The sequence below is a fragment of the Nyctereutes procyonoides genome, unplaced genomic scaffold (genome assembly GCF_905146905.1).
Source record: "Nyctereutes procyonoides isolate TBG_1078 unplaced genomic scaffold, NYPRO_anot_genome, whole genome shotgun sequence".
Classification (NCBI taxonomy): domain Eukaryota; kingdom Metazoa; phylum Chordata; class Mammalia; order Carnivora; family Canidae; genus Nyctereutes; species Nyctereutes procyonoides.
In genome coordinates this window covers 79,416,713-79,547,650 of record NW_026575140.1, presented here as the reverse complement: position 1 = coordinate 79,547,650, position 130,938 = coordinate 79,416,713, and the positions used below count along the sequence as shown (strand labels likewise).

The 130,938-nt window shown below is 37.2% G+C and overlaps 7 protein-coding genes and 1 pseudogene across 7 annotated transcripts; 7 read left to right on the top strand and 1 right to left on the bottom strand.

Moving 5' to 3' along the window:
- The first annotated feature begins 15,408 nt into the window (after positions 1-15,408).
- Positions 15,409-16,342, top strand: LOC129497461 (olfactory receptor 8B3-like). Its single transcript, XM_055306360.1, is given in 2 exon segments — positions 15,409-15,888; positions 15,890-16,342. Coding segments are annotated over 2 exon segments (933 nt in total).
- Positions 16,343-29,168: 12,826 nt separating this feature from the next.
- On the top strand, positions 29,169-30,096 carry LOC129497478 (olfactory receptor 8B3-like; annotated as a pseudogene).
- Positions 30,097-50,419: 20,323 nt separating this feature from the next.
- Positions 50,420-51,352, top strand: LOC129497469 (olfactory receptor 145-like). Its single transcript, XM_055306374.1, has one exon. The coding sequence runs from the start codon at positions 50,420-50,422 to the stop codon at positions 51,350-51,352; it is 933 nt and encodes a 310-aa protein (XP_055162349.1).
- Positions 51,353-62,214: 10,862 nt separating this feature from the next.
- On the top strand, positions 62,215-66,504 carry LOC129497294 (olfactory receptor 145-like). The gene is made up of 2 exons (XM_055306093.1): positions 62,215-62,225; positions 65,568-66,504. Exons 1-2 carry the CDS (start codon positions 62,215-62,217, stop codon positions 66,502-66,504), a joined length of 948 nt encoding a protein of 315 aa, XP_055162068.1.
- Positions 66,505-74,178: 7,674 nt separating this feature from the next.
- On the top strand, positions 74,179-75,114 carry LOC129497295 (olfactory receptor 145-like). Its single transcript, XM_055306095.1, has one exon. It carries the CDS (start codon positions 74,179-74,181, stop codon positions 75,112-75,114), a length of 936 nt encoding a protein of 311 aa, XP_055162070.1.
- Positions 75,115-98,434: 23,320 nt separating this feature from the next.
- Positions 98,435-99,361, top strand: LOC129497462 (olfactory receptor 8D2). Its single transcript, XM_055306361.1, has one exon. It carries the CDS (start codon positions 98,435-98,437, stop codon positions 99,359-99,361), a length of 927 nt encoding a protein of 308 aa, XP_055162336.1.
- A 9,733-nt stretch (positions 99,362-109,094) lies between these two features.
- LOC129497388 (olfactory receptor 8D1) lies at positions 109,095-110,027 on the top strand. The gene has a single exon (XM_055306239.1). The coding sequence runs from the start codon at positions 109,101-109,103 to the stop codon at positions 110,025-110,027; it is 927 nt and encodes a 308-aa protein (XP_055162214.1). The 5' UTR covers positions 109,095-109,100.
- A 10,826-nt stretch (positions 110,028-120,853) lies between these two features.
- Positions 120,854-121,804, bottom strand: LOC129496954 (olfactory receptor 8D2-like). Its single transcript, XM_055305300.1, has one exon. It carries the CDS (start codon positions 121,793-121,795, stop codon positions 120,854-120,856), a length of 942 nt encoding a protein of 313 aa, XP_055161275.1. The 5' UTR covers positions 121,796-121,804.
- Between the last annotated feature and the right edge of the window lie 9,134 nt (positions 121,805-130,938).

The window sequence follows — 130,938 nt, the reverse complement described above, 5'->3', positions numbered from 1 at the left end:
TTCTCTGACTTATTTTGCTTAGCATAATATTGTCTAGATCCATCCACATATTTGCAAATAGCAAGATTTCATTCCTTTTTATGGCGGAGTAATATTCCATTGTTCGTATATATTACATCTTCTATATCTACATATATATTACATCTTCTTTAGTTCGTGGACTTTTGGCCCTTCCATAATTTGTCTCTTGTTGATAATGCTGCTATAAACATTGGTTGTATGTCTTCCTCTGAATCAGTATTTTTGTATTCTTTGGGTAAATACCTAATAGTACTATTGCTGGATTATAGGTTAGTTCTATTTTTGTCCTTTTGAGGAAATCCCATATTGTTTTCCAGAGTGGCTGCACCCATTTGCATTCCTACCAACAGTGTAAGACAATTCCCCTTTCTCCATATACTCTCCAACATCTGCTGTTTCCTGTATTTTTGATTTGATCCATTCTGACAGGTGTGTGGTGATATCTCACTGTAGATATGATTTGTATTACCCTGATGATGAGGGATGTTGAGCATCTTTTCATGTGTCTATTGTCCATCTGTTGTCTTCTTTGAAAAAAAAATGTCTATTCATGTCTTCTGCTCCTTTAAAAAAAAAGACTTTATATATTTATTCATGAGAGACACACAGAGAGAGGCAGAGACATAGGCAGAGGGAGAAGCAGACTCCTCATAGGGAGCCCAATGTAGGACTCAATCCCAGGACCCCGGGATCACGCCCTGAGCTGAAGGCAGACGCACAACCACTGAGCCACCCAGGTGTCCCATCCTTTGTCCATTTTTAAACTGGGTTATTTGTTTTTATGCGTTTTGAGTTTGGCAAGTTCTTTATATATTTTGGATACTAACCCTATCATATGTTAATTGCAAATATCTTCTCCCATTCTGAAGGTTGCCTTTTACTTGTGTTGATTGTTTCCTTTGCTGTGCAGAAGCCGCTTATCTTAATGAAGTCCCAACAGTTCATTTTTGCTTTTGTCTCCCTTGCCTCAAGAGACATATCTTGTAGGAAGTTGCTATAGCTGTTGTCAAAGACATTACTACCTGTTCTCTAGGATTTTGATGGTTGCCTGTCTCTCATTTAGATATTTCATCCATTTTGACTTTTTTTGTTTGTTTGTTTATGGTGTAAAAAAATGGTAATGGTCCAGTTTCATTCTTTTGAATGTAGCTCTTTAGTTTTCCCAATATCATATTTTGAAAAGACTATTTTCTGTTTTTTTTTACCATTGAATATTCTTTCCTTCTTTGTCAAAGATTAGTTGACTATATAGCTGTGGGTCTATTTCTGTGTTCTCTATTGTGTTCCATTGATCTATGTGTCTGTTCTTGTTGCCATACCATACTGTCTTGATCACTGCAGCTTTGCAATATATTTTGAAGTATGGAATTGTGATGCCTCCAGCTTTGGTTTTCTTTTTAAAGGTTGTTTTGGCTATTCAGAGTCTTTTTTGGTTCCATACAGATTTTAGGATTATTTGTTCTAGCTCTGTGTGAAATGCTGTTGTTAATTTGAGTGAGATTGCATTAAGTTTGAATTGCTTTCGGTAGCAAAAATACAGACATTTTAACAGATGTTTTCTTCCAATCAATGAAAATTAAAATGTTTCTCCATTTCTTTGTGTCATCTTTAATTTCTTTCACCAGTGTTTTATAGTTTTCAGAATGCAGATGTTTTGCCTCCTTGGTTAGGTTTTTCCTATGATATCTTATGGTTTATGGTGCAATCCTAAAGGGGATTGATTCCTTGATTTCTCTTCATGCTGCTTTCATTAATGGTATATAGAAAGGCAACAAATTTCTCTACATTGATTTTGTATCCTGCAACTTTAACCAGATTTATGCATCAGTTCTAGTAATTTTTTTTGTCGTCTGTGTGTATTCTTTATAGAGTACTATGTCATCTGCAAATAGTGAAATCTTGACTTCTTCCTTGCAAGTTTGGATGTATTTTATTTTTGTTGTCTTATTGCTGTGGCTAGGAGTTCCAGTAAGTACTATGTTAAATAACAGTGGTGAGAGTGGACAGCCTGTCTTGTTCCTGACCCTAGAATTTTCTTTACTATTATCATGAATCTAGTGACATGAATATTTCCTCATTAGATTTATAAGCCGCATTCAAAACTTCACCCACAGCGAGAAAGCCAGTGCTTCCATCTGCTAACAAGACTGCTGTAAAACCCAAAGGTTAAGTGAGAAGATTGAAATTAAGCTAGAAATCAATCACAGAATAAAAACAGGACAATGCACAAATTTGTGGATATTAAGCAACACTCTTTTAAAGAAACCAATGGATCAAAGAAGACAGCACAATGGAATTTGGGGAATATTTACATATGAGTGAGAACAAAGCCACAACATAGCAAAACACATGAGATGCAGAAAAAGCTGTGGCATGGGGGAAATTTATAGCTATGCACGCTTACATTAAAAAGCAAGAAACATCTCAAATTGATGATCTTATTTATTTCACAACTTAATAAAGTAAGAAGATGAAAATAAGCACATATGTAACAGGAAAAAGGAAATAAAGACTAGAGCTGAAATAAATAAAATAAAGAATAGAAAAACTATAGAGAAAATTAATAAGGTCAAAAGTTGGTTTATTGGAAAAATCAACAAAAATGACAAGACTTTAGCTAAATGGACTAAGGAAAAAAAGATTCAAATTAATCACTTCAGAACAAGATATTGTTGACGAGACAACATGATCATGAGCATTTCCTGACTCAATAAATGAAACGAATAAAAATAAATAAAAAAGAATAAAATGCCTACCTTATTTCTGTGGGAAAAGGTTTTTCACCCCTCCTCAGCTTTCAGTTCTATACGACATTTCCCTCTATTCCATAATTGATAGCTACAATTTGTTGGAGGGACTGAGAGAAGTTGAACATTATTTTTTTTCTCATTTCCTTGACTTTTTGTATCTCTAAAGCAAGTTAAAAAATGCAGAGTGGAACTAGCAGAGTTGCTTGGTTATAGAGTCTCCAAGGGAGCTATGGTTTATATTTGAGCCAGTTTCAATTTAAATAATTTTTTATTGGAGTTTAATTTGCCAACATATAGCATGTTACCCGTACTCATCCCGTCAAGTGCCCCCCTCAGTGCCTGTCACCCAGTCACCTCCTCCTCCCTCCCACCTCCCTTTCCACTATCCCTATTTCATTTCTCAGAGTTAGGAGCCTCTCATGTGCTGTCACCCTCACTGATATTTCCCACTCATTTTCTCTCCTTTCCCCTTTAATCTCTTTCACTATTTTTTATATTCCCCAAATGAATGAGACCATATAATGTTTGTCCTTCTCCGATTGACTTATTTCACTCAGCATAATACCCTCCAGTTCTACCCATGTTGAAGCAAATGGTGGGTATTTGTTGTTTCTAATGGCTGAGTAATATTCCATTGTATACATAGACCACGGCTTCTTTATCCATTCATCTTTCGATGGGCACCGAGGCTCCTTCAATTTAAATAATTTATTATAAAAGGACATTGCAGAAGAAGTTTTTCAGAATGGACCAAGTATATCCACTAACATCACACAGCTGTACCTCACACTTATACTGTGGATTTGTGCTAAAATCCTAGCCCAACAATCAAGTATATTGAAGTACTTAATGGACATTTGATAGCATTAAGGCATTTTCATATTAATTTAGGTGTAAAGTAATGTTGTTATTAGAATTTTAATAAATATTTATCTTTTGGAAATACATTCTAAAATATGATATCTCCATTCTTCCCCAGAGGAACTCCACTGAAGAGAGGGTTAAGTAATGGTGGTAGAGATAAACAGGGTTGGCTATGAGTTGATAATTTTTGAAACTTGGTGATGGGTTATGCATAGTAAATTGTAATATGCTCTCAACTTTTGTAGATATATGACAGTTTTCATGGAATGTTAAAAAGCTTAAAAATGTCAAAGAAAAAAATTCAGAAATAAAAGTAGGGATGTTACTACCACTTGTACTGAAATGAAAAGGATTGTAATAAATGAGTATATGCCAACAAATTGGATAACCTAGACAAAATTGATAAACTCCTGGAAATTCAAAGCCTACCATAACTAAATCATGAAGAAATAGAAAATCTGAGTAGATCTATGACTAGTAAGGATATTGAATCAGTAATTAAAAATCTCCCAGGAAAATAAAGTCCTGGACCTCATGGCTTCACTGGTCAATTCTTCAAAATATTTGAGGAAGAACTAACACCAATCCATCTTAAGCTTTTTCAAAAATTGAAGAATATGAGACACTTCCTAACTCAGTCTTTGAGTCTACCATTACCCTGATACCCAAGCCAAATAGACACTGCAAGAAATCTATAGACCAATATACTTCATGAACATCAATGCAAATATCCTCAACAAAACACTAGCAAATCCATTTCAGCAGCATGTTTAAAGAATTACACACCGCGATTTTTCCTACAATATAAGGGTGGTTCAACATATAAAAATCAATCAAAGTAACACACCACATTAATAAAATGAAGAAAACACACAATTTGTGTCAATTGATTTTTAAAAAGCATGGGGCCAAAATCAACATTCTTTCATGGTAAAAAAATTTTCAACATTTTCAACAACTAAGAGTAGAAGGAAACTACCTCAAGAGAATAAGGAAAAGCTGTACTTGAAAAACCCAAAGAGAGACAGAACATGAGAGACTCCTAACTCTGGGAAATGAACAAGAGGTGGTGGAAAGAGAGGTGGGCGGGGGTGGGAGTGACTGGGTGACAGGCACTGAGGAGGGCACTTGACGGGATGAGCACTGGTTGTTATACTATATGTTGGCAAATTGAACATCAATAAAAACAATAAAAAATAAATATAAGATAAATAGAGAGGCCAATGGTATATATTAGAAAATCCAGATATAACCTTTTGCATAAAATTGGAGATTTTCTTGAATATGACACCAAAAACAAAGGCAAAAGAAACAAAGATAGGTAAGTGAGATAACATCAGATAAAAAGTTTCTTTAGGGGCACCCAGGTGGATGAGTTGGTTAAGCATTTGCCTGCAGCTGAGGTCATGATATCAGGGTTCAAGGATTGATCCCCATGTTGAGCTCTCTGCTCAGGGAGTCTGCTTCTCCCTATCTTTGCCCCTCTACTCTCTCTCTCTCTCTCTCTGAAATAAGTAAATAAAATTTCTTTTTAAAAAAGCTTCTTTAGAGCAAAGGAAATAATCAGCAAAATGAAAAAGCAACCTATGGATTGGATGGAAGTGTCTGTAGCCATATATCTGATAAAAGGTTATATCCAAAATATGTAAGGAACACTTGAAACTCAATAGTAACAACAATAGAAAGCAAATAACTTTATTTAAAAATGGGCAAAGGACCTGAATACATATTTCTCCAAAGAAAACTTGTAAGTGCCCAACAAGTATATGAAAAGATGCTCAATATCACTGATCACCAGGGAAGTGCAAATGCAAACCCTAATGAGATATCACCTCATGTCTGTTACAATGTCCATTATCAAAAAGACAATAGATAAGCATTGTTGAGTTTGTGGAGAACAGGGAATCCTTGTATGTGTTGGTCAAGGTGCATAAGTTTTCCTTTATGCAAGATGAATATGTTCTGGAGATCTAATGTACACCGATGTCACTATAGTTAACAGCACTTTGTTGCATACTTTAAGATTTTTGTATTTGCTAAGAGTTGTCTTAAATATTCTCCCAAACACAAAAGAAGAATTTTCCCACAAAGAAGAAGAAGAAAGAAAAAAGAAAGAAAGAAAGAAAGAAAGAAAGAAAGAAAAAAGAAAGAAAGAAAAATGACTACATAAAGTGATAGATATTTTGATTTATTTGATTGTGGCAATTATTTGGGTCTTTACACTTATAAAACCAAGTCATATATCTTAAATATATGTAATTGTTATTTTTCAATTATATCCTGTAGAGAAGAGGACAAAAGAAAAAAATAACTTTGACTCAGTTTCTTCTTTAGTTTTACTAAGGCTGAATCATAGTTTTAAGGCAGATTTTTGACAAACTTTCAGTTGTCCAAGTTAATTGGAGAACAATTGAAAGTTCTTGAGTTAGAGAATGACAGATAGGTGCTTTCAGAGTTCATTCTAGCAGCAGTCTGGCTGGTTAAATGAAAGGATGTATGTGAAGATTTTAGAAAATAGTTAGGAGCCACTACAGGTTAGTATCAGAGTTAAGTTAAAACCTAAAAACTGCCTGAATTTGTATGGTGGCTGAGCAAAAGGAATGGAAGCCATTGCCCCTACTGGTTGTAGACTCTATTGCTTAGCATGTGGGATTTGTGGAAAATATTCTGAAGGTTTGCAAACAGAGTATAGTATTATTTTCAGAAATATTTGAGTTCTTACTATGTATGCTGTATTATATACATACATACGTGTATATTTTACATCATATGCTTAACAAATAAGACAAAAATGGTGTTTATTCTTACAGAAGTTGTAATTTTTGGAGAACAGATGAATTAAAGGAGAAGATGTCTGATGAGTGTGATGATGGAGGATCTCTTGGAATTTATATAAATGACAACTGGAATTAGTCAACTATCATGGGACAGGTATTGTTCAAGCCATTTTGGTTACATTTTATCATTTAATCATCATAACAACTTAATGAAAAGTCGGGTTTTGTTTTTGTTTTGATTTTAACATTCTATTTTACAAAGATACCAGAGGACAAGAAAAGTAATTTGGCCCTGGTATTATTAGTAAGACTGAAGGCAGGATTCATACACACATTCTCTAACTGCACAGCTCCATTTATTTTGTGTGTGTGTGATGAGAAGAAATAGATGACCTCAGTTATTGAAATGTTACACAAGTCCCAGCAGAATGGTCAGGTACAAATATCCAGTAGATGTTTAGAAGTAAAAACTTCAGGGATGCCTGGGTGACTCAGTTAAGTGTCTGACTTTGGCTCAGCTCATGATCTCAAGGTCCTGGGATTGAGCCCTGCATTGGGCTACTTGCTCAGCAGGGAGTCTGCTTCTTCCTCTTCCTCTGCTGCTCCCCTGCTCATGTTCATTCTCTCTCTCTCTCTCTCTCTCTCTCTCTCTCTCAGGTAAATAAATAAAATCTTAAAAAAATGAAAACTTTAGAAGAATACATGGCATTAAAATTATTTTAGAGATATCTCAGGAAAGAGACAATAGACATTAGATTCTCCCTCTTGAAAACTTCCAGATAAAGAAATAGAGAGGGGAGAGGCAAGATGGCAAAAGAGTGGGGGGGGGGTCCTTGTTTTATCTGGTGCTTTTCATTTAGCTAGATAAGTATCAAATCATCCTGAACACCTGTGAATTCAACCTGAGATGGAAGAAAAGAATGGCTGGATTTATAGAAATAGAAAAGTGACCACTTTTTGCAAGGTAGGAGTGAAGTGAAGAGAAATAGAGGGTATATATTGGAAGATAAATGGCACGGGGGGGGGAGCCTTTGTAAGCCAGCTTCCAGAAAGTGATACGAGGAAGAGTCCCAGGTGGGATAGTGGGGTCTCAGGATCCCCAGATTCACAGAAAGAACAGAGGTGCCTAAGTTGGCAGAGTTCCCAAGCCTCGGAGCAGGGAATCTGGTTTAAGTCAGTGAGCCCTGAGAGGGGGCTTTCAGCTGGGTTCACCCATAAACTGCAAACTGAGGCGGGATAGGGTGACTGCTTTCCATGTAGCGTCCCTACAAAAGATTAGAACACAGTATCCGTCCGTCTTCCTCTGGGAGAGGCGGAGTGGGTGCACTCTTGACTGGGCAAATACTCTCCATGCCAGGGCCCTGCAATGGACAGAAATGGAGCAACCCTTGCTTTCTCCAGAAGGGGTGGAGTGGGTGTGCAAAGGAGGAGGCAAATGCTCTCCCTGCTGGGGCCCTGCAAATTGCACAAATCAGCGTCATTCTGTCTTCCCATGGGAGGATCAGAGTGGGAAGGCACCATAGGAGTCTGTAGAGTTTGGAACACATTGCGATCTTTCAACTCTGGAGCTGGAGATCGGGGCGTGGCCATTTTAATTTTCACACTCTAAAGAGGCCTAGAAGGCTCCAAGGAAACAAAGTCTCAGGTGCAAATGGTTTACACTGAGCCTGGTCCCCTGGGAAGGGATGGTGCAACTCCACTCTCTACTCAGGAGCAGACACCCAAGAATCAGCACAGCAGGCCCTTCCCCAGAAGACCAGCTAGAAGAACAGGTGAACAGCAAGTTTACTGACCAAACAGGACTACAGAACTCCAGTGCTAGGGGAGGATGGTATTCAGAACTTGAGTTTTTTTTTTCTTATGATTTGTTTATCTTTCAGTTTAAAATTTTCCATTTTTTTCTTTTTTGTATTTCAACTAGTTACTTATTTTATTAGCTCTTTGATTTTAAGTCTTTTTATAACTTTCATTTTTTTTACAATTACATTTTATAGATATATTCTTAATTTTTGGCTTCCTTTCCCTGTATTCAATTTTATTTTTGTATATATATTTGTTCTTCTTTTTTTTAAATAATTTTGGAATTTAGTGTCTTCTAAAACAGAGACCAAAATACACTCAGGACCAAGTGGATCACCCTCTTTTGTCCACTCTATGAGATTATATTCTCCCTCCCCTCTCCCCTCCCCCTTTATTTCCTTTTTGTTTTTGTTTTGTTTTGTTTGTCTTTGTCTTTTTCTCCACTTTTCTGTTTTCTGACCTCTTAAAATTTGTCTAGTGTGTATTTTGCTTGGGTCATTTGATATTATTGATTCTGTTCACTTGTTCAACAATACTTCTCTGGACAAAATGACTAGAAGGAGGAATTCACAACAGAAGAAAGAACCAGAGGTAGTACTTTCTGCCACAGATCTAATCAATATGCATTTAAGTAAGATATCAGAGATGGAATTAAAGATAATAATTATAATTACTAGTTGAGCTTGAAAAAAAGCATAAAAGACTAGAGAATTTTGTGGTGCAGAAATGAGAACTAATTAGGCTGAAATTAAAAATACTCTGAGATGCCATCTAAATTGGATTCTCTAACACTAGGGTAAATGAGGGAGAAGATAGAATAAGTAATATAGAAGACAAGTTGATGGAAAGGAAGGAAGCTCAGAAAAAGAGAGATAAACAACTAATAGCCCCTGAGGAGAGGCTCTGAGAGATCAGTGATGCCATGAAAAGAGCCCACATCAGAATTGGAGTGCCTGAGTGTGTGTGTGTGGTGGGGAGGGGCAGAGGTATTTTTAAGCAAATCATAGCTGAAAACTTCCGTAAACTGGGGGGGGGGGGTAGCATTCATATCCAAGAGGTAGAGAGAACCCCTCTCAAAACCAATTAACAATAGATCAACAACCTGACATATAATAGTGAAGCTTGCAAATTTCAGAGATAAAGAAAATTTCATGAGAGCGGCTCAAGACAAGAGTTTCTTAACATACAAAGAGAGAAATATTGGATTGACAGCAGACCTCTCAGAGAGACCCAGCAGGCCAGTAAAGGGCTGGCATGATATATTCAGGGTACTAAATGAGAAAAAGATGCAGCCAAGAATACTTTATCCAGGAAGGCTGTCATTCAGAATGGAAGGAGAGGTAAAGAGCTTCCAGGACAGACAGAAACTGAAAGAATATGTGACCACCAAGCCAGTCCTGCAAAATGTATTAAAGAGGATCCTGTAAGTAAAGAGGAAGCCCAAGAGTAATATAGTCCAGAAAGAAACAGAGACCATCTACAAAAACAAGGACTGTACAGGTAATACAATGGCACTAAATTAATATCTTTCAATAGTTACTCTGAGTGCAAATGCTCCAATTAAAAGACACAGGGTATTAGATTATATAAAAGAACAAGACCCATCCATATCCTGTCTACCAGACACTCATTTTAGGCCTAAAAACACCTTAGACTGAAAATGCATGGTGGGGAGTGGTAGAGAGTCATTTGCCATGCAAATGGACCTCAAAAGAAAGCTGGGGGTAGCAATTCTCATGACAGATTAATTAGATTTTAAACCAAAGACTGTAGTAAGCACGGAGAGACACTATATAATATCTAAAGGGTCTATCCAACAATAAGATCTAACAATTGTAAAAATTTATGCTCCTAATTTGGGAGCAGCCAATTACATCAACCAATTAATCACCAAAGTAAAGAAACACATAGATAATCATACATTAATAGTAGGGGACTTCAATACCCCATACATGGCAATGGACAGATCATTGAAGCAGAAGATCAACAAAGAAACAACAGCTTTGAATGATACACTGGACCAGATGGACTTCACAGATATATACAGAGCATTCTGACCTAATGCAACAGAGTATGTACTCTTCTTGACTGTACATGAAACTTTCTTCAGAATAGATAATATCCTGGGTCAGAAATCAGGTCTCAACGAATACCAAAAGATTGGGATTATTCTCTACAAATTTTCAGACCACAATGCTTTGAGATTTGAACTTAATCACATGAGACAATTAGAAGGAACTCAAAAGTGTGGAAGTTAAAGAGCATTCTACTAAAGAATGAATTGGTCAACCAGGAGATTAAAGAAGAATTAAGAAGATTTGTGCAAACTAATGAAAATGAAAGCATTAACTGCTCAAAACTTTGAGATACAGCAAAGTCAGTCCTAAGAGGGAAGTACATTTCAATATAGGCCTTTCTAAAAAAATTAGAAAAATCTTAAATACACAAGCTAAACTTACACCTAAAGGAGCTGGAGAAAGAACAGCAAATAAATCCTAAACCAAGCAGAAGAGAAAAATAAAGATTTGAGCAGAAATTAATGAAATGGAAACAAGAAGAACAGTAGAACAGATCAGTGCAGGGATGCCTAGGTGGCTCAGTGGCTAAGCGTCTGCCTTCAGCTCAGGGCATGATCCCGGAGTTCCAGGATTGAGTCCCACATCAGGCTCCCTTCCAGGAGCCTGTTTCTCCCTCTGCCTATGTCTCTGGCTCTCTCATGAATAAATAAATAAAATCTTTACCAAAACAAACAAACAAACAAAAAAACACAACAACAACAAAAACAAAAAACAGTCCAGTGCAACTGGGAGCTTGTTTTTCGAAAGAACTAAGATAGATAAACCCCTAGCCAGACTTATCAAAAAGAAAAGAGGAAGGACCCAAATTAATAAAATAATGACTGAAAGAGGAGAGATTAAGATGAACACCAAGGAAATACAAATGATTTTAAGAACATATAATGAGCAGCTGTCTGCCAACAATTCAGGCAATCTGGAATAAATGGATGCATTCCTAGAGACTTATAAACTACCAAAACTGAAACAGGAAGAAATGGAAAATCTGAGCAGACCCATAACCAGCAAGGAAATTGAAGCAGTAATCAGAAAACTCCCAAACAAACAGGAACCCAGGGACAGATGGCTTCCCAGGGGACTTCTAAATTTTTAAAGGAGAAATAACACCAATTCTATTGAAGCAGTTTAAAAAGGTAGAAATGGAAGAAAAACTTCAAATCTTATTCTATGAGGCCAACACTACCTTGATCCCAAAACCAGATAAAGATCCCATCAAAAAGGAAAATTACAGACTAATACCCCTGATGAACACACATGTCAAAATACCAAGATACTAGCCAACAGCATCCAATTACATTAAATCCAAATACATTAAAAGGATTATTCACTATGACCAGTGGGATTTATTCCTGGGATGCAAAGGTGGTTCAACATTCACAAGTCAATCACAAGTCATTCACAGTCAATGTGATAGATCACATTGATGAAAGAAAGGACAAGAACCATATGATCCTCTCAGTAGACACAGAAAGGTTATTTGACAAATACATCATCCTTTCTTGATTGAAACTCTTCAAAGAATAGGGATAGAGGAAACATACCTCAATATCATAAAGGCCATCTATGAAAAGCCCATGGCGAATATCATTCTCAATGGGGAAAAACTGAGAGCTTTTCCCTTTAAGATCAGAAACATGACAGGGATACCAACTCTTATAACTGTTGTTCATCATAGTACTAAAAATCCTAGCCTCAGCAATCAGACAACAAAAAGAAATAAAATGTATTCAAATTGGCAAAGAAGTCAGATTCTCACTCTTTGTAGATGACATTATATTGTATGTGGAGAACTTAAAAGACTCCACCCCAAAATTGCTAGGACTCATAAAACAATTCGGCAATGTGGCAGGATCCAAAATCAATGCATAGAAATCAGTTGCATTTCTATACACTAACAATGAGACTGAAGTAAGAGAAACTAAGTAGTCAGTCCCACTTAACAATTTCACCAAAACCCGTAAGATACCTAGGAATAAACCTAACCAAATAGGTAAAGGATCTGTACTCTAAAAACTACAGAACACTTTGAAAGAAATTGAGGAAGACACAAAGAAATGGAAAAACATTCCATGGTCACAAATTAAAAAAAAACAAATATTGTGAAAATGCCCATACTACCAAGAGCAATCTATAGATTCAATGCAATCTCTATCAAAATACCATAAACATTTTTAACAGAGTTGGAACAAATACACCTATGATTTGTATAGAACCAGAAAGACCCCAAATAGCCAAGGAATGCTGAAAAAGAAAACTAGAGCCGGTGGCCTCACAATGCCTGACTGCAAGCTATTCTAAAAAACTGCGATCATCAAGACAACATGGTATGGTACAAAATCAGACACATAGATCACTGGAATAGAATAGAAAACCCAGAAATGGACCCTTAATTCTATGGTCAACTACTCTTCAACAAAGAAGGAAAGAATATCTAATGGAAAAAAGACAGTCTCTTCAATACATGGTGCTGAGAAAATTGGGCAGATATATGCAGAATGAAACTAGACCATTCTCTTACACTATACACAAAGAGAAACTCAAAATTGATGAAAGACCTAAATGTGAGACAAGAATCCATCAACATCCTAGAGGAGAATACAGGCAGCAATCTCTTTGAGCTCAGCCTCAGCAACTTCTTGCTGGACACATCTCAAGAGCCAAGGGAAACCAAAGCAAAAATGAACTACCGGGACTTCAAGATAAAAGCCTTCTGCATAACAAAGCAAACAGTCAACAAAACTGAAAGGCAACCTATGGAATGGGAGAAGATATTTGCAAATGTCATATCAGATAAAGGGCTAGTATCCAAGATCTATAAAGAACTTTACAAATTCAACATCTAAAAAACAAAGAATCCAGTCAATAAATGGGCAGAAGACATGAACCAACATTTCTCCAAAGAAGACATATAAATGGCCAACTGACACATGAAAAAAAATGCTCCACATTGCTTGTCATCAGGGAAATACAAATCAAAAGTATGATGAGCTATAACCTCACACATGCCAGAATGGATAAAATCAACAATACAGGAAACAGCAGATGTTGGTGAGTATGTGGAGAAAGGGGAAATGTCTTACACTGTTGGTGGGAATGCAAACTGGTACAGCCACTCTGGAAAACAGTAAGGTGGTTCCTCAAGATGTTAAAAAAAGAGCTACCCTAGATCCCAAAGATATAGTGGAATGAAGGGGCACTTGCACCCCGATGTTCATGGTAGCAATGTCCACAATAGCCAAACTGTGGAATGAGCTGAGATGTCCTTCAATAGATGAATGGATAAAGAAGATGTGGCATTATACAGTGGAATATTATTCAGCCATCAGAAAGGATGAACACCCACCATTTATATTGATGTGGTTGGAACTGGAGGGTACTATTATAAATGAAATAAGTCAATCAGAGAAAGACAATTATGTGGATTCACTCATATGCAGAATATAAGAAATAGTACAGTGGACCATAAGGGAAGGGGGGGAAACTGAATGGGAAACAATAAGAGAGGGAAACAGACAAACCATGAGAGTCTCTGAACTCTGGGCAACAAACTGAGGGTTGCTGAAGGGGAGGTCAGTGGGGGAATAGAGTAACTGGGTGATGGGAATTAAGGAGAGCAGGCAATATGATGAGCCCTGGGTGTTATATGCAACTGATGAATTATTGAAAACTAGATCTGAAATAATGATGTACTATATGTTGGCTAATTGAATTTAAATAGAAGAAAAAATTAAAAAAAGAAAGAAAAGATATAAAGAATCCTGAATACAGAATCTTTGCAGAATATTTTCCATTTAAGACATGGGAATAAAGAGGGAAATAAACAGTATAATAGATTTCCCTTCAGAGATGAAGAAGACAAGGAAAATGGAGTTCATTTTTGGCTCTGTCTTGGGAGATGGACAATCCATACAGTGATGAGAAAACTTGAGTAAATTTTGAGTCTCCAAGGAACTAAAGACAAAGGCACAGTCTAGAGTGTATATACAGTCCTATTATTTCCCTTTTACACACAGGAATAATCCCAAGGGAAAGAGACTGAGCAAGCTTCTACTGTGTTTATAAGCACGTGCATTGTATCATTAAACTCACCTTCACTCATCTGTATCTTAGAAGTGGCAAATAAGATAAAAATAAAGACTGTTTTCCTCTGTTGCATGAGAGAACCAATGTCATAATCACAAATTATGACCTGTAGTTTGGAAAGATTTATAGGGCATATCTGAAATTAAGTGTATGCTAAATCCTTTTGGAGTCAAAGGGACTAAAGGCCTCAGAAACTGAAATAACCATTCCAGGACTGCAGGGGTAAAGAGCAATGATAAGGGAGCACTGAGATATTCTGGACAAAGGAGGGTGAGTTCTTGAATTCCACTTATATGAATGTCCCTCTTGTGAGTTGGAAATCCAGAGATCAAAGATATGTAACTTTCTTTTTCATTTTGTGCAGTTCGAAGATTCAGGTGAGCAAGAATCTGTTCAAGGGGAGATCAGGGGATATTCAGAGACTTAAGGGGCACAGGGATACAGTATCTCTGTCAGGAAGTTCCCTTTCCATGGATGGAGCTCTCACTCTTTTTGATTTATGGCTTTTATTCTGTGACGTGAGTCAGTAACTTAACCTGTCCTAGACTCTGGTCGCTTAGTTTTCTAATATATACACTGTTCTTGTCCCCATCATATCAAGTCTAATGTGCATTAGAGACCAGCACCAGATTGGAGTGACTCTGCTTCCAATTTTACTTGATGGAAGGTTTAAGTGAAGGAGGAAATGGTGAGTCCAGGGAAGGACAGTTGTGCTTTGGTCCATCCTTCTCCCTTCTTCCTTGGTTTCTCAAACAGTCCTGTTTGCATGTGGCAGGACTGGACTTCCCTCTTTAGGCTAAATTGTGATGCCCTTTTCTCTATTTAGATTATAAACCTCTAATAAAGGGGAAGATAGTGTTTCTCAGTATCATGATAGGGATAAATGACGATATTCTGTGTCCAGATTTCGTTAGTCTCAGACCTCAGGTATTCTCCGTATATATCCCCTCTTGTAGGATGAAATATTGTGGGAAGAGCTGGCTTTTTCTCTAATGCAATCCTTTTTTTTCCTGTGCTCGCAGATCCCCTTGGAGAAGAATGGCTCCTACAAACTCTTCTTTTGTGACTGAATTCATTGTGGTGGGGCTCACAGACTTACCAGATCTCCAGCTCCCCCTGTTCTGCCTGTTTCTACTCATGTATGTGGTCACCCTGTTGGGAAATTTGGGCTTGATCATTCTAATCAGGCTGAATTCACACCTCCACACCCCCATGTACTTTTTCCTCTTCAATTTGTCCTTCATAGACTTCTGTTATTCTTCTGTGTTTACACCCAAAATGCTGATTCACTTCACATCTAAGAAGAATATTATCTCCTACAGGGGGTGCATGACCCAGCTTTACTTTTTCTGTTTTTTTGTTATTTCTGAATGCTATGTGCTGACATCCATGGCCTATGATCGCTATGTGGCCATCTATAACCCACTTTTGTATAATGTTGCCATGTCCCCTAACGTGTGTTCCTTCCTTATGCTTGGTTCATATTTGATGGCATTCTCAGGTGCCATGGCCCACACAGGGATGCATGCTGAGACTGACCTTCTGTGATGCAAACACCATCAACCATTATTTTTGTGACATCCTCCCTCTGCTCCAGCTCTCCTGCACCAGCACGTATGTGAATGAGCTGGTGGTTTTCATTGTGGTGGGCGTCAACATCATTGTGCCCACTGTCACCATCTTTGTGTCTTATGGTTTCATCCTTTCCAGCATCCTGCGCATCAGCTCCACTGAAGGCAGATCCAAAGCTTTCAGCACCTGCAGTTCCCACATAATTGTAGTTTCTCTCTTCTTTGGATCAGGTGCATTTATGTATCTTAAACCATCTTCTGCTGGGTCTATGGATGAGGGGAAAATCTCCTCTGTCTTTTATACCAATGTGGTTCCCTTGATGAACCCTTTCATTTACAGCTTGAGAAACAAAGACATTAAACTTGCTCTGAGAAAAATCCAGAGTAGGAGAGTGTTTTGATCAGAATCTATGTCTTTGTATGTAGTTTTAGGACTAATATATTCTGTTTCTTTCATCAGAATAGTTTAGGTGGGAGTGTTCATATCCTATGTCTTTATTACCATGGTGAAGGAAATTTGAATCTTCTGTCAATTTATTTCCTTTTTTTTGGAGCTGAGTAATATATACGTTATTGATGGTACATGACAAGGTAGGGCACCCTAATTTCTTCCCCTACTTCAGACATTCTGAGTTAGAAGCTACATAGAGGTTGGGAGATTCTTATTGTGTTGGGGGATGAGTTGTGGCAAGACTCCTCAGAAGCTGAGAGTCTCTCTTCTCCTTTTGCTCTTTCTGGGGTTGGTGGTCTAGAGGGCTCTTACTCTTGAGGACCATGTGGATCATATGGTCCACCATTCGGTTCTGTAGCCAAATTCATTACCATACCAGGAAATGAGTTTCTCACAGTTGTCACTAGTGCCAGCCTCTGCATGGAAGGTGGAAGAGTGTGTGTCACTGTTAAAGTTGCAGGAGACAACCTGGTCCTTAGTGGAGTCCAGATTACCCTTGAGGGGGCCCCCTGATACCTGCTTCACCAGCTTCATGATGTCTTCATATTAGGCAGCTTTCTCCAGGCAACAGGTCAGTTCCATGACTGACACATTGGAGGTAGAAGTATGGAAGGTCATACAGTTAGCTTTCCATTCAGCCCAGGGATGATCTTGTCTACAGCCTTGGCACACCAGCAGAGGCAGGAATGACATTTTGGGCAGCCCCTTAGGCATCATGCCACAGATCACAGAGGAACTGTCTTCTGGGTGTCAGTGATGGCATGGACTATAGTACAGATGTCATGGATGACCCTGGCCAGAGAGGCCAAACAGTTGGTGGTACAGGAGGCATTGCTGACAATCTTGAGGGAGTTGTCATACTTCTCATGGTTCATACCCATCATAAACATGGGACATTACCAGAAGAAGGGCCAGGGATATCACAGGAGATACTCTTGTCTTCACTTCCAAATAAGCCCCAGTATTCTCCATGGTGGCGAAGACCCCAGTGGAGTCTACAACATACTCAACACCAGCATCACCCCAGTTGATGTTGGTGGGATCTTACTCCTGGAAGATGGAGGTGGGTTCTCCATTGATGACAAGCTCCTCTTCTCAGCTATGACTTTATGGGTTATTTGCCAGAGGTGGAACGATACTGGAACATGTGGACCATGTAGTTGAGGTCAATGAGGTCAATCATTGCAGCAGCATCCACTTTACCAGAAGTTATAGTAGCCCTGGTGACCAGGCGGCGACCATATGGCCAAATCCATGTACTCTGACTTTCACTATCTGTCTTGGGGATGCGGCAGGCACTGCACCAGAAGATGTGACTATTTCAGATGGGGAGGAGCAGAGAGCCCAATTTTTCCTAATTTTTTAATAATATATTTTCTTTCCTCATCATTCTTACAATGTCTTCTCCTCTTTATCACTTTAACACTTTAAGAATAACATTAACAAAGAAATTTACCTGTTTTGTACATTGTCATTATAGAGTTGGTTTTATTTCTTCTGGAAAAAAATAAATGCTTTTGCAAATGATCACATAAAATAACGGAAGGGTGATACTGCATCACTGTGGGGAGCCACACTTGCTGATTGTACTGTGCCTTTGGAATCAGGATTCGCATCATCTGTACTTCTATCTACACCTTCCACTTGCCTGTAATGTGCCTCCTTAAAATGCCAGTATTTCACAGTATTGCGGGTTCCATAATGTCTTTAAAATACAATCCACTTTCTAGTTGTAAGCACTAAGCATTAAGCTCTTTCTGGCAGATATTTCATATTTCCCATAGGACATATAATAGATCATCAATATACATTTGTTTTGTAGATATGATACAGAAGCTGAGAAAGGGTAATGAGTTAAGTCATATAGCTTATGAAGGAAAAACCTAGATAAACTGTTAGCCTCCTTATTTCAGGAGGCAACTTATTCTACTGCTCATTCAAATGTACTTTTTATCTCCTTCACTTCATTTCTTTTATTTTGGTAATCATGAAATGTGAGAAAACTTTTTTTTTTTTTACTTTGAAAGTGACTGTGCTTTGTTGGCTTACACATGAATATCCCTCAGGGTAATGGTTGTTTTAGGAAAGTAGTTTGATAATTCTTTTGCTTGTAAAAAAAAAGAAGCCCTGTTCGGCTAGGATGCTTGAGAGAGGATTGGCACAACAGGGATTTTTTTTCCTGCAAATTAATAATAATAAAAAAGATTTTGGAATGTTTGCAGGTGCTTCTAATTCAGAGGCTAGGGTATGGGAGAGAAAGGAACCCAGCAACAAACATTAGGTCAGGACCCAAAAACTGCATGGACAATAAACAGGAAACTGCTCTGTAGAAAGGGATTATAAGGTTTAAAACCATATTAAATCTAATAAATTTGTATCCTGGTCTCTAGAGTACTGTAATCTCCGTATCCCCCCTCCCCACACTGTTCATATAGCTTTGATAAAACTTAAAAGGCACATTGTCATTACATTAATAGTGTTTTGGGGAATGAAGACCAAAACTGAGGCCACATTTATGAGGAATAAGGAACACAGAGGACAGTAATTTCAGGAGATTAAATTGTGTGTGGTCTTCAAAACTCAAATTAAGGTTCAGGAATTTAGAAGGCAAATGATGGGAAAAAGACAACTCTTTCTGTGACTCTTCCATTCTGGAAGACTAGAAATATTAGGGAGATCACAGGATTTCTCTGGGTAGGATAACATTGCAGTCATTTGATATTTAAACAGGTAAACTAGCAAGGCTGGAAGACCTGGGAACAGCTAAATGACTGCTGTTTTTTATTTATTTATTTATTTATTTATTTATTTATTTATTTATTTATTTATTTATTTATTTATTTTTGTTGTTGTTGGCTTCAATGTGCTACTCCCATATGGATGTTAAGTTACAAAAACCCTGAAATTACAGCTGGGAGAGGATGACAACTTGAAAGAAACATTGGCAATTAACCAAAGTGTGACAATTCCTTTTCTGGAATAAGATGTTAGATTATTTTTATTTTGAGGAAACGCAAAAAGATGACTACTTTAAAAACTCTTAATCCTGGGCAGCCTGGGTGGCTCAGCGGTTTAGCACTGCCTTCAGCCCAGGGTGTGGTCCTGGAGACCTGGATCGAGTCCCACGTCAGGCTCCCTACATGGAATGGAGCCTGCTTCTCCTTCTACCTGTGTCTGTGCCTCTCTCTCTCTATGTCTTTCATGAATAAATAAATAAAATCTTAAAAATAAAAAAACCCTTAATCCTTAATCGGGTGATGATCCTCATATACTTGAAGAATATTTACTATTGGGATCCCTGGGTGGCGCAGCAGTTTGGCGCCTGCCTTTGGCCCAGGGCGCGATCCTGGAGACCGGGATCGAATCCCACGTCAGGCTCCCGGTGCATGGAGCCTGCTTCTCCCTCTGCCTATGTCTCTGCCTCTCTCTCTCTCTCTCTCTCTCTCTCTCTCTGTATGACTATCATAAATAAATAAAAAAAGATTAAAAAAATATTTAAAAAAAAGAATATTTACTATTTTACCAGTTCTCTAATTTCCACTCAAGATTTGTGTATTGTGAATTTAGCATAACTGGTTTGTTGGCTTGTTTGTGTTTTAGATGTTTGACATCACTGAAAGCTTGCCTATGGTTTATTTATTTATTTTTTAAGTTAATTTATTTTTAATTGAAGTATAGTTGATGTACAACATTCTATTAGTTTCACGTGTACAACATAGTGATCTGACATTTATATACACTACCAAATGCACACCATGGTAAGTGTAGTTACTGTCACCATACAGTTACTGACTTTTTTCTTTTAAGATTTTATTTATTTGAGAGAGAGAGAGAGAGAGAGATAAAGAGCATAAGCAGGGAGACTGACACTGGGTTCGATCCCAGGACCTGGGATCATGGCCTGAGACAAAGGCAGACACTTAACCGACTGAGCCACCCAGGTGCCTCCCTGACATATGATTTTTTTAAATTATTTATTTATTTATGATAGGCACACAGTGAGAGAGAGAGAGAGAGAGAGACAGAGAGAGAGAGAGAGAGAGGCAGAGACACAGGCAGAGGGAGAAGCAGGCTCCATGCACCGGGAGCCCGACGTGGGATTCGATCCGGGGTCTTCAGGATCGCGCCCTGGGCCAAAGGCAGGCGCCAAACCGCTGCGCCACCCAGGGATCCCCTGACATATGATTTTAAATGACTTCTCACACCACATCCCCTGAATTCCATATCAAGATGCTTGATTTCCATTTAACAAGTTCTATTTGTATAAAATAGTTGGTTTAATTTCTGTGGTTTTTTGTTTGTTTTCCTTTACTTACTGTCCATTTTGATGAAATTGTTTTGATTACTGATATAAGTTTGTCAATATGTAAATGAGGTTGGCTATTCGGGAACCCTTATAGACGGTGCAAAGGGGCATACACTTTCTTATATATTTTATCACTCCTTGAGGTAGCTAAAATATATGTTAAACTTGGTCATTAATCTTTCATTTGAGAAGCCTCAAAATACAAATGTAATATTCAATTTCAGTCCACTTTCAGAAATGATAATTTTTTATTGCAGAAAGGATAAACTACCTTTTGGACTGAATTCCATTTTTTTCAGGTTACTTGGGGAAAATTTCATTAAAATTGTTATAAAAGTTCTAAAGACAGTTTATTAAAGTTAAGATTTACAAAGTTGTCTTAAAAACAACTTAGTTGACAGCTTTCTGATTTGTAGCTTAAGCACTACCTATGTATTGGAACTTCTTTTTTTTTTTTTTTTTTTTTTTCAGAAGAACCAAGTCAGATGTCAGATGTATTACATGCACAACAGAGAGTTATCCCTTGTGGTTTCTGCTTTTTTGTGTTATGCGCATGTACATAAAGGAAGTTATGAGGGAAAATATGAGTCTATTGAAATGATCACAGCTAAGAGTCAAGCAGGTAAGTCATGGGATTTGTCTGTCCTGTGTCAAGGACAGAGCTCTCTCTGAACTTTCTTAGCAATAATAGAAAATGATCCTCCTTGTTCAGAACCAGAAACAAAGTTGATTACATTCTGGATTTGTTTCATGTAAAGTTTTTGTAAGTGAGCTGCTATGGTTGTTTGGAACCAGATTTGGAATGAGCATGATTAAGGTACTTGGAGGTTAAGGTGTCATAAAAAGCAGAAGTACAAGGGGTTCTGAATTCCCTATCTTTTTAATTGCTGAACCCCTAAACGTGTTGAACCTCCTTCTCTACTCCTCTTTACACTGCCTCCTTAAACACACACACACACACACACACACACACACACACACCCCTACACACAGTGTACAAGTCATATTCTTTGAGATATTTTAAGAGATCATTGCTAACATGATTGTATGGTATGCAACCCACTTTCTGGTAGATGGTTCCTGGTCCCACCTTCTGAGAGGAAAGGTTGAGCAGGAAGTACTTGTGAATCTAGGAAAAGGAAGTGGCTGCTGCTTTATTCTTTTGTTTGTTCATGGAAACACACATACACATACACATGTGCACACATATGTACTAACACACATGCACATTTAGTTGCATGCTCACACACAGCATTTTGTACCTCTGAGTACCCAGCAATGTGTAGCATTGAGGTGTATGTCACAAATATAAATAAGACATAGTGAGGGAAGGATATAAATGTAGATTTTTTTTTAACTTCCACACCTACTTTATTTATTTATTTTCCATTTTTTAAATTGAAGTTTAATTTGCCAACATATGGTACAATACCCAGTGCTCATACCATCAAGTGCCCCTCTCAGTGCCCATTACCCAGTTACCCCATCCACCCACCCACCTCCCCTTCCACTACCCTTTGTCCATTTCCCAGAGTTAGGAGTCTCTCTTGTTTTGTCACCATCTCTGATATTTCCCACTCATTTTCTCTCCTTTCCCCTTTATTCCCTTTCACTATTTTTTATATTCCCCATATGAGTGAGACCATATGATGATTGTTCTTCTCCAGCTGACTTACTTCACTCAGCATAATACCCTCTAGTTCCATCCATGTCGAAACAAATGGTGGGTATTCGTCCTTTCTAATGGCTGAGTACCATCCCATTCCATACATAGACCACTTCTTCTTTATCTATCCGTCAAAGGCCATCGAGGCTCCTTCCATAGTTCGGCTATTATGGACATTGCTGCTATGAACATTGGGGTGCAGGTGTCCCAGCATTTCATTTCTTTGGGGTAAATCGCTCATAGTACAATTGCTGGGTCACAGGGTAGCTCTATTTTTAAGTCTTTGAGGAACCTCCGCACTGTTTTCCAGAGTGGCTGTACCAGTTCTCATTCTCACCAACAGTGGGTTCCCCTTCCTCCACATCCTCTCCAACATTTGTTGTTTCCTGTCCTGTTAATTTGCACCATTCTCACTGGTGTGAAGTGGTATCTTATTGTGATTTTGATTTGTATTTCCTTGATGGCAAGTGATGCGGAGCATTTTCTCATGTGCTTGTTGGCCATGTCTGCCTTCTTTGTTGAAATTTCTGTTCATGTCTTTTGCCCATTTTGTGATTGGATTTTTTGTTTCTTGGGTGTTGAATTTAATAAGTTCTTTATAGATCTTGGATACTGGCGCTTTATCTCATAGGTCATTTGCAAATGTCTCCTCCCATTCTGTAGGTTGTCTTTTAGTTTTGTTGACTGTTTCTTTTGTTGTGCAGAAGCTTTTTATCCTGATTAAGTCCCAGTAGTTCATTTTTGCTTTTGTTTCCTTTGCCTTCGTGGATGTATCTTGCAAGAAGTTACTGTGGCCAAGTTCAAAAGGGGTGCCGCCTGTGTTTTTCTCTAGGATTTTGATGGAAAATGTAGTTTTCTTAACAATACAGAGAAAATGGATTTTAAAAGCAGTCTTATATGGTCAAACTTTAGTTATTAAAATTGATTTTATTGAATTGATGTCCATGTTTGGAGACGTATATGGTATTTTTCCATGAGTCTGTCATAGTTGGCTTTTCTCCCTTGTATTATCAGCTGACCACCAGGCAAAGTAGTTGGTTTATCTGCAGGGCTTGGTTGAACAAACTATGTACGTTTAAATGTTAAAATCCTACTCTATGTGAAGTTTTACTTTCTGAGGGAGGAACTCTCATCTTTCTGAGTGAGTAGGATGGCTGGTGGCATCAAAGGGGCTGTAGGAAGTCTCTATCTGACATAAAGTTAAATTAACCCACTTCAAATATTAATATAGAGACAGGGTGTTACCATTGCTCTTAATGTGTTTTAGTTTTTCTGCTGTGTCATATCTCTCAGTTCTTGTATTCCCAAGGGAAGTCATGTGAGATAAAGAGGAGACAAATCTTAGTTTTCATTTCATAGATGTGAAACTGATGTTCAGATGTGTTCATGGTTTGTCTCAAATGACAACTTTTAAGTGGTAGAGCTGAGACTAGCACTTGGCGTTCTGACTCTAAATATATCAGGGTATTATTATTAATATTCTGTACTTTTAATTATCTGTGAAACCTGAAAATTGTTACAGTGAGTAAAAAGTCTCAGAACATAAATAAAAGCAAAATGCTAAACTAAGCAAAGTGTCAAGAAAGCATCTTTCCCATCTTATATTTGAAAGCCCTATTGCCTAAATTAGTTAAGAATACATAAAATATATTGTTATTTTATACTGGCCCATGCAATATATGGAAACACATAAAGGTAGACTATACTAATCATTTCCACGTTCTCTTCCTCCTTTTTCTGGCTGCATGTGGAACACCATGAGGACCCACTTAAGTAGTGAAGCTGTGAGCAAAAGCTGGAGCATGATTGCAACCCTATTGAGGTGGAGGCTGGGAGGATCTAGAGGCACATAGATGGCTCTGGGACACGGAATAGTCTATTTATAGGTGCATGGTCATTATAAGCTATTCATTTTATAATAATGATTGAAGTATATATTTTGTAGGCTTTGATAGTTATAAGTATGCTGATTTTCATGGTAAATTAAGGCTGAAAAACTTGGATTATACCTGTATTTAAATTAAATATTACAGTAATCAAAAAGCCAAGTCTCAGAATAAAGGCTCAGGTAAAGCTAACATTTTTGCATCCTTTGGGCAAATACCTAGCAGTGCAGTTGCTGAATCCTAGATTTGGTCTATTTTTAATTTTCTGAGACATTTCCATACTGTTTTGCAGAGTGGCTGCAACAGTTTGCATTCCCACCAACAGTGTAAGAGAGTTCCCTTTCTCTGCATCCTCGCCAATATCTGTTGTTTCCTATGTGGTTAATTTTAGCCATTGTGACTTGTGTGAGGTGATATCTCATGGTAATTTTGATTTGCATTCCCTGATGATGAGTGATGTTGAGCATCCTTTCATGTTTCTGTTGGCCATTTGTATGTTTTTGGAGAAATGTCTATTCATGTCTTCTGCTTATTTTTTAATTGGATTGTTTTTTGGATACTGAGATTTAGTTCTTTATATATTCTGGATACTAATCTTTTATCAAACATGTAATTTGCAAATATCTTCTCCCATTCTGAAGGCTGCCCTTTTAGTTTTGTTGATTGTTTCCTTTGCTGTACAGAAGTGTTTTATTTTGATGAAGCTGCAAAAGTTTATTTTTGCTTTTGTTTCCTTTCCCTTGAGAGACATATCTAAGAGGCTGGTATAGTCAATGTCAAGGAGGTTATTGCCTATGCTCCCTTCTAGGATTTTATTTGTTTCCTGTCTCAAATTTAGGTCTTGCATCCAATTGGAAATTATTTTTATGTGCCATAGTCCAGTTTCATTCTACTGCATGTCACTATTTCGTTTTCCCAACACCATTTGTTGAAGAAACTGTCTTTTTTTTTTCCATTGGATATCCTTTCCTGCTTTGCCAAAGATTAGTGTCAATTTCTGGATTTTCTATTCTGTTCCATTGATCTATATGCCTGTTTTTGAGCAAATACATTATAAATGTCTTGATCATTACAGCTTTGTAATATAACTTGAAATATGGAATTGTGATGCTTCCAGCTTTGGTTTTCTTTTTCAAGATTTCTGTGGCTATTTGAAGTCTTTTGTGGCTCCATACAGATTTTATGATTATTCTAATTCTGTGAAAAATGCTGTTGGAATTTTGACAGGGATTGCATTAAATGTGTAAATTGCTTTGGGTAGTATAGACATTTTAACAATATTTGTTCTTCCAATCCATGAACATGGAATGCCTTTCCGTTTCTTTGTGTTGTTTTGAATTTCTTTCATAAGCGTTCTATAATTTTCGGAGTACTGACTTTTTATCTCTTGCTATCATTTATTCCTAGGTATCTTATGGTTTTTGGTGCAATTGTAAGTGGGATAAATTCCTTCACTTCTCTTTCCACTTATTAATTATTGGTGTATAGAAATGCAAAGGATTTCTCTATACTGATTTTGTATCCTGTGACTGTAACTGAATTTGTCTATCAATTCTAGCAATTTTTTGGTGGAGTCCTTTGGGTTTTCTTTATAGAGTATCATATCATATGCAAATAGTGAATGTCTGACTTTTTTCTTGCAGGTTTCGATGCCTTTTATTTGTTTTCATTGTCAGATTTCTGAGGTTAGGACTTCCAGTACTATGTTAAATATTCATGGAATGAGTGGGCATCCCTGCCTTCTTCCTGACAGTAAAGGAAAGGCTCTGTGTTTCCCCTATTGAGGATATTAGCTGTGGGTTTTTCATATATGGCTTTTATTAGGTTCCCTTTACCCCTAATTGGTTGATGATTTTTATCATGAATGGATTTTGTATTCTGTCAAATGCTCTTTCTGCCTCTACTAAGAGATCATGTTTCTTATCCTTTCTTTTAATAGTGTGGTGTGTCATGTTGATTGATTTGTTCATACTGAACCACCCTGAGTAATTATTGATAGATATGAATTTAGTGCAATTTTATTACTTGTTCAATGTTGTTTCTGGAGATTTTTTTCTGTTCCTTTCTAGTCTTTGCCACTTTTGGTCTTACTTCTCCAGTCAAAATGCCCCTTTAATATTTCTTTTTTCCCCTTTAATATTTCTTGCAGGGCTGATTTAGTGGTTACAAATTCCTTTATTTTTTATTTGGGAAACACTTTATCTTTCCTATTCTGAATGACAGTCTTGCTGGATAGGGTATTCTTGCCTGCAATTTTCCCCCTTTCTGCATATGGAACATATCATGCCACTTTCTTCCAGCTTGCCAAGATTCTCTTGACAGATCTGCTGCTAATCTTATTTGTCCTCCCTTGTCAGTTAGGGACTTCTATTGTCTTGCTGCTTTTACAATTTTCTTTTTTTATTTAATAAAATCTTTTCTTAAAGAACTTCTCTAGGCATTATTTTTGACAACTGTGTTGTGATAATAATTTGGGAATATTGAAAAATGGATATGTTTAGGCATAGAGGAAAGACTGCTTCATCTCCCAGAGGTGTCATAAAACATAGATTAAATAGGAACCAGAGATCACAATCACAATTCAAGTTTAGAGGTGATTGCAGCAGTCAGCAACTTTGTGTTGAGTCCCAGAATAATTGGTTAGAGCATGTTATATCTCACCTGACTATAAGCATTCTTTCTGGAAATGGGTATAGACCTGAGTCTGAAGGCGGAAATGAGGTTAGCTCATTTAGTAAAGTGAAGAGTGGAGAAGTAGTTGACCCTTGGTCTTTGTATATACATATACTCCTTATGCAATTTTTGTGGGTTTTATCCTTCTATAAATGAGTCACAGTATTGGGATGTTGCCATAGTTTGTGAATTTTTCAGCCTTTTTTTTTTTTGCTTTGAATATTCTTCTTGGTTCTTTCTCACTCTCCACTGGGGTTTCCAAAATGCATATATTGATCCACTTGGTAGCATCCAATAAGTCCCTCAGGGTTTCTTCACCACATTTCCTTCTTTTTTCATTATGCCCTTCTGACTGAATAATTTTCAGTGACCTTTAATCAAATTCAGTGATATTTTCTTTTGTATAATCTCCTTTGCTCTTGAACCTCTGCTGAATTTTTCAGTTCAGATATTGTTCTTCAGCTTCATGATTTGTTTAATAAGTTTAAGTTTTCTGTCTCTGTGTTGAAATTTTCTCTTGGTTTGTGTATTGTTCTCTGATTCCAGTGAGCATCTTTGTGACAGGGGAGGATCTCTGGTGACTTTCAGCCCAAACCACTACTTTTTTGGTTTGGGCAGTTAAAGTATGCCATGTCCTATATCCCCTCTGACTTCTGACACAGTCTTTTGGATAGACCTTGGGTCATTGGACATATGGTATATTTATTTTCCTCCCCAGGGAGAAGCCAGGAATTAGGGGGAGGGGTTGTCCCAGTTTGAAGGTGGCTGTGCAATGATAAGTGTTACAACAAGAAAATATCTAAAATTTCCCTGGCAGTTCCAATAAGAATAGAGTCATGCTTTAACTGGGAGCAGGTCTACCCTAAGTAGTACCTGGATTTCTTACAAAGGGAATATGTATTTGAAATATTTTTGAATCAGCGTGTTCATGGAGCCTAGAAGGGACTAGGGCTACTTCTTCTACCATCTTGATGAACAGGTAATGGGAATTTTGGAGGGCTTGTCTTTGGAGGATGTCCAATCCCTATGGTAGAAGGAAAAATTTGGGTAAAATTTTGAGTTCCTAAGAAATTAGAGACACACTGTGGTCCTTTGTGTAAATACACTCCCCTCAGTACTCTATTACACCATAAACCATTCCCTGTAAAAGAGTGAGTAATCTTCTGCTCTGTTTATGACTGAGCACATTATATCATTCCACTCACCTTAAGTCTTCTGTGATTTTCCTAGTGACAAGAATGATAGTAATCAAGGCTGTTTATTTTTGTGTGCTGCTTAAGAGGATTCATAATCAGAAATTATTATCTGTGGTTCAGAACGCTGGTGATTCCCAGTGTTCATCAGAAATTGGATGTGGGCTGTGTCCTCATAGAAATAAAGGGAACAAAGCTGAGGAGACTAATGCTGCCCTTTCAGGACCAGAGGGCTAATACTGGTAAGGAAAAACCAAAGTGCTTTTGACTAAGGAGGGTGTGTTTCTGAATTCCATTTATATTCATGTCTTCCTTTTGTGATGGAAGTCCAGGGATCTAAGGTGGCACTTTCCCCCCCTCCCCTCAGTTTTTGCAATCCTCACACTCATGTGAAATTGATAGAAGGACCTGTTCAGGGAGAGAATGGTAGTGCAGGGAAGGTTCAGAGATATTATTATGTCCAAAGGATGCACTTTATCAGCCAGTTCCATGAACAGAACTCTCAGTTTGTACATTTGTGGTTTTTACTCTGTGACATGAGGCAGGAGCTTAACCTCTCCTCAACTCTAATTCTTTAGTTTTGGATTAGAAAGAATGTTCTTCACTCCCCACCACACCAACTCTAATCCCCATTGGAAGCCAGCACCAGGTTATTGGGGTTGCTGCCTCTAATTTTACTGGTTAGGGGAGGGGTCATGTGGTCAAGGAAATGAAATGAGAGTAGGTGATTCTCTCTTACAGGCGATTCTCTGTCCAATCTTCTTACTGTTTTGTTTCAAAGCAGTCCTGTTGGTATATGGAAGCACTGGCCTTCATTTTGTATACCAGGTTTTGATGTTCTTTGCTTATATAGCTTATAAAGACTCTAACATAGGAAATACCCAAGTAATTAGATTCATCATAAGGGCAAAGCAGATCCTGTGGGAGATTGGTCTAGTCTTAGATATTCCCAGTTCAAACCCTAGTCTTGTGAGAAGAGGTATGGTGGGAAAAAATGAATTGTTCTCTGTATAATTTTTTTCTCCTGTGTTCACAGATCTCCTTAGAGAAGAATGGCTCCTGGAAATGCTTCTTTTGTGACTGAATTCACTCTGGTGGGGCTCACAGACCTACCAGATCTCCAGCTCCCCCTGTTCTGTTTCTATTCATGTATGTGGTCACCGTGTTGGGAAATTTGGGTTTGATCATTCTAATCGGAGTGAATTCACACCTCCACACCCCCACGTACTTTTTCCTCTTCAATTTGTCCTTCATAGACCTCTGTTATTCTTCTATGTTTACGCCCAAAATGCCAATTAACTTCACATCCAAGAAAAATATTATCTCCTACGTGGGGTGCATGACCCAGCTTTACTTTTTCTGTTGTTTTGTTGTTTCTGAATGCTATGTCATCATCCATGGCCTATGATAGCTATGTGGCCATCTGTAACCCACTTTTGTATAATGTTGCCATGTCCCCTAAAGTGTGTTTCCTCCTTATGCTTGGTTGTTACTTGACGGCAGTTTTGGATGCCATGGCCCACACAGGATGCATGCTGCGACTGACCTTCTGTGATGCAAACACCATCAACCATTATTTGTGTGACATCCTCCCTCTGCTCTAGCTCTCCTGTACCAGCACGTATGTGAATGAGCTAGTGGTTTCACTGTGGGGGGCATTAATGTGATTGTACCCAGTGTCACCATCTTTGTGTCTTATGGTTTTATCCTCTTCAGCATCCTGCACATCAACTCTACTGAGGGCAGGTCAAAAGATTTCGGTGCCCGTGGTTCCCACATAATGGCAATTTCTCTCTGTATTTTGGATCGGGTGAATTTATGTATCTTAAACCATCTTCTGTTGGGTCTATGGATGAGGGGAAGATCTCCTCCGTCTTTTATACCAGTGTGGTTCCCTTGATGAACCCTTTGATTTATAGCTTGAGAAATAAAGATGTTACACATGCTGTGTGAAAAACTCTAAGTAGGAGACAGTTTTGATCAGAAACAGTGTCTGCATAGTTAGTTCACATAGGGAGATTCTGTATGTTTAAATAAAATGTGTTTAGTTGCAATAGTCTTTGCCCATTTTTTCCTTAATGTGGTAAAGGAAGTTTGAATCTTATGTTTTTGGTCTTTATAAGGTAGATCTTTTTTTCCCCTCTCTATTACAAAATTACTTCTCTACCTCTTTGTTCTGTTTAGTAATAATATTAAAGAAACATGCTGTCTTTTCCCCCCGTTGTTATTTTGAACTCTTTTCTTTCCCTTGATGAGTAGTCTTCAAAGTATTGAATTATGTACCAGTAGCATGGCATTGTATAATTGGGGATGTTCTTATTTGCCACTTGATATTAGAATACATAACAGGTACTTTGTTTTTTTTTAATAAATTAATTTTTTATTGGTGTTCAATTTACCAACATACAGAATAACACCCAGTGCTCATCCCGTCAGGTGTCCCCCTCAGTGCCCATCACCCACTCACCCCCACCCCCCGCCCTCCTCCCCTTCCACCACCCCTAGTTCTTTTCCCAGAGTTAGGAGTCTTTATGTTCTGTCTCCCTTTCTGATATTTCCCACACATTTCTTCTCCCTTCCCTTATATTCCCTTTCACTATTATTTATATTCCCCAAATGAATGAGAACATACACTGTTTGTCCTTCTCCAATTGACTTACTTCACTCAGCGTAATACCCTCCAGTTCCATCCACGTTGAAGTAAATGGTGGGTATTTGTCATTTCTAATGGCTGAGTAATATTCCATTATATACATAAACCACATCTTCTTTATCCATTCATCTTTCGATGGACACCGAGGCTCCTTCCAGTTTGGCTATTGTGGACATTGCTGCTAGAAACATCGGGGTGCAGGTGTCCCGGCGTTTCATTGCATCTGAATCTTTTTTTTTTTTTTTTTTTTTTTTTTTTTTTATTTATGATAGTCACAGAGAGAGAGAGAGGCAGAGACACAGGCAGAGGGAGAAGCAGGCTCCATGTACCGGGAGCCCGACGTGGGATTCGATCCCGGGTCTCCAGGATCGCGCCCTGGGCCAAAGGCAGGCGCCAAACCGCTGCGCCACCCAGGGATCCCAAATTGCATCTGAATCTTTGGGGTAAATCCCTAACAGTGCAATTGCTGGGTCATAGGGCAGATCTATTTTTAACTCTTTGAGGAACCTCCACACAGTTTTCCAGAGTGGCTGCACCAGTTCACATTCCCACCAACAGTGTAAGAGTGTTCCCTTTTCTCCGCATCCTCTCCAACATTTGTTGTTTCCTGCCTTGTTAATTTTCCCCATTCTCACTGGTGTGAGGTGGTATCTCATTGTGGTTTTGATTTGTATTTCCCTGATGGCAAGTGATGCAGAGCATTTTCTCATGTGCGTGTTGGCCATGTCTATATCTTCCTCTGTGAGATTTCTCTTCATGTCTTTTGCCCATTTCATGATTGGATTGTTTGTTTCTTTGGTGTTGAGTTTAAGAAGTTCTTTATAGATTTTGGAAACTAGCCCTTTATCTGATATGTTATTTGCAAATATCTTCTCCCATTCTGTAGGTTGTCTTTTAGTTTTGTTGACTGTATCCTTTGCTGTGCAAAAGCTTCTTATCTTGATGAAGTCCCAATAGTTCATTTTTGCTTTCATAACAGGTACTTTGTTTGTACTCCCATTTTTCCTTCCTCCAATGGCCAGAACATGTCTTCTTTAAATGCCAGAGATTAAAGAGTCCAGAAAGACAATCAATCGACGTTAATCCATTTTGCCTAGCTAGACATTATGTATTGTGTCTTTTAGCAGACTTTGATTTTTTACCTTTATACAGCCAAACCAACACATAACTGAATTTCAAAATATATTTATTATATGGATGGGAAAGTGAAGCTCAGAGTAGGTTTATCTAAAATTACAGAGCTACACTAGGTAAGAGTTGCCCTAAATTCTCAGCATTCTCATTTCAGGTCTACTACTCTTTTTATTCTGTTTTGCTCTTTTATTCTTTTTTTTTTTTAGTTTCAAGTTTTTATTTAAATTCTACTTAGTTAACATACAGTATAATATTCATTTCAGGTATAGAATATCATGATTATCACTTACATACAACACCCAGTGCTCATCACAACCATTCCCTCCTTAATCCCCATCAGCCACTTAACCCATTTTCTTACCCACATCTCCTCCAGCAACACTCAGTTTGTTCTTTATGGTTAAGAGTCTGGTTTATGGTTTGTCTCTCTTTTCTCCCCCATTCATTTGTTTTGTTTCTTAAATTCCACATATAAGTGAAATTATGTGGTATTTGTCTTTCTCTGACTGATTTATTTCACTTAGTATAATAATCTCTAGTTCCATCTGGGTCATTGCAAATGGCAAGATTTCATTCTTTTCCATCACTGAGTAATAAATATTCAAATATATATATATATATATATATATATATACACACACACACACACACACACACACACACACACCCCACTTGTTTAACCATTCATCAGTCAATGACATTTTGGCTTTTTCCATAATTTAGGTATTGTTGATACTGCTGCTATAAACATCAGAGTGCATTTATCCCTTTAAATCACTATTTTTGTATCCTCTGGGTAAATACCTAGTAGTACAATGATGGATCCTAGGTTGGTTCTATTTTTAATTTTCTAAGGAACTTCCATACTCTTTTCTAGAGTGGCTGCACCAGTTTTCATTCCCACCAACAGTATAATAGGGTTTCCCTTTCTCTGCATCTTGCCAACACTTGTTTCCTGTGTTGTTAATTCTAGCCATTCTGATAGGTGAAAGGGGATATCTCATTGTAGTTTTCATTTGTATTTCCCTGATGATCAAGATGGTGGATATCTTTTTCATTTGTCTATTGGACATCTGTAGGTTTTTGAAGAAATGTCTATTCCTTTTTATGCTCATTTTTAACTAGGTTATTTTTTTTTGGGTGTTGAGTTTGATAAGCTCTTTATATATTTTGGATACTAATCCTTTATTAGATATCATTTGCAAATATTTTCTCCCATTCAGAAGTTGACTTTTAGTTTTGTGGATTTTTTTACTTTGCTTTGAAGAAGCTTTTTATCTTGATGAAGTTACAATAGTTTATTTTTGCTTTTGTATCTCTTGCCTCGGTGTACCCAACTACTACGTAGTTGCTATGGCTGATGTCAAAAACGTTTCTACCTGTGTTCTCATCTATGATTCTGATGATTTCTTGTCACACGTTTAGATCTTTCACCTATTTTGAATTTATTTTTGTGTATGATGTAAGAAAGTGGTCCTGTTTCATTGTTTTGCATGTTGCTGTTCAGTTTTCCCAACAGTATTTTTTGAAGAGACTTTTTTTACATTTGACATTCTTTTCTGCTTTGTTAAAGATTAGTTGACCATATAGTTGAAGGTCTATTTCTGAGTTTTCTATTCTGTTCCATTGATCTATGTGTCTGTTTTTGTGCCAGTACCGTACTGTCCTGATCACTACAGCTTTGTAATATACTTGGAAGTATGGAATTGTGATGCTTCCAGATTTGTTTTTCTTTTTCAAGATTACTGAGGCTATTTGGAGTCTTTTGTGGGTACACACAAATTTTAGGATTGTTTGTTTGACCTCTGTGAAAAATGCTCCTGGAATTTTGATAGGGATTGCATTTAATGTGTAGATTGCTTTGAGTAGTATAGACATTTTGACAATATTTGTTCTTTCAATCCATGAACATGGAATGATTTCCCTTTTGCTTATATGAAAAACCCACAGCTATTATCATCCTAAGTTGGGAAAAAATGACAACTTTTCCTTTTTGGTCAGGAACAAGACAGGGATGTCGTCTACTCTCCACTGTTTTTTAATATCGTAGTGGAAGTCCTAGCTTCTCAGGAATCAGACAACCAAAAGAAATAAAAGGCATCCATATCAGCAAGGAAGAAGACAAACTCACTATTTGCCGACGCAATGATACTTTAGGTAGAAAACCCAAAAGACTTCAAAAAATTGCTAGAACTGATTTATGAATTCAGTAAAGTCACAAGATCAAAGTCAATGCACAGAAATCAGTTGCATTTCTGTACCCCAATAATTAAGCAGCACAAAGAAAATCAAGGTATTGATCCCATTTACAATTGCACCAAAACCCATAAGATACCTAAAGATAAATATAACTAAAGAGGTAAATGATCTGTACTCTGAAAACATTAAAACACTTATGAAAGAAATTGAAGATTACACAAAGAAATCTTTTAATATTATCTTGTATTTTATTATCTTAATGTCTTATTTAGAGGAAACATTTTTAATTTTGATAATGTGCAATTTAACAATGTTTTATTTTATAAATGTTTCGTTTTCTTATCATGCCTTAGGAATATTTCCCTAACCATAGGCCATAAACGTTTTTCTTTTTTTTCTTTTGTAAAAGTCTTAAGGTTTTATGTTTTACATTTATAAATTTTGTTTACTATTTATCCTTATGTGTGAAATGAGCTGTTGTTTTTTTTGTAGATGCCTGTTTTCAGGTTCAGAAATTTCCCTTTTACTTATGTATTTTATACATAATTGTATACATTTATACAGTAAAATAGTAAACTCACATTGTAATTTATATAATATTTTTCTATATTTATTAAGATGATCATATAGTTTTCCTTATTACTCCTTTGATATGGTGAGTTAATTTGACTGATATTCAGATATTAAGCCAGGCTTGTATTCCCATGGTTAAACATTAATTTTTATGATATATTTTTACTTCTATATATTTGGATTCAGTATGCTAGAACTAAAAAATTACAGCTGTGATTATGAAGGGCATTGTTCTACAGTTTTCCTTTCTTGTAATGATTTTGGTTTTGATATCAAGGTATTGCAAATTCATTGCAAATAAAATGAATTGCCATGTTTCTCCTTTTTAATTTTTATGAGAGATTGCTGGAATTATTTTTCTGGAAAGTTTAAAAGTGTTTAACAATGAAATTATCTAGATAGAATTAATGCTTTTTTTCATGTCAAAATTTTTCCTGTCCTGGGGGCACTCGCCAAGCAGCCTTAGCCTGGCTCCTCGAGGGGGCCCCTACCCCTTGGATGTTTTTTTATTTATTTCTTTATTTTTTTTTCCATCTTCCTACCTTGATAGAAGCACAAACTTTTCTCACTGTAGCATTCCAGCTGTTCTCTCTTTAAATCTCAGGCTGAATTCATAGGTTTTCAGGATGATTTGAAAGTTATCTAGATAAGTTAGTGGGGTCAGGTGACTTGGGGACCCTACTCTTCCGCCATCTTTTCATGTCAAAATTTTTTTTTTATAAATTAATTTTTATTGGTGTTCAATTTACCAACATACAGAATAACACCCAGTGCTCATCCCGTCAAGTGTCCCCCTCCGTGCCCGTCACCCATTCACCCCCACCCCCCGCCCTCCTCCCGCTCCACCACCCCTAGTTCATTTCCCAGAGTTAGAAGTCTTTATGTTCTGTGTCCCTTTCTGATATCTCCCACACATTTCTTCTCCCTTCCCTTATATTCCCTTCACTATTATTCATATTCCCCAAATGAGTGAGAACATACACTGTTTGTCCTTCTCCGATTGACTTACTTCACTCAGCATAATATCCTCCAGTTCCATCCACGTTGAAGCAAATGGTGGGTATTTGTTGTTTCTAATGGCTGAGTAATATTCCATTGTATACATAAACCACATCTTCTTTATCCATTCATCTTTCGATGGGCACCGAGGCTCCTTCCACAGTTTGGCTATTGTGGACATGGCTGCTAGAAACATCGGGGTACAGGTGCCCCGGCGTTTCATTGCATCAGAATCTTCGGGGTAAATCCTTAACAGTGCAATTGCTGGGTCGTAGGGCAGGTCTATTTTTAATTCTTTGAGGAACCTCCACACAGTTTTCCAGAGTGGCTGCACCAGTTCACATTCCCACCAACAGTGTAAGAGGGTTCCCTTTTCTCCACATCCTCTCCAACATTTGTTGTTTCCTGCCTTATTAATTTTCCCCCTTCTCACTGGTGTGAGGTGGTATCTCATTGTGGTTTTGATTTGTATTTCCCTGATGGCAAGTGATGCAGAGCATTTTCTCATGTGCATGTTGGCCATGTCTATGTCTTCCTCTGTGAGATTTCTCTTCATGTCTTTTGCCCATTTCATGATTGGATTGTTTGTTTCTTTGGTGTTGAGTTTAAGAAGTTCTTTACAGATTTTGGAAACTAGCCCTTTATCTGATATGTTATTTGCAAATATCTTCTCCCATTCTGTAGGTTGTCTTTGAGTTTTGTTGACTGTATCCTTTGCTGTGCAAAAGCTTCTTATCTTGATGAAGTCCCAATAGTTCATTTTTGCTTTTGTTTCTTTTGTTTTCGTGGAAGTATCTTGCAAGAAGTTACTGTGGCCAAGTTCAAAAAGGGTGTTGCCTGTGTTCTCCTCTAGGATTTTGATGGAGTCTTGTCTCACATTTAAATCTTTCATCCATTTTGAGTTTATCTTTGTGTATGGTGCAAGAGAGTGGTCTAGTTTCATTCTTCTGCATGTGGATGACCAATTTTCCCAGCACCATTTATTGAAGAGACTGTCTTTCTTCCAGTGGATCGTCTTTCCTCCTTTGTCGAATATTAGTTGACCATAAAGTTCAGGGTCCATTTCTGGATTCTCTATTCTGTTCCATTGGTCTATGTGTCTGTTTTTGTGCCAGTACCACACTGTCTTGATGACCACAGCTTTGTAGTACAACCTGAAATCTGGCATTGTGATGCCCCCAGCTATGGTTTTCTTTTTTAAAATTCCCCTGGCTATTCGGGGTCTTTTCTGATTCCACACAAATCTTAAAATAATTTGTTCTAAGTCTCTGAAAAAAGTCCATGGTATTTTGATAGGGATTGCATTGAACGTGTAAATTGCCCTGGGTAGCATTGACATTTTCACAATATTAATTCTGCCAATCCATGAGCATGGAATATTTTTCCATCTCTTTGTGTCTTCCTCAATTTCTTTCAGAAGTGTTCTATAGTTTTTAGGGTATAGATCCTTTACCTCTTTGGTTAGGTTTATTCCTAGGTATCTTATGCTTTTGGGTGCAATTGTAAATGGGATTGACTCCTTAATTTCTCTTTCTTCAGTCTCATTGTTAGTGTATAGGAATGCCATTGATTTCTGGGCATTGATTTTGTATCCTGCCACGCTACCAAATTGCTGTATGAGTTCTAGCAATCTTGGGGTGGAGGCTTTTGGGTTTTCTATGTAGAGTATCATGTCATCGGCGAAGAGGGAGAGTTTGACTTCTTCTTTGCCAATTTGAATGCCTTTAATGTCTTTTTGTTGTCTGATTGCTGAGGCTAGGACTTCCAATACTATGTTGAATAGCAGTGGTGAGAATGGACATCCCTGTCTGGTTCCTGATCTTAGGGGAAAGGCTCCCAGTGCTTCCCCATTGAGAATGATATTTGCTGTGGGCTTTTCGTAGATGGCTTTTAAGATATCGAGGAAAGTTCCCTCTATCCCTACACTCTGAAGAGTTTTGATCAGGAATGGATGCTGTATTTTGTCAAATGCTTTCTCTGCATCTAATGAGAGGATCATATGGTTCTTGGTTTTTCTCTTGCTGATATGATGAATCACATTGATTGTTTTACGAGTGTTGAACCAGCCTTGCATCCCGGGGATAAATCCTACTTGGTCATGGTGAATAATTTTCTTAATGTGTTGTTGGATCCTATTGGCTAGTATCTTGTTGAGAATTTTTGCATCCATGTTCATCAGGGATATTGGTCTGTAATTCTCCTTTTTGGTGGGGTCTTTGTCTGGTTTTGGAATTAAGGTGATGCTGGCCTCATAGAATGAATTTGGAAGTACTCCATCTCTTTCTATCTTTCCAAACAGCTTTAGTAGAATAGGTATGATTTCTTCTTTAAACGTTTGATAGAATTCCCCTGGGAAGCCATCTGGCCCTGGACTCTTGTGTCTTGGGAGGTTTTTGAGGACTTCTTCAATTTCCTCCCTGGTTATTGGCCTGTTCAGGTTTTCTATTTCTTCCTGCTCCAGTTTTGGTAGTTTGTGGCTTTCCAGGAATGCGTCCATTTCTTCTAGATTGCCTAATTTATTGGCGTAGAGCTGTTCATAATATGTTTTTAAAATTGTTTGTATTTCCTTGGTGTTGGTAGTGATCTCTCCTTTCTCATTCATGATTTTATTAATTTGAGTCTTCTCTCTCTTCTTTTTAATAAGGTTGGCTAATGGTTTATCTATCTTATTAATTCTTTCAAAGAACCAACTCCTGGTTCTATTGATCTGTTCCACAGTTCTTCTGGTCTCAATTTCGTTGAGTTCAGCTCGAATTTTAATTAACTCTCTTCTTCTGCTGGGCGTCGGGTCGATTTGCTGCTTCTTCTCTAGCTCCTTTATGTGTAAGGTTAGCTTTTGTATTTGAGTTCTTTCCAGTTTTTGAATGGATGCTTGTATTGCGATGTATTTCCCCCTCAGGACTGCTTTTGCTGCATCCCAAAGATTTTGAACAGTTGTATCTTCATTCTCATTAGTTTCCATGAATCTTTTTAATTCTTCCTTAATTTCCTGGTTGACCCTTTTATCTTTTAGCAGGATGGTCCTTAACCTCCACGTGTTTGAGGTCCTTCCAAACTTCTTCTTGTGATTGAGTTCTAATTTCAAGGCGTTATGGTCTGAGAATATGCAGGGGACGATCCCAATCTTTTGGTATCGGTTCAGACCCGATTTGTGACCCAGTATGTGGTCTATTCTGGAAAAAGTTCCATGTGCACTTGAGAAGAATGTGTATTCAGTTGAGTTTGGATGTAAAGTTCTGTAGATATCTGTGAAATCTATCTGGTCCAGTGTATCATTTAAAGCTCTCGTTTCTTTGGAGATGTTGTGTTTAGAAGACCTATCAAGGGTAGAGAGAGCTAGATTGAAGTCACCAAGTATAAGTGTATTATTATCTAAGTATTTCTTTACTTTGGTTAATAATTCGTTTAAGTATTTGGCAGCTCCCACATTCGGGGCATATATATTGAGGATTGTTAAGTCCTCTTGTTGGATAGATCCTTTAAGTATGATATAGTGTCCCTCTTCGTCTCTCACTACTGTCTTCGGAGTGAATTTTAGTTTATCTGATATAAGGATGGCTACCCCTGCTTTCTTTTGAGAACCATTTGAATGGTAAATGGTTCTCCAACCTTTTATTTTCAGGTTGTAGGTGTCCTTCTGTCTAAAATGAGTCTCTTGTAGACAGCAAATAGATGGGTCCTGCTTTTTTATCCAGTCTGAAACCCTGCGCCTTTTGATGGGGTCATTAAGCCCGTTCACGTTCAGAGTTACTATTGACAGATATGAGTTTAGTGTCATCATGATATCTATTTAGTCCTTGTTTTTGTGGATTGTTCCACTGAACTTCTTCTTAAAGGGGAATTTTAAGAGTCCCCCTTAAAATTTCTTGCAGAGCTGGTTTGGAGGTCACATATTCTTTCAGTTCCTGCCTGTCTTGGAAGCTCTTTATCTCTCCTTCCATTTTGAATGAGAGCCTTGCTGGATAAAGTATTCTTGGTTGCATGTTCTTCTCATTTAGGACCCTGAATATATCCTGCCAGCCCTTTCTGGCCTGCCACGTCTCTGTGGAGAGGTCTGCTGTTACCCTAATATTCCTCCCCATGAAAGTCAGGGACTTCTTGTCTCTTGCTGCTTTAAGGATCTTCTCTTTATCTTTGGAATTTGCAAGCTTCACTATTAGATGTCGAGGTGTTGAACGGTTTTTATTGATTTTAGGGGGGGATCTCTCTATTTCCTGGATCTGAATGCCTGTTTCCCTTCCCAGATTGGGAAAGTTTTCAGCTAGGATTTGTTCAAATACATATTCTGGCCCTCTGTCCCTTTCGGCGCCCTCGGGAACCCCAATTAAACGTAGGTTTTTCTTCCTTAGAGTGTCATTTATTTCCCTTAATCTGTCTTCATGGTTCTTTAATTGTTTATCTCTTTTTTCCTCAGTTTCCCTCTTTGCCATTAACTTGTCTTCTATGTCACTCACTCGTTCTTCCACCTCGTTAACCCTCGTCCTTAGGACTTCTAGTTTGGATTGCATCTCATTCAGTTGATTTTTAATTTCTGCCTGATTGGATCTAAATTCTGCAGTCATGAAGTCTCGTGAGTCCTTAATGCTTTTTTCTAGAGCCACCAGTAGCTGTAGAATAGTGCTTCTGAATTGGCTTTCTGACATTGAATTGTAATCCAGATTTTGTAGCTCTGTGGGAGAGAGGGCTGTTTCTGATTCTTTCTTTTGAGGTGAGGTTTTCCTTCTAGTCATTTTGCTCAGTGCGGAGTGGCCAAAAACAAGTTGTATTGGGAAAAGGAGAGAAAGAGAGAGAAGGAAAGAAAAGAGAAAAAGAAAAAAGAAAAAGGAAAGAAGAGAAGAAAAAGGGAAAGCAAAAGAAAGAAAGGTGAAAAAAAAAGGGGGGGTGGGGGAAGCAATCAGAAATCAAAAAGAAAAGAAAAAAGAAAAGCAAAAAAAAAAAAAAAAAACCACGGGGGAGTATTTCTGTAGACTTTAAGTCCCTTGACTTCCCCTGGAACTGGTCCGTCCAGCTGGTCTTCTGGGGGAGGGGCCTGTTGCGCTGATTTTCAGGTGTTAGCACTTGGGGGAGCTGCTCTGCCCCTGCCTGCTGCAGGGCTCAGCGGGGGTTGTTTACCCCGTGAGGTCTCAGGAGGAACAGTTGCAGTTGCTATGGCAACTCTGGAAGCCTGGATTCAGCCTCCGCAGGAACTACGGGGGCTCGGGGCTCTCGGCTCTCCGTCTGCAGGGCCTGGAGGCTCCGGGGCGGGGCCGCTGATCTGCTCAGCTCGGGGCAGGAGCGTCCTCGCTGTCCTGTGCCCTCCCGGCCTCTGCCTGTCCCGGGGGGAGGCCGGATCCTGGGCTGTGTCCCGGCGCCCTGTGCTCCGGGGCCTGCGTTGTTGGATTTGCGCTCCCGCCCCGCAGCTCCCTCCCTGGAGCCGCTCCCGAGCCCCTCCGAACTGCTCCGAGCCCCTCCGAACTGCTCCGGTGCGTGCTGCAGCCCTTAGGGAGCTCGGAGCACTCTCCTGCGCTCGCAGGTGTCTGTTAGTGTCCCCGGGAGCCCGAGGGCATCCCCGCCCTCCTGGGTCCTGCTCCAACTCCCTGCGAGCCCCTTTCCGCCTGTCCGGGAAGGTTGGTGCAGCTCCTGCTCCTCCGGGACGGGGCTTTCCTGTCCTGGGGACACTCGCCCCGGCCTCAGCCCGGCTCCTCCGGGGCCCCTCCCCCTCGGAGGCCTTTTGTTTCTTTATTTCTTTTTCCCCGTCTTCCTACCTTGATAGAAGCGTGAACTCCTCTCACTGTAGCATTCCAGCTGGTCTCTCTTTACATCTCAGGCCGAATTCGTAGATTTTCAGGATGGTTTGAAGGTTATCTAGGTAATTTGGTGGGGACAGGTGATTTGGGGACCCTACTCTTCCGCCATCTTGCCCCTCCTCCCTCTGTATCTCATGTCAAAATTTTTAACTGAAATTTCAAGTTCTTTAATAGATATAAATCCACTGTAATTACCTACTTCTTAAGTAAGCTTTGGAAGTTTGTGTGTTTCAGCAAACTTATCCATTTAATTGGTTGCCAAACTTATTAGCATAAATTTGTTTATAATATTCCCTTACTTTCAAGTCCATAGGATCTCTGGTAACAACTTCTTATATTTTTGTGGTATCAGTAATATGTGCCTTTCTCTTTTTCACTTATTCAGTCTGGCTAAAGGATTATTATTTTCACTGATCTCAAAAACAGAAGTTTTAGATTAATTGATTTTGCATATTGTACTTTGTTTCCTATTTTATTGCTTTTTGCCCTTACATTTATAACTTACTTTTTCTTGAATGTTTAGGGTTTGTTTTCTTTTAAGATTTATGTATTAATTTGAGAGAGAGCATGCAAGTGCATGGGGGGAGGAGAGAGGGAGAGAATCTTCAGGCAGATTCCCTGCTGAGCGTGGAGCCCATTGTGGGGCTCCATCTCACCAACCATGAGATAGTGACCTGACCCTAAACCAAGAGGTTGCTTAACCAACTGGTTGCTTTACCAACTGAACTACCCAGGTGCCCCTGGGGCTTATTTTTTTGTGATTTTATGAGATGGAAATATAAACCTTAGGCTTGAAATATAGCTTCTTGTCAAGTACGGGTACTTAGGTGCCTAAACTGCATGTAAGCACTACATTTAACTATATTACCTCTGTTTTGATAAGTTTTGTTTTTATTTGGTTTCTTTTTTCCATGTACTACTCCATTAGATGTATACACTTACATTTTGTATTGTAATTTTGTTGAATTCCAATTTATCTATTTTTTTCTCTTGTCATTTGTGCTGTAGGTGTCATTAAAGAAATCATTGCCGAACCCAAGGTCACAATGTCTTGTATAGATATTTTCTTGCATAAGTTTTATGATACTACGTCTTATATTTATATCTGTGATTTATTTGGGGTTAATTTTGTTTCTTGTGTGAGATAGGGATCCAATTTCATTTCTTCAAATGTGAACATCCACTTGTTCCAGCATTTGTGGAAGAGATTATTGACTCCATAGAACATCTTGGCATCCATGTTGAAAGTTAAGTGACCATTAATATGAGGACTATTTTTACATTCTCTTCATTGAAATACATGCCATAAGATTGTTCCACTCATATGTGGAATTTAAGAAGCAAAACAAATGAACACGGAGGGAAAAGAGAGGGTAGGTAGGGAGGAATAAGGAACAGCCTTAATTTTTTTTCTCTAGTACTAACTAGTCTTTGAAAAATTTCTTGTTTTAGCCCTTACCACTCCTCTAAAGAATTCAAACACTCTCTATAATCACAGTGCTATCTGCATTAGATCTAGAACTTATTCATCTTTTAACGGGAAGTCTGATGAGTGTCATCCCAATTCCCACTTTTCCCAGCTCCTGGTAATCACTTTTCTACTCTCCATTTCTTTGAGTCTGGCTTTTTAGATTCCATATGCAAGCGGTATCATACAGTATTTTGTCTTTCTCTCCCTGATTTACTTCACTTAGCAAGTCCTCTAGGACGATCTATGGTGTTGTAAAGGGCAGAATTCCGTTCTTTCTCATGGCTGAAAAATGTTGCATTGTGTATGTATACCACATACTTAAAACTTACTAAGGGAGTTGTCTTAAAAGTTCTCACTGCAAAAAAGAAATGGTAACTAAGTAACTTGATGGAAGTGTTAGCAAATACTGCTGTGGTGATCATATGGAAATATATGTTTATCAAATAAACACATTGTACACTTAAAGCTACACAGTGTTATATGTCACTATGTCTAGATAAATTTGGAAGAAAAAGAATTCAAATTCTTGTTACATTGACATAAGGGTAAGTGAAAGGAGAATGCAAAATAATTACCAAATTTTTCTTCCAGCATATTAAAATGTATATTTTTTCATGTTTAAAAGTGAAACTAACATATATACATACATACACATATATATGGTTTTCCTATATATGGTTTCCTATACATGGTTTCCATATATATATATCAAGGATCTTAATTTGCTTTTAAAAATACTCATATGTGGAATTTAAGAAGCAAAACAAATGAGCATGGAGGGAAAAAGAGAGGAAAACCAAGAAACAGGTTTTTAAGTGTAGAAAACAAACTGTTGGTTATCAGAGGGGAGGTGGATGGGAGATGGTTTAAATAGGTGATAGGGATTAAGGAGTGTACTTGTTGCGATGAGCACCAGGTGTCTTATAGAAGTGTTGAATTGCTAAATTGTACACCTGAAACTAAATTTACACTATATGTTAACCTACTAGAAATTAAATAAAAAAATTGGAAAGAAAAAAGAAAATAAATATTCCTAAAGCCTTCTTGGGATATTTCTTATAGCATTCTTTTTTCTTTTAAATTGATTCAAATATTGTCTAAGACAAAAGTCCCCATCAGAGGGAGCTATTTACTTAGATTATTGCCGAAACATTAATTTCCAATTGGTAGGGACCTCCTTGGACCACATAACTCTATACCTTAATTCTTAGAAAGAAGTAAAACAAATTAATATTTCACGCTATTAACATTTTGATACAGAAGAAAATTCTTACTTTCATGATAGTTGTGATTGTAGGAAGGCTTTCCCCCTGAAGACCCAAGTGTTCCTTCTCACTTTTACATTCTAAATTGTGTGGGAAATTTATGAATTAGAAAATCTCAGAGGCAACATATTTTTCCTAGAAGTGTCATGATAGGACAGTTGATGCTCAAAATAGAGTAAATCCTAGATTTCTGCACTTCTCTTTGTTTTTTATTTTAAGATTTTATTTATTTATTCATGAGAGACATAGAGAGAGAAGCAGAGACACAAGCAGAGGGAGAAGCAGGCTCCCTGTGGGATCCTGATGTGGGACTTGATCCCAGGACTCCAGGATCACAACCTGAGGCAAAGGCAAACGCTCAAACACTCAGCCACCCAGGTGCCCCAATTGCATTTCTCTTTGAATAATACATATACTGTCACATTGTGGGATTTGCTAGGACATGTTTTTGAGCTCTATTGTCCAGAAACCCAATTGTTCATTTCCTTTACACCCCAGATTTTTTTAAAAAAATTTTTATTTATTTATGATAGTCACAGAGAGAAGGAGAGAGAGGTAGAGACACAGGCAGAGGGAGAAGCAGGCTCCATGCACCGAGAGCCCGACGTGGGATTCGATTCCAGGTCTCCAGGATCGCGCCCTGGGCCAAAGGTAGGCGCCAAACCGCTGCGCCACCCAGGGATCCCTACACCCCAGATTTTTATACTTTTTATCTGCTCAGAAATTTCATATTATGGCAAGTTTTGAGTACAGGAAAGAGTAGCTTTTAGTCATGGCCACTTATTTTGAGCAGGGGATAGGCATTAAATGCACTGGTCACACAAGTCATAGATCAGCAGGTCCCTTTTCTGGTTCTTCATTTTTACTCAGGTTCCAAGAGGAAAAATAAAGTCAAGCTAGCCAGCTCTTAATCATAGCTTCCATTTGCAGTTTTTTTTTTATTTTTTTTCCATTTGCAGTTTTATATTTGTACTTTGAGATGGGGAGTTTTGGTTTTTATAAAGATGCCCACAAAGAGAACGAGGTGTCTCCTTTAATACCACACACAGTAGTCATGTTTTCTAGCAAGATTTCTAACCTCATTTCATACAATTAATAATCTATTCTTTACCTTGGTCCATTTCCAAAATGTTGCATCTTGAATCCCCTAATTTTATGAGTATAGAAGTTTCAAAATCATATGTGGTATGTTGGAAAGATCCTAAACATGGACTTTAAATGTAGATCTTTATTATAGATACAGAGAATGAAGAAAGACCTTTAAAGTAAAGTCTTTTATAGGCTGAATGTTTGTGGCTTCCTCAAATTCCTGTGCTGAAACTCACCCCTTCGTGTGATGGTATTAGGAGGTGAGAACTCGGGATCCCTGGGTGGCGCAGCGGTTTGGCGCCTGCCTTTGGCCCAGGGCGCGATCCTGGAGACCCGGGATCGAATCCCACGTTGGGCTCCCGGTGCATGGAGCCTGCTTCTCCCTCTGCCTGTGTCTCTGCCTCTCTCTCTCTCTCTCTGTGACTATCATAAATATAAATAAATAAATAAATAAATAAATAAATAAATAAAGGAGGTGAGAACTCTGGTAGTTGATTGGGTCATGAAAGTAGAGCCTTCATGAATGGGATCAGTGCCCTTATAAAAGAGATATCAGAAAGTTCGCTTTTCTCTTTGATCATGTGAGGACAGAGCAAGAAGACAAGCAGTGTATGAACCAAGAAGAGAGAACTCATCAGAGATTAAAATAAATTTCTCTTGTTTATAAGCCACCAATCCATGGATTTGTTATAGCAGCCCAAACAGGCTAACACGTACCTACATGGTCTTTTCCATCCTTCTCCCTTTAGAGTTGGCATTAAGGAAGGCACTTGATGTAATGAGCACTGGATATTACACGCAATTGATGAATCACTAAATTCTACTCCTGAAACTGATAATATAGTGTATGTTAACTAAATTGAATTTAAATAAAAAATAAAAATAAAAATCCATAATTGTGGTAGACAAAAGTCATTGTTTCGTGTTTGGAGCTATTTCTTATTTTGAGTCATTTCTTCTTTCTCAAATTTACACATTTGGAGAAGTTCAATCTGATTACTTTTTTTAATACTAAGAGAATTCCTTCAACATAAGTAAAGAATGATGCCCTTCTGCCCTTCTTCCCTACTAAGTGTGTATGTAAATACATGCTTTGTATTCTTCAGATGAATAAGAATTCAGAATTCTTCAGGAATGCTTTAATTTTCTCTCCTTGTAGTGTTTCTGTCTGAATTTAATATCAGAGTAAAGCTGGCCTCATAGAATGGATTTGAAAATTTACCCTGTTCTTTAGTGTTATGGGATGGTTGAGAAGGACTGGTGTTAATTCTTCTTTAAGTATTTGGTAGACTTATGCTTGAAGCTTGGATTTTCATTGTTGGGAGGTTTTAGATGATTGAGTTCATCATGATTCCAGTTACAGTTCTGTTCAGAATTTCTGTGCATTCAAGATTTATTTTTGGTAGGTGGTATGTTTCTAGGAATTTATTCATTTCATCTAGATTATCCACTTTTTGGTGTATAAATGCTCATATAATCTTATGATACTTTTTATTTCTGTGGCATCAGTTTTATTGTCTCCTCTTCCATTTCTGATTTACTCGTCTGAGCCTTCTCTCTTTTTTCTTATTTAGACTTGCTAAGGGCTTGCCAATTTTATCTTTTAAAACAGCTCTTGGGGCACCTGGTTGGCTTAGTCGGTTAAGCATCTGCCTTTGGCTCAGGTCATGATTTCAGGGTCTTGGGAATGAGCCCCATGTCAGGCTCCCTGCTCAGTGAGGAGCCTACCTCTCCTTCTCCTTCTGCTGTTCTCCCTACTTGTGCTCTTTCTCTCAAATAAATAAAATTTAAAAAACAGTTCTTATTTTCAGCAATTTTACTATTATTTTCTATTTGATGTATTTCTGCTTAATTTGTTTTCTTTCTAGCTCCTTGAGGTATAAAGGTAGGTTACTGATTTAAGAATATCTTCTTTTTTTAAAATGTGTTCATCATAATAGATTTGCTTAATATACACGTGTAACTTTAGCACACACTGTCAAGTATTTTCCTATTTGGTCATATACTTAGATACATTATTGGGGCTGTAGTTTTGATTTAGAGAAATATTTCTGACATCTTGCTTTTGTCATTTAAAAAGGCTTTATTGAATACATACATGCATTTTGTGTCTATAACATTTTTAGTTAGAGCTACTTTTTAATACTTTTGTCTTTTAACTTTTGTATCAAAATAAAAAAAATGTACTCACCACTTTTATAATACTATAATCTGTACTGTTTTATGTGTTTACCTTTATCAATTTGTTTTAGACTTTCTTAAGCTAACATGACGTTATTTGGTGTCCTTTCTTTTCAGCTGTTCTTATAAGGCAGGCTTAGTTGTGATGAACTCTTCTAGCTTTTTGATCATCTGAGAAAAAATATTTTCTCTCCTCCTTTCAAAAGGATGCTTTTGCTATTTATATTATTCTTGGTTGACGCTTTTTTTTTCTTTCAGTACATTAAATAAATCATCCCACTCCCTTCTGATCTGCATGATTTTTATTAAAATCCACCGAATTTTCTGAAAAAGCCACTGATATTCTTATGGGGGTTTCATTGTATGGGATAAGTTGCATTTCTCTTGTTGCTTTCAAAATTGTCTTTGTCTTTGACTTTTCAGTAATTTTGTTTTTAATGTGTCTTGGTATGGATTTCTTTGAAGTCATTTTTTTGTGCTGGGGGCGGGGAAATTTTTGTTTCCTAGATCTGGATGTTCATTTCCTTCCACTGATTTCAGAGTTTTTAAGCCATTTTTTCCTTTAGGAGATCTTTCAGGTCATTTTCTATCTCTTCTTTTGGGATCCCTATAATTCATATATTCCATCTGATACTGTCCAATAATTCTCTTATTTTCTTTACTATTTTTCATTCTTTCTTCTTTTCACTACCTTAATCAATACTCTCAAATCATTTTTTAAAGTTCTATGATCCTTTCTTTTGTGTGACCTAGTCTGCTGTTTTAACCCTCCAGTAATTTTTCAGTTCAGGTATTCTTTTCTTCAGCTACATGATTTCTGCTTGGTATCCTTTAGAGGTTTCTGTCTCTTGCTTGATATTCTCACTTTTTTCATGTATTGTTCCCTGACTGCAGTAAGCATTATTATGGCAGCCATTATGAATTCTATTTCACGTAAATGATATATTTCCATTTCATTAAGGACAGTTTGTGGTGATTTATGTTGTTCTTTTTGGGAAATATTTAGACTCTTTGGGCTTGTGTCTGGCCATTAGACAAAATGTTCACCTCTCCTAATCTTCACACAACAAGCCTGGCCAGATGGTGGGAGCCTCTTACTTTTCTTTTCATTCCATGCCACTTTCTTTGTTCTTTTTTTCTCCATGGCTTCCGGAGTATGTCAGGTCCCATCAGCACCCTAAAACAAGCAAGACCAAAGCCAATTCCTCAGGAAGCCCTGTAATAAGTTGAGTCATTATATACATGATTGGAGGGAAAATATTTTCTACTGGCAACTCTGTGCTGAGTCAGTGGGGTATGAGTGGTGGGTAGATGGGTATGGTGAGTTCCAACCCAAAATACTGTCTCTGTTCTCTCTCACCTTGTGTAGCTAAACTATACCATGTTCCATGTCCCTTCACCTTTCTGAGACCTACTGTGCAAAATCTAGTTTTATGGATAGCTTCTAAAAAACTTGAGGTTTTGGATATATGGTATACCACTTTCCTTTTCCAGGTAGTAGCTTGCAACTGGGGAAATTTGTCCCAATTACATGTGGTATGTCAACATAGGTATTATAACAAGAGGGTATCTTGAATTTCCCTAACAGCTTCAATATGTCTGGTTTCATGCATGAACTGGGTGCAGGACCTTCTTAGCTAGTTTCTAGATTTCATATGAAGGGAATCTGTACACAAATTGTTTTTGAATCAGAAAAAGAGGTATTAAGGCTTCCTCTTCCACCATCTTGCAGAATGGGAAAAGGGAGTTTATTTTTGGCTCTTCCTTGAGAGGATGTAAAATCCCTACAGTGAAGAGAAAACTTGAGAAAATTATTGAGTCCCTGAGGAACTGAAGATAGATTATGGTCCAGGGTGTTTATAGAAACCCACAGTTTCTGATTATACTTAGAAATTTTCCTTGGGGAAGACACTGAGGAAGCTTTTGCCTTGTTTACAACTGAGTACATTATATAATTACACTCACATTAAATATTCTGTGACTTACCAAGCGGCAAAAATGATTATAATAAAGACTGGTTTTGTCTGCTGAGGGTACTAAAAGTCATAATCAAAAACTATGATCTATAGTTCTAAAAGATATCTAAAAGGGCGTTATCAGCAAATAAGCATGGGCTGCATTCTCTTTGAATGAAAGGAACCAAATCCTCAGAGCCTGAAATTGCCCTTCCATGACAATGGGTAATAACAATGATAATGAAGACCAGTGTTTTCTGGCCTAAAGTGGGTGAGTTTCTGAATTTCATTTTTATTCATGTCTTCCTTTTTTGAGATTGAAATCTGAGGATCTAAATTTGCCACTTTCTCAGTTTCACACTGAGACCCAAGTGAAATTGACAGAAAAATCTGCCAGGAGTAAGGGATGTTTAGAGATATTGTAGGGGGTGATCAAAGAATGCATTCTGTTGATAAATTCCCTGTCCATGGGCAAGACTCTTGCTATTCCAGATTTGTGGCTTTTACTCTGTGACATGGGGCAGTAACTTCTTGTATACTGGTCCTTTAGTTTTGGATCAGAAACAATCTACTTGGTTTCCACCACACCAAGTCCAATCTGCATTAGAGGCCAGCTCCAAGTTCCAGTTTTATTGGTGAAGAGAGGGCTCAAGTAAATGAAAATGATTGAAGAAAGAAGGATAATTATGTCCTGGTGCAAACTTCTCACTTATCTTTTTGTTTTTCCAACAGGTATGTTTGTATTTGGCAGCATTTCCCTTCACTCTATAGGCTAAGTTTTGAAGCTCTTTGTTACTTAGCTTACAAAAACTAAAAAGGGAAGTCTAAGTCACTCAGTATCATGATAATGGTAAATGAGTCTATGGGGTCCAGGTTGGGCTAGTCTCAGACCTTTCCTGTGCATACACCACACTTAGGAGAGGAGATATGGTGGGAAAAGCTGGGTTTTTCTCTGTGTAACTTTTTTCTTTTGTGCTCACAGATCCCATTAGAGAAGAATGGTTCCCAGAAATGCTTCTTTTGTGACTGAATTCATTCTGGCAGGCCTCACAGACCTACCAGATCTCCAGCTCCCCCTGTTCTGCTTGTTTCTACTCATGTATGTGGTCACTGTGTTGGGAAATTTGGGCTTGATCATTCTAATTGGGCTGAATTCACACCTCCACACCCCCATGTACTTTTTCCTCTTCAATTTGTCCTGCATAGACCTCTGTTATTCTTCTGTGTTTACACCCAAAATGCTGATTAACTTCACATCCAAGAAGAATATTATTTCCTACAGGGGGTGCATGACCCAACTTTACTTTTTTTGTTTTTTTGCTATTTCTGAATGCTATGTGCTGACATCCATGGCCTATGATCGCTATGTGGCCATCTGTAACCCACTTTTGTATAATGTTGTCATGTCTTCTAAAGTGTGTTTCAGTCTTATGCTTGGTTCATATTTGATGGCATTTTTAGGTGCCATGGCTCACACGGGATACATGGTGAGACTGACCTTCTGTGATGCAAACACCATCAACCATTATTTTTGTGACATCCTCCCTCTATTCCAGCTCTCCTGCACCAGCACGTATGTGAATGAGCTGGTGGTTTTCATTGTGGGGAGCATCGACATCATTATGCCCTGTGTTACCATCTTTGTGTCTTATGGTTTCATCCTTTCCAGCATCCTGCGCATCAGCTCCACTGAAGGCAGGTCCAAAGCTTTCAGCACTTGCAGTTCCCACATAATTGCTGTTTCTTTGTTTTTTGGATCATGTGCATTTATGTATCTTAAACCATCTTCTGCTGGGTCTATGGATGAGGGGAAAATCTCTTCTATCTTTTACACCAACACAGTTCCCTTGATGAACCCTTTAATTTACACCTTGAGAAACAAAGATGTTAAGCTTGCCTTGAGGAAAATCCTGAGTAGGAGACAGTTTTAGTCAGAAACAATGTCTCTCTATGCAGTTAGTTACACAACAGGGAGCTTGTAGGTGTTTAATGAAATATTTTTAGTGGTAGTCTCTTCACCTATTTTTTTCTGAACATGGTAAAGGAGATTTGAGTCTTCTCTCTATAATTTACTTACGGTCTTTATATCTAGGTATTTTTTTCATTATTTAACAATGTCTTCACTTTTTTCCTGTTTAGCAACAGGAATGTATTATTTGAGTTTTTAAAATTTTTCATTTTGAACTTGTTTTTTTTTTCACTAGAAAAAGATGAATAATCGTTAAATAATTGAATTGACCAATAATAGAGTGACACTGTACCATTGGGGCTGTTGTTCTCTAATTTGCAATTAGAAACACAAATCAGATAGTGTATGTACACTCCTGTTTCTTTGCTCTGATTGGCAAGGATAAGTCTTTTTTTTTTTAAAGACATATTTTAGAAAGGGTGGGCAGGGAGAGATGGAGAGAGAATCCCAAACAGACTCTGTGCTGAGCATGGACCCAATATCAAGATTCTGAGATCATGACCCTGAGATCATGACCTGAGCTGAAACCAAGAGTTGGACCCTTCACCAACTGTGCCACACAGGTGCCCCAAGAATATGTCTTTTTTTTAAGTGGTAGAAACTGAAATTTCCATAAAAACCATTATTTTAATCTGTTTTCCATCTGGAAACATTTTTCAGCAGGCTTCTTTTGGCAAAGAGTTGATTTTCTTTGTTTTTATTTTTATATAGTCAAAGTAGCACATAACTGATCAACAAAGCATATTTACTGTATGGATGGGAAAATGAAGCTCAGAATAGTTAAAGTTTCACCCAAAGTCACACACCTGTAGAAAGATAAGATCTAAAGTATCCTCTTAGTCTTCTGATTTCGACTCTACTACTCTTCGTGGTATGCTTTGCTTCTACTTTATAGATTTTGTTTAAAAAAACAAGGACTGTGCAAAAACATTTCTAGTTTGAAGGTTGATTCTGCTTTGTTCCAGGATGACACATGGATTTTTCTCATGCTGGGTGTTACATTTTTGTTTTTTTATTTAGAAAACCATATTGTTCCTTCTTTTTGTTGGGAAAGTGAAGGCCCTTTGGGCTAGTATAACGTGGAGATGATTGGTTCAAATAAGGATATTACTTATCTGCAAAATTAAACCGCTAAATTTTATTACATCAAAATCTGGCACCAAAGTACTATAGAATAAGATACTTGGTACACAATACAGTATAGAATAATTAAAAATTGAACGTGGAATATTTGCAAGTTTTTGTATTTCAGAGATCAGGACATGGGAAATAAAGGAGCACAGAAATGTTTTATTAGGTCAGGATTCAATAAGACATTTGACGAGTAAATAAGAGGTCCCTCTCTGAGAATGGTGTTGGGTATTAGAAACTACATTTTGAAATTGTATCATTTGTAGGCAGTACCACACATGTATTCCACTATCCATATCTAAGAATTATAACACCCAGTGACTACAACAGTAGTATTTTGCAAAATGAAGACAGGGAGCTGTGGCCACATTTGGCACTAGGGTGAGAGAGGGCATCAGCTTCAAAGGATAGGATAGTAAAGGGTAATTGAAACTCAAGTTAGGAGGAACGAATTTACAAGGTAAAATGATGGATAAGGAAAGCCTTTACTATGACTCTCCTTTCCTTTCTGGAAGGCCCCAGAAATATGGAGATCACAATATTTCTCTGGTTAGGATCAAACTGTGGGTCATTTGATATTTAAAAATGTAAAATTTACAGGGCTTGAGGACCTGGGGACAGCTAAATCACTTCTGGGTTGTTATTGTTGTTGTTGTTGTTTTTGGCTTCCATAATGCTATTCCCATATGGATTTTAAGGTACAAAACTTCAAATTTCAGCTGGGAGAGAAATGACAACTTGAAGGAAACATTTGGTGAATAAACCAAACAGTGGCAATATCTTTACTGGAAAGAATGTGGATTTTTCTTTTAAGGGCAAGAAAATGTCATTTTAAAGATCATCAATATGATATATCGAAGTGCAGTATAAATATTTTATAAGATACCTTTAATAATATTCATTATTTACCGTTTTCCCAGCTACACTCAATATTTAAGTATTTTGAAATTTAGCTTAGGTGGTTTGTTGGCTTGTTGAATGTGCTCTATGTGACAACCAAAAATGGCAAAATAATAGACTGATATAAAGGTAGATTTTTGTAATGCAGCAGAGTAGAGTTACATCTTACATGTGGATGAAGTCTAAAATTTGTCTCATTGGGTCAATGACATTACTTCTGAAATCTGATTATGTCAGCAAATTTCCACATTGGGGACAGACATGATATATTACTCTAAGAGTGGCACACTTCTTGTTTTTTCTCTCTAGTATTGGGACATTTCACTATGTATTCAGTCTGAGGCCAGATGAAGTGATTGGTTTGCATACAGTGCCTTGCTGCACCTTTAAATACTAAAATCTCACTCAGTGTGGGAAGTTTTATACTTGGAGGCAGAGACTCCTGTCTTCCTCAGTGGGTGGGGTAGCTGGTGGAATCACCTGTGCTCTCTCTAACATAAGGTCAAATAGATCCAGTTAAAAAACAAAGAAATGTGCAAGACTTTACAGTTGCTCTTAGGAAGAGTGTGATATTGCAGTGTTCTCTGCATGTTGTGTTTGTCAGTCTCTGTGTTCCTTAGGGAAGAACTTTGAGGTCAGTAAGGAAGAGGATCCAGTTCCCACTTCATAGATGATGAGACTACTGCTCAAAGATGTCCATGGCTTGTTCCAAATCATAACTAATAAGTGGTCCAGCTGAGCTTATGACTTCAGTGTTTTGATTCTAAATCTTGGGTGCTCTTTGTATTATACAGAATTTATTATAGTTTTAAAAATCAGTGAAACTTGAATACTGTAAAACCATTTCTAACACAAACTAAAGACAAAATACTCACACAAGAAAAATGCCCAGAAAGTATCTTTCATATTTCACAGTTGACCGTTCTATTGCCTAATTGAGAAAATGTGAAGGTATTCTTAATCAATACAGGCCTATACAATAAACGGAAGCATGTGAAGCACATAGAGCCTATAATAATCATTATCATTAGGTGTGTACTAAGTCCCAGGTTTAACAGTAGGTTCACACCTTCATTATCTTACTCGGTCTTGACCTCAGTGGTATTTGGTAGGCGCTACTCTGATTAGCTCGCTGTGGCAGAGATTGCTAGATGTTCATCTCCTCTTCCAGGACATACATCCCCATCTTGCAGTGAAGAGTGGCATGTACGGAGTTCTAGACATGATGGATACCACCCCAGAGACAAAAGATATATCTTTCCCCTATTCTCCTCAACCTTCTGTGAGCTGGGTATAGATGACAATGAGGCCCTATTTGGTGATAAAGCTGTGAAGAAAAGCTGGAGGATGATTGTTACAAAATCAGGATGGAGAATGGAAGAATAGGTGCTATTATCAAGTAGGGAGAATTGAGTGCTCTCTAGTATGTGCAAGCGATATTCTATTCTTATGTCTGCATGGTGATTATAAGCTTTTAATCTTATAATCATTAGTGAAATGTCATTTTTAGAATTTTTTATATATTTAAGCTAAATTCAACAATAGATTAAAATTACATAACTTTGGTTAGAACTCCTCTTAAACCAAACATTCAAATAAGCCATAAGCAAAAAATGAGAGTGAAGTCTTGAGATGCCCTCTGAGTACAGGTTGGCTGCCATCGAAAAGAACTACCATATGTAGTGTAATACTTAACAGAATAATGCAGACCAGTCCAGGGCGGAGACCATTTATAAACCCATGAAGAATTTCCATCAGCGTCTGTGGAAGTAAGAGTGAATACATTATATGGATTGTAGTATGTCATGTGTCATTATGCTTAGGTTGGTGATGTGGCAAAGAGAATATAGCTCTCATTCCATAGCATCCATCTCACATAACTTCATTTTCTGAATCCTCTCTACTTTCTTCATAAAATCTTTCCTTAAAGAATTTTTTCCAGCATTGTTTTTGATACCTGTAAGAAAACCATTTGAAAATATATAAATATGGCAACATTTAGGCATAGAGAAAAGACTGCGTCATTCATTGGAAATATTATAAAACATAGTGATTGAATCAGAATCAGGTATCACAATTGTAATTCAAGTTCAGAGATGATCAGCAACAACTTTGTGTTGAGTCTCAGCATACTGAGTGAGAGCATTTTATAACCTCACCTGCCTAGATAAGCTTTGTTCTTGGAGATCAGGATAGACCTGAGTCTGATGGTGTAAATTTGCTATATTCAGGTAAAGTGGAGAGTGAATAAATCAATGACTCTTGATCTTTGTATATATATACTCTAATTGGGATTTATCTTTCTAAAAGTAGGTTACTCTTTGGACTGGCCATGAATTCAGTATAAATTATTTAATTTATAAAAGTGATGGTGAAATGTAATGATGAAAAGATCAGTAAAATGAGCAGTTTGGCAGTTACTGCTAAGAAAGATAAAAAAAAAACACATGAAAAACTAAAACTAAAGGGACAATTATATAAAATAAGGGCCAAAACCAACCGCTCACTCCTCCTTGATACTGAGATTAGGAAATATGAACAGATTAACATTACTTTGACAGAAATCAGTCTTGAATATCTGAATTGATTTCCCAAACTAGTAAAAGTTTACTCAGGCTGTGATTCAGTGGTATTTTTTTCATTTGCTTTTTCATTTAGTTAGGCAAGAGTCTTCTAATACTCACTCACCAAAATAAGGCGCTTAATTTGTCCCAAAATTTTGAAAATTCTTCGTACTCTTCAAAGAAACCTCAAGTTATAGGTATTTGTATCAATGAATTGTGAATCTTGTTTACTGAAACTGAAGTTTGGAATTGTAGCTTGTAAAAATGGAAATAGAATTTCTATGTATTAAATTGTGGGTTAAACTGTACAGAATGAAAAATTATTTTCAGATCTTGGAAAACTGGTATTGTAGCTGATGTACCTTTGACCCTTGGCCCATACTTTTTATCCTGCCTGAAATCACTACCTCCTGACTTTCCCTATCCTATTACCCTTTGGTCTTAACTTTTTCAGGAATATTTTCTGATTCCTTAAGACTAGTTGAAGGTTCCCTGCTTTGGCTTGCATCCCATCGGCGTTTGGTTTCACCATACCACATATCACATTGTATTATAAATGTTTTTATTATACACTTTGTCAATCTCAATAAAGTGGATTTTTTCCCCCTTAAAACAAGTGGATCTTTGTGTGGAGCATGTACTCAGGAAGCATGGATAAAACAAAACCATGTTTTAGTGCTTGATACCAACTATGTTCCAGGCACAACAAAGAAAACGGAGTTGAGTAAGACTTTCCACTTTCTCACCCCTCTAAGAAGAGTAGATACATGTCCAGTGAGAATGGTGGGTGGAGCTGACCTACAATCTGAAGGTCTCAAGAAAGTGGTCTTGTCTGTTTCATCAGGAAACCTACTGCTATCGGCCAGACTCAGCAGCTACAAATCTTGTTGTATTAGATATCTATTAATTTGCATTTTGATTGTTATTGGCTAGCCAGACATAGTCCTGACATTTGTGGAAGTTTGCCAGACATTTATGTGCTGACATGTCCATGCACAAGTCATAGATACAAATACATATACGTGTACATGCATATATATGAAAAACTGCTTGACATTCTTATATTCCCAAAATAGCATTGGTGACTCTACTCAAAACAATCGGTTGCAATCTAAGCACTTTAGCTAGTTTTATATTTCAGTCAAGTGAGCTTCAGTCACTGGATGTTTGATTGAAGAATCCCAGCTTCCAGTGAGGAAGATCCCAGGCATCTCTTCGCAGAAAATATCTCCATCCCTTACTAAAGTATAAGATCTCTAGAGGTAATGGTTACTTCATTAATTGTTAATTCTTCATTTTCTAGTACCTCATAGGTGCTCCTCTAATTCATTTGACTACTCAGTGGCAGAACTATAGGTATGGTGTGTATAGTGGTTGTTGTGAGTTGCAGGATGGTGGTGTTTGAGTCAGCATACTCGAAATTTAATGTGGTGCTTCCTGATTTAGTATTTCAGATTTTTTTCTTTGCACATAGAATTAATTGGTAGCTTTAAGTAAGTACTGAGATTCATGAGACTTAAAACAGGAGTTTTCTCCTAAATCAGAATATATGACTTTATTCAAACATATAAGCATTAGTAAACATTTAGCAGCTATGCAATGAAAAAGATAAAAACATGGCTCTTATATTTAGTTTTATTTAAATGCCACTAAATTTAACAACATTCATTTTATTAATAAACTGAGTTTCCATATCCAGGTCATTGTTTCATTTCAATCTTTTCCTCTACTTAATTTTGACTTAGACCTGTTGTCAAAATATTAATTGAGAACTCTAAGGCTAGATCTGTATCTATATTTAGAACTTTTTGGTTAAAAATTAATTTCCTGAGGTACAATAGGTTATAAATACTTCATTAAAATGAATGGTAAATTGAGCAGGGAATTAAAAGAGAATGAATATTGAACAGCCAGCTTCCCTTAGTAGGAAATGAAGAGGCAGATGTGTTTTGTTCCTTCATGAACCCAAATAGTTTTATAGTCATAAATTTTCTCTCATTTTGAAATAAAAATATGTTCTTTAAAAAAAAGGGGGGGGGTGGCACCTGGATGGCTCAGTCATTCAAGCATCTGCCTTCAGCTCAGGTCATGATCCCAGCGTCCTGGGATCGAGCCCTGCATCAGGCTCCATGCTCAATTAGGAGTCTGCTTCTCCCTCTCCCTGTATGTGCTACCTCTTTCTCTCTCTCAAATAAATAAATATTTAAAAAACAAAATAAATATATATTATTTATTTAAATAGTAGCTGTTAAGCAGACTCTCCAAATAGAATATTTTAGTCAGTAAAAGTAAACTTGCATTTTAAGAGACTTACTCATAGCATCCACCTTGCAGCTACCTGGCATCTAAGAAGAAGCTATCTGAAGAGAGGAAAAAAAAAATCCTATGTCAAGAAATGTGTTAAATATTAAGAATACAAAGGTAAATTGGACATGGATCCTAATTCATTGAGAAGGTTATGTTTAAAGTGAGTATTTGGAAAAGTATCTTTTCTTAAAGGTTTTATTTATTTGACAGAGAGAGAGAGAGAGAGAGCAAGAGTGAGCACAAGCAGGAGGGGCAGAAGGACAAGCAGAGTTCCCTCTGTGCGGGGAGCCTACCATGGGACTCAGTTCCAGGACTTTGGAATTATGACCTGAGCCAAATGCAGACACTTAACCGACTGAGCCACCCAGGTGCCCCTGGAAAAAAAATATTTTTAAGGCAGTTTATTGGCCAGTGCAAAACTCCTAAGGTGATACTTTTGGCATGACTGAGAGTACAGAATAGGCCAATGTACTGAATAAAAACAGTAAGAGACAGAGTTGAAGAAAACAAGGACAGGCATGTAACATGGGACAAGATCATGGTGGAAATTGTTGGTAATTGTGAAACTTGGACATTTACTAAATGAAAAAGAGTACCAGGGATTAAAACATAATACATAATATCCATATACACATAAAACATGTATATAATATAGACATAACTACCCTATATATCACAACTATGACACTACCTTGATTTGGGAAACTGTTGTCTCTTACTAGCATTAACACAAAGCTCTCTAATTAAACGCTTGCTTCATCCATTGCCTCCTACGGTTTATTTCCTACAAGCAACCAGGATCATTTTTTATTTTTCAAATGATGCCTAATGCAAATCAGCAGACCTAGTGTTCCTTCTCTCCTTTTTTTAAAATATTTTGTTTATTTATTCATGAGAGACAGAGAGACAGAGAGAGAGAGAGACACAAGCAGAAGGAGAAGCAGGCTTCATGCAAGAAGCTTGATGTGGGACTTGATCCCGGATTCTGGGATCACGCCCTGAGCCAAAGGCAGACACTCAACCGCTGAGCCATGAAGGCCTCCCCCTTCTCTCCTTTATCATGAGTTATGTTCTAGACTGTTTAGAGAATTTATGATCTAACACATATCAGAGGCAAAAAGAGTTTTCCTCTAAGTGGGTTATTGGTAGGACAGTTATACCCAAATACCTTGAACTCCAGATTACTGCATCTCTCTTTAAACAATACATGTATCATGACACTGTAGGATTTGCTAGGGCACATTTCTGATTCCTATTTTCCAGAAATGCAGTTGCTCATTGCTTTTACTCACAGGATTTCTATTTTTTTGATCTATTAATACTTCATAACTTCCACTTGAAGCCTTCTTATTTTTAATCAGAACTTCTTCAGATGGGAGCCAGGATTGGTACAAGGATATCCCTGAAGGGAGCCCGGAGTCTTTTTTTATAACATAATAAGAAGTGGAGTTTCTTAGCAAGAATTTAAACCTCAATTCCCACCATTTGCTTCAACGTGGATGGAACTGGAGGGTATTATGCTGAGTGAAATAAGTCAATCGGAGAAGGACAAACATTATATGTTCTCATTTATTTGGGGAATATAAATAATAGTGAAAGGTAATAGAAGGGAAGGGAGAAGAAATGGGTAGGAAATATCAGAAAGGGAGACAGAACATGAAGACTCCTAACTCTGGGAAATGAACTAGGGGTGGTGGAGGGGGAGGAGGGCGGGGGGTGGGGGTGAATGGGTGACGGGCACTGAGGGGGGCACTTGACGGGATGAGCACTGGGTGTTATTCTGTATGTTGGCAAATTGAACACCAATAAAAAATAAATTTATTATTAAAAAAATAAATAAACCTCAATTCATGTAATTAATAATTTTCTGTTTACCTTCAATATTTTTCTAAAATTCTGCATAATGAAATTCCCTTTTATTACTTAATTTAGTCTATCAGTTTCAAATATTATATGGGGAAGATTCTAAACAAGATAGAAAGCTAAAAAGATACATCAAAGAAACCTAAAATTGAAATTTTAATTAGCTACCATATAGGACATCATTAGTTTTAGACGTAGAGTTCAGTAATTCATCAGTTGCATGTAACACCCAGGGCTCATCACATCACATGCCCTCCTTAATGCCCATACCCAGTGACTCCATCTCCCCACTCACCTCCCCTCCAACAATCCTCAGTTTTTTCTCTATAGTAAGAGTCTCTCATGGTTTTTCACCCTCTCTGATGACTTCTCATTCAGTTTTCTCTCACTTCCCCTATGATCCTCTGCACTGTTTTTCATATTCCACAAATAAATGAAACCATATAATTGTCTTTCTCTGATTAACTTATTTTACTCAGCAAAATACCCTCCAGTTCTATCCACATTGATGATAATGGTAGATATTAATCCTTTCTGATGGCTGTGTAATATTCCATCTGAAACTAATGATGTAATATACAGTGCCTAATTGAATTTAAATTATAAAAATAAAATCTGTGAGTTTAAACCAAAAAAATAATAAAATAAAATTTCAAAAGGTATAATCTTAATTTTGATCCATCAGACATTTATTGCCTAGCAATCTGTTCTATCTCTCTCTTTTAGGAATTATTATGGAAAAAAATTATGTGTGTGTGTGTGTGTGTGTGTGTGTGTGTGTGTGTGTGTGATTGTGGTAGCACAAGTTATTTTCTGTTTGGAGGCACTCTTTACTTTCCACAGTTTGAAACATTCAGTATCTGATGTTTTTACTCTCTCTTATAAAATGCTTAAAACTGTAAGTTCACTTTAAAAATAACAATTATACTCTATATTTAAATCAAAAAACACAATCCCTATTATAAATATCTTTTACAAGCTCTTTGTTGGTAGTAGATTGTATGGATGGTCTATGCAATAGGCATTCCTTCTCCAAGTATTCTTTTTTTTTTTTAAGGATTTTATTTATTTATCTGAGAGACAGAGTGTGTGTGAGTGGGGAGAGAGCCAGAGAGAGAGGGAGAAACAGACTCCCCTCTGGCCAAGGAGCCTGATGTGAGATTCGACCCCAGGACCCTGGGATCATTACCTGAACTGAAAGCAGGTGCTAACTTACTGAGCCATCCAAAGCAACCTGATCCAAGTATTCTTAATGACAGAAACTTTTTTTTTTTATAGAGGCTGAAAAGGGAGATTCTCATTTCTGTCAGTTTTCCTTGCAGCTGGGTTGGCCATGTGCCATAGCCACATGACTGCAAAGAAACATTTTATTGGAATTTTGAGATGATTTACTTCATGCTATAGAGAGATACATGAAAATAATTCTTTTGCCTTGTTGCTTTCTTTCTTCTTCAGATATATTGGTGTTTAGATGTGATCTTGGAGCTATGGCAACCTTTTTGTGACCATGAAATGACAAGCCTGAGAATGAAGGCCAACAAACTGAGGACAGGAAAATGGAAGAGACTGAATTCTTGATAAGAGTGATTTGTTGCTGGAACAAACCTAGGATAATCTAGTTTTAAACTTATTGCTAGGTGAGAGATATAAGCTCCTGTTTAAAATGGGGTTTTAATTTGGCATTCTGTAACTTGAAGCTAGAAACTTTCTAACTAGATTGAAGGTTGCATTCCCAGGATATTAAATAAAAAATATGTTACTTAAACAAATGAACATTTTTTGTGAGATTCTTATTCCTTTTTGGGAAACACTGAAGAGAGAAACTGTAATTTATCATGATGAGAAGGTGAGTTTGTGCAGATTTACATGTAAATTTTAACCATTATCTTTGGTTCACCTGGACTGTGATCATTGTTCACTATACCCTATGGTCTTTGAAATAGAAACATTCTCCAATATTTTTTCTTATATTTGTAAGAAGGCTAAATGTTTGTGCAACACTTAATGTGGGGGCACCTGGATGGCTCAGTAAGTTGGGAGTCTGCCTTTGGCACAAGTCATGATCCTGGGGTCCTGGGATCAAGCCCTGCATTGGGCTCCCTGCTCAGCAGGGAGCCTGCTTCTCCCATTGCCTCTGCCTCTCCTCCCTGCTCATGTTCTCTCTCTCTTTCAAATAAATAAATAACTCTTTTTTTAAAATAACTCTTTAAAAAGAAAACACCTAATGTGAGCAAAATACTTATTAAATCAACCAAAATAGTTCTTTCAAGGCTTCCTAAATATAACTCTGACTCAGTTTCTTCTTTAATTTTATCCAAGACTTATTCTTAATTTTGAGACTCATACTTTTATTACAAAATTTCAACTGCCCAATGGGTAATGGAAAATGAGTGAAGACTCTTAAACTAAGGAGAGACAGAGCTTAGCTTTGAAGCTCATTCTAGCAGCAGTGTAAGAGGATCACGACAGAATAAGAGGAATTATATGGAAAGATGCTAGAATAATAGGAGGTACTGCAGCTGAGCAGTCTGATTCAGTTAAAATCTAAGAGGATATGTGGTAGCTGAGGGACAAGGATGGAGGTCATTGTGGTTGTTGATACATTGCTTAGCATGTGAGACATGTGGAATGTTTTCTGAAGGTTCACAGCCAAAGAACAACATGATTTTCAGAAATATTATTGAATTTCTTCAACATGCTCTACACTGATCTTAACCCCAAAAGCAAAGTACTAAGCAAGACAGAGGAGATGTTCGTCCTTATAGAACTTATATAGTTTATAGGGGAACATAGGAATTAAGGGGAAAAAATGTCTGATGAATATTATGATGTATTCATGAGGACATAAATAATGATCACTGACATTTATTGACTATTATATGCCAGGCACCGTTCTAACCATATTACTAAAGGGAGAGAGAGAGAGAGAGAGAGAGAACAAACTGCTGATTCTCAGAGGGGAGGAGTGAAATAGGTGATGGGGATTAAGGAGTGCACCTGCCATGATGAGCACCGTATGTTGTATGGAAGTGTTGAATCACTATATTGCACACCTGAAACTAGTATTATGTTAACTAAGTGTAATTGGTATAAGAAGGATAGAAGTAAAGAGGTCCAAAATAAATGTTCAGATTAACAAGTAGCTCTTTATAAGATAACATAATAAAATGAAATATATTCTCAAAAAATAAATAAATGAAAACTTTAAAAATATAAAATAAAAATTTAATTATCACACCAACCCAATGAAAGAAATGCTATTTCTATCATCCTTATTTTACAAAAATGAACCAGAGAAAGAGAAATTAAGTAACCTGCCCGAGGTATTACTGTAAGAGTGGAAGTAGGCAGATAAAATTCATACACATACCCTCTAACTCCATTGACCCTATTCTTTTCTGTGATGAAAATAAATTGATAACCCCAGTTGCTGAAATGTTGCATAAAATGATAGTAAGCAGATCAGGTAAAGATTTCCAGTAGGTTATTAAAGTGTAAACTTGAGAAGGAACATATAGTATTGCAAATTATTTTATTATTATTATTATTATTTATTATTTTTTAGTTAAAAAATGTTTTGCAAATTATTTTAGAGATATTTCAGGAGAGAGAACAAGTGAGTTATTCCAATACTTGAAAAATTTGAGGTCAAGAAATAAGGAAGCCTGGAGGCAGAACCCTTTCAGAAAAAAATTCCATTTAGGATATGAGGACAAAGAAGGGATGGAACAACACAGTAGATTTCCCTTCAGAGATGAAAGTAAAGGGGAGATGGGACTTTACTTTGAATCTAAGGATGTACAATCCCTAGAGAGAAGTGAAAATGAGTGAAATATTGAGTCCCTTAGGAACTAAAGACATGTCATGGCCCACGGTACACGTCTCCTTATTCTTTTACACATAAAATCTGTTCCCTGAGGAAAACACTAAGCAAGCCTCTACCCTATTTATAACCAAGTGCATTATATCCTGAAACACATTTCAAACTATGTCCAATCAAGTAGTAAGTGTGGTAATAATAAAATCTTTATTTTTCTCTGCTTCCCAAGTAGACTCGAAGTCATAATCAGAAATTATGATCAGAAAGATTTCAAAGGTATATCCAAATTTAAGTCAGGCTAAATCCTATTAGAACCAAAGCCTCAGAACCTGAAATTACCTTTCCAGGACCACAGGGGTAAATACCAGGGATAAGAGAACATGGAGCTTTTCTTACCTAAGGAGTGTGAGTATCTGAATTCCATTTATAATAACGCATTCTTTGTTTTGAGATGAAAGTTCAGAGGTCTGAGATATGCCACTTTCTTTCCTATTTTGTGCAGTATTGACATTCAAGTGAAGTTGGCAGGAGAATGTGTTCGAGGAAGATAAGAGGATATTCAGAGATTAGAGGGTTCAGTATCTCCACCAGTAAGTGCCCTCTTCGGGGATGGAACTCTCACTCCTAGATTTATGGCTTTTACTCTGTGACATGGGGCAGTAACTCAGCCTCCACTGGACCCTGGTCTCTTATTTAGGTCAGAAGCAGTGTTCTTTCTTTTTTTTTTTTTAAAGATTTTATTTATTTATTCATGAGAGACACAGATAGAGAGAGAGGCAGAGACACAGGCAGAAGGAGAAGCAGGCTCCATGCAGGGAGCCCGACATGGGACTCAATCCCGGGTCTCCAGGACCAGGCCCTGGGCCAAAGGCAGGCGCCAAACCGCTGCGCCACCAGGGCTGCCCGGTTCACTAGTATTTTGATGAAGATTTTTACATCTGTATTCATGAGGGATATTGGTTTTCGTTTTCGTTTTTTTTTTTTTTTAAGATTTTATTTATTCATGAGAGAGAGAGAGAGGCAGAGACACAGGCAGAGGGAGAAGCAGACTCCATGCAGGGAGCCCGATGTGGGACTCCATCCCGGGTCTCCAGGATCAGGCCCTGGGCTGAAGGCAGCACCAAACCGCTGAGCCACCCGGGCTGCCCCAGAAGCAGTGTTCTTAATTCTCACTCCATCACGTATAATTTGCACTTGAGGCCAGCACAGGGTTGCTACGGTTTCTGTCTCTTATTTTACGGGTGAGGAGAGGGTGAAGTGAATGAACAAAAGGGTGAGATGTGAGAAGGATAATTCTATCCTGGTCCCAACTTCTCTCTTCTCCATTGGTGTGTCCAGAGGTCAAGTTCGTTGGACGTGCCTCTCTAGGCTAAGTTTGAGATGCCCTTTGCTATATTTATCTTATAAAGGCTTTAATAAAGGGAGAGTTAGAGTCCCTTCATATCATGGTAGTGGTAAGGTTCTTTGGGTCCAGGTTGGGCTACTCTCAGGCATTCCCAAAGTACACACTCTCTTTTGTATAAGATCTTGCAAGAAGAGTTGAGTTGTTTCTTAATGTAACTATTTTTCTGTGCAGACAGATCCCTTTACAGAAGAATGGCTCCTGGAAATGCTTCTCTTGTGACTGAATTCATTCTGGTGGGGCTCACAGACCTACCAGATCTCCAGCTCCTCTTGTTCTGCCTGTTTCTACTCATGTATGTGGTCACTGTGCTGGGAAATTTGGGCTTGATCACTCTAATTGGGTTGAATTCTCACCTCCACAGCCCCATGTACTTTTTCCTCTTCAATTTGTCCTTCGTAGACTTCTGTTATTCTTCTGTGTTTACACCCAAAATGCTGACTAACTTTATATCCAAGAAGAATATGATCTCCTACAGGGGGTGCATGACCCAACTTTACTTTTTCTGTTTTTTTGGCATTTCTGAATGCTATGTGCTGACATCAATGGCCTATGATCGCTACGTGGCCATCTGTAACCCACTTTTGTATAATGTTGTCATGTCCCCTAAAGTGTGTTCCCTCCTTATGCTTGGTTCATATTTGATGGCATTCTCAGGTGCCATGGCCCACACAGGATGCATGCTGAGACTGACCTTCTGTGATGCAAACACCATCAACCATTATTTTTGTGACATCCTCCCTCTGCTCCAGCTCTCCTGCACCAGCACGTATGTGAATGAGCTGGTGGTTTTCATTGTGGTGGGCGTCAACATCATTGTGCCCACTGTCACCATCTTTGTGTCTTATGGTTTCATCCTCTCCAGCACCCTGCGCATCAGCTCCACTGAAGGCAGGTCCAAAGCTTTCAGCACCTGCAGTTCACACATAATTGCTGTTTCTTTGTTCTTTGGATCAGGTGCATTTATGTATCTTAAACCATCTTCTGCTGGGTCTATGGATGAGGGGAAAATCTCCTCTCTCTTTTATACCAATGTGGTTCCCTTGATGAACCCTTTCATTTACAGCTTGAGAAATAAAGATGTTAAATGTTCTGTGAGAAAAACTCTGAGTAGGAGGCAGTTTTGATCATAAACAGCGTCTCTAGTTAGTCACAAGACAGGGAGCTTCTGTTTTTAATTACAGTAATTTCATTGGCAAACTTCTTATCCTATTTCTTTCTTATCATGTTGAAGGAAAGGAGAATCTTCTCTCTATAATTTATTTTTACTTTTTTTTTCCCAACAACATCATATTTTTACTTTTTGTAGAGTAGGCTTCTCTTTTTTCTCCATTTGCACACTTTCTTCTCCCCTTTTTTCAGTTAGTAATAATATTAAGAAATAAGCTTATCTATTTTTTTCTTTTATTTTTCTTTCTGGAATATGTTTATTGCATGGATTGGAAAGTAAAGTTCAGAGTGGCTAGTGACTTACAGCTGTCTGTCTTCTGAATGAAAAAGTATAGACTAAACTCTCAGCCTTCTGGTTTCAAGTCTACTACTCTGTAGTGTACTTTGCTTCTACATTATTCTATTACTTTTTGTTTCCATATGCATGGAAAACGAGAAAGCATTTCTGATTTCAAAACTGACTCTGCTTTGTTCCAGGATGATACATGAATTTCTCTCAAGATAGGTATTGCTTTCGATTGTTTATTTGTTTAGGAAAACATTCTGATGTTTTTCATTTTTTCCCCTTGGAAAAGGGGAGGCTCCGCGGACAAGTATAGTTCAGAAAGGACTGGCTCAAATGAAATGTTACTTTTTCAAAATTAAAATAAAATTAATTTGATGATAGGAATTAAGAAATATACTTGTGATGAACACCAGGTGATGTATGGAAGTGTTAAATCACTATATTGTACACCTGACACTAATAATTACACTGTATATTAACTAACTGGAATGTAAATAAATAAATAAATAAATAAATAAATAATTTTAAAAAATAAAATGAATTTGGAATGTTCATGCATACTTGTAATTCACAGAGCAAGACAGAAGAGAGAAAGGATCTCAGAACATATAATTAGGCCATGGCTCAACAAGACACATGGCCAATAAATAAGAGGTCTCGGTGTACAGAATGGTCATGGAGGATTTAGAAACCACATTTCAATCTCAGTTTTAATCCTACTCTATACTGTGCTGTAAAAATATAGTCTATAAAGCTTTCATAAAATTTATAATGTACAGTGAGCATACAGCAGTAGTGTTTGGTGGAATGAAGGGGAAAAGCGGTAGTCACATTTGTGGGACCAGGTAGATAGAGGTCATTTCAAAAGATAAAGCAGTAAGTAGTAATTAAAACTCAAATTAGGAAGAAGGAATCTGGAAAACAAAAAGATACGTGATAAAAGTCCCTTCTTATGATTCTCCATGTCTTCCTGGAAGGCCCTAGAAATATGAGGATCACAGGATTTCTCAAGTTATTTGATATTTAAAAAAAAAAAAAAAAAAAAAAAAAAGGGATCCCTGGGTGGCGCAGCGGTTTGGCGCCTGCCTTTGGCCCAGGGCGCGATCCTGGAGACACGGGATCGAATCCCACGTCGGGCTCCCGGTGCATGGAGCCTGCTTCTCCCTCTGCCTGTGTCTCTGCCTCTCTCTCTCTCTGTGACTATCATAAATAAATAAAAAAAAATTAAAAAAAACTAAAACAAAAAAAAGTTAACCTCCCTAGGACTTGAGGACATTAAAAAAAAAAAAAAAACTAAGTCACTCCTGTTTTTTGTTGACTTCTAGATGCTACTTCTTATGAATTTAAGATATAACACCCTCAAGTTGTGATTAGGGAAGCAACAATAATTTCAAAGAAACTTTTGGTGAATAAATTAAATTATGACAATGTCTTTTCTGTAATAGGATGTTGTTTTTCTTTGGAGAAAAGAGGCCAAAAATTTTTATTCTAAAAATCCTTGATCTTGGGATCCCTGGGTGGCGCAGCGGTTTGGCGCCTGCCTTTGGCCCAGGGCGCGATCCGGGAGACCCGGGATCGAATCCCACGTCGGGCTCCCGGTGCATGGAGTCTGCTTCTCCCTCTGCCTGTGTCTCTGCCTCTCTCTCTCTCTGTGACTATCATAACTAAATAAAAAAAATTAAAAAAAAATAAAAAATAAAAATCCTTGATCTTAACTAAGTGACAATGTCAACATTTTGTAAGATAACTAATAATATTTACAATTTTACTTGCTTTCTAATATCCACTTAAGATGTAGATGTTGTGAGGGATGCCTGGGTGGCTCAGTGGTTGAGCATCTGCCTTTGGCTCAGGCCGTGATCCTGGAGTCCAGGGATCAAGTCCCACATTGAGCTCCCCTCAGGGAGCCTGTTTGTCCCTCTGCCTGTGTCTCTGCCTCTCTCTGTGTGTCTCTCTTGAATAAATAAATTAAAATCTTTAAAAAAAAGTTGTAGATGTTGTGAAAGTTGGCAAGACTGGTATGTTTGCTTGTTGTAGATGTTTGGCATTGCTAAACTTACGCTTTGCATGACTTCTCGCACCACATCTCCTTACTCCATTATTAATATGCTTTTCATCTAACTTTTATTTATATAAAATGGTTGATCTAAGTTGGTCTTTTCTTTCATTCTTTTTAAAAATTTATTTATTGTTCTCTCTCTCTCTCTTTTTTGTTTTGAGAGAGAGAGGGGGAGAAGGAGGGGCAGAGGAAGAGAGGGAGACAGAGAATACCAAGTAGGCACCAAGCCCAGCATGGAACTCCAAGAAGGGCTCAATCTCACGATCCTGAGATCATGACCTGAGTTGAAATCAAGAGTTGCATGCGCAACCAACTGAGACACCCAAGCACCTTACTGTCCCTTTTGATAAAATTGTTTTCCTTATTGAGACTGAAGTGCATCTACATAAGTAAATAATATTTGTGCTATTTTTGGGACCTCTGTAGATATTGCAGAGTTGCACCCATTCTGTTATATATTTAATCACTATTTGAGGTGGCTCCAAGAATGTGTTAAACCTGGTCACTAATCTTTCATTCAAGAGGACTGAAAATACAAATTAAATCTGTTGCATTTAGAGAAGGTAAACTTTCTTTCAAATTAGTGTCCATTTTCTTAGATTATTTTTGAAAAAAGTAACTACCAAAAGTTTAAATAAAACTTGTAAAATCTATTTTGGCAAAGTTTAAAAGAAAGAGACTTAGGGGCGCCTGAGTGTCTCGGTTGGTTAAATGTCTGCCTTCGGATCAGGTCATGATCCTGGGGTCCTGAGATCAAGCCCCCATCAGGCTCCCTGCTCAGCTGGGAGTCTGCTTTTCCCTCTCTCTTTGCCCTCCTCCACCCCCGCTCATTCTCTGTCTTTCTCAAATGAATGAATAAAATCTTAAAAAAAATAAGTAAAGTGACTTAACTATAACTTTTAGTTAGCAAATCAAGCTCCCTGTGTCTATTTGGACTTCTCTCAAAGGAAGGGAGTCAAGTCAGGGTGTTTTACACGTAAAATGTAGAGTTTTCCTTAAAAATTCTTGCTTTTTTGAGTTATCTGAATGGCACTAATGAATTAATGAAAGTATGTATGACTGTGTTGAAATTGGACAGCTGAGCATTAAATAGGTAAGCCACGAGATTCACCTGTGCCTGTGAACTAAGAGCTGTTTCTAAGTCAGTGTGAACACTTCGAGTTTCAATGCCTAACAGAACACGGTCCTCTTAAAGAAAGTTCCCTGATTACATCCTGATTTTGGTTAATCGACACTTTCTCTAAGCAAGCTGCCGTTGCTGTTTAGGATTAAATTTGGAATGATCAGTGTGCAGTGTAGTTAAGGGTTGTTAAAAAAAATGTAAAGAGGGTTTTGAGTTCCATGTTCCCTTAATTTCGGAACCCCAAATTTTTAGATCTCCATCATCAACTTCTCTTTATACTGCCTTCCTATACACATACACACACACACAGCCTTCAGGTCTTGTGTTTTATGATTACTGTGTAACAACTACAGCATGAGATGCAACCCACTTTTAAAAAAAGTTTTTATTTAAATTCCAGTTAATTAACATACAGTGTAATATTGGTTTCAGGTTCACAATATAGTGATTCAACACTTTCATACAACACCCAGTGCTCATCACAACCAGTGCACACCCTAATCCCCATCATCTATTAATCCATCCCCCCCACCTACCTCCCCTCAGGTAACTTTCAGTTAATGTGTTGTTAGATTCGGGTTGCTAGTATTTTACTGAGAAATTTGTATCTATGTTCATCAGGGATATTGGCCTGTAGTTCTCTTTTTCTCTCTCTCTTTTTTAAGCGGTGTCTTTATCTGGTTTTGGTATCAAGGTAATGCTGGACTCATAGAATAAATTTGGAAGTTTCCCTTCTTTTTTTATATTTTGGAATAGTTTAAGAATAGGTAGTGGGGCACCTGGGTGGCTTGGTCAGTTAAGCGTGGGGCCTCGTCTCAGGTCATGATCTCAGGGTCTTCAGATCAAGTCCTGCATCAGGCTTTCTGCTCAGTGGGGAGTCTGCTTCTCCTTCTGCTTCTCCCTCTGCTTGTGCTCTTTCTCTCTCTCACATAAGGAAATAAAATCTGAAGAAGGAGAAGGAGAAGGAGAACTCTAAAAGTTTGGTAGAATTCGCCTATGAAGTCCTCCAGTCCTGGACTTCTTTCATTGAGAATTTTTTGATTACTGATTCAATTTCTTTGCTGGTTTTTGGTCTACTCAAATTTTCTATTTCTTCCTGTTTCAGTTTTGGTACTTTATATGTTTCTAGGAATTTATCTGTTTCTCCTAGGTTATCCAATTTGTTGAATAAAATTTTTCATATTCTTTTATACTCCTTTGTATTTTCATGATGTGGTTATTTCTCTTCTCTTGTTTGTTATTTCATTCACTTGAGCCCTTTCTTTTTTTTTCTTTATAAGCCTGGCTATAGGTTTATCAATTTTATTTTTTCAAAAAACCAACTCTTGGTCTCATTGATCTATTGGTGGTTTTTTCCTTTTTTTTTATCACACTTGTTTCTGCTCTAATCTTTATTATTTGTTTCCTTCTGCTGGTTTTAGTTTTTTTTTAAGATTTTTATTTATTTATTCATGAGAGACACAGAGAGAGAGGCAGAGACACAGGAAGAGGGAGAAGCAGGCTCCTTCTAGGGAGCCTGATGTGGGACTTGATCCCAGGACCCCGGCATCACACCCTGAGCCAAAGGCAGATGCTCACCTACTGAGCCACCCAGGTGCCCCTGGCTTTAGGTTTTATTTGTTATTTTTCTAGCTCCTTTAAGGTATAAGTTGAGGTTGTTTACTTGAGATTTTTTTTTTTTGCTTTTTCCTGTATTGGTATACACTCCCCTCCTATGACCACTTTTGCTTCATCCCAAAAATTTTGGACCATTGTGTTTTCATTTTCATTCATTCCATCCATTTTTTATTTCTTTTTTATTTCCTGGTTGACCCATTCATTGTTTAGTAGGATGTTCTTTAACCTACATGTATTTGTGGCCTTTCCAGATTTTTTCTTGTGGTGGACTTCTAGTTTCATAGCATTGTTGTTAGGACGGATGCATGGTATGACTTTAATCTTCTTGAATTTATTGAGAATTGTTTTGTAGGCTAATATGTGATCTATTCTGGAGAATGTTCTGTGTGGTCTAGAAAAGAATATGCATTCTGGTGTTGGAGGATGGAATATCCTCAATATGTATGTTAAGTCCATCTGGTCCAATGCATCATTTAAGGCCACTGTTCCCTTGTTGACTTTCAGTTTAAATGATCTGTTCATTAATGTAATTGGGGGGGGGGTAGTTTTATACATTGCTTGCAGAGATATGAATTATTATATTATTTGGGAAAACATGAAATTAATTAAAAGAATATTATAGGAATCTTTCCCACTGAAATAAAAGTATTGTATATCAAAATGTATGCACAATCATGACTATTTTATCATTGCTTTTGGTGATAAAAATGGAAAAATTATAGAATTCTACCAATGTGGTATTGTTGTTAAAGTTATGACATGTCCAAACATAGAATTTTGGGAGATTTTAGTGAAATATTATTAAATGACAAAAGCAAAAGGTAAAAATATATGTAGTTTTGGGCAGCTCGGGTGGCTCAGTGGTTTAGCACCACCTTCATCCCAGGGGGTGATCCTGGAGATTCCAGATCGAGTCCCATGTCAGGCTCCTTGCATGGAGTCTGCTTCTCCCTCTGCCTGTGTCTCTGCCTCTCTCTGTTTCTCTCTCTCTGTCTCTGTGTCTCTCATAAATAAATTTTAAAAAATATGTAGTTTGTAGTCAATTGGAAAACCCTTATAAATCTATTTGGTTATATCAGCATTTAGGAAAATAAGGAATGATGTTGTAAATTGTAAATATAAATGACTGGGCATGATGGATGAAGGGGAGCTAAAACAGGAAAGAGAGTGCCAAGAAAAAGGAACAGAAGGCAATGGTGTCTAAAAGATAAAAACCATTAATCATATGATCAAGTATGCCATGATGTTAACAATATATATGTGTGGAAGGATATGCATATACATGTAATATTTTTATAGGTATTTAAAATATAATTAGCTATGTGTTAGCATTTGTCTCTAACAGCCAAAGAGGTACTATGAGAGAGAAAAAAGATCTCTACCTCATTTATTCCAGAAGAATATGCAATTTTGAGTAGAATATGAGCTTCCAAAGATACCAAGATATAAGCATCTTCATCCATGTACAGTTTCATACACCTGCCCTTCCCAAAGGGTTTAAACTATGGAGTCTCCTGGGAAAGTCCCTGTATCAAACCCCTGAGACCTCCAAGCTCAGAATAAGATCATATACATGATGCTCTCTGTTATTATGTTGAAAATCAAGAGAGCTGTTAATATTCTTTTATTTATTTTTGTAGTTTAATGATCACCTCTGGGTAAATCATTATTAAAAATAATGATCTTTATCTGAATGTGTCTCAGAGCAAGTCGAAGACTGAGATTATAAATGCTCTGAGCCCTCCACACAAATGGAAGTCAAAGTATTTGGTTGGGCTCTATTACCATCCATAGCAGCAGAACTTTCTTTTTGGAGATCAGTGCTGGAGAGAAAACCACAAGGCAGCTGTGATGCCACTAGAGAAAGAAGAGTGAGCATTGAACCCTTATGTTTTTATGTTTTTCAAAACCCAGAGCTATGGAAAGTAATAAACTATTCTGCTATTTCCAGCTCTGGCCCTGGGCACAGGTGATCACAGGATCTGCATAGGAAGAAAGTAGAGATTAGATATAGCGCTGAGCTAATGGGGTTTGCAGAAGGATTGTCTCCAATCTTTCTGCCCCTTAGAGAATTTCCTATGAAGGAGACCCAGCTTCCATTCCTGACTTAATGACTTTCTTACTGTGTGTGCTTGGGAAACCAGTGTCTCTGCACTCATGATCTCCTACACAGTGTCCGATCTGGATCTGTGGCCAGCACAGGTAGCCAGTGTGTGCTGATTAAAGATCAAAAGTACAAACTGTAGTAAATGAAGGAATAATAAGTACAAGTGACAAACTAAAGCAGAGAAAAGATGACAAATTTCTGTGCTTCTTCCCCTCTTGAAATAATTCTCCCATTGTTACTTGAAAGTATGTTGATGTCTCCCAGATACTTGTCTTCCATGAGCAGAGCCAGATCCAGCTTTCTGTAAAACAGCTAAACTTCAGCAGAGTCTTTTGGCTTTTTGGCTCCGGATTGGACTGGGCATGGGATTGCATAGGAAATATGGATTCTTTCTCAATGTGATTCTACTCTCCTATCTTTCAGATCCTACTGGAAGAGCATGGATATGGGAAACAGTTCCTTAGTCACTGAGTTTATCCTTGTGGGTTTAACCAAATATTCAGAGATTCAGCTGCCCCTGTTCTTCCTTTTCCTAGGAATCTACATTGTCACTGTGACAGGAAACCTGGGCTTGGTTGCTCTAATTGGACTGAATTCTCACCTTCACACCCCCATGTACTATTTCCTCTTTAATTTATCATTTATTGATCTCTGTTATTCTTCCGTCATCACCCCAAAACTGTTGGTAAACTTTGTGTCAAAGCTGAACACCATCTCTTACGCAGGATGCATGACTCAGCTCTTTTTCTACTGCTTCTTTGTTAGCGCAGAGTGCTATGTGTTGACAGTAATGGCCTATGATCGCTATGTGGCCATTTGCAAGCCCCTGCTCTACACAGTCACCATGTCCCCGCAGGTCTGTTCTCTGCTGGCTATGATTGTATATGTGGGGGCATTTATTGGTGCCTGGGCCCATACAGGATGCATGCTGAGGTTGACCTTCTGTGATGCCAACGGCATCAATCACTACATGTGTGATATCCTCCCCCTCCTGGAGCTCTCCTGCACAAACACTCACCTCAATGAACTGGTGGTTCTCATTGTTGTGGGCTTTGATGTTGGTGTGCCCAGCCTCACTATCATTGTCTCCTACACTTTCATCCTTGCCAGCATCCTCCGCATCCGTTCCACCGAAGGAAGGTCCAAAGCCTTCAGCACTTGTAGCTCACATATAATTGTTGTTTCTGTTTTCTTTGGATCAGGGGCATTCATGTATCTTCATCCTTCTTCTGTTTTGTCCATGGACCAGGGGAAAGTGTCCACGGTTTTCTATACCATTGTGGTGCCTATGCTCAATCCTCTGATCTACAGCCTCAGGAATAAGGAGGTTAAGGTTGCCCTGAAGAAAAGCTTGAATAGAAAAACATTTTCCTGAGCTGGAATAGTATTAATTATTGTAAGAGAACGTGGCTTTCTTTTAAAATTGTTTTTGTTCCTTTATAGAGGTTTTTTTTATGTTGAAAGAAATTAAGTATAATAGAAAGAGTGTTGGACATGGAATTTGAAGGCCCAGGTTGAAAACCCTGCAAAATGGGGGGCATCATATTACTTTATAGTGTTATTGGGATGAATAAATTAATGCAAATAGATGTTTATAGAATAGTATTGGGGGCTGAATACTATCTTCTCTCCTCTCTTCCTACTTATTCAACCTCTCTCTTTCTTTCTTCCCATTGTTTTCCTCTTATCCTGTAGAGAGAACATTCACAGACTGTCTTATCTTCCTGCGATCTCTATCATCATGAATGGTACTATCTTCTACTCAACTGCTCAGACTCCGAACTGGTGTCTTCCTTGATTCCTCTCTCTTTGCTTGTCCTCTATATCCAATTTATTAAGTACTGACAATTCTTGTTCTCCTCATGACACTATCACTTATCATCTGAAAACTGGCCTCCTGACAAGTCACTTCCTCTCTTGTCTTTATCCCTTGAAATCCATTCTCTGCACTGCAACCAGAGTGTTCTTTCCATGCTTACCATAAGATCTCATGTACCTTAGTTTACTCTGTTCACTGCAGTTGTCTTCAAGGTAAAACAAAGCTCCCCATTATGTCAAACAAGGATCATATCTTGATCTTGGTCACATCCCTAGCCTGACTTTCTGTCATCATCACCTCCTCCTCCATGCCTTTATTCTAGGAGTCTACTAAACTCACAATGAACTTTCCCAAATTTAATAAATGCTTGTTCTTTTGCATGCTTCCCTACAAGCTCTGCTCTTAACCTGGAACACCCTCATGTACCCTCTTTGCCTCGCTCAGCCTGTCCATCCTTTAGGTATTAGATTATCCAGAACCTCTGGGAAGTCTTTCTGGACAGAAGGTAATGTTAGATGACCTTCAGATATATGATGGTAGCATTCTGTGTAGATCCTATTGAGGTATGGATCCCTTTGTACTCATATTCTTTTTTCCCTTGAAATGTACAATCTGACTCTACTTAATTATAAGAAAACTTTAAGAAAGTCATTTGCAGGAAAATTTATAGTTAACCACAATGGAGTAGGTTATGTAAGAAAGACATATTTGTGCAAGTTGGACTCTTTAAAATGTTAGGAAAAACATTTGAGAATGTTTAGGGTATTTAGGGGGTTTCCTCTTATCTTTCCCTATCTTTCCTTGAAAATTCATTTTTGCTCATGGTCCCTCCATGGTTGGTTGGCTATCCTTCTATCTATCATCTATCTATCTATCTATCTATCTATCTATCTATCTATCATCTATCTATCTATCATCTATCTTTCTATTATCTATCTATCTCTATCTATCTATCATCTATCTATCTATTATCTTTTTATTTCTATTTTTCCAGCACACTCTCATTACCTGTTTCTAACCCTCTTCATTTTCTGTTTATACTTCAGGTATCACCTGAAGGAAAACAACCGCCTAACCCATCTTATAAAGTTTAAGTGCTCTGTTTTGTATTTCCCAGAGTGAAGTAGTCAGGCTTGCCACAGTAATGAGAACAATTTTCATATGCTTTTGTAATTGTCTGATTATATGTCTTCCCTGTGAGGAAAGGCACCATGTATATTTATTCTCTCTTATACCCGTAATGGGAAGCAGAATGTATAGCACTTAGTGAAAGTTCAGCAAGTATTGGTGGGACAAATGTATGCTGGCCTATTTGATTTTAAATTTTGAGTCAAAAAGGGGATTTGGGAGGAGAAGAGTCACTCAAAAAATTGTTAGCATTTCTCCCTCCTAGAGTGATTTTCTTAATACTTTGCTTTCATATTGCTTTTCTTTTCCATCTTCTCTTAAAGCACAATGATGGAAAACAGAGATTGATTTGGTTTTATTTAGATGGCTGTATGTATGCAGGAACTGGGGGAAGGGAGGCAGGGAAGGAACTGGGGGAGGAGTTGGGCAGACTTCTAGCAGCAAAGTAGAGTAAGCTCACAGTTTCTGGTGTCAGACTACCTGGGTTTAAATTTCAGCTCAGTCATTTGCTAATTATGTGATTCTGAAAAAGTTACTTAACATTTCAAGATATCCATTTCCTCAACTTTAAAATGAGAAAAATAATAGTATTTATTTAAAAGGGTTTTTGCAAAGTTTGTTATCCTTTTGCTTGGGATGCAAACTATAGTACATGGGGTGTAGTTCAGTGTTCGCCGCCGTATAGTAACGCCATTTCATTTCAGAACCTCAGATTAAGTAACCTGCAAAACAAGAGGCTTGGTTGGATTATGCCAGGTATTCTATTTATTTAAAAAAATCTTGTGTTAATTATGTCTCAATTATTGACTTACACACTAATAGGATTGAACTGGATTAATAATTTACTACTTGGGTATGTGATAGAATCATTCAGGAAACATTTACAATTATGATCTCTTGGTTCCATCTCAGACCTACTCAATCAGAATATGTTTGTGGGCAGGATTCAGGAACATGCACCTTTGGATTATTTTCAAATGATTATGATATTATTTGTGTAGATAACTGGTGATTTAGAACTTTCCACTCTTAACATTCTGTGATTCTAAAATTGTCTCTGGACAAAGGAATATGTGGGCACTTATAAACTTTACTGGAAAGGAGATTTTGTGGTGTCAGGTTAAACTAAGTGATCAATGTTCTCAGCATATAAGTAAATGGCAAATGATGAAATATGGTTAACAAATACAAGAAAAAAATTTGGCCTTAACAGAAGCAAAAAAATGTAAATTTAAAACAACAGTGAGATGTAATTTTATTCTATCAAATTAGCAAAGATCTAAAAACTAGATCCAAAAAAAATAATAAAAAAAATTAAAAAAATAAAAACTAGATCCAGTACTGGATGGAACTATAGACAAAAGGCATGTTGTGTACTTGTAATAGGAATGAAATGTATGATTTATTTTGGATGACAGTATTAAAAAAACCCTATGCTTGTTCACTCTTTGACCCAGCAATTAAGCATTAGGAATTTAGTCCAACAATATAATGAGTGATGTGTACAAAGATTTCCTTACTAGTTGTGGGGGAACTTGAATGAATACCTTCCTGATGTGACTGAGTATGCAAACCAGACTGTCATTCTGGCACTTCATTTGTAAAGAATTCATTTAGGGTGCCTCAATCAGTTAAGTGTCTGACTTTTGATTTCAGCTCAGATCATGGTCTCAGAGTTGTGTGATTGAGTCCCACATGGGGCTCTGCACTGAGCCTGGAGTTTACTTGAGATTCTCTCTCTCCTCTTCCTCTGCCCCTCTCCTATGCTTGCACGCTCTTTCTCTAAAAATAAATAAAATATTTTAAAGAAGAATACATTTATAAAGGATTTCCCATGACCAAATTAATAAAACACTATGAAATTGTGTACTCATGAAATTCACTGTTGAAATCAACTTATGATTTTCATTTATTAATAGACATTTTAACATCTACTTACATTTTAAACTGACTTCTTTTCTTATTGTGGAGTTTTCTTCAACTTTTTATTGGTCTGAGAATGCAGTAACCATTCCAAACCACAGGAAATGTATTAAACAAGGGGAGAAATGGAAGGCAACATTTTTTACTTAATATTTATCTGATAGCTAAAAGCTATCTCTACATCTCTTTTCTTCCCAATTCCTCCTGGGATTTTCCAGCTGTAGTGGCAAAAAAAGTAAGCTATAATTAATTTGCAGGCAAGTACGTTGACTGTTTCACCCTTTATTTCTTAATTATAATAATTAAGTCTAAACGTATGAATAGGGATGAAGGTGTTAGGCTGTGGTGTATTCTAGAAGCTTAAAATTTTTTAAATGAATAAATTAAAATATATATGGACATTCACCTAAGTATTGTTTGTGTGAAAGGAGAAACATAAATGTTCAACAGTAGACAATTGATTAAACAGCATGGAAGAAGAATTCAATTAGAAACTGTAGATTTCGAAATTTATATTGTAGAAAACATTAGAATGAAAAAATGTGTATGTACTATATGCATTGCATGGTAAAGAAATCAAATTGCAAATATTATGTAGAAGATTATCTCAGTTTTCAAAAAATGCATTATATATGTATGTGAGTGTGTGTAATGTATTAATATGTGTATACACACATATATATATTATGTACTTACATATATATGCATGTTTTTTCTTGGAAAATTTGCAGATTTACTGAGATTAACTATTGCACTTTGTATTATTTTTATATTTTCCACAATGGTCATGTATTAGTTTTAGAAAGAGAGGGACAAAAACCCTATAAGATGACAATGCAAACTATAAAACTGGAGAATGCCTGGATGACCTAGAGTTTGGCAATGCCTTCTTAGATACAACACAAAAGGCACAATCTACATAAAAAGAATTGATACACTGGACCTCATTAAAATTAAAAATTTCTGTTCTTTGAAATATACCATCGAGAGAATGAAAAGACAAGCCACAGACTGGGAGAAAATATTTGTAGAAGACATATCCAATAAAAGACTTACCCAAAATATACAAAGAATTCTTGAAACTTAATAAGAAAATGAACACCTTGGTTTAAAAAAAATGGGCAAAAGATCTGAACCTCAAGAGAAGATATACAATGGCAAATAAGTATAAAAGGATGCTTAACATCATATATCATTAGGGAGTTGCAAATTTAAACAATAATTAGACACTTATTAGAATGGCTAAAATCCAAAACACTAACAACACTAAATACTGACAGGAATGGGGAGCAAAAAGAGCCCTCATTCATTACTGGTAAAAATAGAAAATGGTATAGTTACTTTGGAAGACAATTTAGTGGTTTCTTACAAAACTGATTATACTTGAACCATATGATTCAGCAGTTGTGTCCCAAGGTACTTACCTAACGGTATTGAAAACTTATGTCTACACAAAAACCCTCACCTGATGTTCACAGAAGCTTTATTCAAAATTGCCAAACCTTGGAAGCAACCAAGATGTCCTTCAAAAGGTGAATGGATAAATAAACTGTGGTACAGCACCAAAAGACATGTGCTGTCATGTACAAAACACATGAAACAGCCATAAATGCATATTACCAAGTGAAAGAAGCCAACCTGAAAAAGCTCCATACTGTATGATTCCAAATGTATGGCAATATGGAAAAGGCAAAAGTACAGAGATAGTAAAAATATCAGTAGTTGCCACAAGGGTTTGGGAGGAGGGATAGATGCATAGGTGGAGCACAGGGGAATTTTAGGGCAGTGAACCTACTTTGCATAATACCATGATGGTAGTTACATGCCATTATACATTTATCAGACCCATAGCATCACAACACAAAATTACCCTAATGTAAGTATGGGCTTGGGGTGATAAGGATGTGTCAGTGTTGGCTTGCCTGTTGTAATAAGTGCACTACTACAGTGCACTATGTAGACAGTGGAGGAGGGTGTGCATGTGCATGGATAGGGGTATCTGGGTTCACAGATGGGCTGCACTTTCCACTCAGCTTTGCTGTGAACCTAAAAGTGCTCTAAAATGAAGTCTATTAAACATGAAAGAAGACAGTGCTAAGAGGAGAAGGAAAGACAAGGCAGATGTTAGAGGATGAACAAGCAATAGAACTACATGAACTACATTGAGGGACTTAGTTGGGCATGTTGATAAGTTGCGAGGAAGTAGCCTGTAGAGAAGGGAGAAGCTGAGCCTTGAGAATGAGCAGGGAGGATTGCCTGAGTAACATATCCTGCAGGCACAGGAGATCATGTAGGAAGCTGGATTATCCTTGGATGGGAGTGGACGCCTTTGGTACTATTTTCCACACCTCCATCCCTTTGTCTTTCTCCATCAAATAAGAGAAGAGAAAGGGATTACCACCCACTTAGTGGTGGTAAAGAGACGGGACCTCTGGAGAGGGAGGGGAAGGTTTAAAATAAACCATAATGGGTGCTGAGATGACAGGGTGTTGGGTTAGCTGAGGTCAGAGGCTTTGTGGGCATAGACTTGTAATGCTCAGCACCGGCGGTGAATGACTGGGAAACCCCATTTACTGTGAAAGAAGGGCTTTCAGAGGGAGGAAAGCAGGAAGCCTGTAGCTAGGACTGTACCTGTGCCCCACTTGGGCATTCACATACTAATTTATATACTAATAATGCAACTCAATGAAAATTTATATTGTACATTTTTCATGAAGTGATGCTTAGTTTTCCTAAATCACCGAATGTATGCAATTTGACAAGTTTGTGTGAAAGTGGTGGACAGCAAATGTGTCCTAACAAATAGATCTATTTAATAGTGCTTATACATTTTTTAAGATTCATTTATTTATTCATGAGAGGCACAGAGAGAGAGAGGCAGAAACATAGGCAGAGGGAGAAGCAGGCTCCCTGTGGGGAGCCCCATGTCGGACTCAATCCCAGGACCCCGGGATCATGACCTGAGCCAAAGGCAGACGCTCAACTACGGAGCCACCCAGGTGCCCCTAATAGTGCTTATATTGAATCCATTTGTGCAATTTAAGATTTACCTTATTTAACCATGAGTGAATTACCTGTGATTCTCCACCCCCAAATCCCCCACAAGGCACCCAGCATTTCTTTAAGAAGGCACTCTTGGAAATTAAGTCTCCAAGGGGATTTCCTGTTTTGTGGGATGAATTATTATCAAAGATTTGCTCTTAATGATAAAAATAAAGGCTAAGTAGCAAATAACCACTGTGCCATATTTTTATATGATAAAAATAAAGAAATACAATAAATACAGGACAACACAGCTATCATACATTTCCATAACTGTTTCAGGTATAAATATTATGCTGAAGGGCCTAAAATGAGCTCAGTGCACAACAGACATCAATGCACATAAACTCTACTTACAGCACTTATTGTACAACTCTATTGTGTTATAACTGTATTTTTGTGTAACAATACACGGACTTTGTTTTCAGAGCAGCATTGACCAGTGAAGCATTTTTACTCTAAAATGTAACATTTGGGGGACGACTGGGTGGCTCAGCGGTTGACCACCTGCCTTGGGCTCAGGGCATGAATCCAGGGTCCCAGGATCGATGCCTGCATCGGGCTCCCTGCAGGGACCCTGCTTCTCCCTCTGCCTATGTTTCTACCTCTCTCTGTGTCTCTCATGAATAAATAAATAAAATCTTAAAAAAAAACACTTAACATGTGAATCTCATTTATAAGGAGAATCTTTACAAGTCAATGAGAATAGAGAACTAGAAAAAGGAGTCCAGGAACCAGGGTGGGGTGAGGAAAGGGTATTTTATATAATGGAAGAAATCCTGAACAATCAGAACTCAGCTACAGCCCTTGTTAGCTATGCAGAATCAGCAAGTCATTTTATTTCTCTGATGATAATCATCAACAGCCTAAAATTTTGTAACATGACAGTTATATTTCTCAGTAGAAGTTAATAAGTTGGCATTTACCTTCATTCATTAGTTTCTTGTGATCCAGGTAACTGAATCTTTCATAGTTTTGGTGTATACTGACAAAAATAACATATGGGTCCTGAAAATTGAGGGAGCTTGAAATCTTGTTCATCATAAGAGTTCTCTAGAGTGAAGCCTCCTGAAGGTAGGAAGAGTTATTCTACCTCCCTGACATTCACCCCATCTTAGGTGAGGCTCCTTTTAGCGAGCAGAAGGGATAGATGTTGTGGAAGAATTTAATAAAGAAAACAATAATGTCTAAAGAAATTTCTCATTAGGAAATAGAAAATAAAAGTAGCTCTCACACTCATTTCACTTGAACATTAGAATTTGAAATTTCTTGCAAATTTAATTTCTTTGAGATGGAATCCCTTTGGAAGTTGAAATGGAAAAGGAATTATCTCTGCATCTTGCACCATTTACAGAAGAGGCCTCAAAAATTCCCTGTGGAAACAAAAACTTAGAATAAATCCATGAAGTATTCATTTCCTTCAGGACACAAATGAGACTTACCTTGTAGGGTTCTTTTTTGTTTTTGTTTGCTGAATAATAGTGGATCTTCTGTTGTACACAAGGGGATTGGGAATAAACATTAGGGACTCATTAGATGAACTACATTTGGAGAGGGAATTCTAAAAGAAAGTTCCACAATCAAGGGTTGGGTATTAGCAGACTACTACTACTACTCTTTCTTGCCTCCTTCTCCATCATTTGTTAAATCTTCTTATTGCCTGATGGTTATTTCATAGTTAAAATTAATTGACCTTTCCCTCGGTTAGTGAGCCTGTAACCAGACTGCATATTAGTTATTTCTGGAATGTTATGGCTATCAATCTCTATACTATATTAAATGAAAAGATAGTTTGTTGGCCAAATAGGGAGACATAAGGGATAATTAAATAATCATTGCATATATAACAGAAGATTCAGAGCAATATATACTAATAAATTAGCATACAGAAATGCATTCATTTATTCACTCAAATAATAATGTATTCAGCACTTCTTAACTATTTATCACTATGTAACTAGCCCTGTGTTCTAGGTTCTGGGTATAAAGATACATGAGGAAAGCAGAAGGTCCTGGCCTTCTCAGAGCTTACCAACTAGTCAGTGTTTCTCCACCCTTCAAAGCTGTGTCCCCTGAAATATTTTAAATTCTTCTTCATGTACCCAGAAAATAAGAGGTTTTTACAGAATCCAAATTTTTGTAATCTCTATTATGAAAACAGTAGGCCTATGGAGTATGTCTTTTCAAATAGCACATATTTCATAAGTAACTCCTGTTACCTTGCATCTAATTAGGAGTCCTGCTATCTAGTTAGGAACAACATCCAGTTAGTACATATTTTACTTGTTTAATTTGTAACAGTTATTATTATTTCTTTGCTTCCCCTGTTATGGGTCTCTTTCTGTCTCTCGAATATAATAACAAGGATGTAGTAGATCTAACATTCATCCAACTGATAGATTGTGCATGAGGAAGAGAAATTGGGTTTGTGAGATTGACAAATTAGGGAGAAAGAGCCAGAGTGTATTGTTGGCTACGGTAGGTCCATCCACTGTAGGGGTCATCCAAATCTCCACTTGCCATTTGTTCTTCTTTCTCTATGCTTTGTAATGATCTCATACACCTTATATAACTCCAACAATCACTTCTATTGAGGCAACTTTCCTCTTTATTTTGCTGGCTCTGTTCTTTCCAACTCACCATCACCACCCCATTATCACTACAGCTACCACCATCATAACCATTTAATAAGTTTCTGTGGTATGACAAATAACTTTATCAGATTCTTTGAACACAGCACAATTTTTTCTATGAAAAAACTTACAGCCTAAAGGGAGAGACAGTAAAGCAAACACACAGGCAAATTCATTACATTGTGGAAAGTTTCTCCAGTGGTGTAGAACACATGGATGCTGAGGCTGGGGAGTCCAACTCCATGATGGAAGACAGTGAAGTCTTCTTGAGAAGATGACAGGCATGTGGAGTCCAAAGTAGGTTAAGAATTTGTCTACTTATGTTTTACTATTTTTTATCAAAGAGGTCTTTCCCCAGGGTCTATAGAACATTAATTTATTTTCATATTTTGCTAGAACTTGCCCACTTATGAAAGGAGCAGCCTTAACAGTGCTGGGATGGGAAGAGGGGTGCATTTTATATACCTGATGGTACACACCAGAATGAGGGTTGTGTCCTCTTTCTTCACATCAAGTTAATTCACCAACATTTCCCCCAAACTCATTGCTGTTAGTTTTTTCTCATTTTTGTTAATGAAAATGCCATTCTCCTACTTTCCAAAAAAATCAAAAAACATGGTCATTTTGAACTTCTTCCTCATGATCTGCATCTCATATTTTCCATGTTATGTGAAGTCTTCTTGTGTCTCCCTATTTACAATGATCTTGTTACCTCACTAAATAGGTTTTCTGCTGACGTTCTGTCTCAAGTTCTCTGATTCAATCTGTACCTTTCCACAGTGGTGGTGGTGATGGTGGTGGTTCTTCTTCTTCTTTCTTCTTTTGCCAAAGTGGTTTAATTATGTAATTCTGCTATCCAACATTCTTTAACGACTCCTCATAATGTTAAAGGCGAGTTCTAGGAAAGAGCAATCAAATCCCTTGGTCCCAATTAAAATGGAGTGGCTGTTCCTCTCCCAAAGTACCCTACGTTTTTCTGCCTTCATATCTTGCCTCATATTGCTTGTGTTTTTCTTGACAGTTTCTACTGGTCAAATCACCAACTTTAAGATTTCTGTATTTAGACTTTCCATTTTATTAGTAAAGTTTCTTCTAAAGTGAAAATATACTTAGTATTCTTCTCACTGTAGCCCTACTGTAGGTAGAAGCTATTGATGCAAATCCTGGGATCTCAAAGGTCTAGAGAATTCCAGTCTGTGTGATATTTCATGAGTGAGAAATGGCTCAGGTCAGTTTTCCTCTAATTGGATCTTCCTTCATCTCCATAGATTGACTCCTACAGGAGAATGATAGATGAAAATTACTCCCTGGTGACAGACTTTATCCTCAAGATTTAACTAACAAGCCAGAGTATTTCAGCTCCCCCTCTTCCTGTTGCCAGAGATCTATCTGGTGGCTGTGGTGCCCAGGCTGAGTTTGATTATATTAATTTTACTAAATACATACATTCATACATTTATATGATATTTACTCTTTAGTCTCTCTGTCATCGATGTCTATCACTCTTCTGTCTTTGCCCTCAAAATACTCACAACATTGTATAGAGGAAAACCTCCTATGCAGGGTGTCTGATGCACCTCTATTTCTTTTGTTTCTTTGTCATTTCCAAATGTTATGTATCAACAGCATAGCATATAATCACTATGTTGTCATTTGCAAGCCACTATTGTATGGTGTTATATTGTCCTTTCACATCTGTTCTCTGTTTGAGTTTGGAGCATATGTGATGGGATGTCTGGGTTTCCTAGCCCACACTCTCTATGGTGAGACTGCCCTTCTGTGGTGCCAATATTGTCAACCACAATCTGTGACATACTCTCTGTGCTCAGTCAGCTTTCCCGCACCAGGACCTACAATGATATTATGGTCTTTGTCCTAATTGACATGAACATTTTGATGCCCATCAGCACTGCTTTTATCTCCTATGCTTTTATCATCAGCAGCACCTTCCACATCAGCTCTGCAGAGGGCAGGGTTAAAGCTTTCATTCAGAACCTGTAATTCCCATTAATGACTGTTTCATTTTTCTTTGGGGCAGTAGCATTCATGTGCCTCCAACTTTCTAATGTAATATCTATGAATCAGGAAAGTGGCTTCAGTCTTTGATATAAATTTTGGGTTCACATCGAACTCTTATATCTACAGCTTGAGGAATAAGGACCACAAACTTGCTCTGTAGTAAACTCTAAAAAGAAAAGTATTTTCTTGAGCAGCAACAGAATTTTTACAAGGATCTTTTAGGACTGGATTATTCTGCTATATTTGTTGGGGTTTCTTCATGGCCAGATCTTCCCCTTAATCAGATGGAATGCATTTTTCTACCTTAATTCAGAGTTCTTCTCTCTCTCCCATCCTTCCTTTCTTCCATTCATTCATTCATTCATTCATTCATTCATTCTTTCTTTCCTCATTTTTTTCTCCTCCTTGTCCTCTTAGCTTTTTAATTTTTTTAAGATTTTATTTATTTATTCATGAGAGACATAGAGAGGCAGACACATAGGCAGAGGGAGAAGCAGGCTCCCTATGGGGAGCTCAGAGCCGGACTCAATCCCAGGACCCCAGGATCATGCCCCAAGGTGAAGGCAGATGCTTAATGACTGAGCCATCCAGGTGACCCTCCTCTTAGCTATTACAAGTATAATTATGTAATTGCCACATTAGGGAAAAATAAATTATTATTACTCTGTCTTTTGCAATATGTGGCATCTATCTCTGGGACAAATATTATAGGTACTATAATTAATTAATTGAATAACATCATAAAATATCAATCTTTATACCAAAGTGTCTAGTAGTCTTACAACTCTCCTTTTCTAAGTATGTCTTTGGTATCAGTAGTGAAACATATAACACAGACACAATTCCAAATTCTCACAAAAGCAAAGACAGTGAACATGGGGTTTTGTGTTTACCACTTCCATGCTTTTTTGTTTTTTTTTTAATAAAAGCAAAATTTTTACCAACTTCTGTTAGCCTTTAGAAATTATGAGAGGACAAAATATAAAATGGCAGCCAGTGCATGCATGTATTGAAAATAAATTTTGTGATGAATACTGCCTTTTTACAATTTGCTTTCAAGGTCTCTAGTATCAATCTATCTTCCTTCATAGTTCTAAGTATTTTTTGGTTGACTCTGTTATATACCATTTGACACAATTCATCATGAATAATAATTATTTCTCTGATACCCCTAATAGATCATGAATTCTTGGTGAGCACAGACTCCATCTTTTCACCTTTGTATCCCTGGTGTCTAACAAAGTTTGTTTTGAAGTCATTAGATATTTGATTTTGTTAATATTGTATTATAAATAAATTCATAATATTTCTCATTTCTGAAACATAAAGGTTGATGCTTTCTCTGCAAAAGATATACAAATTGCCTAATAAAAAAATATGACAAATAAATAAGGTGCTTATAAAATTCCTGTAATGTCTATCCTTGCTTCTAATCTTAGTCCTTTTTAATTTAAAATTTTTAATTTTAAATTTTCAATAAATCATAATTATTTTTTATTTTTATGTATTTGGAGCATGAATTTATTAGAAATAATTTTAAAATTGCTTCAGTTACATATCTTAAGGCACAAATAAAATATATGCAAGTATTCATTAATTTCTGAGAAAAACAACTCCAATTACTATGGCAATGTATTAGGTGAATGGTATTTGTATTAGAGGTTGATTTGAAATAAGAAGCTGATTTTCAAATATTAACGCATGGTCAGTGTATTGCTTTTCTCATTCCCAAGAGAAATTGTGCAGAGGAACAGAAAGCAAGAAACTTGATTGAGGATAAGCAAAAAAGCAGAAAGAAATTAAAAGAGTGTTAGAACTGCAAGAGATGTTTTATTAACACTGGTAGCAGTTTGCAGGTGATATATCTCTAGGGTAAAGGTAGCTGTTTGCTTTAAAACATATGCTATATTTCACAGTGTAAAAGAAAATTATTTTGAAAACCTATCATAAAAGTCCCAACACTTCTAAATTCATCATCCAGGATATTGATATTTTATATTAAATCTAAGTCTTATGTTTGTCCAAAAGCAAGTCAACTAATATATGCCATGTAGAAATTTATAAGTTGGCAGAAGATGATATAGCAAAACTTAAAAATGGCAGCCAATGTGTATGCATATTAGAATAAATGCCATTAGGAATACTGCCTTTGATAATTTGGCCTATCAAAACAACTAGCATTTTCTCTTGGCATACAACCTCTTTCTAGTATCCTAAAACTCCCCTCCTCCACTAATATTTCCAATATCTCTTACCTTTGTACATTTACTTCATGTCATCCTATTGCTTACAGTTCTTTTGTTCCTTCATTCCAGGCAATAATCCTTGGATACCAGGAAAAAAAAATTAAAATTGCTCATTAGTCCCTCTTCTATTGGGCATAGTTAAGCTGGTGATCAGATCAGTAACTATTTAATCGTATATTAGAAATTGTTACAAATTCATTAATTTTAAGACATGTTACTGCCTTCAACACCAAACTTGTGTTTTAAAATATTCATTTTGTCTCCAATACATTTTATTTCTTACCAGTTTAGAGCTCAGTGAAAAAGAGTGATGTTATGTATTATATTCTTGAGCTTTTACTAGAGAATACAAAAACATTTGGTTTAAAATGATTAAAATCAGGGATACCTGGGTGGCTCAGTGGTTGAGTCTGCCTTTTGGCTAGGGCATGATCCCGGGGTCCTGGGATCGAGTCCCACATGGGGCTCCCTGTGAGGAGCCTGCTTTTCCCTCTGCTTATGTCCCTGTCTCTCTCTATGTATCTCTCATGAATAAATAAATAAAATCTCTTAAAAATGGTTAAAATCATGAAAGAAGAAAATAAAACACTAAAGAGACCAAGATATTATTTAAAAATAACACATAGGGGCACTTGGCTGGCTCAGTCAGAGAACATGGGACTCTTGATCTCAGGGTTGTGAGTTTGAGCCCCATGTTTCGTGTAGAGATTACTTAAATAAATAAAACGTTTAAAATAATAAAAATAAAAAATAACAGATAAAATTTGAATTAAAACTAATTGGAACTTCTTTTTTTAATAGCCAGCTTTTGATTTTGCTGTTCTTCTTTGCTCTCATCTCTTACTCTATTGTTCTCTTTTCTAATGTTTATTATTATTTTTAAAGATTTTATTTATGGGGCACCTGGGTGTCTCAGTCAATTAAGCATCTGCCATTGGCTCAGGTCATGATCTCAGAGTCCTGGGATCAAGTCTCATATGGAGCTCCCTACTCAGCAGTGAGTCTGCTTCTCCCTCTTCCACTCCCTCTGCCCCTCCCCCACTGTATTCTCGCTCTCCCTCTCTCTGTCTCTCTCTCTGAAATAAATGAATAAATTTTTAAAAGATTTTATTCATTTATTTGAGAGAGAGGGAGTGAAAGAGAGAGTGTATGAGCAAGGGGAGAGGGACAAGCAGACTCCCAACTGAGCAGGGATCTCCAGGACCCTGAGATCATGACCTGAGCTGAAGGCAGATGCTTAACCCACTGAGCCACCCAGGTGCCCCCTAATTGGAATTTATTACTGTTTTAAATAACAGGCTTATTTAATTTACATTTATTATTGACCCTTACATATTTAAATTGATTTTTACTATTACTTTTTGCTTTCTATTTTATTTATTTATTTATTTGCTTTCTATTTTACTATGCTTTTGTTCTGCTGCCTTTTTTCCTTTCCTTCCTTTTATTGCATTAATCATGTTTTCTTTATTCTTCTCCTCTCTTCATTGCAAATTATGGATTTTATCTCTACTTATTTAGAGGTTGTCCTCAGATTTTACCACGTGAACTAAAATTAACAAAGTCTCAAATAATCAGTACACACCTTCCACAGTAAGACTTTCAGACTAGAGCGGGGGAAAACTCACACAACTCCCAACCCTTACCCCAATCCAGCCATGTACTATTTAGAAGGGACAAATATAAAATTAAAAGACAAAGAAAAATGAAAATAAAAGACTAGACATGAAACACACAAAGCAAACATCTAACACCCAGCTTAACTAAGTTAATACAAAGCAAAGTAAACTTTCAGTATGATTGTTAGAGATTTTAAAAAGCCATTACATAATGACACAAATACCAGGATATAACAGGTTTAAACTTGTATAAACTTACCAACAAAGATTCAAAATATATCATACAAAATATAGCACACTTTCAAAAAGAAATCAACAAATCCAGAATCATAGCGTGAGATTAAAAAAAATTAAGATTTATTCATTTATTTATGATAGACATAGAAAGAGAGAGAGGCAGAGACACAGGAGGAGGGAGAAGCAGGCCCCATGCAGGAAGCCCGACGCGATCCCGGGATCCCAGGACCCCAGGACCGCGCCCCGGGCCAAAGACAGGCGCCAAACCGCCAAGCCACCCAGGGATCCCCTCATAGTGTCAGATTTTAACGCACTTCTCTCAAGTATTGATGCATCAAGGAGAATCTAAAAAGAAAATAGCCAATTTCAGCAAGAAAAGTAACCTGGACCTGTAGATATTATGCATAGGACCTTGCATTTGTCAATAAAACATATATTATCTTTTTAAGCAAATGCAGAATATGCTTCAAAATTCGCTTGACTGGTCCTCAGATTGAGTCTCAAGTATGAAAATACTCTGATTAAAGTTTAGTGCAGATAGAAATAAAAGAGAAAAATATACTCACCCCTCCTGCTTTTGGAATTTTATGAAACATTTCCGAATATTTCATAGAGCAAAAGATTAAAAAATAAAAATTATTTGGAACTGAATGGTAATTAAAACACATATACCAAGACATGTGAGGTAAGTTCTAGAGTATACAGACATTAAAGCCTTAAATTAATCTTGTTTAAGAAGCCATTTTGAAATCAAGGTGCTTAGGTTACAATGTATAAATTAACATAAATCCAAAGAAAAACACTATAATAATAAGATAATATTAACAATATAGTAATATAATACGTTAATAATACGTATTAGAAAGCAGAGCAATATAGTAAGAAATGAGAGTGAAGAGGAACAGCAAAAACAAAAGCTGACTATTTAAACAACAAATAAAATAAGAAAAAAATTTCTAGCAAGGTCCAAAAATCAATAGCTCTTAATAATAAGAAGATGCAAATAAATATTAAGCATCAAAAATGGAGAAATAACTTAAAATGTCAGATACAGTAAAAATATATTGAGGATACCATGCATTTTACATAAAAATTTGAAAACAGATGCACTGGGTAATTTTGTGTAAAAACACAACTTATCAAAAACTCATTTAAAGAGGTCTGAATAAACCTATAAGCAGTAAAGAAATCAATTTTATATACATGCTGCCAAAGCCAGTACCTAAACAGCAAAGAAATCAGATCAGTAGTTTGAAATCTCTCTCTCCAAAAATGCTTAACTAGTTTTACATTTAAGTTCTCACATAAATACAAAAATAGATTATCTCTAACTTATGGGAACATCTTTGTGGGGCAAAAATAGAGGACTAGCTCTCTCAAACTGTTAAAATACCATTCATATCTCAACCATAAGAGAATAGTATGAGAAAGGAATATTAAAGGGAGACCTCACATGTTTGGAAGGGTTAGAAATTTACTCTCATTTTACAGAATTATTCAAGCTTTCTGGCATTTTTGTCACAAAGTATGAAGTTAGGATTTGAACAGGTGGCATACGCTAATTAAAATACTGAAGTCATCAAAAGGGTATTTTAATTAGACCTGTTCCAGAACCAGCTGTATTTAAGGCCCTATGTTCCCTTATTGATTTTATGACAGCAAACAGATGGACTATTTAATAGAAAAAAAAATTCAGGGGCTTTCCCAGACAACAAATTCTTTAGGGGCTATCTGAGAACATCAAGAGTTCAGACAAAAATATTTGCTAAGAAGAATAATATTTGGCAAAAACCTTTGTAAGTTGTAAGCTCTTGTAGAGTATATTTTTACTATTGATTTTTACTAACAGGGACCAATCCCTTGCATAATGAGATATTTTTGAGATTGTACAGAACTCTAATTTGTTTTGTTTCATGTTCATTAATTGTGTAATGTACACAGAGCCAAATCCTAAGAGATTTGTCAACCTTTGGGAATTAGTTGTATGTTTTTAAGCCCCACTTCAACATTTGCAGATAGTATTAGGGTCCAGTTTTTGAATGTTTCAAGGTAAGTGGATATCATCTTCTTGGTAGATTAGAGAAAAAGGCTCTACATATTTGGATTGGCTCTGTTTAAATCCTCTAATCATTCTTCTTCCAAATAGTAGATTAACAATATCAGTTATATGGCACTAAATATGTACTAGTTGCTTTTTTTTAATAATCTCCATTAACTGAAAAAACATTTCTGTAAGATGGGTTTTACAGATGAGGACATGGAGACATAGGTTATATAAATTGCTCAAAGTCAAACAACTCCAAATGACAAGGCCAAGATTTGATCTGAGGTAGACTGGCTCTAGAATGGTATTAAAGTTCTAATCACTATGCAGTTGTATTCATTTTTTTTTGAGGGTGCATTCATTTACTTTTTAAAAAAAGATTTTATGGGATCCCTGGGTGGCGCAGCGGTTTGGCGCCTGCCTTTGGCCCAGGGCGCGATCCTGGAGACCCGGGATCGAGTCCCGCGTCGGGCTCCCGGTGCATGGAGCCTGCTTCTCCCTCTCCCTGTGTCTCTGCCTCTCTCTCTCTCTGTGGCTATCATAAATAAATAAAAATTAAAAAAAAAAAAAGATTTTATGTATTTATTTGAGAGAGAGCAAGAGCAGGTGGCAGGGAGGAGGGCAGAGGGAGAGGGAGAAACAGACTTCCCGCTGAGCAGGGAGCCAGCCTCAGGGCTCAATCCCAGAACCCCAAGGTCCTGGCCTGAGCAGAATGCAGACACTTAACCGAGTCACCCAGGCGCCCCTATTCATTTGCTTTTTTAAACAACTGCAAAAAAAAAATTACTTTGCAAGATGGGTAGTTTGCTTTGAAAAGTTTGTCTGGAGAAGGTAATCTTGAATTTTACATGTATTTATTTATTTACATTCTGTCCATATGTACACTGGATGACTTAATTTTCTTAATTTGATTTCCCGTTATCTGCGTTGGGTTTCGATGTTTCCTATCAGTGAGCCAAACAATTTCCACCGAGCCCAATATTTGAATGCCCTTTTGTCCTGAAATCTGTTGTGTTGGCTTAACTGCAAGATCTTTCTTATGCAGATGGATTTTGCTAGTTAAATGGTGTCCAATCAAAAGCATAATCTGCAAATGTAGTACTCACTTGTCAAACTTAAGTTGTTGGGCTGTTAGCCCCTGGTTGTTAGAGTTTAAGAAATTGGTAAAGATATTTAGATGTGGAAAGGTCTATGAGTTCAGTTATATTGACAGCATTTAATGACCTCATCCTCATGTTGCTCCCACTGCTGATCTGGGCAATTTAATGCCATAGCTCTTCCTAAAGAGAGCGAAAATGGAGTTGGCATAATTGCCAATACAGCTCCTTCTTAAATCTAAATCATAATATCCTGTTATTCATAGCCACTAATAAGCACCCAGCTCTGGACAGTTCTTCCAAAGTTGCTGTAGGAAACCTGGGACTCTCCAGACCCCTTTGCTTCTTGAATTATGACTTTTAAAGGTTTTTTGCTTTTCTAGTAGAGAGTGCTCTTCTCCATGAGACCCAAAAACAAACACTGTTTTTCTCATTGAATACATTCTCCCAAGCTCCCATTTATGCTCCCTGGGTAAGGGTGCCTACTGCTTTGGGGATCTTTGGAAGGATACAAAGTAAACTTGGAAAGTACTTTATAAATGTAAGAAATAATAAAAAAATAAAAACAATAGTAACTGATAATTACATCGTGGCTTAAAGTTTTTCAAAGCTCAATACAGATCTTTTTATCTTCATAACTACTTTTTTTTTCACAACTACTTTTTTTGTAGGAGAGAGAACAAAGATTCAGAGAGGATAAATCTAGTCACACAGACTCTAAACTGAGTGCTTTTAGCCCATTCTACCTCCAAATAAGATGCCTTTCTACTTATGTCACCAGAGGATCATAGGGTAAATGATTTGAAATTAACAAAGGTTTTATTCTGATGAAAGTCATACAGATGTTCTGTAACATTTACTTTGGATAAATTAATAAACACAGGAATATGTCCTTTCCTCAGTGTTTGAATTCTATGAAAAATTAAACTTTATTCTCTAAATACAGAAGATTGAACCTTATGAATTCTATTTTCTTAACAAAAATGTCTACTTTATTGGAGCCCAAAAGACTGCTACATTCCCAATAATATTCGAGACTGTAGTAAATAATATTTGGTATCTAGTAAATTTTATTATTGTTTCTTGAATAAAGTTACATTGTAGAGAGGAACCTAACAGTGGGATTTCTCCAATAACTATAACATTTCATTCTGGATCCTGCAACAAATTATTTCAGTAGATGTCATCTCAGATTCATATAGATAACTATATCTAAAAAGTAAGAGTATGCAGGAAGAACTGTCTGAGATTTACATATCTCTGTTAAATAAAAGAAATAAAATTTTATTTTAAAATTTAATTTAGGCACACATTTGTATTTATAATTATTATACATTATATATTATATATACTTAATATATATTTATATTTTAATCCTGGATGTTTTATTGGTAATTTGATAAAGCATCTGTTGAGTAATATTCTTATATCCTTAAAACACCAGGTACTTTCCTTAGATATCCATTTATGCTTCTCAAGGATGGGAGCTGACACCTTACTGTCCCCACTACACTACCCCCACACTCTAAAACCTCAATAACAATAGCATTGTAGGCCACTAACCACAGGGGAGAAAAATTGGGAGGTAAACAAAATAGTGTCTTTCTTTTCCTTCATTTGGTGTAATAACCTCTCATTTTCAGTGATATCTCTCATATGTAAATACCTTAATATCCTTGCCAAACTTTAAAGTGCTTCATTTACTGAATTACTTTGATAGGAAATTTAAATATTTCATTTCATGCTCCCTTGCCTTTTTCAGTTGATGAAACTGAAAATAAATAAATGTTCTTTGGTGATTCAGACCAATCATTTTTATGCACAAGAATATTTTGTGTATGTGCCTGTTTGTGTGTGTGTTTTAAGATTATTTATGAGAGAGAGAGACAGAGAGACAGAGAGAGAGAGAAAGGTAACAAGGGGAAGAGCAGAAGGAGAGAGACAAGTAGACACCATGCTGAGTGTGGAGCCTGATGCCAGGGGTCCATCTCATGAGCCTGAGACCATGACCTGAGCAGAAACCAAGAGTCAGACGCTTAAAGTACTAAGCTACCCAGGCACCCCATGTATCTATGTTTTTATGTTTTCACATTTTCCTGATTCCTAGGTAAGTATGCAGTGTGAGGAATATTTTTTACTTTTTTTTTTAAGATGGTTTTCTGGAGACCTTTCTTACTGTTGAACTGTTCTTCTTGGTATCCTCAGCTTTTTAAAAACAGTTTTCTCATGTCTCCCTTCTTTTAAACTTGCTGCCTTCATTCTGATCTCATCCATGTTTGTTAAAATTATTTCTCGGGCAGCCTGGGTGGCTCAGCGGTTTGGAGCCAACTTCAGCCCAGGTTGTGATCCTGGAGTTCCTGCATGGAGCCTGCTTCTCCTTCTACCTGTGTCTCTGCCTCTCTCTCTCTCTCTCTCTCTCTCTCTCTCTCTCTCTTTCTCTGTGTGTCTTTCATGAATAAATAAATGAATAAAATCTTAAAAAAATTATTTCTTAAAAATAATAGGGCACTGAGAGGACCAATGTCAGCTGAGAACAGCAAACTGTAATAAATGGCTATTATGACATTTATATTGATGTCTGCAAGGTGTTTTTGCTTGCATGTAGTTTTTTGGCAATATTGAAAAATTTAAGTCACTACATAAATATCTCCAGAAAGGTGAAATATTACTTCACGTTTGTTGCTTTCCTCCATCTATTGAGCTTCCTCAAAACCTAACCTATAGGGCTTTGTGTGCTCTGACACATCAGCAATTTTAGTCTCCATCAGCAGGAATACCTCTACAGTCACAGAGAGATAGGTCTGTCCTGGTTCTGACCTCTGGAAAACCCACCCTGATGGTCATAATTTCCACATTATTTGGGATTATAGAAGGAATTTTAGTAGTTTATGTGTGAACCTATTAAAAAACTATGGTATCTACTAAGTGAATCTCAACCCCAAATCCCCCACCTTTCTCCTGGCTCACTTTCATGGAGTATTGTCTTCTATATGAATAATGACAACCTAAGACATTGGTCTTATTCTCATGGATCCTTGGAGAAGTTCAGAGCATTTATCTGGTGATGGTCACATCTTAATCACCATTGCTAATTGCTAATTGGGCTGCATAGAGATGTATCCTGACAACTCCCACTCGGTTTCTGTTAGGTTATTATCTAATTTCCTGAATTCAGAAACGTAGCTCTCTTCTCATATGTTCTTAGAGCTAATAACACTCTAAAGAATTAAGCCTTTAAATCCACACATATTGAACACCCTTCTTATGTTGTGGAAGTCATAGAAAAATAGACTGCAGCAATGTTTCATAAATTTTTGTTTGTGATCATGGAAGATGATCACAAGTTGCATATTTTTCACGCAAAATAAAAAGCAAACTATATATCACTCTGGAGTTTTTCTCTATTGATATATATATTTTTAAGATTTTAATTATTTATTTGAAAAAGAGAGAGAGAGAGAGTATGAACAGGGAGAAGGACAGAAGGAGAGGGAAAAGCAGACTCCTAGCTGAGAGCCAGCCCGATGCAGGGCCCGATCCCAGGACCCTGAAACCATGACCTGAGTTGAAGTCAGAGGCTTAATTAACTGAGCCACCCAGCAGCCCTGTTCTATTGATATTTTTTCTCGTTTTAGAAATTGGAATTTAAAGTCATATCAAGGTCTAGATACTACATATAATCTCTCTTGAGTATCATGAATTAAGGAAACATTTTGTACCATTCAACATGCCTCAGTGAAAAATGATCAAACTTGATTCCTCAGATAATAAGAACATATAACATGAAAGCAGGAAATCCTTTTCCCTGAATCCTCTGCTTTCACTTTAGGGAAAACTAAGTCCAGGAATGAGAGATCTTCTAGTTCTGAGCTGTAGCTTTTAGAGAAAGGCCAGTGAGAGTTTGGCTTTTTATTATGGACAACAGGAAAGAGGAGGGAGGGAGGCAGCATTTCATTGATCATTTAGGAACTTACATGTGAAAGCCAATTTTCTTTGCTGTTTCTTGAACATGAAAGGTTTAAAATATAGCCTAACAATAGCCTTTGGGGGCCACCTGGATGGCTTAGCGGTTGAGCATCTGCTTTTGGTTCAGGTCATGGTCCCGAGTCCCACATCTGGTTGCCCTCAGGGAATCTGCTTCTCCCTCTGCCTATATCTCAGCGCCTCTCTTGGTGTCTCTCATGAATAAATAAATAAAATCTTAAAAAAAAAAGAATAGCCTTTGGCCCCATGTTTCTGTCAACTTCATCTACATTGAAAGGAATTTACTGGCTCATTGAAGTTTTCCATGCATTGCACAGAGTGGGAGAACCAGGTTCTGAACTGATTAGAGCTATTTCTACAATTTTGCCTTTTGTCTACATCATCTCTATAACAGCTTTTTACATTTCTAAGTTCTCAGTTTTAGAGAATATTCATCATGTTGATACATATAGATGGGTTGAAAAATTGAAACAGACTACTTTTTCATCATCAGAGCTTGCCTCAAAGCCATGTTGCAACCAAGACTGGAGTTTCTGTTAATATATGCTCAGAGAAAGAGGATGAACAATCTTCTTTTAATTATATTAATGAAAAAGTAATTAGGTTTTGAAAGTTTGTGCTTTCTTTGAAATTGAGGCTGTTAGGGACTTAAGCCTGGGTGCAAAATGAAAAGTTTCTGACTTAGGAGCATTTGAGAATGGTGGGTGGAAACCAGACTCTGGGTTACACTTATGGTCTTTGTCCTTGACCTTTTAAATCCTTGGAAAGGATCAAGTCTTGAGGCAGATGAGGGATGGAACCATTCAAGACATAGTATATCATTTGGATTTGGGAATCAGAAAAAAAAACCCTTTAATGCACCTATTTTCTCTTATTTCTTTCTACAGATAATATCTTCTACAAAATGGCTACTTCCAATCATTCCTCTGTGACTGAATTTATCCTTGAGGGGTTAACAAAACGCCCAGAGCTTCAATTTCCACTTTTCCTACTATTCCTTGGAGTGTATGTGGTCACAGTGGTGGGGAACCTGGGCATGATCCTCTTAATTGCTATCAGTTCTCAACTTCACTCTCCAATGTATTATTTTCTTGGTCATTTGTCATTCATTGATCTCTGTTACTCCTCTGTCATTACGCCAAAAATGCTGGTGAACTTTGTGTCAGAGAAGAACATTATCTCCTTTCTGGCATGCATGACTCAGCTTTACTTCTTCCTTATTTTTGTAATTGCAGAAGGCTACCTTCTGACCGCCATGGCATATGACCGTTATGTAGCCATCTGTAGCCCACTGCTTTACAATGTTCTCATGTCCCATAGGGTCTGCTCCATAATTATGGCTGTGGTATATTCACTGGGTTTGTTTGGGGCTACTGTCCATACTACCCACATGTCAGTGTTGTCCTTCTGTGGGTCTCATGTTGTCAGTCATTATTTTTGTGATATTCTCCCCTTATTGACTCTCTCTTGTTCCAGCACCCATATTAATGAGACATTGTTGTTTATTATTGGAGGAGTTAATACCTTAGCACCTACACTGGCTGTACTCATCTCTTATGCTTTCATTCTTTCGAGCATCCTCCATATTCGCTCTGCTGAGGGACGGTCCAAAGCCTTTGGCACTTGTAGCTCCCATATCATGGCTGTGGGGATCTTTTTTGGGTCTATCACATTCATGTATTTCAAGCCCCCTTCTAGCAATACTATGGAAGAGGAGAAGGTGTCCTCAGTGTTCTACACCACTGTGATCCCCATGCTGAATCCCATGATCTACAGCCTGAGGAATAAAGATGTGAAGAATGCACTGAGAAAGGTGGTTGGGGGAAGGTAGTCATGCTGACAAAGGGCATTCTCAGAGGGAGCAAGAGAAAAATGAACCAGATGAAAAGTGGTCATGGGCTCCATCTAATTTCTCTCTTCCAGTGGTAAAATTTACCATTATTTACAAAACAAACATTTTATACTTGAGAATAATTGAAGCATTTTTAGAGATGATTAAACAATACAATTTTTTGTAGTCAATTTAATCCTTGGAGATTTTGTGTGTATTAGAGGAACAGAATTTGACAGAAGAGGGAGAACAAATCAAAATAAAAGAGAGTATCTTGAAGGTAGTAATTATTAATATTATTTTCAATATTAATTTTGAAAGTGCATAATAACAATAGAGTGAGTTAAGGGTTGTATTCGAAGAAGTGTGATGTTAATTGATTAAAAATTCCTGGAGGGCAGGAGGAGAAGTGTCTCTTTCTTTCCCTCTTCCTTTCTTTCTTTCTCTCTCTCTTTCTCTCTTTCTTTTTTCTTCCAGATGAACATAGGGGAAAGGAAATAAAATAAAATAAGATAAAAACAGAGAGGAACACAATCCTTATGAGAGACTCTTAGCTAGAGGAAACAAACTGAGGGTTGCTGGAGGGGAGGGGGATGGAGGGATGGGGGGAGCTGGGTGATGGGCATAGGGAGGGCACTTGAAGGAATGAACACTGAGTGTTGTATGCAACTGATGAATCACTAAATTCTACCTCAGAAACTAATAATACAGTATATGTTAATTAAATTGAATTGAAATAAAATATTCTAAAAAGAAAGAAGGTTGTTTTTAAACTTACTCAGAGAAGGGATTGTTTTCAGCCCATAGGGCTTTATAGTGAGATGTTGAAAATATCAAGACAGAGCTGTGAGGGCTGTAGTACTCAGGTTGAAGAACAACTTGTAGCTGGATTGTGGTGTGTGTAGAGGGTGGTGAGGTGGTGGGGAGGGAGAGAAAGAAAGAGGAGACTAGTTTAGGGTGAAGATTAGGGGAAGAGATGTCATTATCTTAGTCTTAACAACATATATACATTCAGTACAGATCAAAGTAACTATCCTGAAGTCCCACATTGCCTCTCTTGAAGGTCATTCCTTAGACTATGACTATCTGGCACACAGTCTAGGAGAGTATGGCTCTAATTTGGAGAGTTGAACTAATTTTTAACACTGTATTAGGATAATAATTATAATGACAATGGTATTTATTTCTCCCTAAATTCTATAGCTTTTTCCTACCCTCTGTATGAGTCCTAGATTTTGATCCTGTGATTTTGGCTATGTCCAACATTTCCCTTTGGTTCAGGGATTCAACCTTCTCAGAGAACAGAAACACAGTCTCCCTGGTGATTTCTTGCATTGGGACAGCCTTCCAGGCATTAGAAACCTCCAAATCACTCTACTCTGGAATATAGAACTCTCCCTTGGGAGGTATGTGCATAAAGCAGCTGAGAATCAAGCATAAGATTTAGCATTTGGGGTTTTTGTCAATGACTTAAATGAGAACATCAAATAAGGTTTTAAAAATATTTTATATATTCATTTGAGAGAGAGAACAGGAGCAGCAGGAGGAGCAGAAGGAAAGGGAGGGGGACAAGCAGACCCCCGACTGAGTGCCAGAGCCTGAGACTGGGCTTGATGCGGAGCTTGATCTCAGGACCTTGAGATCATGACCTGAGCAGAAGTCAAACACTTACTGACTGAGCCACTCAGTGCCCTGAGAATATCAAAGAAATTTTTAATCAGTCTTGCAGATCTGTGAAGCTGTGAGAACAGTTAATTTAATGGATGACAAAGTCATGATTCATAAAGACCTCTGGAAACTGGAGTGATGGATGTATTTAAGAAGATTAAAATGCACATGGGTAATATAAGATTCAATAGTTCTTTCAAAGCAAATGAAGAAAGTAAGGGAGAAAGTGGTTAATTGCAGAAAATTAAGGGTTTTTGATGCCAATAAAATCAATATAAGTAAAAAAAGTTAATGTTATCTTGTTTATATTAGGTGCACTTTGGTCTTTAGAATGAGAAAAATTCTAGTCATCATTTGTACTAAAGTGATCAGATAACTTGCGTTTAAATGCAATTTATTCAGTGGCTACCAGTTTTCAAGGGCCACTGACCCCTTGTGTATTCTCAGGAGGATGGCCATGATGAAATACTTGAAATCTTACATTCATTAATGTATTCATTCTCTCCATCATTCATTTAACAAATATTTCTAAGCCCAGTATATCTCTGACAATATTGTCTTACTAGTGATAAAAGAATGAACAGAAAACACAAAGTCCTTTCTTTCATTAGATTTAGATTTCATTTCATAGAAAGACGATAAACAAGGAGACAAATATGCAATATCCTGGAATGCTTTCTAAAAAAATCACAATAAGAGGATAGAGATTTAAAAACATACATGGGGGTATAGTTAGCTTACAGATAGAAGGACTGAGGTTTTTAGCTGTGGAAGTTGTTTTTGCCATAGGGCATAACTAGGTTAAATGGGAGAAAATTACACAGAGGCACACTTTTTCTCAAATTAAGTGACTTTTTCTCACATTTCACATTTCCATACCCCCACCATTTTTACGTGGGATGAGATCCTATACTGCCTCCAGTCTCAGTTTGCTAATTTTTTGGTCCATACACAGCTTATACCTAGGAATATGAAATGCGTGGGAAAATCCTCACAAGGGACTAATAACAAATCTTTGTGTTGGGCCCTGTATGAGTTTCATGACCTTACTGCAACACATTACAAGAGAAATATATTCTCTCCTAGTTCTGGAGATCAGACATCCTAGTGTTACTGGACCAAAATCAGGTGTTGGCAGAGCCTAGTTCCTTCTGGAACCTCTAGAGGGAATCTGTTCTTTGCCCCCTCCATCTTCCGGTGCCACCATTTGCCTTAGATGGTGGTTGCATCACGTTAATCTCTACCTCTGTGGTTATATTGCCTCCTCTTCTGCTGTGAAAAATCTCCCTCTGCTTTTACTTCATAAGCACAAATTTGATTGCATTTAGGGCCTACCTGGATAATCCAGGATACTTCCCCATCTCAAGATCCTTAACTAAGTCACATCTGCAGAGTCCTTTTTGACATATAAGGTAGCATTTCCAGTATTCAGGGATTAGGAGGTAAATATCTGTGGGAGTCATTTTTCAGCCTACCACAGGCTCTTCAGGAAACAAGGATCTATGAGATTAGTTTAAAATTATATATTCTGTCTGGAATTCTTAGAGGTCTGGCTGAAGCAATAGCATGGAAAAAATGGCTCAGATTCTCTTAGTCATAAAACCACAAAATGTTACTGTAATTCTTTCCGGATACATGTCTAAATGCCCAGAGAAAGGTTATTTATTGAGTCTAACCTATTATCAAAATTTGTCAATATATAAAAATGATATATTTGTTTCATATTCTATATCCTAAAGGTTCATTAGGGGCATTGATGGGTTCTTAGTAATTAGTACCAGTACTGGAACCAGTCATAATGATCTTACTTCTTTTTGCTCATAGAATTGTTTGATTCCTTGGATTGATTAAAAGTAGAGTCTCTTCCATTTTATTTGACCTTTTTTTTTAAAAAAAAGATTTATTTATTTATTCATGAGAGACACAGAAAGGCAGAGACATAGGCAGAGGGCAAAGCAGGCTCCCTGCAGGGAGCCTGATGCCGGACTTGATCTCAGGACCCCAGGATCATGCCCTGAGCCAAAGGCAGATAGATGCTCAACCACTGAGCCACCCAGGTGCCCCTTATTTGACCTTCTTGATTTTAGTTGGGTAGTTTCTAAGACAGCAGGAGTAGGTCCTATGTGACATACTTAGCCAGCAACTCATCTCCACCACTGCTTTCATGCAGAATAATTTTGTCCAGGAAGATATCTGCATGGATGAGAAGAGAGAATATATACGAATGGCAGAAGATTAATTATTGATATGTCCTGGGCTATCTTTGAGTTGCATTGTAGAATTTATTAATTCCTACTTATGGTGCTTCATAATTTACAAAATTTTAATTTTGTGTCATATCTCATTTTATGACTTCCCTGTGAAACAGATAGGGTTATTTTACAGATGAGAAAATTAAACACAGATCACAGGCCACGACTGGAGTTGGAGTCTCTTGAATGTCAACCCGGGGCTTTTTCTACATCCTCATGATGAACAATTATTGGAATGAAATTGGGTGGGGGAATGGGTTAAATAAGTAATGGAGATTAAGGAGTGCAGTTGTTGTGATGAGCACTGGGTATTGTATGGAAGCGTTGCATTGCTATACTATACTCCTGAAACTAATATCACACTGTGTGTTAACTACCTAGAATTTGAATAAAAACTTTAAAAAAAATTTAACATGACTTCTGAATAAAAGGCTAGCTGAATCACAAAAAATGACCTTCTGCTTTTGGAATAGGTCTTCCTTATTTTAATGTTATAGCACTAAGAAATTTGAAAAATATTTTGCTTAAGTCCTGTTACTTTATTGATGAGAAACTGAGTGTCAGAGAGCCTCACTGACTTCCTCAGAGTAACACAGAGTACTTTTCTCAAAAGAACATTATATACACCCATGCTCAAAGGAACATTATCTAGAAGAGCCAAAAAGTGGGAACAACCCAAGTTCTATCAATGAATAAATGGATAAGCAAACTATGGTATGTACATACAATGAAAAATTATTCAGCCTTAAAAGAATTCTAACACTTGCTACAACCTGGATTAATTCTGAAGACACTATGCTAAGTGAAATAGGCCAAACACAAGAAGAGACATATTGTATGATATCACTCATATGCAAGTACTTCGAGTAATCGAATCCATAGAGTTGGAAAGTAGAAAAGTGGTTGGTAGAGGCTGGGGAGAGGGAGGATGGGGTATTATTTCTTAATGAACACAGAGTTTCAGATGAGGGTGATAAAAAACTCCTAGAAATGGATGGGGATGATGATCACATAACAGTGTGAATGTACTTAATGCCATTGAATCGTACACTTAAAATGGTAAATTTTGTGTCAGATAGATAGATGTACTACAATAAAAAATAAACAAATAAAATAAAGGACAATAAGTTGAATCAATTTAGCATTAGGGAAAAATTACATTTCATTATTTTCTCCTTTTTTAAAAAAACTGACTGATGAAATAGTAGTGAAGAACCAGTAACTGCCTGCAGACTTTTGAGAATCATCGATGCAATTTCTCTGTGTTTCAGAATCCCCATTGGTAACTTGAAAACATAAAATAAGAAAGCACATTTACTACTCTTGGGAAATATAGCAATGGGAGGAGGGTGAGAAGATAATAACATTTTTGCAAAGGGTTATTAAATAGTGAGCACAGCAGTAATCTCTAGGCTCAATAGGTCTTTAGGGACCTGCGTGTGCAGGAGAGTTAAGTATTTCTACTGATATCTGTGTGCTTAATAAACCTCAAATAAAATTTGCATCTCACTTTACCCTCTTGCTTTTAGGACTGGAGAAGCTAAGTAGGATTTGCTTCAAGATCCAGAGAGTTAGTACTACCAGTTGAATTTCGACTTTTACTTTTAGCCAATCAAATAATTCAGTCATTGACATATAAATGTGCATGTTAGACAACAGAAGAGGCTATTCTCTTTCTTGGCTATAGCACAAATCTGTGTTATGAGCAAAATAAACAATGCCTAAGAACTTCAATCTTTGTTCGGAACCAGGTAAGTGGCCAGTTTCATTTGTGGCAGTTGTACTCCATCTAATAGAAGGGTAGTTAGTGATTAGGAGCAATGCTAACCATATGCAATGTTTTGGTTTTACCAGGAGCACTTGCCCCACTATTCTTTCTACTTGGTTATGTCTTCCATTCATGTTGCCTTGTCACTTCTTCTTTATAAATTGGATCACAGCCTACTGCAGAAATGATTCCCAGTCTAAGTTCATCCAGCTCTTGTGTGGAGAATGTCACTGGACTTTCCATGGGACTCTGAAGGTTTTTCTTTCCTGAAGTGCTTCCTATCTATGTATTTATTCATTTTCCTTGTCTTCTTATACACCAGCCCACACAACAAGTCTCTTAGAGTTATAGATACAGAGGCAGATACAATTGCAGGTAGAGTATTAATTATTGGACAGAATATTAAACATCCCTCCCTACCCCTCATGTATCTTGAAGGAGTATTCTCATGCCAGTATAAGATAGATTAAGAGCTCATTCAGCCTGTTTAGTTAATGCTCTGTTTCCTGCTGGCTTTGGAATCACTTGCCAAAGTGCTTTACACCTTTTGAGATAAAGAGCCTTCTATACTCCAGCTCCCTCCCAGAATGGCTTAACACTTCCAATCCCTCTCAAAATTTCCAAATCTAGAGGCACAAATGTTTTAAAACCTAACCACTCCAAATGCTTAAAATATTTTCACTATTCATACCAAGGTGAAAAACCTAGGATGAAGAAGAAACACACGCCTTTCTTCATACCAAGGCAGTATATTTCTGTCTTTTCGTATTGTATTCCTTTCTGTAGTGAATATATTTCTTTTTTAAAAAACTACATTTTAATTAGCCTTTTTATTTTATTTTAAAGATTTATTTATTTAAAAGAGAGAGAAAGCACAAGCAGGAGGGGGAGAGGAATGGGGGAGAAGCAGACTCTGGGCTAAGTGAGCAACCCAACACAGGGCTCAATTTCACAACCCTGAGATCATGACCTGAACCAAAACCAAGAGTTGGTCACCCAACCAACTGCACCACCAGACACCCGTAGTGTTTTTAGATAATGAACCTTTCAATTCATTATTTTAGTTATCACAATATTTTTTTGAAGTGGGTATTACTACTCCCACTTCACAGATTGAAACACTGAGGTTTATGTTAAATGACTTGCCTCATGTTGGAAAGTGATCTACCGTGAGGTCAGCCCTTAATATAAACCTCCTTTGATATCAAAGTTTTTTCACTGGCTTGCTGAACAGGATCTAAGTTCTCTCTTGTTAAGCTCCTAAAGGAGCTTAAAACATTTCATTATCAAATAAATATAAATACTGAGTTAACAAAGTTGAACAGATTTCTTTCTACTGCACTATTCAGAGCCTTTAATGAACAGATGTTTATAGTAGACCTCCAAGAGAGGCATATGGAAATATCTGAAAATGGAAGCACATCTATTGGGTTTCTTTTGTCCTTTTCCTTCGCAAGGCATTGTGAGCATTGTCTGGGAAATGCTGCCTTAGGCTATGAACACAGAGTGCCACAATGTGCCCCATTAAGGGTGCTATGGAAAATGTCCTTTAAATAATTTTGAGTACAATCAGTATTCTATTAGATAGTAGGTTCTTCAAATGCCAAAAATAAATATTTTTTCTTTTTTTGTATTTCCTTCAAGCCACAGTCAGTGTTAGGTAAAATTATGAGATCAAGAAGTTTGCATTGGGTTTCTATTAGGCTTGTTTTAAACTACTTCAGGGTGTATGGTGTCCCCATGTTCTTCACAACACATGAACCCTATGCTCCTGTTCTCTCACGTCATCAAAATTTGTCCTTTCCTGGAAGTTTTGAAATCTGAACCATCTATAACATCCATAACATCTATAACATCTCATAATGTCCAAATCTCCTTGTCTGTCTGTCTCTTAGGGCTTTGTAATAAATTAGAAAGCAAGAGATGTTAATAATAGATTTAGTCCATCCTTTAAGGAAAAGCAGAAGAGCTTGGTGGAAAAGAACATGGAATCTGGCACAAGATTCCCTAGGTTTAATTCCTGACTTTACTCCTAAATTCTCTGCACCACAGTTCTTTATCTGTAAAATAGGGATTAAAAATAGTACCTACTATTTCAAGGGTTCTTGAAAACTTAAGTAGGATAATATATGTAAAGCACTTAGAAGCAATATACAATCAACGAGGAAGAGGAAGAAGAATCATTATCATCTCTGGTCTCCTTTTCTGTAGGAAGACTACCTCCTCTAGGTATTATAAATGCCCTCACAAAATTCAAACATGTATCCTCAGTAGTTGTCAATAGGAAGTCTATTTCATTCCCCTTGAAGAAGTGGCAGCAGGGCATTTCAGGAGAATCATTTTCTGTCTTGCCTTCTAAGCAAGCACAATCTATTTTGCTGTTCAGTAATGACTATTAGACATCATCCTGAGCCATTTCAAGAGTTCCTTTTGGAAATTTCCCACCAATAATCCTTTGACCCCAAGCCTGGGCTCTTTCCCTACTTTCCTTATTGAAACATTCACATTCTTTGGCTCTCAGATGACTTTGGCTTGTTCTCACATCACCTAAGACTCTACTCTTTTTTCTGACCCCCAGAGGAATTTGTGGGCCACATGTTGGCGAGAGAAGTTAATTGAGTAATATTCTGACCAGATTTTTTTATGAAGAACAAATGCATTTAGTGAATATGAATACTATGTTCCAGGGACAATATTAGCATGGTAATATTTCTTAAGTTGGTGGATTTATTTTTCATACTCCTCAAGAAAATAATTTAGCACTGTGATACTGGTGGTTTTACCAAGAGGACTAAAAGATATATGATGATTCTGTGCATATAATTAGGCTCTGACCATCCTGTACCTCATGTAAATCTCCTGCACATCTGTACATTCTCAAACTACTGTTAGAACTTCATTTTCTCATCAACGTTCTCTAAATTTCACTTATAGAAATATTTTCAATCAAGACTGAAAATCTGGAATCTATAAATTAAAAACATCAAATATATGTGGCATTTTAAAGATTTTAAAATGTATACAGCAATGATACCACAAGTGAAATCAATTCTTAAGCAATAAATCTGAAAAAAAGGATTCAGAGGACAGACAGTTTAACTTCTGTAATAGACAATTTAAGAAGAAAGTAATAACACAATAAGCAATTTATAGATCAAATTCAAATTGCCAGTGTCCTATGAAAATCTGTTTATTTTCAATAGAAGATAAAAAAGGACAAATCAATAAATAATGATTCATCATGTAACAACAATCAACACATTGGCAAAAATGACTAATGCATATTGCTAGTGGGGATGCAGGAAAAAGGATACTCATGTATTGCTACAGAAAGTGTATATTACTATAGTTTTCTGGAAAGCAACATTGTACTATTTATATGAACTAAAAATTTATAATCTCTTTGACCCATAAATATCCATGTCCCTCTTGGGACATTACTTCACGGGAATAAAACACTGGTATGTGTATGTACATTTTTAAATGGCAATGTATTTGAGAGTAGCATTTTTTAATCCAGGAAAAAGTTAACTTATCAATAAGAAGATGTAATATTTAGTGGTATATCTACACCACCGAATATTATACTACTGTTTATGTTCATCAGTTGTTTTGAAGGAATGTTGTAAGAGGTTTTTTTTTTTAATTGAGAAGGGAAGATGCAAAAATAAATTGTGTTAATAATAGTATTCTACATTCTATGCAAATTACAAAATGTGTATGTGTGTGCATGTGTAATATTATATACGAGCATAGAAAGTTAACTGGAAAGAAGTTAATTAAGGGCTCTATGAGTGGAAGGGGGAAACAAGGGAAAATAAAAAGTACATACTAATATAAACATAGGAAACAAAGGAAAACAAAAAGTACATACTAATATAAACACAGGACAGGGTGCTTTAGGGAGACAGGACCAGAGATAATGAAAGCTGTGATTCAGTGTCTGTTTCTGGACTTTCCTTTTGCAGGTCTGGTTTTGTTTAGACAGAGAGTAAAGATCCACTTTAATATACTTCTTCTTTTCCAATTCCACAGAGATCTCTAAAGAAGAATGGTTGCAGGAAATCATTCTACAGCATCCGAGTTTGTGTTAGTGGGTCTAACACAGCAGCCAGAGCTCCAGCAGCCTCTCTTCCTCCTGTTCCTGGGAATCTATATCCTGACGGTGGTGGGGAACTTGGGCTTGATTCTCCTGATTGCCCTGAGCTCTTCCCTTCACACCCCCATGTACTACTTCCTCAGCAGCTTATCATTCATCGATCTCTGCTATTCCTCTGTCATTACCCCCAAAATGCTGGTGAACTTCTTAGGGAGGAAGAATATGATCCTTTATTCTGAGTGCATGGCACAGCTCTTTTTCTTCGTGGTCTTTGTAGTGGCTGAGGGTTACCTCCTGACCGTGATGGCATACGATCGCTACGTTGCCATCTGTAGCCCCCTACTTTACAGTGTGGTCATGTCCCCCCGAGTGTGCTCACTGCTGGTGCTGGTTGCCTTCAGCCTGGGCTTTCTCTCCGCCGTGGCCCATACAAGTGCCATGATGCAACTGTCTTTCTGCAGACCCCACATCATCAACCATTACTTCTGTGATGTTCTTCCTCTCCTCAATCTCTCCTGCTCCGATACACACCTCAATGAGCTTCTGCTTTTTATCATTGCGGGATTTAATACCTTGGTACCCACCCTGGCCGTCTGCATTTCCTATGCCTTCATCTTCTACAGCATCCTTCGCATCCGATCCTCAGAGGGCCGGTCCAAGGCATTTGGTACTTGCAGCTCTCATCTCATGGCTGTGGGGATCTTCTTTGGGTCTATCACATTCATGTATTTCAAGCCCCCTTCCAGTAATTCTCTGGAACAAGAGAAGGTGTCCTCAGTGTTCTACACCACAGTGATCCCCATGCTGAACCCTTTAATATACAGTCTGAGAAACAAGGATGTAAAGAAAGCATTGAGGAAGGTTTTGGTGAAGAAATGAGTCTTGCTTTTGGAGATTTATAGGTGGGAGAAATGAAAGTTTCAACAAAGTGTGTCCTTTTTTGTTCATTTTTCCTTGTTAGCCTGTCATGATATGCATACTATCTGGACTTTTAAAATACTTCTCCATCTGTAATTGATTTCATTTTCTCAATGAAATGAAAAGGCGTTTGGTAAAGCAAGTTTTAGTGTTCTTATTTTGGGGCAGGAAAACTGAGGTTTAGACAGTTTTATTTTTTCCTAACTTACTGTGGTAGAAGAGGAATGAGAATTCTTATTTTCTCCAGTGTTAGTCCCCCCCCCCCAACATCCTGTGTTTGCTTTATGGAATACCTGCTGTGTAGGTGGTGCTCAGTTGTTCCCTGACAAGAATGCTAATAGATATGTAACTTGATCCCAGATCTCCATTAATTCTTGAGGGAATGAGACAAACAGGCAAGAGAAAGAAAGAAAGAAGTTTGTAAAAACAGTTATGGAACAAGAATGGCAATTCTAGTCAGTAAGTCTCACTCAAAATACTCTTTTTTTTTTAATTCAGCATATTCAGAATCTCTTCATTTCTGTTCCATTTCTTTGTTGTCTCTCTCTCTCTCTCTCTCTCTCTCTCATGATACAATGGTTCTGTACTAAGGGACCTCTGGGCAGTTAGTTTCAGGGCTGTGTGGGGTTTCCACTACCTGTTGCAATAAAGTTTGTGAAATATGTCCCACAGAGAGGGTAACCCCCACATTTGTTTCAGTTGGAGATTGTTCTCAGTGGATTCCTGAACTGTGATATTTCTGAGCTTGTGCCCTCACTGCACAAGTAAGTACCACACACTCTAGATGATGTCTTTCCTGGATTTCCATACATTTTAGGTTTCATGTCTTCTGTTTGTTTGTTGCTATAATGAAACATGCCTCTGATGCTTTGCAGTCCTCACTTGCTTTCCTCTACCTCTAAGGAATGTTCTGTGGAATTTCTAGAATTTTAACTTCCATCTCATGTTGCTTCGCCTCACTCACTGTTACGTGTTTAACCAGCAGTTGAAATTAGCTGCCTTTCTCCTTTTACTTTTTTTTTTTTTTTGCCTTTGCCAAATGTAGTTTTTACATTATTCTCTAGATTTTATCTTGGGAAATCATTCTACCTGAGAAATGTGAAATCAGTAGGTCTAGATCTACCCAAATTTCACTGCCAAATTCTAACAAAGCTTATTTATCTTCAGCTTCCTCCTCTTGACCATCCCCACCAAGAATACATCTTCCCACTGGTTTGTTTAATGAGATCCTGAACTTTACCATGGTCTTGGCCACCTGTTCCTTAATATGTCTTCTCTTCCCTATGCCTTGCTCCATATATTTCTTTAATGATTTCTCAGGATCCAGGTAATGTCTTTGTCTACTCAGACATTGCCACCCCTTAAGATTTTTCTGTCTTTAAAGCAAACATGTGCTATTTACTGCTTTTTAGTGGTTTTGATACTGCAGTGAATAGTTTCCTGGATTCAGGCTCTTGGCCTTCAAATTATTTTCTAACACATAGATTTATTTATTTATTTGTTTGTTTATTTATTTATTTATTTATTTTTAAAGATTTTATTTATTTATTCATGGGAGACAGACAGGAGAGAGAGAGGCAAAGACATAGGCAGAGAGAGAAACAGGCTCCATGCAGGGAGCCTGATGTGGGACTTGATCCCAGGACTCCAGGATCACACCCTGGCTGGAGGCAGGCATTTAACCACTGAGCCACCCAGGCATCCTATCTACCACATAGATTTAGAATCCCTTCCCTATCCTTCCCTCCTGTCCCCTTGCTCTCTTTCTCTCCCTCTATTATTCTAGTTTAATTAAATGTTTTACTTTATTTTATTTCTTTTTTATAGTATTTCTGATATGTAGAAGCAACCTTTACAAATAATTCGATTTCCTCTGCAGACTTGGTTCCTATAAGTAGAATCTTTCATCCAGATCTTTAGGCTACCTTCTTTTTTTTTTAAGATTTTATTTATTCATTCATGAGAGAGAGAGGCAGAGACATGAGCAGAGGGAAAGCAGGCTCTATGCAGAAGCCCAACATGGGACTGGATTCCAGGACTCCAGGACCATGCCCCGGGCTGAAAGCAGGGCTAAACCGCTGAGCCACCCAGGGATCCCTAGGCTACCTCCTTAGTCTTTAGGTTTGCAATAATTTCACTGAGCTGTTTTTCTTTCTCAATATAAGATACAATATCCTTTTTATGGTAATATCCCAGCCCATTTTTATTGGTTTATTAATGAAATCTACCATCCTAAAGGAAAGCTCTTGATTAGAAGACAGGAAGCTAAAGCCCTGGTCAGAACTTTTGTATTTAAGAAGTTTAGGGACAAGTTGAGCCCATTCAGTGGAAGCTGACTCTTGAGCCTATGCATAAGCCACAAGAATTCAAGGTTAGGTCCTCCACAGTGCCATGTCTGGATTACAAAGGCAACATAAAAGAGTGATACAATTTAAAGTTGCCTAACCACCCTGTCATACTAATCTTGGAACTATTTCTTGAAGACATGGCTTCAAGATAGAGTGAAACCAACAATTAATTGTCTAATGAAAGTTTATATGAAAAGATTATCTTTTCCCTATAATGAAATAATTACCTGTCTGGGAAAAAGCTTCCTCTGTATGTCCAAGTTGAAGCTGCAGCAGTATTTGCTTGTGCAATTGGTGAAATTGGCTTAATTTACCAACCTACATTTGCCAAGGACCATAGGACACAGGGCTTTGTGGAGGCTTGCTTAACTCACAGTTTTCAAGGGACTTTTCCTCTGCTGAGCATTTGTCTTTGCTTAAGACTCAGCACTCGCAGTGTGGTCTCTGGAGAAGTGAATGGACACCTGCAGAAAATTATTCATTCACCTTTGAACAAACCTGCCGCATATTGCACCTATGAAGGTTAGGATTACCCCTTGTGGGGGCTTTAGACTCATAACCATTTGCTGGGATCTTATTAAAGTCATGCACAAACTATAAACTATAAAATATTGCAAAATACGTGTGACTTCATGCCACTGAATCAAAATCCCCTCTCTCTATCAAAACCCCAGAACTCCTATGTGCACTTTTGCTTCTAAATCTACTTCTCCTGTTAGCTTCTTTATAACCATGATCCAATATACAAGATACAGTAGTTTGAGAAAGTAAAATATATAGCACTTGTTCTGCATTAATAGAAAAGTTAAATAAGCAATCTGTCGAGTGAAGATCGAAATATATTTTTTTCGAAATATCTTTATTACATCTTTATTAGTAGTAAAGATATATTTTTGGGCAGATGAATTTTTCAAAACTAAGCTCTAGAATTTGGCAAACTTCTTTCCCTAATCATAGAAAGGACAGGATTTCTGCAAGTCTCCACAAAGAGGTTGAATTGCATGGGAAAGAGTAACCAAGAATATATTCTTTTTGAAAGTATGCTAATTTTCAAAAAGAAAGGAATCATTTCTTCTCTGAAACTCAGCAGTCAGATAAGTCAATGTACCTCCCTAGGAGGAGTGACTTAGAGTGTGAAACGGATCTGGAGTGTTAGAGTAATAGATATTCCCTCCTCTGGATGAGAATATCAAGAATGAAGGAAGGGTGTCTCATTCCCTTTTCATGGACTCCTAGAATTTAGAAAAACACATTCCAATCAATTCAGGAAAAGAAAAAGGCAAGTCTGTGCTGAATAAAAATAGAATAAAGACAGAAGATTCAAAATTAAGTTATGACAAAAATTCTAAGTAAGTCTTATAAAAAATGACAGAAGACCATCTTTAATGGTTAAAAACATTTATTCATAAACTTATTAGGATGATTGTTTCCTCCAGAAGGAAAGGTCAGAACCAATAGAAATGAACAAAAGGATTTTAGCTGACCAAAATAAAAATATATAAAATCTTCTTATAAATTCATACAAAAATTCATATTCCATAGGAAAGTAGACAAAAATTATTCAGTGAACAAATATAAAAAATATGAATCCAAATTAGAACATTAAATTTGTCCAACTCTATTAGTAGTAATAAATGTTCAAATAAAACAAGAATAATATGCATACTTAAATATCTATATTACTTTATATCAGATAGTTGATAGTATATATTAAATATATTGAATTGTAAATTCTTTGTGAGCTTTTACCACATTATTGAATTCTTAGGCATGTATGCTTAAAAAATAAAAGTCATATTGGCAAAGACAGAGCTACAATATTTACTGCTGTGCTATTGATAATTGTAAAAATGAATTAAATGACACTCAGATATAAGCTGAAATAAAACATAGTATAAATATACAATAGAAAAAGCAGTCAAAAATAATACTTGGGATCATAGCCAATGTATATTGAAATTTAAAAAGACATGCATGGCAAATGGCATGCACATACATGACTCACTGGGATAAAAAATTCTCTAACGCATTAACAATCTTTCTTTTCCTTTTCCAACTACAATAATCATATAGCATACAAATGAATAAGGATAATATTTTAGGGATGATTCCAAAGTCATTTTGGTGTGTGTCTGTTTTGAGTGCAGGGGTACTGGAGGAGTCTCTCTTCTCCTCCAAGCATTTTTGGACATTCTTCCACTGTATCTCATGAATTTTTATATGTGTATATACACAAAATGCACTAAGAATACAAATCCTTGAATTTTAATTATGTTTATACCTATTTAGTGACTATCCAGATAAAGATATGAATAGACTATTAGCCTCACACCTAAAGGCTTCCTCATACTTTTTCCCAGTCGTATCCACTTCCTTCCAAGAGGCAGCACTAGCACAACTGAGTAGTTTTGCGTTATTTTGAACTTCGTATGAAGAATCATACCATGTATATTCTTCTGTATCTAGCTTATATTACTCAATAATTTTTCTAGAAGGCTTATCCATGTTAGAAAAATGAGTGGGAAATATCAGAAAGGGAGACAGAACATGAGAGACTCCTAACTCTGGGAAACGAACTAGGGGTGGTGGAAGGGGAGGTGGGCGGGGGGTGGGGGTGACTGGGTGATGGGAACTGAGGGGGGCATTTGATGGGATGAGCACTGGGTGTTATTCTATATGTTGGCAAATTGAACACCAATAAAAAATAAATTTATAAATAAAAAAAGATTTATCCATGTTGTGGTATGTTTCTGTAGTCTCCATTTGTATGAATAAAATATATTTTATCCATTTTCCTATGTGAGGGACATTCAGAAATAGGTTCCCTTTGGAGCTATTATGATTAATGATTCTATCAATATACTTTTACTTGTCTTTTGGTTGCTATATATCCTCATTCCTCTTGGGTATATAGCCACTCCTGGGCATATATCTACTGAGCTGTATAATAGGTTATTTAGCTTTTGAAAATATTTACATTTAGAAAACAGGGCCAAACTGTTTCCCAAGGTGGTTGATAATGCCAGAGTGCCATCAGCAATGTATGTGAGTTCCCACTACTCTGGATCCTTGTCAACATATAGTACTATGAGTTTTTTTCACTTTTAATCTTTTTGGTGAACATGTCATAGTATCTCATTATATGCAGTTCCCTAATGTCCAATTATGTTGAAAATGTCACCATACATTACTTGGCTACTTGGCTATATCTTTTTCATTGTAAAGTATTTTGTCCAGAACTTGGGGGTAGCTGAGGTAATGATACCTGCTTATATTTGAATCTCTCCATTTGCCTTCCTCAAAGCTATATAGATCAAGTAGTGGAACAAGTAAAACCACATAAACACCTCTCCTTCAGCACAGCTACGTGATAGAGAGCACTACCAACTTCAAATTATCTGTAAGTAGAAAAAAATGACACTAGAAACAAGCAAAGGTATTGGTCTCTGAGAATTAAATCTATCTTACATACAAAAAATACTGAAAAAGTAGACCTAGTCGACCAGAACATTGACTAGAGGAAAGAAATCTAAAAAGTAAGCATAGTATACAAGATGTAATCTTAGAGAAGCAACACTTGTAAGGGAGAAGAGGATTAAATGAGGGAAGAGGTAGCTTCTCAGCGTCATGGGATCAAGCCCCTGTGAGGTTCTGCACTCAGCATGGAGTCTGCTTGTCCCTCTCCCTTTGCTCCTCCCACGGTTTGCTCTCTCTCTCTCTCTCTCTCTCTCTCTCTCTCATAAATAATAAAAGTCTTCTAATTTTTTTTTAAAGAAGAATGTTGGAGAACAGGAAGGTGTAAGAGATGATGATGTTAGCTATTGCCAACAGATTGAATTCACCTAGAGATATTGTGAGGAGATTTTTTGCTTGGCAAGAGCAAAAATACAAAGAAAAAGAAAGCTATATCATACAACCAGAATAGGAGATACATCCTTTTGCTCCCATACAAAATTTCCCAGGAGTTTGGGGGGTCACAACTTAGCGGTGAAAAAGATCTAGGAATGACAAATTCCAGAGAAAAAAATACATGGGAGATTGGAGCTTGGAACTGAAAGAGACTATAGGATCATATATTAAAGTTTCACACTACAGTGACCCCATATATCCCTAGAAATGAGAGGAGGAGAAGCCACTTGGGTTCTGGTTGATCTATTCATCCTTCAAGGACAAACTCAGTTATGCTGGAATAATTGCACCTGGTCATTTGCTTCAAGAAGTAGGGAATATGAAACCAGAAAAAGAAAAATCATAGGATGGGGGCACCCAGGTAGCTCAGTTAGTTAAGCAGACTCCTCACTGAGCAGGAAGCCTGAACCAGGTCCTTGATCCCAGGACCCTGAAATCATGACCTGAGCCAAAGGCAGATGCTTAACCCACTGAGCCATCCAGGCAACCCAGAATAACCTAATTTTAAATGGAAGAAATTGCTTAGCTTTTGATTATTATAACCTATATGATATTGTATCTGTGGTGTTATGGGAGTTTCATGTCTCTGCTGAACAAGGTACCTGCTGTCTCCTTAGAAAGAGAGGAGGTGGGGCATTTGAGCGTCTGCCTTTGGCTCAGGTTGTGGTCCTGGGATCGAGTCCTTCATCGGGATCCCCACAGGGAGCCTGCTTCTCCCTCTGCCTTTGTCTCTGCCTCTCCCAGTGTGTCTCTCATGAATAAATAAATAAAATATTTGAAAAAAAAAGAAGAGGTGTTCATGGATATGTGCAGTAGTCCTTGACAAAAAAAAAATAATGGTTTCATTTGTTTTGTTCACTTTTCTTATTTTCCTTCCTTCCTTTTTTTTCTTTGCAATGGCTGAAGGTGCTATGTGGTATCTTTTCATTTGCTCATTCCCAATGTAGTCAGTTCTGTATATCTCTGGTATATATAGTGTGTGAATTCACATGGAATCCTCTTCCAGATCATCTGAGAGCTGTTCATTCTCTTCTTTGAGGTATAATTTAAGGACTTGTTATGTTTTTAACCACTTTTCTTTAACTTGGGAGTGTGGGGCAGATGGAGAAGAGGATTTTGTGTGTACCTCATATTTGATGAACAGGGTCTTGTGCTTTTTCCTGGGATTTTGTTTTATGTGTTGAGTCAAAATTCACTCCACCTACTCAAGAGAGGAAGTTATGCCCATTTGGGTAGTCTTAGAATTCAGCTCACTGCTAGAATTGGGTATGGAGCTCTCCTTAAATTGGAGTTTATGGGTCTGGAAACTTGGATAGAAAGTTTATTGTCACTAATCTCTAAATTAAAATTTAACATTACCTTCAAGTCAGAATCTTAGTAACTGATCATGTTGAAATATGTAATAATCTATGACTTTCTTATCAACAGAATCACATATATTTTCCTAACATATAAAGTTGTACATATGTCAAAAAGGTTCTTAGGGTGTAATGGAGTACTCATCATGAACATTTATAACCATCACTACTTCAAATTATAGTAATTATTAGGTCTGCTACTAGATCCTGTGACTTAATTCACTAATAAATCACAAATTTATTTTAACTTTTTATTTCAATAGTTTATTATAATGTTTAGTCATATGCATTTTATGCAGTTAGAAACATTATTCTAAGAAAGAATCTAATTCTTCATCTGGCCACCTAAATGATCTCTGATCCAAAAAAGGGGATTAGGAACATTTACATTCTAGAGAGTCAGCACTGGTTGTATGTAATATCTCTTCTTAATCTCTTCCACATTTGTAATATCTTCCTAATGGTGATTTGTAGTCTCAGTCATAAAAGGAAGGGGAATATAGATTTGTCCTCAGCCTCAGTCTGTTTACCTCTAAAATGATGGCATTAGTAAGAATTCCCACAAGTTTGTAAATACAAATTTTTATCACTACCATATTTTGATGTTAATTTCTTGGATTAAAATTTTTTTGTTTTATTTTATACATTTATTATATTTTATTTTTTGTACTTAGATCAATAATTCTGTAATTTGTGTTTATTTGTCAACCTTACTGGTAAATCAGGTTAACATTTTTGTTTCTTTCTTTCAATAGTATGTAAACGGACACTAGAGAACTTGTTGGGGTGAGAAGGGATGAGGAGTTCTATGAGAGAGTGAATATGCAGAGTTGGGAAAACACAAATAGAAATAAAACTTAGGGGAAGAGAAAATGGAGAGGGAAAGGAGAACCTTTCTGAGTTTTAAATTTTATCACTAAGAAAGTGATAAATTGGATTAGATATGCCTCACTACTATTAGAGATCTGCATTATTTTTCTGGGATTTTCTGTATTTTGACAATATCCAGTTTATTTAATATGCTAGGTAGGAAATTCTAAGGTGTTTAGGCGTAGAGTAGGCCTAGAAAACTTCATGTCCTTTATTTTCATATAATCTAAGTGAAGAAAATTATAAGAGTTCCTTCAATTCTTTACTAATACAGGAATAACCAAGACTACATAAGAGTTTCCATCAATGACACTCACCAATTCAATCATTAGTATGGTCATTGCAATCTTATGGGTTTCTAATTATATAAATTCTTTTGGATTTATTAATTGATATTTCTATGAAGGCCTTTCCCTTTTTTACTACTTTTTGTTTTTTTTTTATTTTTTTATTTATTTATGATAGTCACACACACACACACACAGAGAGGCAGAGACACAGGCAGAGGGAGAAGCAGGCTCCATGCACCAGGAGCCTGATGTGGGATTCGATCCCGGGTCTCCAGAATCGGGCCCTGGGCCAAAGGCAGGCGCCAAACCGCTGCGCCACCCAGGGATCCCCCTACTTTTTGTTTTATTGTCTTATTTTTGTATCAGTAAGGACTTGTAGATTTTCATAAACTACCCATTCTGATGTTCAAGATGTCCTAAGTTTGTGCAGAAGAATCTCTTTCCTTTTGACACATTTTTGTAAATTTAGGGAACTTATTTATTCTGTGGAATACTAAAATATCCTAGGCTTATCCTGAATTTTAGGTACCCTCACCTTGGAATCTGCCATTTCTCCATGAATTCCTGGTTTCTGTCAGTGGAGTGTGATAGAAACCAAATTATTATAGGATAATAGGCATGAACTTTGTTACTTGGATTTCATTGCTTCTAGGCCCATTTGATGGAAAGAATAAGAATAATCTATTAATCAGATCATGTCATTTTTCTCTTCAAACCCTTCCATGGCTTCCTTCCCATTTCACATAGAGAAACAGTTAGACCTTTCAAAGTTGCCTTTAAGGCCTGACAGATTTTGCCTCCTTCCCTTACCCTCTGATACCACCTCTCATGCCTCTGCCCCTTTACCCTCCTTAAACAATGGTCTCTAAACTACAGTTCCTTAACAGTGCCCATACATGCTCTTCTTTCAGAGATTATATTTGACGTTCGCTTTGCCTTAACTTTTTTTCTCATGGTCATATAGCTTGATTACCTACTTCCTTCAGGTTTCTGGTAAATATTAGATTTCTCAGAGTCTGACCTCCATGTATGAAAGGGCAAGCCTCTCCTCCCTCCAGTACCAACACCCTCCTCTGCTTTAGTTTATTCCAAAGCACTGATCATTATTGGATATAGTATGTATTTTCTTGTCCACTGGTTTATGGGAGCAAAATACTCCTAATGAAGAGAGAATTTTTTTTTGTCTGTCACATAGTTTCCCAGAAAATACTATTGATGGACTTACTAAATGAATGAATTTTAATGGTATATTGAGGCTCAGGGATTATTCTGAATGATGGGAGAATAAATAGTGAATAATAAGGGAGTTATCCAAAGGGAAGTCATCTTGAGATCCAACAGAAAGGAGTCAAGGTATGCAGTAAATTGGAAAGATAATATGTAGATTAAAATTATAGTGAAAACTAAAAATGAGAAATCATTTTGTCCCTCCCTTTCTGCCATCCCCACCCAACTGCCACCCCATCTGACACCTCCATAGGACAGATCTTATTTTTGATGATTCTAACAACAGCTAGAAGTCATATGAAAATACTACTTCTTGTTTCCTAGCGACTAAATTCCCTTCAAATTCTGTTAAAGAAATGTCCATTGCTTGTACAACTCTCTTGAGTATTAAAATGTATAAACTGAGGGGATTTACACATTCAACCATTATTAGACACTACAACTTTAAAATAAGTTTGATTAGGAGATTTCAGTTTAGAAGGACAATTTACAGAAAGGAAGGTTTCTGTTGTATATATATTTAGAGGGTGTAAAAGTGTAGGGTAGGAAGTCTGTTTCTTGAATGGCTAGACTAGACATAGTAAAAGAACACTGGGTGTTGGGAGTAGGTAGGAGCACCTAAAGAAGTAGTGAGGGTCACCAAAACCAAATCCTTCAGATATTTTACTTTCAGATGGCCCATGTTTCGAAACTAATTGGTTCCTCTTAAAAACAAGAAGAAATAAAACTTCAGATAAGATCTATGTTCAAAGCTGCCATTTCTTTTCAATTAAAAGTGCTGTTTCCTATGCAGACTGAGAAAATAACCCACTATTTAGGGCTTTTTTAAGGGATTCCTTGACATCCTTGTTCCTAAGGCTATAGATAAGGGGGTTAAGCATGGGAATCACCGTGGTATAAAACACAGAGGCCACCTTCTCCTGTATTATGTTGCTGGAAGATGGTTTAAAATACATGAAGATGATGGAGCCATAGAAGACCCCAACAGCTGCAAGGTGGGAACTGCAGGTACTGAAAGCTTTGGACCTGCCTTCAGCTGAGTGGATGCATAAGATGCTGGAAAGAATGAAGGCATAAGAGATAAAGATGGCTAAGGCACATGCAAATACATTGAATCCAACCAAAATCATTACCAAGAGTTCCTTGGTGTACTCTCTTGAACAAGATATATTCAGAAGAGGAAGGATGTCACAGAAGTAATGGTGGATGATATTAGTTCCACAGAAGGATCGACTAGATATGTAGCTGGTGTGGACCAAGGCTCCAATGGCGCCCACTGTATACACACTGGTGACCAGTAGAAAACAGATTCTGTTGGACATGGTGACATTATAGAGCAAGGGGTTACAGATAGCAACATAACGATCATATGCCATTGCTGTCAGCATGTAGGAGTCATCAATACCAAAGAAGCAGAAGAAAAAGAGTTGAGCCATGCACTCAGGAAAGGAGGTGAGATTCTTTTCTGAAACAAAGTTCACCAACAGCTTGGGAATTATGACAGTGGAGTAGCAGAGATCTATGAAAGACAGATTACTGAGAAAATAATACATGGGCATATGAAGCTGAGAACTGATTCTGATTAAAAAGATCAAGCCCATATTTCCCACGATGCAGACCATGTAGATCAGTAGAAACAGGACAAAGAGAGGGAGCTGGAGTCCAGGCTGGTCTGTTAACCCCTCAAGGATAAACTCAGTAACTGAAGAATGATTTTCTGTATCCATTCTCCCACTTGTGATAGACTGAGGGATTCAGAGTAGAGGTTCTTAATAGACAAACATTGCCATCTGATAGAATTTAGTGATCCAAGATCTGATGAATGAGATAATTTCTAAGTGACACAGAATTTCCAGAAACCAAGAGACTAAAACCTATTGTTAGTTGAAGCCTTTTTCAAGATGTTGATGGTTCATTTGGCTTCAGTTTTCATTTCATTACTCCCACTTTTAGACTCTCCGATAAATGTAAACTAACCCTTGTGTTATTCAGTCACCTTTAGAGAAATGCTTTAGAGATGCCACAGACTTTGCTGGTCTTCAGTCTGAAGCAATCTGTGCTCTCTTCAGATGTCTTGGAACTTAACCTTTCCCTTGCTGGTATCCCATGGATTTCCCCTTTGTGGCTTTGGCATCTTCAGTTTGCTCATTCAGTCTTGGACCCCAGTCTCACAGAGCTTTGGTTTCCTCCAAGCTTTCCATCTTCCCTCTGAGTTGCTGGTTTTGACTTTTCTTTTTGCTACCCATGTTATTAATCAGATAGGAGAGGAATGAAGGCATGTTGGAGATGGCAGGAACAGGGCAGTGCTAGAAGGGAAGCTGTTATGATGGGCTGGAGGAAGAGGAGAAGGAAGAGTGGTAACAGCAGGAGTTGCTTACATTTACTGAGTCCCTATCATGTGCCAGCCACAATGTTAAGAACATTTTATTTATGACCTCATTTACACTTTATAACAATTTCATGAAATAGATATGGTTATTATATCCATTTTGTAGATCAACGGAGAGACAAAGAAGTTAAATAAATACATGCCCTAAGTCACCAAACATGAATGCAATGTTATTTTACTATTGTACAAATGAGTTTATGCAAATATTCCAAGCTTACACGGTTCGTAAGTGTTGAAGTCAGAACTCCTATCTCTGTCTGTTTTATTACAAATAAAACAATGTCCCCTATGAATCAATTTTTTTTCTGACATTTTTGTAACTTCCATGCAGCTTTGTTATTCTACTTTTATTATTTTTATTACTGTTAAATCCCTTACTCTGATATTTTCCTCTAAAGAGAAAATTAGAGCAATATGCTGTAGCTTTTGATAAGCATTTAAAGGATGTTATCCTCATGTGTAAGTATGATGATCTTGCTCCTTCAATAGCTTTAAGTTGGAAAACAGAAAGGAAAGATTTGCATGTGCACACTTACACACACACAAACACACATGTCATTCTGTGTTTAAACAAGTCCCATTATCCAATTCCTAAAAGTATGAACTTGTTAGATAATAACCGAAACCGTGTGACCATGCAAATCCTTCCATTTAGCTTTTCAATAGGCCTCCAGTTACAAAGGGTGGAATGATCCAGGGCCAAGGATACTAAAGCTCCATGAGGGCCACAGAACATAGTAGCAAGTACATAAAAATATAAAAGCCCTTTCTAGGTTCCTTGGATGTTATGTGAGCAACTTTTTCTCTACCATTTCCAAAACCAAACCAAAATGTTGCTCTGGTCAAATCAGATTTATCAGTGTTTCACTGATAAATTATAGACCACTTAATGTTTATCTGTAATTTTGCTCTTATTCTTTTGAGCATGGAAAGATGAAAACCCACCTTTTCTCAAAACCAATTTAAAAGTACCATCTGGGGGTGCCTGGTTAAGTGTCCAACTCTTGGTTTTGGCTCAGGTTATGACCTCATGCTCCTGAGATGGAGCCCTGCATTATTAGGCTCTGCCCTCAGTGGAGAGTCTGCTTGATATTTTCTCTCTCATCTCCCTCTGGCCCTGCCCACCACAGTGTCACTGTCACTCTCTCTCTCTCTGAAATTAATCAATAAATAAATATTTTAAAAAGTATCTTCTGCTCTAGCAGTTTTTTGGAGGAATCTTCAGAGTTTCTTTTTGTTATGTCACATGGCTAGGACTTCCAGTACTGTGTTGAATAAAAGTGGTGAGAGTAGAGTGCACTCATCATCAGATAAATGCAAATCAAAACCATATCATCTCATCCCTGTCAGCATGGCTAAAATCAACAGCATAAGAAACAACAGATGTTGGCAGGGAAATGGAGAAAAAAAAGGACGCTCTTGCACTGTTGGTGAGAATGCAAACTGGTGCAGCTGATCTAGAAAAACAGTATGGAAGGTCCTCAAAAAGTTAAAAATAAAACTAGCCTACAATCCAGTAATTTCACTACTGGGTATTTACCCCAAAAATACAGAAACACTAATTCAAAAGAATACATGCATCCTTATGTTTATAGCAGCATAATTTGCAGTGGTTAAAATATGAAAGCAACCCAAGTGTCTATTGATGAATGGATAAAGAAGAGATGGTATCGCTATACAATGGAATATTACTCAGTCATAAAAAAAAACAATGAAATCTTGCCATTTGCAATGACATAGATGGAACTAAAGAGTATAATGCTAAGTCGGTCAGAGAAGGACAAATACCCTATAATTTAACTCATATGTAGAATTTAAGAAACAAAACAAATAAGCAAAGGGGAAAAACAGAGAGAAAGATAAACCAAGAAACAGATTCTTAACTACAAAGAACAAACTGATGGTTACCAGAAAGGAGGTCAGTGAGGGAATGCGTGAAATAGGTGATGGAGATTAAGAAGTGCTCTTGTAGTGATGAGCACTGGGTCATGTATGGAGTTGTTGAATTACTATATTCTATACCTGAAACTAATATAACACTGTATGTTAACTATACTGGAATCAAAATTAAATTAAAAATAAAATAATTTTAAATACCTATATTTGTTTTTATCAACTCATGGATTTTAAAATTTTATCACACAATTCATTAAATCACATTTTATGGCTTAAAAAAATGTCATCCTTCTTGAAACTTTTTCTGATTCCATGTTACTTCTCTTTCTCTGACTTCTTTCTCCTTGAAGGTACTCTGTGACTCACAGCATATAATGTAATTTCTTATAGTATAGTTGTTGTTTAGTCATTGTGAGGTGATGAAGAGCTGAGTTTATTACATCATGTCAAACTGGATTCATTTTTAGGCATGATCCTCTCCTAGCTTTGTGACCCTAAGTTACTTCTCCTATATAAACTCCAGTTTCTTCATCTATAAAACAAATAATTCCTGCTATATATATATATATATATATATATATATATATATATATATATATATGAATCGGTTCATTCTTTCACCCAACAGCTATTTATTGAGAGTCTTCTGTGTTCTGAAGATACATACACTCTCCTAAAGCTTACATTGTAATTGGGGAGGTCAATAAACCAACAAAAATATAGATGCGCAATTTAGATTCAAGCGATGAGACATACTATGAAGCAAATAAAGCAATGTTAGAGCAAAGGCTGATAATTATAGAGGTATTCAAGGGAGGACTCTGAAGCAGTGACGTCTAAGCTGAGTCCTGAATAAACTGAAAATCTGTTAGAGGAGGTCATTGAGAAGATGTGACTGCTGGTTGACACACAAGGTGGAGCCAGGTAATCAGTGGCCCCTGACTCCCAGCCCTGTCTTTGGAATGTTCTGTTCACCACTTCTGGTGGAAGTCATTTTTAAGGATGAAGCCTTAAGAGTTACAAGTTGTTGGGACCATCAGGACAGTAGATGTGACTGAACCCAGTTAAGGTCTCTATATAAATCTAAGATTCCGGCAAGCAAGTACAGAGACACAGTGTCTGGAGGCTGCCTAAGGCAACCCGCATTAGTAAGCTCCTTTTTTTATTAAATGACCATCTACCTATCTGGAGTGGTCTGCTTCTTTCTATCATCTCTCCATGCCCTCTGTGCCCAGGGGCCAGTTTGTGAACCAACAGACAGACAGTTATGCCAGTATCTGCATAAAAGTTTCTTTTTAGGTCAAATGGGTAAAGACAGTCAAAAGGTACAAATTTTCAGTTATAAGTCCTGATCATGTAATGCACAGTACAGTGAACCCTAGTTGACAATACCGTGTCACATATTTGAAAGTTGTTGAGAATAGATATTAAAAGTTCTCATCACTCACAAATGATTTGGTAACTATGTGAGTTGATGGGTGTTATTTCAAATTTACAGTTTAGATAAATATTAAAAACATATACTTGCTTGGGTGATGCCTGGGTGGCTCAGTCGATTAAGCATCCAACTCTTGATTTCGGCTCAGGTCATGATCTCAGGGTTGGGAGATCAAGCCCCGCATGCTCAGCATGGAGGCTGCTTGGGATTCTCTCTCCCTCTTTCATCTCCCCTCCCCCGCCACTCCAAGATGTACACATACACACACACACTCTCTCTCTCTCTAAAAATAAACAAATCCCCAAATATATCCTTGTGTGGACTGATAGTAACAGAAATAATTTGATTTATCTTTCCTTGACAAAGTATTAAGTATACACACACACACACACACACACACACACACACACCAGAAATAGTCTCATAAATACAGAGGACAAACTAGAGGTTACCAGAGGGGAAAGGAGTGAGAGAATGGGCAAAATTGGTGAAGGAGATTAAGAAGTAGATTCAAAGATTCTTCAGCTGACTCCTAATACAATATGAACTCTGAGTGATGGTGTCTCTGAGGAGTATGGGTGTTTATAGAATTTTGTGGATCAGAATGTTTAAGCCTCAAAAAAAAAAATCAATGTTCTTTTTATTAGAATAGGTTTATCTGGAATAGGTTTCTCATCCTAGAATTACAACCAGGAGAGAAAAAACAGGGAGAATAAATAAATAAAAATGTCAGAGACAATGCCATAAGTTTTTTCCTTTTATTTTTAAGGTTAGTTTTGGGGACTCTTGTGAATCCACTGTTGGAAAAGCATAAAGTAGGAAAGGACATAATTTTTGACTCTGAGTATAGCGCTTTAGGAGGTGGGCTAGGAGTCAGGAGCTAGAGTTTTTATTCATAGGTTGACCCATTGCTAGCCCAGCGATGTTGGATAGCAAGTAGGTTAATGCCAATGTCCTTTTAGTTAAGGAGGAATTCCTGACTATGCCTTGTAATATTACATTATTAATGCATGTGCAAATGCTCTGTAAACTTCAATATTCAATATAAATGAGAGATGTCAATAGAACTGGACTTGTCTTGGGGAAGAAAAGTAAGAGTTTGAGATTATAAGAGCAGACACCTAGTGGAAGGAGAAATGGTCTTTGTGCGTTGCACTCTCTGTGGCCACCTGTCTTGAAGCAGACACTGCCCACCCCTACGGTGTTGTTCAAATAACATGGGTAGTGAGAACTTTTAACTTTCTCCCAAATTCAATTTCAACTATAATATTTCATCAAAGGTAGATAGAATTTTATAACTTACCTGAATATTACCACCAGGTAAACTGATGCTGGACCTACGTGTCTCATAGAGTTCATGTGTGCACATGCACACACACACACATTTACAAGAAAATGTATCACCAAACACTAATGGCCCACAATCTCTCTAATTCTGTCAAAATCATACAATTGATTCTGCATAAGAATACAAGGAGTAAAAAAAAAAGAATACAAGGAGTATTGATGAAAAGTAACAGTTTATGACCAACTAAACACAGCAAGGAAAGTAATTCTACTGACCTTCAGTCCTCTATTATTAAAGGAAAGATTTATTTGAAATTATTTGGATCTGAAGGAGATGATTTGAAGCAAAATTCCCCTTTGGGGCTTATCACTCCTGTGGTTGGGCTCTATAGGGAAGAAACAATTACAAAGGACATGTTTGTTGGCAATATAGTAGTGTTCCTCTTGATCCATGGGGGTTTACGATAAACACCAAACTTCTCTCCCAAGTGTTAAGATTAATAATGATTCCATAGCAGATATAAAACTTTTAATGCTGTGTTAAAAATTAAATTACTTTGTCAAAACCACAAAATTTTATTAAATTTTTCTGTAGCATTTTTGATTTTCTATCATCCAGCCAAACCTATTTCATCATCTGCCACATGGAAGAAATTTTTATTTGTACTTATCTATTTATTTGTACTTATCTAACCATTTCATCATCTGTCACATAGAAGAATTTTTTATTTGTAACTCATCTAACCATTTTAGAAGATTATACATCTTCTAAAAAGAATAAGTGACCTGTTTCCTTTCTGTGATTTCAAAGGGTGTGGAAAACATATGTCCATGCAATTTTCCAGGTTGTTCCTAATTTCAAATTTGTGATATTTTTGCCAGTCTACACTGTCATGAATTGTCCTTTCGTTTATTTATCAAAAATTTCACAGCTTTAATGAGGTATGACTGACACACAATCAATTGCATATATTTAAAGTGCAAAATTAGGGTCTGCCTTAACTCAGCTCGTTACCCCAGAGTCCTGGGATGGAGTCCAGCATCTGGCTCCCTACAGGGTGCCTGCTTCTCCCTCTGCCTATGTCTCTGCCTCTCTCTGTGTGTCTCTCATGAATGAATAAATAATTTTTTAAAAAGTGTACAATTGGGTAAATTTCAAATATTTAACTGTGAAACCAACACCAAAGTTGAGAAAATGAACATACTCACTCCCTTAGCAACCCTTCCCTCTTAATTTTCTTCCACCCCTTCCCAAGGCAACCAGGAATCTATTTTCTGTTACTGAGGCTTGCACTTTCAAGAACATTATACTTCAGAACCATACTATATATACTCATTGCTTGACTTCTTTTATTCAGCATAATTATTTTGAGATTCACTTTTGGTCTTATGTGTATCAATAGTTTCTTTCTTTCTTTTTTTTTAAAGATTTTATTTATTTATTCATGACAGACACAGAGAGGCAGAGACATTGGGAGAGGGAGAAGCAGGCTCCCCACTGGGAGCCCAATGTAGGACTTGATCCCAGGACCCCGAGACTAGAACCTGAGCCAAAGGCAAACACTCAACCACTGAGCCACCCAGGATCCCCTCGTTTCTTTCCTACTTTCTTCTTTTCTTATTCTTTTTTTTCTTTTCTTTTCTTTTTCTTTTCTTTTCTTTCTTTTTCTTTTTTCTTTTTTTTTGGCATAAGAATGTCTAATTTTTCTGGCACTGTCAGATTTCCTTGGCATATGATTTTGTTGAGATCAATTGTCTATGTGTGGATCTATTTTTTAATTCTTTATTTTACTCCATTTATCTATCATCTAACTAGATGCCTATAGCACACTGTCTTATTCATTGTAGCTTCAGAACATGTCTTGAAATTTGTAATGTAGACCCTCCAGCATTGTTCTTCTATATCAAAGTTCTTTTCTTTCATTCCAGGCCTTTTATATTTCCTTATGAATTTTAGAAACAGTTTATCAATCTTTACAAAATGCTTACTGGGCTTTGGATAAGATTATATTGAATCTATGAACAAATTTGAGGAAAACTAACATCATATTAATGAATCTGCTAATGCAAGAATACAGTATATTCAGGTTTTCTTTAATTTCTCTCAATAAAGTTTTGTTTATAAAGATTTTGTACATATAAGCCAGATTTATCACTAAGGAGTTCATGCGTTTGGTGCTTTTGCAAGTGATATTTTATTGTATTATTATTTTAAAGATTTTATTTATTTGACAGAGTGAGAGAGAAAGAGCGAGAGAGAGAGCACAGAGGGAGAGGGAGAGGAAGAAGCAGACTCCCCACTGAGCAGGGAGCCCGAAGCGGTGATCCATACCAGGACCCTGAGATCATGACCTGAGCTGAAGGCTGGTGCTTAATCGACTGAGCCAGTCAGGTATGCCTGCAAATGGTATTTTAAAGTTTAGTTTCCTTTTGTTCGTTTTTTATTATTGAAAATGGTGGATTTTTATATAATGATTGTTTTTTACTTTTAAATTTTATTTAAAATCAGTTTAGTAACATATAGTCTATTATCAGTTTCAGAGGTAGAATTCAGTGATGCATTAGGTTCATATAACACCCAGGGCTCATTACATCAAGTGCCCTCCTTAATACCCATCACCCAGTAACCCCATTCCCCAACCTACCTAGACAATCACAATCACGTATCATTAAAAAATTTTACTTTTCCCCTTCTGAACTAAATGAACTTTATTAGTTTGTTGGTATTAGTGTTGATATTTTCCCTTATTACTCTGAAGTCTATGTTACCTAACATTGAAGTGGGTTTCTTGTAGACAGCATAGAGTTGAGTTAGTTGGTTTTTTAGCCATTCAGTGGATATTGTCAAATGTAGACCATTTACAAATAAACTGATTATTGGTATGTTAGGGCTTAAATCTGCTATTTTATTTTATTTTATTTTTTTTTATTTTTTATTTTTTTTTATTTTTTTATTATTATTTTTTTTTATAAATTAATTTTTATTGGTGTTCAATTTACCAACATACAGAATAACACCCAGTGCTCATCCCGTCAAGTGTCCCCCTCCGTGCCCGTCACCCATTCACCCCCACCCCCCGCCCTCCTCCCCTTCCACCACCCCTAGTTCATTTCCCAGAGTTAGAAGTCTTTATGTTCTGTGTCCCTTTCTGATATCTCCCACACATTTCTTCTCCCTTCCCTTATATTCCCCTTCACTATTATTCATATTCCCCAAATAAGTGAGAACATACACTGTTTGTCCTTCTCCGATTGACTTACTTCACTCAGCATAATACCCTCCAGTTCCATCCACGTTGAAGCAAATGGTGGGTATTTGTTGTTTCTAATGGCTGAGTAATATTCCATTGTATACATAAACCACATCTTCTTTATCCATTCATCTTTCGATGGGCACCGAGGCTCCTTCCACAGTTTGGCTATTGTGGACATGGCTGCTAGAAACATCGGGGTGCAGGTGCCCCGGCGTTTCATTGCATCTGAATCTTCGGGGTAAATCCCTAACAGTGCAATTGCTGGGTCGTAGGGCAGGTCTATTTTTAATTCTTTGAGGAACCTCCACACAGTTTTCCAGAGTGGCTGCACCAGTTCACATTCCCACCAACAGTGTAAGAGGGTTCCCTTTTCTCCGCATCCTCTCCAACATTTGTTGTTTCCTGCCTTGTTAATTTTCCCCATTCTCACTGGTGTGAGGTGGTATCTCATTGTGGTTTTGATTTGTATTTCCCTGATGGCAAGTGATGCAGAGCATTTTCTCATGTGCATGTTGGCCATGTCTATGTCTTCCTCTGTGAGATTTCTCTTCATGTCTTTTGCCCATTTCATGATTGGATTGTTTGTTTCTTTGGTGTTGAGTTTAA

Coding starts and splice junctions, on each gene's coding strand:
- LOC129497469 (XM_055306374.1), top strand. CDS start 50,420: ATGGTTCCCAGAAATGCTTCTTTTGTGACTGAATTCATTCTGGCAGGC.
- LOC129497295 (XM_055306095.1), top strand. CDS start 74,179: ATGGATATGGGAAACAGTTCCTTAGTCACTGAGTTTATCCTTGTGGGT.
- LOC129497462 (XM_055306361.1), top strand. CDS start 98,435: ATGGCTACTTCCAATCATTCCTCTGTGACTGAATTTATCCTTGAGGGG.
- LOC129497388 (XM_055306239.1), top strand. CDS start 109,101: ATGGTTGCAGGAAATCATTCTACAGCATCCGAGTTTGTGTTAGTGGGT.
- LOC129496954 (XM_055305300.1), bottom strand. CDS start 121,795: ATGGATACAGAAAATCATTCTTCAGTTACTGAGTTTATCCTTGAGGGG.